Here is a 144,179-nt window from a genome sequence, read left to right on the forward strand (position 1 = left end):
AATCATTAAGCATCAACCACGGTCGTCTGATTGTGCTTGACCGGTATTTAGGCACAAGCTAAGGCCGACAGCAATGGAGCGAGTGTTGGGTACAGAAATTAGGTTTGACCCAGTCAGACGTTTTACCTTAAAATGTAGTCTCTGAAATGGAAGTCAAATCAAATCAAATCAAATAAGCTTTATTCGGTTTTTGTTTGAAACCATAAAAGCAGCAAAGAAATACAAAACATGTATAAATGACTCGACAAATCATTAGCAAGATAAAAAGAAGAACCAACTATTAAAAACAAAGTAAAATTAGTTTGTCCATTCAGCTATATAAAAAGGTGCATGCAAACATCAGGAAAAGGGGTAGTGTGTTGGTAGCACTGGGTACATGACATCCCCTTTTACCATGAATTGTGGTTCCATGTCGTTTGCCTTAGGGACGGATGGGGTCGGGGGCCGGGGTAAAAATCGTACAAGTCCCAGATGCAAATGGGGCCATCTCTGCTTTAGGTTGGGAGAATCGCAAATAGGGGACAGTGTTCGAAGTCTTGAATTTAATTAGAACAAGGTCGCCCGGGATGTCTTTGGGTGACGTACCAAGCCACCCCACCCTCCTAACTCTCAAGATGCCGCCATCTAGAGCAGGTGGCAAAGGTCTGTGTTGTTGAAGCCAGGAGATGGTTTTATTTAACAAGTCCTGGTGAGTTTCAAATTTACCCTGATTAGGTGCAGGGACCCCAGAAAGAACAGATACGTAAGGGGCAGCTTCTGGCGGTAAATTGATCCAATTCTTGCTTTTATGTACACGCCTAGGAGCTCTGTGGGGTACAGGTATGGGGTTAGAAATAATGTTCCGTCCTCTTGAATTAGGTAGAGAGATAAGGGGTTCAGGAGTTCGAGCTGTCGTAAGTGTCGTAGATTTGAAATTGTCAATGTTACTGGGAAGAGTTGGGTCAATGGGTGTGGCTGTTGTTTCCGGTGAGATATGGTTCCTTAATAATTTATTTTCGATGCTGGTCAGCCTATCTCCCAAATTATTGATTTTAGTGATCAGGGGTGATAGTGCAGTTGTTAACAGTTGCTCAATCTGTGCCAGTAGAGTCAATTGAAGTGGTGATACTGGGACAGGTGTTTTGTTCGCCTCCTCAGTTGGTGGTATTATTGACGGGTAGGAGGGTTTTGGTGAGGGACTAGTGCACATTTTGTCAATATTCTCATTGTCTTCGTTGTTTAACCACTTGGCTGCTAAGGGTCCTCGACGAGCTCCATTGACTTTCCATTGAAATCAATGGAAAGTCCATGACGAGTTACCCTTGTCATTAGCGCTGAAGGGGTTAAGTCATCAGCATGTCTACCCACTGTAGAGGGGGTAGATACAATCGGGGAGTATTTCGTACCACACAGGGCGTTCAGCTCCTCCCATATGGACATGATGGTAACACAGTACAATGTCAGAGTTTATAGAAAAATTAATAAAATACCTCCAACCTCGTAGCAGCCAAGTGGGGTGGCCCGACCCGACCTATTCGTGCCTCTGAGGGCCACAGAGGGCCCGCCCTTTGCCCGGGCTTAGCCCGCGCGCGGTCCCGCGACGCGGGGGCTCGCGCTGTCCTTAAGCGCACCTCCGGGGGCGGGGCAGGATGCTGCATGCGCGCCTTCCTGGGCGCTAAGGGTGCTGGGTAATGTAGTTTCTGATCTACCGCCTCGCCGCGGTGATCGGAATGCAGGCTGGCAACAAGGTCCGGTTTCTCGGAGGAGCAGCGCTCGGTCTGCAGCTGTCCTCAACCCCCAAAAGTGACCTCCCAGGTCAGTGCAAGGCTCAGGTTCCCCGCTCCCCCGGGGCTCGCGCTGTCCTTAAGCGCACCTCCGGGGGCGGGGCAGGATGCTGGATGCGCGCCTTCCTGAGCGCTAAGGGTGCTGGGTAATGTAGTTTCTGATCTACCGCCTCGCCGCGGTGATCGGAATGCAGGCTGGCAACAAGGTCCGGTTTCTCGGAGGAGCAGCGCTCGGTCTGCAGCTGTCCTCAACCCCCAAAAGTGACCTCCCAGGTCAGTGCAAGGCTCAGGTTCCCCGCTCCCCCGGGGCTCGCGCTGTCCTTAAGCGCACCTCCGGGGGCGGGGCAGGATGCTGGATGCGCGCCTTCCTGGGCGCTAAGGGTGCTGGGTAATGTAGTTTCTGATCTACCGCCTCGCCGCGGTGATCGGAATGCAGGCTGGCAACAAGGTCCGGGTTCTCGGAGGAGCAGCGCTCGGTCTGCAGCTGTCCTCAACCCCCAAAAGTGACCTCCCAGGTCAGTGCAAGGCTCAGGTTCCCCGCTCCCCCGGGGCTCGCGCTGTCCTTAAGCGCACCTCCGGGGGCGGGGCAGGATGCTGGATGCGCGCCTTCCTGGGCGCTAAGGGTGCTGGGTAATGTAGTTTCTGATCTACCGCCTCGCCGCGGTGATCGGAATGCAGGCTGGCAACAAGGTCCGGTTTCTCGGAGGAGCAGCGATCGGTCTGCAGCTGTCCTCAACCCCCAAAAGTGACCTCCCAGGTCAGTGCAAGGCTCAGGTTCCCCGCTCCCCCGGGGCTCGCGCTGTCCTTAAGCGCACCTCCGGGGGCGGGGCAGGATGCTGGATGCGCGCCTTCCTGGGCGCTAAGGGTGCTGGGTAATGTAGTTTCTGATCTACCGCCTCGCCGCGGTGATCGGAATGCAGGCTGGCAACAAGGTCCGGTTTCTCGGAGGAGCAGCGCTCGGTCTGCAGCTGTCCTCAACCCCCAAAAGTGACCTCCCAGGTCAGTGCAAGGCTCAGGTTCCCCGCTCCCCCGGGGCTCGCGCTGTCCTTAAGCGCACCTCCGGGGGCGGGGCAGGATGCTGGATGCGCGCCTTCCTGGGCGCTAAGGGTGCTGGGTAATGTAGTTTCCGATCTACCGCCTCGCCGCGGTGATCGGAATGCAGGCTGGCAACAAGGTCCGGTTTCTCGGAGGAGCAGCGCTCGGTCTGCAGCTGTCCTCAACCCCCAAAAGTGACCTCCCAGGTCAGTGCAAGGCTCAGGTTCCCCGCTCCCCCGGGGCTCGCGCTGTCCTTAAGCGCACCTCCGGGGGCGGGGCAGGATGCTGCATGCGCGCCTTCCTGGGCGCTAAGGGTGCTGGGTAATGTAGTTTCTGATCTACCGCCTCGCCGCGGTGATCGGAATGCAGGCTGGCAACAAGGTCCGGTTTCTCGGAGGAGCAGCGCTCGGTCTGCAGCTGTCCTCAACCCCCAAAAGTGACCTCCCAGGTCAGTGCAAGGCTCAGGTTCCCCGCTCCCCCGGGGCTCGCGCTGTCCTTAAGCGCACCTCCGGGGGCGGGGCAGGATGCTGGATGCGCACCTTCCTGAGCGCTAAGGGTGCTGGGTAATGTAGTTTCTGATCTACCGCCTCGCCGCGGTGATCGGAATGCAGGCTGGCAACAAGGTCCGGTTTCTCGGAGGAGCAGCACTCGGTCTGCAGCTGTCCTCAACCCCCAAAAGTGACCTCCCAGGTCAGTGCAAGGCTCAGGTTCCCCGCTCCCCCGGGGCTCGCGCTGTCCTTAAGCGCACCTCCGGGGGCGGGGCAGGATGCTGGATGCGCGCCTTCCTGGGCGCTAAGGGTGCTGGGTAATGTAGTTTCTGATCTACCGCCTCGCCGCGGTGATCGGAATGCAGGCTGGCAACAAGGTCCGGTTTCTCGGAGGAGCAGCGCTCGGTCTGCAGCTGTCCTCAACCCCCAAAAGTGACCTCCCAGGTCAGTGCAAGGCTCAGGTTCCCCGCTCCCCCGGGGCTCGCGCTGTCCTTAAGCGCACCTCCGGGGGCGGGGCAGGATGCTGGATGCGCGCCTTCCTGGGCGCTAAGGGTGCTGGGTAATGTAGTTTCTGATCTACCGCCTCGCCGCGGTGATCGGAATGCAGGCTGGCAACAAGGTCCGGTTTCTCGGAGGAGCAGCGCTCGGTCTGCAGCTGTCCTCAACCCCCAAAAGTGACCTCCCAGGTCAGTGCAAGGCTCAGGTTGGAAGTCAAAAATCTGCAGTGGGGCAAGGCAGCAGACTGTGGCTGAAGATGGCTCTATGTCATCAGATAGCTGCTGGACAATTTCTCAGTGAAGCTGTTGACTTTTGGTGGGAAAATTCTGAGCAGGAGAAATTTAGACTTCGTGCCATTGAAGGTCCCGTTACAGGCTGACTAAGTCAGTTTTTAGGATCTTGGGGCCAGATGTAGGACCCTAAATTGCATGCGCAAACGGGTTTGCGACCAGTTTTTGTATGCAGAATGGCCCTGGGCCATGTACAATTCCTAAATAGCGACTCACAATTTATTTGCGACTTGCTATTTAGGAAATGCGAGGATATGCAATTCGCTATTAGGAAGGGGTGTTCCCTTCCTAATAGCGTCCGCAAAGCAATGTATGAATGTTCTTGACTTCAATTGTGGTCGTAAAAAACTTGCAAATTACCAACCTCTTCAAGAGGGTGGTAATGCAGTCGCAATTTGGAAGGGGTCCCCCTCCACTTTGTGACTGTCTCTAAAAATATTTTTTAAGGGCAGGCAGTGATCCCAGGGACCACTACCTGCCCTTAGAAAATTAAACGAAAATGTTTCATTCATTTTTTAATGTATCCCATTTTCTTTTAAGGAAAATGGGCTTCATTTTTTTAAAAACTGCTATATTTAAAAGCAGTTCCAGACATGGTGGTCTCCTGAGCCCAGCAGGCCACCATCCCTGGGGGGTGAAGTTATCCCCAAAATGGCCTCGTAAATTGCGAGAGGCTCATTAATATTCATGAGCCTCACTATTTGCGACCCCATAGGGAATCGCAAACAGTGGTAAACACACTGTTGTACATGCCAAATAGCGCCTTGCAAATTGCGAGTCGCAAATGAGGCACAAATTGTGAGGCGCTATTTTGCAGGTCATACATCTGGCCCTTAGATTCTTCCAGCCAGGCAGAGCTGCAGGCTGTGGACAAAGAGGGTTCAACAAGGCTGGATGCCATTCTCAAGAGATCCAGTTAAAAACGATTTGCAGCTGCTGAAAAGCTCTCCGAAAGAGCAACTTGGATCTTTGACCCAGAAACAACACATCTTTATTGGTCTCAGATCTCTGGAGGTGTTTGAAGTCAAAAAGCTTTCAAGTTCCGGATTTTAGGAACAGTTGACACTAGCCATGGTGACAAAACCTTGGGAAAAGAAGTTGGCACTCAAGCACAAAGGAAGCAGCAGGGTGTAGGGCAGGTCCAAATGGAAGTGTCAGTTACAGTTGCAGAAATGTCTCTAAAAGCACTTACTTTGTGCTTGCAGTATCACCGACTCAGCGATGCTTTATTTATTCATTTAAAAGGTTTTTATATAGAACTGGCTAGACCCGGAGATATCAGAGCTCTTTACATGAGCATGAGCAGTCAAGAAAAACAATTGTTCAGGGTAAAAACAAAACAAGTGAGTACATATACAAATTAAGATTAAAAGGGGGCAAAAAGTAATTTACATGAGTAGAAGCATCAAGGAAATCAATTGTTCAGGGTAATCAAAACAAGCAAGTACATATCACATTAAGTTAAAGGGGCAAAATCAGAGTGGATGACCGGTTATATTCATCTAAAAATAAGATGGGGGTAACAACTCAGGGTAGTCGGGAGAGAGTCGACAGGAAAGAACAAATTGTTGGGGCAGGATGGTAAGGGTAGGAGAAGGGGAGGTGACTCGCAAAAGGGGGTACGGTCAAGGAAAACAGGAAAAAAATGTAACAAGAGAGAGAAAAGAGAGGGCCTGGAAAAACAGAAAGACAACCAGTGTAGGGGAAACAGAAAGCAAGGTAATTGGAGTGACTTATGGACCCCAGCATTTGTTGAGAAGGTTATGTTTTAGGTTTTTTTATAGGCTGCGGTAGGATGGGTTACAACGCAGGTCCCTCGGCAGGGCATGCCAGATGGTCGTCGCATTTCCATAAAAGGAGTGAGATTGGGTGGTTTTCTTTTTTAGTAGTGGGGGGACAAGGAACAGAGCATTGGTGCTTCTCATCAGTCTGGAGCGACCCGCTTTATTGAGTTTGTTAGTTAGGTATAGCAGGGATTGTTGGTAAAGAGCTTTGTGTGTGATGCAGGCAGTCTACCTTCAATGGGTAGCCAATTTAGGTATTTAAAGGCCGTCGTGATGTGGATCAAAATGTTTACAGTCAGTGATGAGCCTGGCCGCCAAGTTGTGGACAGCTCTAAGGGAGGCTAGATGTACCGTGGGGGTCCCGGTGAGGATAGCGTTGCCGTAGTCCAGTTTAGATAGGACTAGAGATTGGACAACCCTTTTGAAATCATCTGGAGGAATGAAGGGTTTGATTTTCTTAAGGTGTCGGAACTTAAAGAGTGCTCCTTTGGCCGAGTTTTTTATGTTGTCTTTAAGGGTGAGATTTTTGTCAAGAGTGAAACCTAGGGATTTCGTGGAGTCAGATAAGGTGAAAGGACAATTGAGGGCATTGAGGTCCATAATCCAGCCTTGGATAGGGAGACAGTTGTTTTTGGGAGACAAAAGAATAATTTCAGTTTTATTAGGGTTCAGTTGAGATGGTTGGAGTAGAACCAGGATTGGATTTTTCTCAGGGTATTGTTTAAATGAAGTACATCGGAATGGGATTTAACTTTATAGTAGTGTTGGGTGTGCTTAGCATAGAGATGGTAGTTAATTACAGCTTGTTTCAAAATGAGGGTATGGGGATCCATAAAGAGGTTGAAGAGAGAGGGGCGGAGAATGGAGCCCTGGGCGCACCTAAGGAGACTGGGGTAGGATTGGAGAGGCAGGGATTGATTTTTATTCATTGTGTTCTGTGCTGGAGGAAAGAGGAGAACCATTTGAGACCAAACAATTAAGGTCAAAGCGAGCTTTAAGTGAGTTAAGTAGGAAAGAATGGTTAACTGTATCAAAAGCTGCATAGAGGTCGAGGAGTATAAGAAGGCAAGCTTCTCCATTGTCTATGGAACTGTGGATATCATCCGAGGCGCTAGGGGGAGCACGGCGGAATGGCTGGCTAGCATCACAGCTCTGCTGGACGGCCACGAACAAACCGGGATATACCTACCTAGATGGCCACGAAATGAGCGTTGCCGCATAGCACTGGACATGGGAATACATCAGGAGCCCCGCACAAAGTTAATCCCGTGACAGGAGGTCCGGAGTCCGGTGTTTGCCGCGTCTTGTGACTGCAGGTAACGGCGGGCATCCAAGATGGCGGCTGTATAATGCGACCAAACTGATCTGCCGGGGGCCGTGCGACGGATGAACTGGTGAACATAAACTGCAAAACCCCAATAGCCCGCGCACCTTGCGACGGCCCCGGCACTGTGGTGACTAACGATGCGGCGCTCCCTTGCTCACCAATGACGGATAAGGCTCCCAGGTCTGCTCCGCAAACCCCTGACAAAATGGCGGCGCCCACTGTACCGATGCTGCCGGGGGGCACATAACGCATCGACACTGACGCCAGGTCCGAGACCCCTGTATTGCACACCATACCCCAGCGACACCTGCCCGTGGCCCCATGCTGAGCCTGTTGTTTTTTTTAAGCCTGCTGTAATACGACTGCGGAGCCACGGAACATCGACCGAGGGGTAGAGCACCACATCTAACATGGGCTTTATCGGCAGTTTCCTGCTGATAAAAGCAGCGATAATGTATCGCCTGTCCTTGATAATATGCCCCCATGTTCTTTCTGAGAGTCTAAGTTGTCTTCTTTCGTTGTTGAGTTCAGGATAGAACCAAGATTTGGATTTAATTTTTCCTTGTTTTTTACGGGCGACTTTGTCAAGGACATCACTAATGGTCTCATTGAAGTGTTCAGTGAGCTCATTAGCATTTTGGGAGAGAGGGGTGACATGAAGTTGAGCTTGGAGTTTAGTCTCAAGTTCAACGGGAGGATTTGTTTAAGGTTTCTGGTCCACTTCATGGGTTTTTTATTAACTGCTGGGGGCAGTGGGGCACTGGTTGAGATCTTAAACAGAATAAGGTGATGGTCTGACCAGTCGATGGGGATAATGTTGGAAAGGGAAACAACCTTAACAATGAAGTTTTAACTACGAGTTATCTGAATCACGAAGTCCGAACCACGAATACTCCTTAACAACGACTTTCCAGAACCACGACTATTCTAAACAATGAACGATCTAAGACTGCCAAGGCCTGACACGAAAGGCTTCTACATTTGTGACTAAGCAATATACAGACAAACACTATGCATGGTATGTCGCTCCCCTTCGCACCCCCTGACCTGACAAGCTCATTGACTTCTGGCATAATTCACTCGGCACTGCAGCCTCCAGGCAGGCGGGCTATGAGGAGCACGGGGTCATGCAGTGAGCTTTCATCCTGCCAGCTTTGTAGCAACGTCGGGGGGCACAGCGTTAATGGGAATGCTCTGGCCTCAGACAAAAAGGGAAGATGAGGGGTGTAGGGGGTCTCCCTCCGCAAATACACTGTTTAAAATAATCTATTATTAGATTTCTTTTACAAAAAAATTCAAACATTATGATTTAAAAGAAAAATATGGTGTAAATGTGCAATGAGCAATGTAAATATTTCATGGTTTAGCAACTCGTAATAAAAAAGGTAGTTGTTTGGGATTGATCATTGTTTAGCTATCGTGGCTAAGGAATTCGTGGTTTAGGGAGTAGTGGTTAAATCATACATCCTGTTGGAAAGGGAGGCCAAGTCAATATTGGAGATGATAGCATCGAGTGAGGCCCCTTTGATTTGGGTTGGATTATGGCATAGTTGTTTAAGGTCATTCATCTCAAGAAGGTTAATGAGGTGCATGTCAGTAGGATCCACTGAATTATTCCAGTAGATATTGAAGTCTCCTTTAAAGAGATTTTTCGAGGCAGAAAGGGAGGTGTGAGTGAGAAGATCGGAAAATTAATTGGCAAAGCGGAGAGGATCACCCGGAGGTTGGTAGATGTTATGTAGTCTAATCGGAGAAGAGTCCTTGACAGTGAGTTCAACACCAAGGTATTCAAATGTCAAGTGATCCGTGTTCTTTAAAAGGGAGAGTTGAAATTCATTTTGATAGATTATAGCTAGTCCCCCCTCTTTTCTGTTGAGTCTTTCCTGCCTGAAGATGGAGTAACTGGCAAGGGTGAGTAGGTCAAGCATAGCCGTTAAGTGGTCGGTGAGCCAGGTTTCGGTGTGGAAGGCAATGCCAATAGCCTCGCTGAGGATGGTTTCTGATAATTCAGCGGCATATAGGACTGCCGGTCTGCAGTTAACAAGCATGCAAGAAAGGGGAAAAGGTTTATCCTTAACAGGTTTGAGAGAGTGGACGGCGGTGAATTGAGCTGGGGGTCTAGGTGAAATGGGTGTAGAGGGGACTCTTTTAACGCCCACAATAACTGGGATGCTGGCGTAAGGGGAGAGGATATCCATTATCAGAGGCTTATGTAGTTAGGAGATACATAGGTTTATAAGGTCAGAAGTGGAAAGGCAGCTAACAGCACAGTGATGCCTGTGTGATCAGCTGCAAAGGGATGTAGTCAACCATCGGGTGTGTTGGGAAAAGTTATGGGAGCAAGAGTGACAGGCATCAGCATGTTTAGGAAAGGTCATGGGGTTCAGGATGTTGATATCCCCTCTGAGTCTTGTTAGTTCAATTGTCATAGCAGAAAGTTTGTGTTCTATACTGTTTAGTGTCTGTACTATAAGATTGAGGAGGAAGCTCACTGAGAAGGAGGGAGGGGACGAGGTGGGGTCTTTGTTGACAGGGGAAAGCAGTCTAACGAGGGGCAGGAGAGAAAGCCCATGGTAGGGGGTCTGAACAGTGTGCAGACTGTTGAATAAAGGATTCTGCATGGATTGAGATGGGTCAGTGCAAGAATCAGGAGATGTGGTAGGAGAGAGCAAGAGAGAGTGACGGGCATCAATCACTTCTGATTGAGTGGGAAGGAAGATATTAGGTGAGGGAGGATAAGACGTAGAGGATAGAACAGTAGGAGATCCTGGGGAAGGGGCCCAGTGAGTAGGAGTGCATTTAGAGGGATTGACAGGGGGGATAATCGGGGCTAGAGGGGATTGGTCGCTAGAACGAGTAGAGGTAGGAGCATAATACCTATAGGACGGTGCAAATAGAGTTTCGGGTGAAGCATGTGAGTTGGGGAAGAGTTAGTGGGAGGCTCTGGAGAGATGGAAGGGTCAGGAGGGAGTCGGTTGATGGTAAGATGAGAAGTTGGAGAATGAGACATAGAGGAGAGTGCAGAGGGCGTCCCTAGTGGGGGCAAGAGAGTAGGTAGAGAGTTAAGGGGAGAGTCAGGTAAGGTGGTAGGGGTACGAGGGGAGAGATCGATAGTAGGAGTAGGAGGAGGGGATGAAGGATTAGACAAAGAGGAGAGTGCAGGGGGAGTCCTGGGGAGGGGCAAGAGAATAGGATAGGATTTAGGGGGAAAGTCAGAGAACATGATAGGGGCAGGAGGGGGGCAGAAAATGGTATGGGTAGAGTAAAAATCAAACGGTCTTGGGGGATTGGGGAGGAGGGTCCTCTGCAGAAGTGTAGGTCCTCATCAGAGACGGTGAGTGAGGTTGGGAAATGTAGGGGAAGGAGGGCCAGAATCGGGGTGGAAGGGGACGTTAAATGGGTGTCAGGCAATTCGGTTACAGAATTGTTATGAACTGGTTGGGAGAGTTGGTAGGATAAGGTTCTGAAATGGTTGTCAAAATATTGAGGTGGTAGTCAGATGCTTGAATAAGAATGTTGCCGGTTCCAAATAGGGAAATGTCCATTTCACCTTAAAAGGCTAGGGATGGGGTTGTTGATAGTTCGTATCCATACAGAATTTTGCTTGATTTAGTGATGGGAAGGTGGAGAAGGAAAGTGTTTCTTATGTAGTAGACATAACGTTTGTTTTCATTGGAGAGGACAGGCTGTGGTAGGTGTCAATGATTAGCATTTCAGGCTGACGTATCAATAATTTATGAGTTACATTTTCTTGGTGCTTTGGAAAAGATTGGACAGGTATAAGATGATCCATTAGTTAGGGCCATGTCTGGAGAGAGCAGGATCAGGAGGAATGAGGCCTGGATTGGAGGAGAACATGATCGGAGGCACAGTGGGACGGGGGAAGGAGAAAGGAAGGAGGATATAGAAATATAAGATAAGAGGAGTGATTTCTGGTGGGTAGATAAAGGGAGTGTGGAGAGTCCAGTGTAGGGAGATAGGAGGGGTGATATGTGGAAATAAAATTAACAATTTAAATAGCGGTCACAATGGGACAGGGGGGAATAAAAAAGGAAGGAGGATATAGAAATATAAGATAAGGGGAGTCCAGTGTAGGGAGATAAGAGGGGTGATATGTGAAAATAAGATTTAGAATTAAAAATAGCCACAAAAAAGAACAACAATATTGAGAACCGGGACAACATAATTAAAAGGATGGAGATTAAGGAAGGGTATTATGAAAGGGAGAGTTCAGGTATAGTGAAAATGTGGTCAGCAACACAAGTACAGGAACAGGTCAAGTAAATAAGGCAATGCATGAAAACATGTACAACAGAAAAGGAGTTCATCATTAAATGGAGGGCAGCTAAAAACTACTGCTGAATATATGTTAAGAAAACATCAACATCAATAAAAGGGATTTTTTTCCCCAGGTAAGGTGAAGGAAGACATTGATCCAAAAGTGGTAGTCCTTAATTCAGCATAGATAAGGCAGTCCTACCTCAGTTTCAGCAGAGGTAAATGATTAGTAGAGTCCTTTGTTTTTTTCATTTTTTTTCATGTCGATTAGAGGAAATTGGGTCACCATCTTGCAAAGTCACCATTGAATTGAGAGGATTGAGTGGCATACAAAATGGGGGGGGTTAAAAATGTCCCAATTGAAAGTGTGTTAGGAGACAGGGGAAGAAGGGTAGGGCTCCGGCAGAGACTAGGAAAAACAACAATGAAGTAAAACAGGAACCTCACCCCTCACCTCAGACAGAGAAAAACAACAATGAGGTAATAAGGAACATGGGACCCCAGAGAAAGCAAATGTGGTGAGAGAAACCAGGTGTCGACATGAGGGGGGGCTCCTTGGGATGAAAAGTGTCAGGGCAGCCGTGGGGGAGCAAATAAACCTCACCGGGCCAGAAGAAAGGCGGTGAGGCACCGGGGAATGAAGCACCGGGCATCAGGCTCCCAACAGATGTAAAAGAAAAACCATCAAGTGGACAGAGGTGGTAGCCCCTGGGGGGGAGCACGGCTGGTTCAGGGACGAGAAGGACAGAAGGCCTGCCCTCGTAGGGGTTGAGGCAGCAGGTTATGACTACTAGTACTGGACATGGCTCTCCCCATGTGTCCAAGTCGTTACCCAGTATCTCGTCTCAGGCTTAGGAGCCAACCCCCATGCAGGAAAACAAGTGCGGCTGACCAAGGCTGTGGGAGGCCTGCGGTTTGTGGAGCACTTGCCAGGTCATCAGCTTATCCGAGGCCAGCGGCCTAAAAACAGCGCGATAGCAGAAGATCAAAGATTGAGAAGTATGGCAGGCCTCCCCTCAGCAGGGATGAAGGCAGCAAGGTGGTGAACAAATGAGCACGGGACGGGGCTCAAAACCAAGTGTCCCAGCCGTTACCCAGCATCTCGCCTCAGGCTCCGCAGCTGGCCCACCATGCAGGAAACAAATGCGGCCGACCAAGACAGCGTGTGGCCTGCAGGAGGAGGAGGAGGAGCACTCACCAGGACCTCAGTTCCTCCTAGGCCATCAGCCGAAGAACAGCGAAACAAGCAAAGGTCACCACGGGATTCGAACACTCAGAGCCCTCAATTTAGCTCATCCAGGCAGTCAGATGAGGTGATGTATCCGCAAGGTTACACAAGTGGCCAGCCCTGCAGTCCGATGGTCGGTGGTCACAGAGAAGGTGAGTAGAACCTATAAGCGATATACTGGAACATCAGGACTGCTGTGCAAGAGTAGCAGCGGAAGCTTGTTTCCTTCTCAGTGTAAGAATTGGCTTGGTAGTTTGGTTTGCCCTGTTCCCATCATGCACTGGGACAGGAACAGACTAATTTGCATATAGCCAGGTTCTGAACTGGTATGGTCCAGTGAGCTAAAAAACGGTGTTGGATCTAGCCCTGATCTCTTGACTGGGTGAGAGTATTCTGCTTAATTCAGAAACTCTGTCCATCACCACCCCTTGTTGTTAAATATTTTGTCCACCCTAAGCGTGGAAGGGTATACTCAGATGTGAGTCCCTTGCTAATTGCACCATCAGGATTCAAGCAAGCCGGGCCGACGACGGCTGAAATGCCAGAAACCGGTCCCCGGAAGCTTGTTTCCTTCTCAGTGTAAGAATTGGCTTGGTAGTTTGGTTTGCCCTGTTCCCATTATGCACTGGGACAGGAACAGACTAATTTGCATATAGCCAGGTTCTGAACTGTAATGGTGCAGTGAGCTAAAAAATGGTGTAGGATCTAGCCCTGATCTCTTGACTGGGTGAGAGTATTCTGCTTAATTCAGAAACTCTGTCCATCACCACCCCTTGTTGTTAAATATTTTGTCCACCCTAAGCGTGGAAGGGTATACTCAGATGTGAGTCCCTTGCTCATTGCACCATCAGGATTCAAGCAAGCCGGGCCGACGACGGCTGAAATGCCAGAAACCGGTCCCCGGAAGCTTGTTTCCTTCTCAGTGTAAGAATTGGCTTGGTAGTTTGGTTTGCCCTGTTCGTATCATGCACTGGGACAGGAACAGACTAATTTGCATATAGCCAGGTTCTGAACTGGGATGGTGCAGTGAGCTAAAAAACGGTGTTGGATCTAGCCCTGATCTCTTGACTGGGTGAGAGTATTCTGCTTAATTCAGAAACTCTGTCCATCACCACCCCTTGTTGTTAAATATTTTGTCCACCCTAAGCGTGGAAGGGTATACTCAGATGTGAGTCCCTTGCTCATTGCACCATCAGGATTCAAGCAAGCCGGGCCGACGATGGCTGAAATGCCAGAAACCGGTCCCCGGAAGCTTGTTTCCTTCTCAGTGTAAGAATTGGCTTGGTAGTTTGGTTTGCCCTGTTCCCATCATGCACTCGGACAGGAACAGACTAATTTGCATATAGCCAGGTTCTGAACTGGGATGGTGCAGTGAGCTAAAAAACGGTGTTGGATCTAGCCCTGATCTCTTGACTGGGTGAGAGTATTCTGCTTAATTCAGAAACTCTGTCCATCACCACCCCTTGTTGTTAAACAAGAGTAGCAGTGGGCACCAGGGTGATGGGTGGCAGTGTTAAACAGGGATATCAACTGATTTGGTAATCCCCAATCAAGAGCTCACTGGAGGAGCTCCTGTACGTGGCCATCTTGCTGCGCGCGCAAAGTAAGTGCTTTTGTTTATTTATTTCTTTACTCCTCACTTTCCTGTCATATGCCACACTCCACTACCCCCCCCCCCACCCAGCCCTGCCCCGCCTCACCGCCCCACAGCTTTACCTGCGCGAGCCACATCTGTTCCTTGGTATTATCCTTGCTTCTCCTTTCTGCAGTGAGGTGTTTTCTGCATGCATTTTATACCTGTCCAGAGGTTTATCTAATCTATGTGTAGCTTTCATCTCTTAACAAGGTGCCATTTACTGGTAGATGTCACCAGGTAAGAGAAGAAAGCTACATGAAGATTATATAACCCTCCAAACAGCTGTAGAATGACTTAAGAAAATACCTCACTGGGGAAAGGAAATAGCAATGCCCCCTTCCCTTGTAATCCCTATAAACAAGGTTATATATTTCAACACATCTAAGGATCGATATTAAGGTCCTTTACTATAGCAGCTTAGCCAGCAGTTGTGGTCTATACTGATTGTTAAAGGCTCTGAATCTGAGTTATAAGCCTCTGTTGTAGACCTTTACCACAAGAGAAGGCCTGTGACAACCGGTTTAGCCTAAGGCAGAAGGGCTATAAGCCTAATAGAACATTCATTCTGTAGGGTAGAATGTTCTAAATTAAAAAAGGGGAAACAGAAAGACAAAGATTGGAATGTTGTAGATGATGTTCTGCACCAGTCATTATTGACCATCAGGCACTCCACTGTCTTCAATGGAGATCTCAACATTCCAATGCTTTAATATAACTAATATCAGTTGCGCATTTCTGATTCACGTTGTGTATTCAATTACATTGTAAAGATTACTTGTCATTATCTTTTATTAATAAACATGTAAACATGCATGCCTGGGTCATAACTTGAGGATCAGAAAGACTATTAATAGGATTTGTTCACTTTTGGAGTTTTAAATCAAGAACATAGTCCTATATTGAGCTTATTTGCACGCTTCGCCAGTTCCTCATAGATTAGCATAAGCCACTTAACAGCTAAAGATGGAGAAACAGAGGAGAAAATGTAAAATGTGAACCACATTTACTGTAACAGAGTGAGCGCCGAGATCCTTTCATCAAGTTTAAATTCAAAGGAGAGAATACTGAATATGAACTTGGATTTTATTTAGCACGTCCTCAGCCATTAACAGTGAGAGAGATGTGGCAGTTATGCAAGTGCAGGGTTGCAAATTTTTCCCATGAAAAGGATGCTCTTTGTCACATGATCATAAATCAACAACAGGAAGGGCCTATTGAATGCAGTGGGAAAGACAAACGAGAGCGGGATCAGTTCAACTGCAGTGGCTCCTGCTGCTTCTGTGCCCTTTTCATCGATACTGAGAACGGCCTTGTGGAGAGCCTGGAAGATAAAAAAAAAAAGAGAAAGAAGAAAAACATTATTCTTTTGACTAGAATATATGTCTAAATAGTACCTACGTTCCAGTTCCAAAAATATCTCGCTGTGCAAATGGGATCAGATCTGAAGTAACTGGTGAAATGCGTGGAATGTTCACTACTATCTTCTTAGTTGACTATTTCTCTCTCCCACACCATCTAGCTTGTGAGCTCTGTCTTTGTGCCTCTTCGTTTGCTTGGACTCACGTTTCGCCAAGGGGCTAGTTACGAGTGCCTAGTAAATCCTGACAGGTGTTACTAGCCAAATTAGGAATACAAGGTATGTGGGACCACACCAATTCCAATTGCCCCAGAACACATTTGCCAGATGTGCCAAATGCACCTGGGAAACAGTGCACAGAGTGTAGGGAAAACATGGCAATCGGTGTGTAAACATTGCCTTGCGGGGTTATTCCCCTTTCCTCAGGGGGCACACTTGGAACAGTGCTGTAACGCTGAAGACTTGAATTGCCATCTCCTGTGATATTGGTATTCACTGATTCTGTTCTCACATTGTTTAAGTGGCCCTTGATATCAGTTTCCAATTGGGGTCCTGAGTTCCACTATATAGGGACAGGATGGTTTACGTATTCTTATTAAAAGGCTAGAAATAGTTGTTGCAAACGTTTGCAAACCGGGCGGCTTCAGTGGTGGCATGTACGGTTGCTGGTTTGCAGAGGGATCCTGCCGTGCTGGTGGTGAAGCAGATCTCACACATTTTTTATCAATCAATGCTAATATTATACACACAATATTTTACATTTAGATTGGCAATGATGAGCAAGTTTCGTACTTCTCTTTTAACTCTGCATGGCAAAATCTGCTCCACTCTCATTGAGATGTTGTTGAATGGATGATTTATCCCCAGTTCAAGCCAAAAGTTTATCCAAGTGGGTATGGAGGGATTTCAAGTTCGTACTATGTGTGTGCGGTGCAAACAGCATCCTTATCGCTCATGCTATCAGTGGATATTATTTATTCTGATCCAAAAGGGAATCATGAGTGGTAACCCCAGATTCTGGTTTTGCACATATATCAAGTTTGCCCTCTACCTAAATGTCAATTAAATGTCTTTCAGTCAATTCGAGTACAGCAGTTGTATCACAATACCAAGTGCCCTGTTTACTTTACTGTATCCAGCGTGTCCAATGGATGTGCATTTGTGAGATTCATCAACAAATAATTTTAAATATCAGTGGTGCAGCAGTCAATAGAATTCTTCAGAATGCCCAAATTATTTTCCGTTACCAGACTGCATACCAAGAATCTTGGTACACCATATGAATCCTACCCTCTGCAGGACACTAGTTACTTTCCAATATTAGGAGGACGATGCAATTTATAAATACAGAGGGTCTCGTTAAATGATGAGGAAATGTTGGAAGTCTTACCTTTGATACCTTAAGGTCTCGCGCTCCTGTGATTCCAGAAAGATCTGCATTGTTTGAGAAGACATCAGTAATCCCCAACTTCATGAGATGCTCTTTCAGCTGAATGGTCGATGAGATGGATAACTTTGGTAAATTCAGGTTTACAATGCTGTTCAAAACATCAAACAAGGACCACTGCGTTATTGAACATGAAAAGTAAGTTCACAATTGAAAGAAGCTTTATGTGCTTTAATTTACGGAACATACATATTATTTTAGATATCATTCGAAAAAGTTGATTTTGTGGAATATGTTTGAGCAGCAAACAGATCAGCTCATCTTTATTACCAGTAGGAAAACTTTACAAAGTTTTCCTAACAATCCTTACGAACCTGATTGTAAATGTCCCTTAAGGTGGTTTACACCTCCATATTAGTTTTGTTCTAACAGGCGAGCACTGACTGAAATGAACATAATCCCGAAAGCAAGGCATGTTAGGATAATCTTCTGCTCAAGAGGCAGCAGGGGGTTAGAACATTTGAAACTCAAAAACCCACTAGCTTATAGTGACTAAAACAAAATGAAATAACTAATTTCTACTTATACCAAATGATTTTAAAACATCTCAGATGGTACACAATGGTCCTTTGTGGTCCCCTCCTGCAGCTCCTCCAATTAAATTATGCTGATCTACTAAAAATACACGTCCCCCTTACGAGATAGATTGTTGGATGGATTTGGACAGATGAGTGACTTTTGGTTAAGTAACACAGTACTCCTGCAATGATTTCCTTATTATCTTTTTAGCAGTACAGCTTTAGACCACCAACCCTTCTTGTCAGCGTCCTGGTCAGATAGTAACTGACTTTACGTCAAACCACATCACCTATGTGATGCAGCGTACATTGTGTTGTCCCGGATGACATAGTCATTTGTGCAGAGAATCCTGCACTGTTATGAATGACTTAGGTAATGTTCCATCAACATTGTAATTCAAGTCACAGCACAATTTATGTGTGCTGAAATGTGCTTTGACAATTTTTTAACCTGTGCATTGCATTGATGATGTCAAGGGTATGGTGAGTGCCATGAGTGATAAAGGATATAGGTTTTTCTCAATAAATTATCTTTTTTTAGCACAAATAGATTTTTTCAAAGGGAGACCTTTACAGCCGCCTTTCATTGCTATTTCATATAGTTTAAGAAAGAGCATTCCAATCCAATACAATCCAAACAAGCTTTATTCGACATGTTAGTCATAAAAGCATCATACAGAACATATCATACAACACAGAATGTATATGGTTTAAAAAACTAGTTCAAAAGCCTGTTTGATCAATATAGATTAGAAATATGAATGGCAAATACCATTAAAACAGTTTTAAAACTTTTAAAAAGAAACATCAATCTTTTTATTTAAATTCATTGTCATAAAAATAATCCATCTAAATACCTGGGACTACTATCTACATAGCATAGTAAAACATTAACTTTCCTTCTTGATACATGTGCAAACGAGAAATTATAAACACTCCCTTGTTATACAGCAAGTGAACGAGATCTTATAGTCCATGACCACCCCCAAAATTTTGCTACTGTAACAACAATAGAAGAAGACGTATCGAAGCGTAAGATTCTTAATGTTTCATTGGTCCTTCTAGTGCCTAGTAGTTTACAAATTGGCCCCAGCCAAGCACGTCGTGGGGCAGCATAGGCAGGGCAGACAAACAATAAGTGTGCTAATGTTTCCTCATTGGCCTGACAAGCAGGGCAAATAATACCACCTTCTTGTGCCCATCTAGAGGTAAACGCTCTGATTGGTAGTGTTCCCACCCTAAATTGGAAGAATAATTTCCGGTTGGCAGCTTTGTAATGAAATCCCAGTATTTTTCTAGACTGGGGATTATTTTAACATCCAAAAGCCACCAGTTAGTGAGGATGTCTCATTACTTGTCTATGTCTTCTGCACTACCATTTCCCAATACTTTTCCTTTAAGATCACTTTTGGGGGGAATGGGGAACCTGCTGGATCATCCCGGGGTGCTGACATGCCCATAGATGCTAGGGTGGCTCTAACCTCCCGTAGCCATTTGATTCAATGGAAATAATCAGCCTTTAGTATGTCTTTAAGGCCTGCAGCATATGATGCCAGTTTAGGTGTACTACAGATTTTACGCCAGTACAATATAGGGTGTAATTTGGCTATATCTGCCAGTGGTTTTCTGCCAAGACTGTAGAGAAGGGGGCACGCAGGGGTACTTTGTGCAAGAGTTGTAATCTTGTGTAGGAACCTATTTTTGGCTACAGTGAGCTTTGACAGATTCTCGCAGCCCCAGTACAAAGCCCGTACAAAGCTGAGTTAACCACCTTCATATTATAGATCTGGAGTACTGGGCTGATTGGCTCGTAAGTGAGGTATTTTACTCAAGTTGGAGCACCCCATATAATTGCTGATGCATCAGGGTTGCCAGGTCGATCTGATGGTTTCATTTGAAATCGTTCTGTATATTAACCCCCAAATAGGTAAAAGTATTGACTTGATCCAAGGGATGATTGTTCATTAAAATGCCACCTTTGAATGTTCTATCTGGGTTAAAAGCCATGCTTTTCATTTTAGATACATTACCTTCCAGGCCCCTTGTACAGAAAGACTCCTCAAATATCACGAGGGTCGTTGAAGCCCACTCTGGGCTTTTGAAATAATTAATGTATCATCTGCAAACATTAAAATAGGCATTTTTTCACCTGCTAGTGTTGGGGCATCAGTTGCAATAGATTCCATACAATTCACAATTCCGTTATTGAACAGAGAAGACAATGTAGGTGCCATGACGCAGCCCTGTCGGACACCTCTCTTGATGGGGAAGGGACTAGTAACTTTCCCTTGTGAGCCCCAGCAGATTTTAGCATAATTATCCTCATGAAGTCTCACAATGAGAATTAGTAATTCAAGTGGCATCCCCATATTTTGCAGGACTGCCCAAAGTTTGGCACGGGGGATCAGGTCAAAGGATGACTTAAGGTCAACAAAGGCAGCATACAGGCTGCTCTTGACAAGGACCACGTCTTCCAGTGAATTAGGTTAAACCGAAACACCTGGGCGATGGTACTGGTAAATGCCCGAAGGCCTGCCTGTAGAGGGGATAGAATACTATTTTCATCTATCCAGTCTTGTAACTTATTGAGGACAAGCCACCCCATTACCTTTTGTAAAGAATCTATTAAGCTAATAGTTCTATAATTACCTGGGAGTGATGTATCCCCCTTTTTAAACACAGGTATAATTGTGGCCCCTTTCCAGGATTCAGGAACAGACGCACCTCTGGCAACTGCATTGGCCAGCAGGAGGAAATATGGCGCCATCTGGCGTTATCATACAGGAATATGTCTGACGGAATGCCACCAGGTCCTGGGGCACTACCCCCCATTACTGATCTAAGTGCTACTTCGACATCAGACCTGCAAAAAGCCTTGTCTTGATAGAATAAGGAGCTCAGCTACCGCGGGTATAGCTCTGCTATGTTACGAGCATACTGGGGTTTCAACTGTTTGACCCAGTCCTCCTGGGTCACATGATTTTGTCGCTTTTGTGGCTGGCCACCTCGGTTCCATTTTATGATGTTCCAGAAGTGCTTGGTGTTACCCGTGGCACAAGCCTCTTTAAGGTCCAGCCATCTCTCCTCGTCCCAGTCTCTCTTTGCCTTTTTCTGAGTGCTCCTGTACATTTGCTTAGCTGATCGGACAACAGCGGGATCACCTACTCTAATGGCTTGTGCTAATGGTACGCGTGCTATTCTACATGCCTTATTAAACCAACGACTAGCTGTCGTATTTTGACTACTTGGAGTCTTACACTGTTTGATGAAGTATGTGCGCAGGAGGGCAAATAATTTATTATGGGTAAAGATGGTAGCCTCGAGGACCTCAGATTTACCTATGCAAGCCTCTAACTCAGCTATAGCATGGTCAATATCCTTGGTAATATTAGATATGAGTTTGGGATTCTCTAGTATCTTCACCCATTTCAAGCGTCTCATGACATTGGTAGGGACAACGTCAAGGGCTAGCACTTCGCCGCCTATTGATGTTTGTGTCTTCTGTCGTGGTAGCCTAAAGGAGTCACACAATTTGTTGTGATCACTCTCCAACCTGTCCCTCACTATCATGTCATCCAAAAGATGCCATAGTTTCAGACTAATTAGTAGGAAGTCTATCCGACTAGTGCTAGATTCATTATTAAATGTATTTGCCCCACCTATCAGAAACTGATCTTCTATTTGCCGCCCTTAAACCTTTCTCCAGACAAACAGAATTCATTTGAATAGCCACATCTGTCCATTTTCCTATGGATGCAAGCTCCAACTTTGGGATGCCCCACTGGGCGTCTTCCTCTTCCGTGAGGTATAGTTCATCTTTAGCTAGGGGCTCAAACGGCGAATTAAAATCGCCCGCTATTAAAACATGGGATTCTTCCGAGTAATGATCGAGAAGATCGTCAAGAGCCACTAAAACTCCTTACTTCTTTCCTCTAGTTCCTCTAACATAAACATTATACATTTCTACACTCCCAAGGGGACCCATGTACAATATCATGGCCATGATATCATTGCTTTGGGTCGCAAGTACCTGAATATTATAGCCTCGTTCTTGTCTGACCCAAATTGTCAACCCCCATGACGGAGGTCCCCTTGCACCTCTTGTGGCCAGAATATAATAATTTAAATAGCCTAAACAGTGGAGGGGAGCCAGCAACCTAGCTGCTTGGAAAAGGCAGATTTTGTGACAGTCAATAAAATCATGCCATTTAGTGAGATGCAAACATTGAGTTAGTCAAGTCAAGTCAAATCATACTTTATTCGATTAATTAAAATCATAAAAGCAATTCCATCACATCTTAATAAACAATTCATGTATTAAAAAACATGTTTTTTTTTAAACTAATCATTATCATATATTTACATAAGATGCAGATAAAACATCCCCGTATATAAAGGACTACATTAAAATCACATCTCAGAGACATTTAACAACAGTTTTTTAGACTAAATACGCATAGCAGCGACCAAGAAGCTTGCGACCCCAAATATTACCCTCAGAAGCTGTAAATAGAGGAGTGCAGGCCGGACTTGTGTGAAGCCTGCTTCTCTCAAGATAGGGACCAGGAACTGTTTCCTACTATCCTCAAAATGGCCACAAAACATAATAAAGTGCATGAGTGAGTGTTCCGAAAAATTATCACAGCTACAGGGAATGGACGGATCTGGTTTCCCCCATACCGGGTAGTGCCCCAAGGAATACTGAATGATATTAAATCTGAATCTTACAAGAAGATTGCGATGGAACGGTCGGGTAACGATTTTCAGGTAGGGTTCTATTAAGGGCGTGGTCAGAAGCATATAGTTGGCTCTGACGCCCAGTTTTAGAACCTCCACTGCCTCCCGTTCCTGCTCTGCTTGACCCAGAAAATTACCCTTGATCCATATAACATCGCCCTTCTGTAACAAATTGGGGAAGGAGTATAGGTCAGGCCTTCCCAGTTTGCTAAAAGTGTTCTTGATATATGCTAACCAAGGGATTTTGTTTACTTTGTCCAGTGCCATGCAGTCTTTAAGAATAGTGTGATTTAAAGTAATGTCGGATTTGAGCCAGGTTTTAGCCCAGCAAATCAGTGGCGCCAGTTGTAGTTGGTCGCTAATAAAACCGAGACCCAGCTCAGAATGCACTGAAAGTACTGGGGTCGATTGAGGGACCGCTAACAGGGATCTGAGGAATTTGCTTTCTACTACCTGGAATTTACCTTGTGGTAAAATTCCCCACAGGGAGGCGCCATACATTGCTATTGAGAGGCATTTAGACTTGTAAACTGTCAACAGAGCCTCTATAGGGCGCGAGCCCAGGCGTTTTGCAAAGCTCAGTAAAGCTGAAGTTGATCTGGTGACAGCAATGCCTTTTGCGTTTGATTGGGGGCGCCAAGTACCGCTTTCATCAAAAATGACGCCCAGGTAGGTGAAGACCGGGACCCTGGAGATCCCCTCTCCATTACACAAAAACTTTTTTATCTTAGCAGCTTTTGGCCGTTTCCCCGCCACCATCACGTGCGATTTTTTGGTGTTTATCTGTAGGTCTAAGGAAGACATAAATTCCCCAAATGTGTCTAGGAGTCTCTGCAGCCCTACCCCCGTGCGGGCCAGTAGCACCGCGTCATCCGCGTAGAGGAGTACTGGTACTGCAGAGTCCCCTACATGTGGGATGTCTGGTGTGGTCCCCTTCAAAGATGTTTCAAGTGAATTTATATATAAGGTGAATAGGAGGGGCGCCAAAATGCAACCCTGCCTAACACCTCGTTTAGATCTGAAAAACCAGGTACGTCCACCCTCCTTGTTAGTTCTAATAGAGGCTCGTAAGTCTTGGTGCAAGACCGCTAAAAAATTCACCAGGAAGGGGTCTATCCCTATACTAGTCAAAATAGCCCACATCTTAGCACGGTTGACCAGGTTGAAGGCCGATGACCGGTCCATGAAGGCCATATATAGCAGACCCTCCTTGGCCAGGGTATATTTACAAATGAACATATGGAGATTAAGGCATTGGTTGAGGGTACCCCTTTTAGCCCTGAACCCGTATTGTAGCTCTGAGAGGACCCCCCTCTCCTTCAGATGTTCTCCAAGTCTCTGCAGAATGACTCTGCCCAGGATCTTAACGGCAGAGTCAATCAGCGAGATCGTAGAGGTGGCCCATGACAAAGGGAAACCAGATGTAACTGTAGAGTTGAAAACATTTTTGAGAGTCTTTGACCAGAAATCCAAAGGAGTCCGATATAGGTCTGCGGGCACACCATCTGGGCCCGGTGCCTTATTTTTCGTCATCTCCATTATGGCCCTTCGAACCTCGACCTCATTAAAAAACAAACAGGGGACTGAGTGAATGTATGCTGGATCCATCTCTGGTGTGTATTCCTCCTCACTGTTATATATTTTACTAAAATGGGCAACCCATTTCTCGTCAGGGATCACAGAGTCCATGACCGAGTTGTCCATGCTTGAGAAATAAGGATGGTTGATCACTGCCCAGAATTTTGAACTATCTCTAAGAACATCTATTGACATAAGATTTTCCCATGCCTCATTTTGATGCACTTTTTGCGGTTGGCCATGGCAAGTTTGTAATTTTTCCTTAGTAAGGTCACAAGCTCCCGGTTTCTGGGTATTTGTTTTAGTGCAAGCATTAGTTCTTTATGGGCTTTTGAGCAAGTCAAACCACCTGGGTTGGTTTGTACCTTCCCACTTCTTATTGCACTTTAGGTCATGGCTAACTTGTATGCAGATGTTAACGAAGGAATTAATAATCTCTTTACCATCTGCCATGCTATCTAGGCATACAGGCATGTCCGCTTGTACCTTGGTCTCAAGATCCTGCATAAAAGTATCTAGGACCACCTTGTCCCAATTTAATCTCCTACCATGGTCCTTATGAATAAGTTTATCATTACTACCTTCCAATCCCTCCTTCTGTTTGGCTGTATCCCCCCCAATAAATAGAGACAATACCAGGGGATTATGGTCGCTAAATGCTGAGACTACAACTTCAAAAGAGGAGACCACATATACTATACCGGGTGAAACAAAAATTAAGTCGATTACTGTGTCAGCCTCTCTACCTGTGATTGTCGGGGCCCTGTCCTCCCCCCAGACTACCTCAATCTCGAACAGATTCATATTAGCTAGTAGGTCTATCAGCATTTCCCCTTGAGGGGAATGTTCAAAGTGGGTGGAAGTTGAACCGGGGGGACCTGTTTGATGTTTTACCAGACAATTCAGATTTTCCACAGTTCAGTGGGTTGAAAATCATGATTTTATTAAAGACACGGAGGCTGATATTATGCATATTTCTTTAATTGCCAACTCACAGCAGCAACAGCAAACAATGCAAAGAATTTAGAATTTAAAAGGCAACATTCTAAAGTCAACAAGGTTCTGTGAAGGGCAGCCATATTCCTTCTTCAAGCTGCGAACAGTCCATAGAATTAATCCATGAAGAATTGAGTAAAACTAAGAAACTTGAAATCCAACCAGAGTAGAATCCATAGCAGATTACTTCTTATTATCAGCACCTGAAAAAGTTAAACAGAAGTTATCAAGGGTGGGAAAAGACAGGGAGGGATAGTATCAGCCTCCGTGTCTTTAATAAAATCATGATTTTCAACCCACTGAACTGTGGAAAATCTGAATTTTATGGCAAGGCACGGAGGCCAATATTATGCATGTTTAAAGCCTTGCCATAATATTCGAAACTGGGCAGTCCAGAGGTTTGAAATAGAATTTCTTAAAAACAGAATCAGAAGACCAATCAGCTGTTGACAAGATGGCTGATAAACCACCACCTAAAAAGAAGGCCTTTAAAGCCATTGCCCCTCTAGCAGAATGAGCCCCAAACTTGGATAGATCAATTTCCGCCCTAGACATTACCTCTCTAACCCAGCGAGCTAGAGTAGGAGGGGAAACAGCTTTATGAGGGTGTCCAAAGGAAATATTTAGTTGTGATTCGGAATTTGCGCTAAGACATTCTGTTCTTTTTTCATATTCACGTATACATCTTACAACACAAAGTTTTCTACAATCATCAAAGTTGGGATAGAAAATAGTCCTAGACATAGTTTTAGTTCTTTTTGATATGGGGAAACAAATACCCTCAGGAACAAACCTGCGCCCAGAGATTTCTAGAGCTCTCACATCAGAAGTTCTCCGAAATGAAATTAAACATAACAACATGACGAATTTCAAGGATAGATCCCTGAGAGACAAAAATTCATTTTCGCTCCAGGACATGAGTTCTTTTAAAACGAAATCTACATCCCAAAGCAAAGAGTATTTAGCTCCAGGTGGAGCTTTAATTCTTACACTTCTTAAGAGCCTTCTTACGAAATCATGTTGTCCAACAGGGAGACTATCGACTAAATCGTGTTCCGAAGAGATAGCTGATCTAGCGATATTAACGGTACTGTAAGCTTTTCCCCCGAGGAAAATTTCTGAGAGATAGTTTACAACCTCAACTAAAGGAGCTGAAAAGGGATCCAGATCCCTTGAAGTACACCAACAGTACCATTTTTTCCAAGCCAACCTGTATGCCTTTGAGGTTTCAGGTGCCCAAGAGTCCTTGATAAGATTCAAAGCTTCCGAAGATAAGCCTGACATTTGAGAGGCTCTCCCGAAATTAAACAGGCCATTAGTCTGAGATGACCTTGAAGGACTAAATCGTGAAAGTCTCCCGAGGCGTTGATTAATAAATCTGGTATGTCCGGAAGAAGTACTGGGTCGGCAATCAGCATTTCTAAAAGATCTGGGTACCATACTTGAGAGGGCCAGAAGGGAATAATTAGGACAATTTGCGGTTTGTCCATTTTGACTTTGAGTAGGACTCTCTGAATAAGGGCAAAGGGGGGAAACGCATAGCAAGGAGAGTCTATCCATGGTTGCATTAGAGCATCCACTGCCTCCGCCATTGGATCTGGTCTCCAACTGAAGAATCTCCGAATCTGAGCATTGGTGCGATTCGCAAAGAGATCTATGAGAAGGGGACCCCAAATCTTGTTCAATAAAGAAAAGATTTGATTGTTGAGTTTCCAATCGCTGAAGTCTTTCAGTTGACGTGAATTCCCGTCGGCGATGGAGTTGTTCACGCCAGGCAAATATTGAGCTAGAACCATAATATTTTGGCTCAGGCAAAAGTGCCAGAATTCTTTTGCCAGATCTGCTAGAGCCTTCGAGCGAGGGCCTCCTAGTTCGTTCACATATCTGACCGCTGAGATGTTGTCCATCTTTAGGAGAATGCAACACTTTACCTGATCTTTGGTGAAGCTCTTCACTGCAAAAGAGCCTGCCAACAATTCCAGGTAATTGATGTGCATTTCCTTCTCTTGAGCTGTCCATGTTCCTCCTGTAGTCAAGGAACCACATCTTGCGCCCCAACCCTGAAGACTCGCGTCCGACTCTATAATCATATCTGGGTTCTGACCGAATATTGCACGGCCATTCCAGGCTTCGAGGCTCTCTAACCACCAGGCTAGTTCTTCCCTGGATTCTGAATCTAGAATTACTTTCTGAGAATAAGTTACGCCTTTGTTCAAATACAAGGTTCTCAACCTTTGCATCGCTCGGTAGTGGAAAGGTGCCGGGAATATCGCTTGGATTGAGGATGTAAGAAGGCCTATAACCCTTGCCACTTGTCTCAGGATGGTTGAGTCCCTGGAAAGTATTTTCCTGACCTCTCTGCGAATCCTTCTCACTTTCTCCATAGGTAATCTCAAGACACAATCCGAGGTCGAGATCTGAAAACCCAGAAAAATAGTCTCTTGACTGGGAATCAGGCAGGACTTCTTTCTGTTCACTATAAAACCCAGTTCCTCTATTATTCTCACCGCTAAGGAGGTATGTTCTTGAGCTTGAGTCTTGGAGTCCGACATAATGAGAATGTCGTCCAGGTAGATGATTAGTCTTATTCCCCTTGATCGCAACCAAGCTGCGATTGGGCGCATTACTTTGGTAAAGCACCAAGGGGCAGATGTCAGACCAAAGGGAAGGCTCTTGAACCTCCACATGGTGTCTTTCCAAATACACCTTAAAAGATCTCTTTGATCTTGACAAACAGGAATAGTTAGGTAGGCGTCTTTTAGGTCTAGGCGAGTTAGCCAATCTCCCTTCCTCAGAGTAGCTCTCAACATGTGGATACCCTCCATCTTGAAATGGTTGTATACCACCCATTCGTTTACTTCTTTTAGGTTTATAACGGGTCTCATAGTCTTGTCTTTTTTCTCGACTAAGAAGAGGCTGCTTATGAACCCTCTGTGAGAAAGGTCTTCCTTTTCTATCGCGCCTTTCTTTAATAACTCTTCTACTTCCTGAGAAACTAGATGTTCCTGATCTATTGCAAATCTTAGAAGGGGAGGTTCCTTTAGTTGAATTGGGGGAGCAATCAGGTCTATTACATAACCAGAAACTGTCTGAAGAACCCATGGGTCTGTCGTGATACGTTTCCAATTGTCTATAAACAAGGCCAGTCTGTTACCCACCTTTGGAATGGTAGAAGAAGGGTCGTTTGCCAAACATACCTTGATATCTACCTCTTCTTTCTCTTCTGTATCTGCCTCCTCTTCCCCCTCTTTGTCTTTGTGGAAAGAAGTTAAGAGAGTAGGTGGACGATTGGAAGGATGATGATTTAAATCCACCTCTGGAAAAGGAGCCTCTTGAGATACCAAAGCCATGGCCGGGGAAACGGCCCGCATCCTCCCGGCCGAGCCAAAAACACGTTTAATGTCTTTTTGTACTTTTTGAATGGAATTGAAGGCTCCTGCATATTTGGCCATTTCCTTAACAAAGTCTTCCCCGAAAAGCATTCCGTCGGCTCTTTCGTCAGATTCTTTTGAAGCTAATTCGGCTAATTTAGGGTCAATTTTCATCAGGAGGCTTTTTCTTCTTTCAATACAAAGGGAGGCATTAGCATTGCCTAGAAGGCAGATAGCCCTTTGTATCCATTGGCGAAGATCTATTGGGTCAATAATGTCATTTTGTAGGTAGGCCTCTTCACAAACGTCGAAGATTTTGGTCAAAGGTCCAAAAACGTCTAAGAGATGATCTTGGCAGCCTTTCAGGCCTTTGTCGAGTCCTCGTCTTGGGTCTCTACCCATTTTGTTGAGGAATGTAAGCATTTTAGAGTCGAGCTCAGGAGTAAGAGCAACTTTATTAGGTAAAGAGGGTCTGGGACACTCTGATCTCAGATTTGTTCTTACTTCTCTAGGTATTTCCCTTCTTATCCAGAACTGGACGTAATCAGCAACGTGTTTGATTGGTTCCCATTGAGGGGAGAGGGGGTGCTGAATTGAATTAGGATCAAACATTTGTTCCCCTAAGGGGTCAAAAAGGCAATCCGTATTTTCTTTTTTGACCTTTTTAGCATCTATTTCATCTTCCTCCTAGGAGGTCTGAAAATCAGAGGAACATGAGACCAGTATGTCTCCACTACTGGAGGATTCATCGCAAATAATAATTTTGCGTTCCCCTTTCATGGCCTTCATAGCCCTATCTGTAATCTCCGTATGAGATGATCTTTCCTTGCCTTTCAGCATAAAGGGCCTTTTACTTTGAGATACATCTTCAGTATGCCTCCTCTTTTTACTGGCCTTTACACCACTACCCGAGGGTATGGAACCAGATTTGTCTACCTCCAAAGAGCAGACTTGAGCAGTTATATCTTTGTCCCTTGACAGTCTCTCCTCCATTCTTCCAATACAGTCATCGAGTTTTTTACCCAATTGTGTGGCCACTGCTTTGTCAACTGAATCTTTGATTCTCATATCAACGGAGTCTCCACTCAAATCTGTTTGATCCATAATGAATGTAAGAGGGCGTTGGGTCAGTGTAAGCTGCTCTAAGCGCCCGTAAAATAAATATAAAAACAAGGTCTTATTTAAACAAGGTCTTATTTAAATATAATCTAATTATTATCAGACCCTCTATAAAATTCAAATTAGGAAGTTAAATTGGTGGAAGGATTAAATCCGATCAACTTGTGAGGGTTGAATCCGATCAATTTGTGAGGAGCACGAAGGTTTCGTCGATCGACGTTGAAGTCCCGAGGGAAAACTGTCAAACCAGCTCTTTTGCATGTCCAAAAGATGGCCGATAGTTTCCCATGGGTTTGATAGGCAGGATCCCTATCAAAGATGGCGGTCGCGTCAGGTGACCGGGACGGGAAGCTAAGAGGGTTAAAATGCATTTGAATACAGTCCGAAGACCGCGCGTGTGGAGGAGAAGAGCGGAGGGGGGAGGCCTCCGGTTAAAGGAAGGAGCGGAGTCGGGTGAGTGAAAGACCGAGTGACGAAGCGGAGAGTCTCTCTCTCCGTGTCAGATATCTCAGATGCGGCGGCGAAGGGATTCCTGATCTTCGACGGTAAACACGGGGAGGGGGAGGGATCTCCGGTGGTAACGCGGAAGCTCAGGAATAATAGGTTTGGAAAATCCTAGCCATATCTGAATATGGTTAGAGCGAACGTAAGGGGGGGGGCAGTGGGAACTCGCGACTCCGTAGCTGGGAGAAGGCCGACTCCGTAACTTGCAGAAGGCATCAAGGGAGCGTGAAGAGAGGGGATGGACTAGGCTAAATGAGAGTAAAGCGCACAATCGTGAAATCAGCAAGATGTAACGTTTTACATTCAAATCAAAACATATGGAGGAGTAAGAAAAGACGTAAAATACAAGAAAAGCATCCTCAAGATCAGCAAGTACAATTATACGCTAAAATCAGGTTCACAGGCCCCCAAACATGACCAAAATCAGGCAAAACAAGGTAACCAACAGGTACACAGAGAAACATGACTTATCTTGGCTGTGAGCAGCAACAAAGAAGGAATATGGCTGCCCTTCACAGAACCTTGTTGACTTTAGAATGTTACCTTTTAACTTCTAAATTCTTTGCATTGTTTGCTGTTGCTGCTGTGAGTTGGCAATTAAAGAAATATGCATAATATTGGCCTCCGTGCCTTGCCATAAAATCCCATCCACATGGGTGTATGTTGAAATCTCCCATTAAAATAACTTCGAATAAAGCATTATGTGTTGACTTGTATTCATCTAAAAAAGAAGCCAAGGAGCATAAATGTAAGTTCCGCGTATCCTTCTCCGGGGCATTATAAAAGTTCACTATTAAAATTGTTAGATGCTTAGGACAAGACCATTCTATACACTGAATGTTAGCTGAGGTTATCTCCAGCTTACTAAATGATCCTGACAATTTAAGTGAGGTAAGAATGCACAAGCCACCTTTAGGTCTCCCTCCAAGACCAGGGCTCGCCTTTACAGAGAAGCTGCAGTACCCATCTAGACAATAATTATCACTTGTGTCCCATGTCTTCTGAAGGGCGATTATATCATAGTGTGACACAAAATGTAACCACCTATCATCAGTAGCTTTCTTTCTCAACCCTGCCACATTCCAGCTAATTATCTTATAGGTGGAGCGACATGTGGCCTGCCTAATCTGCTCAATGTCAGCCAAGTCAGTAGGTGATTGTCAGTCATTTGTGTCCAAACTGGACAAGGGAGAGAATCTATTAGTCAGAGTTACTCCTGAGTGGTATCCTAGACTATGTTGACCTATTACATTCTGGGGGGCTGTAGCCATGTCTAGGTAGCCTGGTGTGTTTGATATGAGTTGCATTTTATATAATGGACTTTCACAGGGAAGCGTTCGATCAGTGGTGCTTTCAGTAAGCGAGGTTTAAACTGTAGGTGGGAAGGTGGAGGGTAAAAGTAACCCAGAGGAAGTGGCCTAATGCCAAGACCATCAAGCACCGAGCCATCCCACAATAAGGTATCCACAATGTTTGGTCTATTAAAATTAACGACCACACAGTCTCCTGGAATGGTCTTCTCCCTTTTCCCCACCCACTCAACCCGTCTAGCCATAATAATATTTGAGACGACATCAACACTCCCGCTGCTAAACTGTGAACACCACCGTCTTGTTCTGCCCAAAAGATCACTCTCAGCTTCCGCAGCACCATTTGTTAGACGTGGGACCCCTGTTAAAATTACCACTAAGGGTGCCGCTTGTGGAGGAAGATTTAATGTGGGTAGATTTAAAATACAAAGCCCAGGGGTAGGGTGATCCTGGTCTGGGGGCCTTATTTGCCTGCCCTCAGATCATTTGGCTTGTTGTTCCCCCAGGCTTGTCGCTACCCTTTTCCCTTGGAGTGTATGTCTCACAGCCATGTCTGCCTCCTGACTATTCATCACAATTTGACTCTCCTGTGCAGCCCTGCTATATTTACAATCACCATGTTGCGCCCTGAAATCCTTCAGAAATTTATCTATATTTTCACATTTCTTAATGATATTTGCGATACATATGTTTAAAGAGTCCACTATGTCCTTAGCGATATTCACGAGTACAGGCTCCAAACGGGATTCAATTTGGTCTTCCATCAGGTCCATCACGTTGGCAGGGAGACTAAGGGTAGGTGTTGTGTCCACTCTCCCTGTGGGCTGGTTGCGAAGTTTCTTCCCAGTACTGTATTTACTATTTAAGTTTACAGATTCATGCACCTTCAGTTGCCCCATACTGCCTCTCTGTAGAGTATCTAAGAGTACCTGACCAGCTGGATGGGCCTGCAGAGGGTTAACTACTACAATGTCTGGTTCTAAAGGAATGGGAGGGGCTGAGTTCAGTGGGGTTACAACATCAGAGGCAGGAACTGCATCCGGTAGCAGATCAAGTCCCAATTCCTTTTCTACATTGACAATTTGGTCATTGAGTGCCCCCACTGCAGATGTTAAGTAGGATATAATGGTCTCCAATTTACGGGGCACTTTGGCCTTCTTACCTTCGCCGTCTTTGGATAGCAATTTGCGCTTCCCCATCTGGTAATTCAAATGAAGTGGCCCAGCCCGGCCTCCTCTGGCCCCTGATGGGCACAGATGGCCCGCCCTCTGCCCGGGCTCAGCCCGACGCCGTCCGCACGCGTCCCGCGAGGCGGGAGGCTTCCCTCGCACTTGTAGCACCTCCGGGCGCAGGGATGCCATCACAGGTGGTGCGCCGGCGGCCGGGGCAGCTGGGGGATGTAGTTCTCGCTGCAACCGGTCCGGCGAGATGGAGCCAGCAGCCGTTGCCCTCACGGCGCGGAAACGGGAAAGGAGATGTCATTTCCCCTGGGTATGTTTGCAGCAAGCCGTTCCCCTCACGGTGCGTGTCCTCTGCTCTATGCCCCACCAGCTCGCTCGGCGCCCCTCGCACTTGTAGCGCCTCCGGGTGCAGGGATGCCGTCACAGGTGGAGCGCCGGCGGCCGGGGCAGCTGGGGGATGTAGTTCCCACTGCAACCGGTCTGGCGAGATGGAGCCAGCAGCCGTTGCCCTCACGCCGCGGAAACGGGAAAGGAGATGTCGTTTCCCTGGGTATGTTTGCAGCAAGCCATTCCCGTCACGGCGCGTGTCCTCTGCTTAATGCCCCACCAGCTCGCTCGGCGCCCCTCGCACTTGTAGCGCATCCGGGCGCAGGGATGCCGTCACAGGTGGTGCGCCGGCGGCCGGGGTAGCTGGGGGATGTAGTTCCCGCTGGAACCGGTCCGGCGAGATGGAGCCAGCAGCCGTTGCCCTCACGGCGCGGAAACGGGAGAGGAGATGTCGTTTCCCCTGGGTATGTTTGCAGCAAGCCGTTCCCCTCACGGCGCGTGTCCTCTCCTCAATGCCCCACCAGCTTGCTCGGCGCCCCTCGCACTTGTAGCGCCTCCGGGCGAAGGGATGCCGTCACAGGTGGTGCGCCGGCGGCCGGGGCAGCTGGGGGAAGTAGTTCCCGCTGCAACCGGACCGGCGAGATGGAGCCAGCAGCCGTCGTTGCCCTCACGGCGCGGAAACGGGAGAGGAGATGTCGTTTCCCCTGGGTATGTTTGCAGCAAGCCGTTCCCCTCACGGCGCATAACCTCTGCTCAATGCCCCCTTTGAGTTAATTCCTGCAACATTCCATTACAACAAGGTTTCCCTTTGTGAGGTGTGTCCCAGTATCAATAACACATTCGATCTCCTAGGTGATGTACTTCTAGTCTCCCTCATGCCCTCCTCCAAACACAGTGATGTTGTTATTTTTCCTACAGTTCAATCAGGGCCTATACTAAAACACTCAGGACTAGGGGATCGTCCCTTGTAGATATACAATCTTTTTGGGGTTCATGATGCATATGGGGCACATACTTGAGTCAATCATTTGTCTCCAATGAGGATTGTTCCACCTGTCTAGTTTAAGTCTGCCTACGATATTCCCTACCCTGGGTATTCAGTGGGGATCGTCTAAACTGAATAGATGACGAATCCAGAGAACTAGTTCTGAACTCCAGAGCAAAGAGATTTTCAGCCAGATCTGCCCTAACTAGTGTGAGCTCAATATCATCTGTCCGATGGGTTGGGGAGATAAGCCTACGAGCCTTGATGATATGTTCCCTAATCACTGAGTAGCATCCTCTAACATACCGAATCCAATGGATGGATTTAATTGTAAGGGAGTCTGCAGTTTCCGTGCCCTTGCAAGGAGTCATCTTTGGGTACATTCACCATATAAATTCTGAATGGATGGGGCGCATTCGAATTATTCAAATCTACCTGGTCAGTTCAGGAACTGTTCTGGAGTTGATTAATTTGGGAAGAGTAGGTATATCTGCCCAGTGAAGTCTGATCCCTAATAATTGCTGGTCTACCATAAATAATAGGATTTCCTACCCTATGATGGAGTAAACTCATAGCTGGAGAGGGTTTTAGCATTGAAGTTTGGATCAGGGCAACGGTGGGAGCAGTTATACGACCAAAGGGGACAGTGCTTTTAGCACCAGGAACTGTTCCACTCCTCATGATGGTGGACTGACAAGGTCGGAATGGAGGTCTAGGTATGAGGTTGCTATGCTCTGTACAGGAAAAATCCATTTGCAGTAAAAGCTTAACTGTTTTGGTTAGGTCCTCAATCATTGTTTTCATGGTCTCTATTTCAAGCCGAAGCAGATTAACCAGTTGGGTCGTGTCCTGAGCGTCATTATTCCTTGTAATGACCCCAACATAGCTGGGTGGTGGCACTTGCAGTGGTTGGGGAGTTTCATCCTTGTCCCCATCAGGCACTACCAGCAAGTGAGAGAACCTATTTGTGAAATTAATAATGCGATCTAGTTGTGGCAGGTTAATACAAATGGCAATGGGCCCCTTTTTACCTGTTTTGAGAAACATGTCTGGGGTGGCGGGATTGCGGTTAGGGCTTTGATTATTGGATTGAGTACTTCTAAGGGGAGATTTGTCAATACCAACTAGTGTGTTAGGCTCTGTATCCAATATATTATCGGTCTCACTAATAAGAGTGTCAATGCGGTCAAGCACACAGTTGCTACCTGCATGTTTAAGAAATTTCCTGTTTTTTTCCCCTTACTACCCTTACAAGTACCACTACTGCCACCCACATCCCTCCATGGATTTCCTTTTCCCCATATTACTACAGTACCTTAACCTGCTTAACTTGTCCGTGGATATTCTCAAGTCAGTCTTATGATTAAATTTAGAAACATTTCCATTACATGTCCCTACATTTCTACTCACAAACCTCAAGAGAGCTTTTGATACATTTGTTTAGAAATGGAAGATACCCAGGATAGTCAAAAGATTTCTCAAATTGGAGCATTTCGGCTGGCCAAGCAGTCATGCACACTTTTCATATTCCCCACCAAGTAGTAATGGCCAGCCTGGTGGGGAATATGCACAGGCTCCCTGTTCCGATTTGAGCCCTGATCCATGGCACTCAGACCAATCACAACGCTGCATTGCAGTCTTGTAATTGACTCAGGGGATCCTGTGTGCCCAGAGTTTCTTGCAGCTCCGGACTAGAGTCACTGCAGCTGTAGTACTAGACCAATACAGATCATACGAAGATTTAGGAATACCATTAACATTTCAGGAACATATGAAATGGCTCCAAGGTGACCTACCACATGTACTAAACAATGTAAGACGGTCCCGTCAGCAATAAGGGAGGGACCTGGCTAGTCTTAGTAGGCTATTCACCATATCCAACATTAACACCACTAAATGTTGTAGCGCTCCATGCTGTATACACATTTCTAGTTAGACTATACGGACATTTAACACAGTTTGTTATGCGAACAATAACAGCAACCCCAGTGAGAGCTGTTCAAGCAGCACAGCCACATTTAGCCATGCCTGCAATTTGTCCAGGTTTTATCAATGCAAATATGGGTAAGGTTCCCACCAGACTGGGAGGAAATTCCATTCTGAATTGCACAAAAAACAAACCAGCTTGAAACAGTATTTCCCTATACTGGACATCATAATAAACATACGGCCTTATCTACAAGAAAGTGACTCAACGTGGCACTGCAAGACATTGGCTGCCCCGCACTGAGTCACTTTCAAAGCACAGGGATGTGACATATTTACAATATTATGTTGCATCCCTGTGCTTTCCCCTGTGCTGACGCACAACGGGCTGCTATGTTCCAATGCAGGCACCATTGCACCATGGTGCAAGGATGTCTCCTTTTCAGGGGAGATTGTTTTTGTGCAGGAAGGAACACCACAAGAAGTGATTTCCTCTTTCTATGTGTGCTGCAGAATGCAGCACGCTTAGAAAGAGGAAAAACGAGGAGCAATTAAAACATTTCTCCTCATTGTGCCTCCCTGGGCCTCCCTGGGAGGCTTAGCATTCTGACACATTCCTAGGTTTACAAAATGATGTAGATCTGGAAATGCAACAGAAGCCATGGGTGTTACATTAGGACACCTGCAGCAACACCCATGGCACGCCCCTTTCACGCAAAGTGCTGTGTGAAATTGGGCCATATTTACAAGGACACGTAAAGCCAAGCAGGGTGGCTTTATGTGTCCTTCTAAATATCGGGCAGCAAAATGCAAAGGTCTTGTAAATAAGCTCCATAAAATTCTCACAATGTGCCTGCCGCTAGGGATGGTTCCCCCGGTAGATGGATGTGCATGTTGGGGCACAGTTTTTGCTACAATATCTACCATTGAACATGGCACACCATGTATAGCTGTTTTGCCTGAGGTGCTAAAACAAATTCAAAATGAATAAAGGTCTGCCACCGCCCTGGATTTGGGGATGTAATAATTGGCAACAATGCCGCAATCACCGCAATTATTTTAAGTAGCATAAAAGAGGAAGCAGTTGCATTGGCAGCATGCCATCACTCACTCATGTTCCATTAGCGGATGGGGAGCGCGAATTACCAAAAGTTATTGCTGAAGCATCTGCATCTATAGGTCAAGATATCTTTGGGGCTAGACCAAATAACTAAGTCACACCTTAAGGCTAAATCCGATAATGCCAAAGAGGCACCTAATTCTTCTAAACTGCACTGGGATAAACAAAAAAATTAAGACAAAAGGAAGTCATGAAATGGATCTCCCAAACCGGAATCCACTGAAAATCGATATATCCTCCATACCTGTGATACACTTAAACAGCTGTTCACTGATACACGCCCTTCTCGTTCCTTTCAGGGCTCACTCAACAAATGCCTGGAGAAAAGAGGTCAATCAGACTGCAGACAAGAAGAGTACGCAAAACTGAGAAACTACTCACAACGCTCATCTGTCATCATCATGAAAAAGGAAGCAAAACTTCTCCAACAAAAGCCTCAATGCAAAAATAAGAAAGTGGCAGGTATTATCATTAAATTTGCCCCACATATGGAGGACACTACTTCAGTATAAGGAGTGGGCCTGACACCACTTGGCAGCCCAGCGGAGGTCTCAATAGTTTACCAGACTCTTCAAGAGTTTCTGATGGCGAGAGCTGCTAATGAATTTATTCAAGTTGAAGCACCAGATAAGCAGTTTAGCTATTCTGACAGACTGGTTGATTTGGACATCCCAATATAGGGTGATATACCGTGTACCATTAAAGTAATTTTTGGGGAAAATTTAACAAATCCTTATGACATTCTCTTGGCTGAAGTGGATTGGTCAAAGGAAATAAAATGAGAGGGGCCCTTCGGTCCAAAGGAACAGGGCTCCGAATCAGACTGTAAAGGTACATTTTTTTTAGCCCCACCAGCCTCAACACGTCTGTGAGGCTTCCTTATTCTTAGATACGGTGCCCCTCCTTCCCCCCTTTCATGCCAGTACTGAGGAAGACCCCGCCAGTAAGGTTTTGAAAGAACCTACACTCTCAGGGGTCGAAACGTCTACACATGACCAATGCCAGTACTGTCAACAGCACTTGTTGTACTGTGATTCTCTGTTGTACATGGCTGTGTAATTCTTTGGATTCCTTTTGATATATATTATGTTAGGAATGTAGCGATATTGAATAGCAACAATGTAATTGTGATATTCACGGATACTGTACCTCACTTACCTCACTACCTCACTTGAGCCACCCCTCAGCCCCCCCCTTTTTTCTCACCCATTTGGGCACACCAATGATGTTTCCTAATGTTTTTCATGAAGTTTTGTCAACAATTTTCAACATGTGTTGAGTGTGATTAAATAACACGGTAACACCAGTATAAATCTTTTCTCAGATTTTCTTTTTTTTATTCACAACTGTATTTTGTCTATTCTCACGATTTTGATGTATTAGTACTGGGACCACCATCCTCTATACTGCTTGACACCCAGGTCCCAGTGATTGGGTATACCCTTTTCTTCAACGTTGCACCAATTTGGGCAATAAGAATCGAAAAAGAAACATGTTGGCAAGCTGAGGGTCATAGGGCAACTGCACTCCTTTTTTGTCTCTCCCCATATATTATATATATTCAGCAGCCAGGATGAACCAGATGGTGGAGCACGTCACTACTAAAGCGAGTGAGTGAGGATTGCATATAAAAAGGAAAGCCTAATCTTCCCCTGCAGTTTAAGAAACCTCACTACGTTACTTCAGCTCTGTCAGTTTACGTATGCATTGGGCACACGGGTACTTTATTGTTTTGTGATTTCACGTTCCCAGGAGAACATAGTTGAATCTTCTCGAACTGCTTAGAAGGATTCCCTTCCCTTCCAGGTGGTTTCTTTCCTTTGAAAGAAAATCAACCATTTTCCGGTAGATGGATTTGCATGTTGGGGCACAGTTTTTGCTACACTATCTACCATTTAACATGGCACACCATGTATAGCTGTTTTGCCTGAGGTGCTAAAACAAATTCAAAATGAATAAAGGTCTGCCACCGCCCTGGATTTGGGGATGTAATAATTGGCAACAATGCCGCAATCACCGCAATTATTTTAAGTAGCATAAAAGAGGAAGCAGTTGCATTGGCAGCATGCCATCACTCACTCATGTTCCATTAGCGGATGAGGAGCGCGAATTACCAAAAGTTATTGCTGAAGCATCTGCATCTATAGGTCGAGATATCTTTGGGGCTAGACCAAATAACTAAGTCACACCTTAAGGCTAAATCCGATAATGCCAAAGAGGCACCTAATTCTTCTAAACTGCACTGGGATAAACAAAAAAATTAAGACAAAAGGAAGTCATGAAATGGATCTCCCAAACCGGAATCCACTGAAAATCGATATATCCTCCATACCTGTGATACACTTAAACAGCTGTTCACTGATACACGCCCTTCTCGTTCCTTTCAGGGCTCACTCAACAAATGCCTGGAGAAAAGAGGTCAATCAGACTGCAGACAAGAAGAGTACGCAAAACTGAGAAACTACTCACAACGCTCATCTGTCATCATCATGAAAAAGGAAGCAAAACTTCTCCAACAAAAGCCTCAATGCAAAAATAAGAAAGTGGCAGGTATTATCATTAAATTTGCCCCACATATGGAGGACACTACTTCAGTATAAGGAGTGGGCCTGACACCACTTGGCAGCCCAGCGGAGGTCTCAATAGTTTACCAGACTCTTCAAGAGTTTCTGATGGCGAGAGCTGCTAATGAATTTATTCAAGTTGAAGCACCAGATAAGCAGTTTAGCTATTCTGACAGACTGGTTGATTTGGACATCCCAATATAGGGTGATATACCGTGTACCATTAAAGTAATTTTTGGGGAAAATTTAACAAATCCTTATGACATTCTCTTGGCTGAAGTGGATTGGTCAAAGGAAATAAAATGAGAGGGGCCCTTCGGTCCAAAGGAACAGGGCTCCGAATCAGACTGTAAAGGTACATTTTTTTTAGCCCCACCAGCCTCAACACGTCTGTGAGGCTTCCTTATTCTTAGATACGGTGCCCCTCCTTCCCCCCTTTCATGCCAGTACTGAGGAAGACCCCGCCAGTAAGGTTTTGAAAGAACCTACACTCTCAGGGGTCGAAACGTCTACACATGACCAATGCCAGTACTGTCAACAGCACTTGTTGTACTGTGATTCTCTGTTGTACATGGCTGTGTAATTCTTTGGATTCCTTTTGATATATATTATGTTAGGAATGTAGCGATATTGAATAGCAACAATGTAATTGTGATATTCACGGATACTGTACCTCACTTACCTCACTACCTCACTTGAGCCACCCCTCAGCCCCCCCCTTTTTTCTCACCCATTTGGGCACACCAATGATGTTTCCTAATGTTTTTCATGAAGTTTTGTCAACAATTTTCAACATGTGTTGAGTGTGATTAAATAACACGGTAACACCAGTATAAATCTTTTCTCAGATTTTCTTTTTTTTATTCACAACTGTATTTTGTCTATTCTCACGATTTTGATGTATTAGTACTGGGACCACCATCCTCTATACTGCTTGACACCCAGGTCCCAGTGATTGGGTATACCCTTTTCTTCAACGTTGCACCAATTTGGGCAATAAGAATCGAAAAAGAAACATGTTGGCAAGCTGAGGGTCATAGGACAACTGCACTCCTTTTTTGTCTCTCCCCATATATTATATATATTCAGCAGCCAGGATGAACCAGATGGTGGAGCACGTCACTACTAAAGCGAGTGAGTGAGGATTGCATATAAAAAGGAAAGCCTAATCTTCCCCTGCAGTTTAAGAAACCTCACTACGTTACTTCAGCTCTGTCAGTTTACGTATGCATTGGGCACACGGGTACTTTATTGTTTTGTGATTTCACGTTCCCAGGAGAACATAGTTGAATCTTCTCGAACTGCTTAGAAGGATTCCCTTCCCTTCCAGGTGGTTTCTTTCCTTTGAAAGAAAATCAACCATTTTCCGGTAGATGGATTTGCATGTTGGGGCACAGTTTTTGCTACACTATCTACCATTTAACATGGCACACCATGTATAGCTGTTTTGCCTGAGGTGCTAAAACAAATTCAAAATGAATAAAGGTCTGCCACCGCCCTGGATTTGGGGATGTAATAATTGGCAACAATGCCGCAATCACCGCAATTATTTTAAGTAGCATAAAAGAGGAAGCAGTTGCATTGGCAGCATGCCATCACTCACTCATGTTCCATTAGCGGATGAGGAGCGCGAATTACCAAAAGTTATTGCTGAAGCATCTGCATCTATAGGTCGAGATATCTTTGGGACTAGACCAAATAACTAAGTCACACCTTAAGGCTAAATCCGATAATGCCAAAGAGGCACCTAATTCTTCTAAACTGCACTGGGATAAACAAAAAAATTAAGACAAAAGGAAGTCATGAAATGGATCTCCCAAACCGGAATCCACTGAAAATCGATATATCCTCCATACCTGTGATACACTTAAACAGCTGTTCACTGATACACGCCCTTCTCGTTCCTTTCAGGGCTCACTCAACAAATGCCTGGAGAAAAGAGGTCAATCAGACTGCAGACAAGAAGAGTACGCAAAACTGAGAAACTACTCACAACGCTCATCTGTCATCATCATGAAAAAGGAAGCAAAACTTCTCCAACAAAAGCCTCAATGCAAAAATAAGAAAGTGGCAGGTATTATCATTAAATTTGCCCCACATATGGAGGACACTACTTCAGTATAAGGAGTGGGCCTGACACCACTTGGCAGCCCAGCGGAGGTCTCAATAGTTTACCAGACTCTTCAAGAGTTTCTGATGGCGAGAGCTGCTAATGAATTTATTCAAGTTGAAGCACCAGATAAGCAGTTTAGCTATTCTGACAGACTGGTTGATTTGGACATCCCAATATAGGGTGATATACCGTGTACCATTAAAGTAATTTTTGGGGAAAATTTAACAAATCCTTATGACATTCTCTTGGCTGAAGTGGATTGGTCAAAGGAAATAAAATGAGAGGGGCCCTTCGGTCCAAAGGAACAGGGCTCCGAATCAGACTGTAAAGGTACATTTTTTTTAGCCCCACCAGCCTCAACACGTCTGTGAGGCTTCCTTATTCTTAGATACGGTGCCCCTCCTTCCCCCCTTTCATGCCAGTACTGAGGAAGACCCCGCCAGTAAGGTTTTGAAAGAACCTACACTCTCAGGGGTCGAAACGTCTACACATGACCAATGCCAGTACTGTCAACAGCACTTGTTGTACTGTGATTCTCTGTTGTACATGGCTGTGTAATTCTTTGGATTCCTTTTGATATATATTATGTTAGGAATGTAGCGATATTGAATAGCAACAATGTAATTGTGATATTCACGGATACTGTACCTCACTTACCTCACTACCTCACTTGAGCCACCCCTCAGCCCCCCCCCCTTTTTTCTCACCCATTTGGGCACACCAATGATGTTTCCTAATGTTTTTCATGAAGTTTTGTCAACAATTTTCAACATGTGTTGAGTGTGATTAAATAACACGGTAACACCAGTATAAATCTTTTCTCAGATTTTCTTTTTTTTATTCACATCTGTATTTTGTCTATTCTCACGATTTTGATGTATTAGTACTGGGACCACCATCCTCTATACTGCTTGACACCCAGGTCCCAGTGATTGGGTATACCCTTTTCTTCAACGTTGCACCAATTTGGGCAATAAGAATCGAAAAAGAAACATGTTGGCAAGCTGAGGGTCATAGGACAACTGTACTCCTTTTTTGTCTCTCCCCATATATTATATATATTCAGCAGCCAGGATGAACCAGATGGTGGAGCACGTCACTACTAAAGCGAGTGAGTGAGGATTGCATATAAAAAGGAAAGCCTAATCTTCCCCTGCAGTTTAAGAAACCTCACTACGTTACTTCAGCTCTGTCAGTTTACGTATGCATTGGGCACACGGGTACTTTATTGTTTTGTGATTTCACGTTCCCAGGAGAACATAGTTGAATCTTCTCGAACTGCTTAGAAGGATTCCCTTCCCTTCCAGGTGGTTTCTTTCCTTTGAAAGAAAATCAACCATTTTGTGTCAGTGAAGATATAAAAATAACTTCTTTCTCCGTCCTTGTTCCAAGGCACTGTTAACCCCTTCCATGCTCATGATGAGCTCAGCTCGTCATGCAGTACAGTGCTCCTGTGCTCATGACGAGCTGAGCTCGTCATGACCACACCCGTTTTTATTGCTGTCCAGCACAGCAGAGGAATATGTGCAGCATCCATATGGTTAAACAACAGTATGCCACAGAGTGGGCCCTTGCACAAGCCCCAGCATTATAATACAACCATGTAGGCTGAGATAAAGACTCACTATATCATATTATACCTAAACATTTCAGCTCACCAGTGCAAACACAGCACCCAATTAAGCATGAAGCTAAATGCCCAGTTAGAGAAATTCTAAAACAACTAGAATATAAAGGCATTGTTAAGCCTTGTATCCCACCAATGAACAATGCTTTGTAGCGAAACCAGATCATCCATACCGTTTAGTCTTAGAGTTCACTCATTTTAACAGTCATACAAGCACATTTGTTGCACAAAATTCAAACAGTGCAGCATAATGAATAACACCGTGGGATAAAAATACTAAACCATTTTAGACATTCAAATGGCTTTTTCTGCCAGAAATTAGTGCCTGAAAGCAGAGATTTAGTGGACTCACAGTTTTAGGGCATCAACAATGATTTTATCGACTCCCCCACAGATACAACAATAGCCCTGGTTTCTCCTCTGCCCGAGTAACATCAATTTTACATGAAACTGATTTGAAAGCATTGTCATATATCATCGATATATACCTTCTAGATGATGATTTAAACAAACATCTAGCCAGAGTAGATCGCATAGTTAGGGATTTTTCTGGACAAGCCTACAAAGTAACTTCTAAAAAACAAAGATTGCCTATCTCAGAGTCCTATTTCTGGAATACGAGTTGTCAAATGAAGGCGAAAGCTTGGCACCACATGTGCTAGAGAAATGTGCACTCCTGCAACCACCAAATGCAATTAAAAACCTACAATCACCTTTGGGCTCTCCAACTTTGGTTGAACTTACATAACAAATTATGTAAAATGGGTGAAATTGTTTTATGAATTAATCCACCCAGACATTTCAAGCACACATTGGACACAAGAACATACACATATTCTGAGAACACTGCTAACGGACCTGCTTGCATCCAGACACTTACACACTTGTAAAGACCACACATTTGGTGATCCACATAATTGAGGGAGCCACTGACTACATATATGTCTTTTTCAATGAAGGTGATATTGTACTGACTGCATACAAATCACATATATATTCAAATGCTGAAATGTGTCTTGCACCTGCAGAAAAAATACTGACTGCAGCTCAGACAACTGGTATGAAGGAAAGATTGTTGGCTCAGGGGAAATGCATAAATGTGGTAACTTCCATTACAGCCTTAGAGGCTGTCACAAAGGCCTGGATGAAAACCTTACATCCTAGATTGATACAGTGGGCCACTTCCTTGACAGCTACTGAAGTAGACGATGGATGGACCTTATTATGACTTTGGTGGTCTTTCTGTGGCACCACCACCACTCCGTCTGCAGGAGTGCTGCTGCAGTTTCACAGCGGTGGCTGTGTCACGTTCATAGAAGTGACAGCGCCTGCAGTACAATCCTGCATGGTGTGGCATGCATGCCACAGTGTGCAGGAAAGGGGTGCAATTACATGGGGGGCACAACATGCTCCCCCAGCATGCACCATCCAGCTGGTAGTTGCCTCTCTGGCACCTTTTCATGGTGGGCTCACTGCCTTGATAAGGGTGGTGAAAAGGCAACTCATAATATGCTTGGCTGATTCAGGCTGGTTGCAGATCCTTGGTCCTGGAAGAACTGGCGGTCTCGTGGCAGTCTGACCACAACAATCAAAATACTGCTGGTGGACCCGCAGTGTGGTGATTGTTGAACCCCCTCCACAAGTACGGTGGTCCTGAGGACAGCCATACTTGTAATAAGGCATGTATTGTAGTTCCTATAAACTACAATACACACTGTAGGACTGGAGTCCAGACTGATTCTAGACACCCCCACAGGGTATGTTAGCCTGTATACCAGCTAGCTCACAGTGGCACTAGAAACCCCTCTTACCAAGGAGAGAATAGTTCTGGGCAACTATCAAACATTACAACCCTGATCCCTCAGGACAGTGGAAAAAGTGCGATACTTTTCGCTCAGTCACTCATGCGTACTCTGTCTCAGAGAGATACACAGAATAAATGGTGGGGACGTTTTTCAATAAGCATTTATTGAACAAGCATCATTCTAGTGTAAAATATGTGTGCTGAAACAACTGTTAGACAGAAACAGATATAAATGATTAGAAGCACTAACAGAGTAAAAGGATGGTAGAGTTCTACCATCGTGCTAAAACAATGAATACTGGCAAGCATATAAAATACATGACAGTAAAATGAGTACTCCTACGATGCGAGCCTAACTAGATGTACCTAAGTGTACCTAGCATGTATATAGGTGTAAAAGCCATGAATCCCTCTAGGATAATGTCAACCTCGTTACCTGAAGTGAGAGACTGTGGGACCCCATTTTTGTCTCGGGATGGACAACCCGCAAGGGATGTTAGACCACTAAAAGCTGGAGTGTCTGCGTGCAGGAACCTCAGCATCTTGTGTCAGTGTGTCTGTGTGACAAGGAGGACCTAACATCAGTACCTGGTTCACCTACTAATGAATGGTGGCTTGTGAAAACACCATTTTCCTCCTCTGTCCATTCCATGCAGGACGAATGGAGCAGTGTCACGGACCGGCAGTGGTACTCGCGAGAAGAGGAAGCATGGGAAGGCGCCTTTAACTGAGCGTTCGTACATCAGGAGGACCCGCCCCCTTGTGAAGTCCATCTGGCTACATTGGTTAAAAATGAGGAAGCAGAGATTGTGTCGTGCTCAGTCACCGGAGAGGACCCGGCAGTGAGAGGAGTGAGACCGGCATTTCACGAGGAACCAGAGAAGAAATCGACTGAAGACCGTGCAGCCGAGAAGACCCCGGCAGAGGAAACCACAGCTGAGCCTGGAGACCAACGAGACAGCGCTCCATTGAGCCACGTTCCAGGAGGAGCGTGGCTTCTTCAGGTATGGCAAAGAGTGTCGGGCTGGGTATGGAGGCGGGGAAACACAACTGCTTAACAAGTGTGTGACCGTACCACATCCTCTCCTCTGTATTCTTCCGTCACCCGAATTCTCTTCCCCTACGTTCATTCCTCACTTGTTCACCTCCCTCACGTCCAGAGTGAATCTGGTTACGTGTGTGGCACAAAGACAGCGGTGATCCCTGCACTCCCCGGACCCTTGGGCAATTATAATAACAGTGGACGTCAAGACTGATAGTTTGTCTCCTTTCCTCCCCACAATCATCCTGGCGGGAGTTCCGGGAAGCTGACCCTACAAGCCAGACGGAGCACGAAATGCACAAAGTCTCCAACGTTGGAAAGGGAGTTTTTCATGACGGATCCAGCCCGGTTCTCAAGGGACAGACTCTCCACACGCAGTAAAAGGACCTTTTCAAAAATAAAACCTTATCTCTCCAGACCTGGTCTCCGGTCCCTTACTTCCCCCACGCCACAGTCAGCATGGAAGTCCTTTTCTCCTCTGACTACCTCAGCAAGATATGGTGTTTATGTACCCAAAGTGGTATTCTCAGGGGTACTACCTTGCTGTGTCATGTTGGGCTTAGGATGACGGAAGGAATGACCCTTCTACATAGTTATTATGCAGGAGATGATAGTCCTGCTGAGTTTTCAAGAATCCTCTCGCATAATGGATGAGGCTAGTTTTCAGGGAAAAACCTACGTGCTGTAAGAAGTATAACTAGGTAAAAGGTCAGTCCCAAGAACAATTATGTAGTGGTAGGGGAGAATATAGATGAAAGGTTAGGTGACTCCCTGAGCCTATATTGGGGTACCTATATGAAACATAACAGTCTTTGGCTCCGCACTACAAACACAAGATTTCCTCTAATATGAACAAGAATACCCTAGGCCCAGTGATGTTTTGCCTCTTGAGCAGTATGACATTATTGTCTATACTGACAGTTCAGCCCAGACCATAGTGGAACTAAACCGCAATACTCAGCCGCTTGCACATCAGTACACAGATTCTTGAGGAATGGAGGATTCCATCCTCAGAAAACCTTTTACCTAAGCTCTATGGGATTGTACTGCCCAACTGATTAAACTTAAAGCTCTAATTCTAGCCCGAGAGAATAAACACACTGAATTTCCCACTCTCATAGTGTGTGATTCAGATTACTGTGTCCAGTCTTTTAATGAGCATTTCCATTACTGGCGCCTGAATAGATTCAGAGACTCAAAAGGGAACGCTATCAAGCATGAAATGTTTTGAGAAAATGTGACATATCCTAAAGAATGTCAAGAATACATTTTTTTTATTATTAAGCCCTCCCTGTGTGCTCACCGTCCCGGGCTCCCCTGCGCGCTCTCCATCCACCCCACCTCTTCTTTATTGTGGCGTCCACCCTGTGAGCAACCGCTGCCTAGGCTTAACCTAAAATGAGGCCTTGAGGCACATTGATTAAAATATGCTCCAGCTTTACACACATGAGGAATCCAGAGATTGGTGACTGCTGATGATGATAAATCACAAGAAGTGAATCATAGCGCAGTAAGAGTATAGCTTGGGCTTGTATGCAATGATGGTACACATGCAGAACTATCTATCATAAAACAGTTAAGAACAAGGCTTTAATATTTCAATATAATGAACTTTTGGCAATTTCAGACTTTCTCTTTCCCTATTACTTTCAACAGGAGGCCAACTGATAACATTTCTTAAAATTACTTATCACCTTCTGCTTTTGTGTCTTAGTGGATGGACCCCAATCAGCAAACTATTTAAGTACAAGTACAATGTTGGCTAAAAACGTTCTTCTTTGTTAATTTATGTGGATGTTTGCAATGAGTGCTCCTTAAAGTAACACTTTTGATCCACGTGAAATGTGTCAGATAGTAGCAAAGAGGAAGAAAGATGACCACTGCCAAGTGTTAACTTTGGGCTGTTAAAAAGTGAGAGAAGTGTTGGAAAAAACCTAAATGAATGGCTGCTGATTCCGTTTTTTTTGTAATGGAACACTACCCAAGAAAACGTGTTGGGTGTAATTTTACCTTTAGGGACTTCTTTTGTTAGTATGCCTGAGGGCTCTTGTTCATCTTTATTGATTGACACTTTCATTTATTATTTCAAATAAACACTTTTTTATAACTCAGCATTTATATTAAAGTGAGTCAGATCTTCATTTTTACTAGAGGCTTTTGCACTATAGGAGTAGACAAAGCAGGGAAATTTAGTGGTGGGAAAAAGCTGATCTCTGGTGGATCTACGTATGTGCTAGGACTTTGTTACATGCTTACTTTTTCCTGAAGGAGCGTCTCCACATCTCTAATGTCGCGACAGATAGAGCATCTTCCACCTTATCCATGTTTCCTTCATTTGGTAAAATAAACAGTGCTGACGCATTTCCGGCATAGGGCAGTTCTACTATGGTGCAGCCCAATTTTCGATCTCTCCATGAGCGATTTGAAGTGTAGCTGTGCATCATAGGGACTCGTACGGTAGTAACATTGTTGATAAAGAAATCAGCTTCTGTTGTTAGCTTGGGGTCAAATGGTTTTTCCCACTTGCCTTAAAAAAAAAAGAGAAAGTGAGAAAGAAATGTTAAAGATAAAAGACGTCTGGGGGAGATACTATGAGAGAGAAGAGAGAATGAGCAAAAGGAAGAAGGCAAAGGAAAGAATGTGGGAAAAAGGCAGAAAAGGCTGAACACATATTTAATGAGAAAGAAAGAAAACTGAGGGGAAGGTACTATAGAAAAAAGAATGTGAATGTAGTAGAGAGGGTTAGAGAGCGGGGAATGAAGCGAGATCTTCATAGATTCATTTACATAACTAAAGTTAGGCACAACTTTAATAAGATTTTGCTTCGGGGTTGGATCACTTTTGTTCTGCAACCCCGATGCATAATCCACGTTGGGATTTTGAAAGCTATGCAAATCAAGATTTGTGTTGGATATGATCCCAAAAGTAACAGAAGGGAGTCCTGAAAACTACCTTACACTACCTTGCATCAGGGAGGCGATGCATAGGTGGAGAATTGGTTTTCACCTGCAGTATTTTGACACAAACCCATATTTAATGAAGTCAGTGAACATGGGCTTGTGCCAAAAATGGTGAGCCTACCCGAGTCTGGGGTAACAAGGAAAAATTTCTTTATTTCTCCTTGTTACATCCTCTTTGCATGTACGCCGCTTTCTGCAGTACACACAAAAAAAGAAATAAGCCTTGAAGAAGAGTTTTCATGCTGGAAGGTATCTATTCCTGCGCAAGAGCTATTCTGACCACAACCCAGGTACCCTTAGGTTGTGGCGTAAGAGAGCCTGCATTGGTGTCCTTGTGGGCCAACAATTCCTCCTGTTACCTCCAGTAAGTCCCACACAGCATGATGCCTAGAGGTCTTCGGAGGCCACGCCCCCTCTCTCCACCACTCTGGTGTACTGCTGGCTCATGGTGCACTACTGGCTGGGGGATGAAGCCCCCTTGGCTCCAGAGGGTCCTTGGAGGCCAACTACCCCACCTGTCACCTCCAGTAAGTCCCACACAGCTGGATTGCTAAGAAGATGTTAGAAGCCACACAACCTTTCTCCACCACCCTGCAAAAGCTCCTTCTGGTGCACTACTGGTTTGGGAGAAGAAGTCCATTTTAGTCCTGAGGCCCTCAGTAGTACAGTGGAATTCATAGATTTGTATCAGCTTTAGAAAGTTTTTGCATTAGTTAATTCATTTATCTTGCACTTTAGGATTAATCTTTAATTTACTGTTGATTTTTTGAGTTCACAGTGTCACTACTATTATGTCAAAGATCATATGGCCACACCTCAAACACCATCAGGGTCAGAAAATTATGTGATGTCACTTTCTGTGATGTCTTCAGCGGCTGAAGTTTTGGATGATGTCACTTCCGCTATCCCTCACATTTTGGTGAATCAATGCCAATGTTCCTTTACTCTGAATAGTGCTTCAATAATTTTACATTACTTCATCATAGGTGTAGACTAGAAAGAGCTAGGCAGTATTCCTGCTGTTCGGCAGGCATGGACAAATATATCTAAACAACATAAAAAAAACACTTTATGTCTATATATGTTGGGAGTTAACCCCTTCACTGCGGGGCCGTTTCCCCCCGCTGTGCTGGGGGGCGGGGGCGCGCATAGCGCCCGGGTGCTCATGACGAGGTCAGCTCGTCATGACCCACGGCGCTCCGGTGCTCATGACGAGCTGAGCTCGTCATGACCACGCCCGTTTCAATGGAAATCTCAACACAGCAGGGGAATCAGCCCAGCATGCTAGCGTTCCATTTAACGGGCGCGGTCATGACGAGCTGACCTCGTCATGAGTAGAGGAGGGGTTAAAAAGAACAGTGTAAACCCATATGCTACATAGAGCTGTTGACAATTAATGGGAGATATGGCAAATCTGCATTGCTTTGCTCGTGTGTTTTGTGTCAATGTTAAATCACTATTTGGAACTTCCTAATATTAGATTGCTTACAAAAAGGTTAGGTTTCTTCTTACCAACCATATTTGTTGAGGTGCATCAGAGCATTTCCCCCCACCCCCATGTTGGTTGCAGACCTCGGTAGAAGTTCTTGCTGTTTTTAATATGAATTGTAGGAAGGCAGTGTTCTGTATCCCTCCGAAAGAAGCATCTTGTTACCTTTGAAAAGTGTTTTTAACTTTACAGCTTACCAAATATTAAAATACTGCATTAGTTACCAGTGAGATTTTTTATCCAATTCAAATTTGGCTGCTTGCTTTATGAAGTCTTGGTGTAGATATATCCATCCTTTCTGTGAGCAGACTTGCACTTGTGGAGAACCTCGCGTTACCAAAGTAAGGGTTCTATAATATTGGAAATCCCAAATACCTGTAGGGAATTCACTTTGCAGCTGGTTCAGAAGTAGCACTGGATGACTGGAATTATTTTCCGGTATCTGTGCAGCAAGTCCCAACAGTGACATGTTTCAGAAAATAAGTGTAAACTTTATTTTTTATAAACTGCCTATGGTTTCCATGTACGTTTTTTTCTTGGGGTATCTGATGATTATATTTGCTGGGCTACACCGTTGTATATTTTGTATGAATTTCATGCTTTGTAATGGGAAAATGAAAATTATAATTGATATACAGTCATCCTTAAGCTGTCTGGCAAATTCTACACTTCATGCAAAAACGTATAAAATAACTAAAATAAAGGGCCTTGTATAGAAAATGCCTAAAGGCTTTGTGCCCCCAAGCAATTGTTCATTGTGGTGAGCGTAGACATAGAGATTGGTTTAAAAGAGAGGAGCTTAAAGCCTGGCTAATATACAGAACATTTCGCCTCAATAAGCAAAGACCTGGTATCACAACAATTATTGAGAACCAAGTGTAGGGATTTTTTCTTAATTCCCTCTTCGGGCTGCTTAGTGAAGTCAACATGCTTGGTTGTGGGATGATGTGATCCCTCATCCTTAGCTCCAATGTCATCTAAATGTCACTAACATATTTGCTGTACTGTTCAGTTATCAATCAAACTGAAAATTAGATAAAAAAATCCCAACCAAAATAATCAGATTTATGATACTGCACTATCATGAGGTTCTAGTGAACATTTTACATCAATTTTAACAGTAAGGGCCAATTAAGAATATTTATGAGAAATGCATCATTATAATTGGATAACAGTGATAACAGTGAACAATAAGAATGTATTCCACCAAGGGGGTTGAGTGACATCAGACAGATAATGAGAGCAAAGGTAGAGTTGGCTATGATTTTACTGTCAACCTATATATACCTTCATGTTATGTATAGCGCCACCGCATAATCATTTCAACTGTTTGGTTGGGATAGAGGAGTAATAGGAAAGCCAATCACTCTCATCCCTGTTCCAAATGTCAAATAAATTAATTTCACCATCCTCTGTGCATTACCTACCCCCAAGTCCTGAAGCTATGTTTGGTGCTCTCCATCAGAAAAGAGAGCAAGCACTGCATTGAGAGGTCCATGTTAGTGTAGCCTGGATTTCCTTTATCAATTAGTAACAGTGAGAACAGACGTTTGTTTCCAACTGTTGCTGTGGTGCACCTGTGAATAACCAGATATGAATCTGGTATTAATGGTAGTAGCTCACAGTGGGAGCTACACATAACAGATGTACAAGTATGCATCAGTTGGTTTACAATATAGTAATGGAAACAAGATCTCAGTTCTACTTTTTTAGCTATACATTTCAATGAATGTCCAAGGCTCATTCATCGCAATGGGCCAGAAATAATTTGTGATTTCAACGAGATCTGAAAATCCCACTCACCCTTTTCAGAGAACCTAGATATCAACTACAGTCATACAGAATAAAAACAAAACAGTCTAACCAGGGAAATGAAACAAAAAATAATGAGAAAAACGTGAGCCCTGGAGGACTTCACAGGTGGACATTTAAAAGATGACATACAGAAATGATAGCAACCAGTTGCATATGCATTTCCAACCACGATAGTCTGTGAGGCTGCCATTTCAAGATTCGTTCCAAAAAGTATGGAATGGGCAGCTTTAAAATTATCCGTGTCAGTTTATGCCATTGCTGCTTAGACAGTAAAGTATTATGTTTGCATGAGGAAGCAGACTTTTGCCCAAACTGCATTAAGTCAAGTGAAAAGAATCAAACAATGATCAACCCAAAGTAAATCCACTGATGAGAATGGACAAATGTATCCTATAATGGCTGTTAATTACTGGCTCATGGATCATCAAAACTGGGCTAGAAATAGTGATATTGCAAAAAAAAAAGAGCACATGTTTAATTTAAGGGATAAGAGACTGTCAAATCCCTTTTCAAATGGGCATGGTACAAGCAGGACCTACAGGGCCCAACCTGGGGGTTGAGACTTTTTATTCTGATATCCCAGGGCCCGACCTACTGTGGGTCCTGCACAACAGGGCCAAGTACCACATCAGCTCTTGACTTTCATTTGTGGCATGGGTCGAGCAGTTCTGTGCTTCTCAGTGATGGAGATAGATGAATGGGGTAAACACAGGCTCTAAGCTCGAAATGCATTCAAAAGCAGCAATAACTGATTGTCCAGTCAAATACTGGCTTTTATGGAATTAAGAGTATTTATATATATAAACACAAAGTGAAATACGGCATACACATATAATATACACAGATCTCCTGAGGCCAGTACTCTACTGTTGGATAGACAGCTCGCTAAGTTCCACTTCCCTCTACATTGGTAGTGGTTATTCCTCATTCACAATAGGTGTCTTTCAGGTTAGGCCCAACTAGTAGTCTTAGGAGTCACACTTCGACCCTTTGAGTCAAAGGTTTTCCAGGGCCTATAGCCCCATGAACCAGAACAAACTCCCCTGGGCCCTTTGGCCCTGTTATCAGTCTTCCCCCCTCGTGCTGGTGTTGCTCTACCAGAGTCCCAAGGAATGCTTCACACTCAGATGTCGCAGAATCCTGAGGCAGCTGCTAGTGGCGATTGGCACTCACAAGTTTGCAAGAACTGAAGATGGTTGTCCGCATGCTCCCACCAGTGTAGCAGCAGGGTCCACTGATCCCTCTCACAGGTAAGGGGCAATCGTATGGGTTCTAATGTGTAGGCACTTGCAGGTCATTATGGCGGCCTTCCATTCAGCAGTAGCGAAACCATGTCATGATACTTGCTCACTGTGTCCCCCTTCTGGCTTATGAGGTCACCAAGTTTAGCTCACACAAGCCCTATGGCCTGATCAGAATGACAGTAATTCAGTCTTCACAGCAGCTCCCTTTGGCATACGTATGGGGTTGCAGACTCCACTTCGCACATGGGGTACGGCCCGATCGGCACATAAGTAATGCACTCTTCACAGCAGCCCCTTCTAGCATATGGGGTCTCTGATCGCTCTGCAAACAGGCTATGGACCGATCGCCACAACAGCAATGCACTCTTCATAGCAGCCCACTCTGGCATCCGGGGTCACTGACTTTTACCTACACATTGGCTATGGCCCATTCGAAGCAGCAACAGACAACTTCACAGTGGCCCCCTCTGGCATGCAGGGTCTCCGACTTGAGTCTGCAGTCGAGCGATGGCTCCATCATTGCAGCAAACACTTCCTCATAAATGGCTATGGAGATCCACTCGAATCCCCCATTGGACCTCACTCCCTCCAAGTGCTCTCCTCTTCTTAACAGTGCACACTGGTCTTGGAAAGCAGGCAGGCAAAGGTGATTCAGGCTACAGGATAGGTGATCTTGGATTTCTCTAGGTGATTTTCCCTCACCCAGCAGGGACACTGGCAGACCTTATCTCCCAGCCCTGGTCACAGGTAGAAATCTTGCAGAGCTTCTCCTGCTCGATATAGAGTTTGATTTTTGGGCGCCTCGAGCTCCCTTTCGCATAGTCTATTTCAAGACACGAAATGTGATTTAGGGTTTACACCTATGATGTTTGTGCTGTGGACCTGTATCCTTTTGAAATGCCCACTCCTCTGTCATGCCATTCCTCCAGAAAGAAGGCTGTCACAGCAGGAGCGTCTCCAAATCTGATAGCCCCACCACACAGACCATGGGAGTGACTAGAGGTTCACATCAGGTTGTCTGCCACTGTGAATATGCATCAAAAGGTTAATGTGCATCGAAAGGTTATCCCAGGGCCCCAGCCCTGCTATTTATGATTCACCCACATAATGCTTAATTGCAGACTTGGTACATTTGTGATTGCTTTTTGAATGTGCCACTTGGTACCTCAGCACCTTTATTACCCAACCCAATGATACCCATTTGATTAACCTTTTAAGTATAAAAAGTTGTGTTGGCAACAACGAAATTTGAACGAGTTACTTTTAAGTTGTCTACAGATTCCCAGTCTGGAGACATTAACCTACAGAACTATCTAATGTTGTGTTTGCTACACCAGGATACCGGCCTGTAAAATAGCTCAGTGGATCAAGGTATCCGATTTATTTATCTTTGTGTATGCTTGTGGAACAAGCGGGTCTTAGCTACCAAAATTGACAAAGCACCTCAGATGGTTTGGTTTTTATGCCTGTGCAGTGTGTGAAACCTGGAGATCTTACATATGAATCCTAGAAGTTGGTCAGAGAGTTCGTACATTTAAACAGAGATCCACGTGTAGCATGTGGGTAAAACGTTCCATTCATGTTCGAGAGGTAAATGTGTTGTGCATTCACCTCAATAACATGCTTTTAAAACCGAGTTCATACATTTTGAATTCCCATTGGACCAGCCACTGTTTACATTTTTTTGAGGTGATAACATGAGTACTATTCCCTTTTACACTAATTAAGAACCAGCATTAAATTACAAGGAATTAGGCTTATTTCGTTTACCAAGTATTAGTGTATTTATCGCTGAGGGTTACCTTATGAGATATATCTTATGCATTCAGGAGACATGTAATTTTCCTTGGCTTCCCTGAAGGCATAGTGCACCTTTTTCGACTTTCGATGGCTAATTTATATAGGCTTTGTTCAATTATCAATAGAGTTTGTCTGTTTTTTAGAATGGCAGTTGTCTAGGAGTGATTCTTTCTTGACCTCTGAATTAAGGAACAGGGTATAATTAAATAGGCGCTCCAGTCCATCTGGTAGTTCACACCCCAAAACACCTAGAACATTTAACAACTCAAAATATAACTGTAGAAGTTTATCAAGTAATTGTCATTAGGCTGTAAAATACAGAAAGGTTTGACATCGTATCTCATTTATTTGACAGTTTGCTCCCTAAAAGGAAATTCCAGGCGAGACTAACTTATGTTAGAAGAAGGGAAACATCTGCCTGTCTTGGTGACAGTGAGATATTCCTCATTTACCCCCTGTGAAGGGCAGGCTCATTAGACAGTGCTTGATCAATACACTAAACCTAGATGATCTTATATCATGTTCAGGAAATGTATCTAATTGAGAAGCACGTGCAAACACCTTTAGAGGCAGACCTCTGTCCAAGGACATACTCAACCATAATCAAACGCATATGCAAATTGAAAAACACCCAGGGTGAAACAGAACCAACTACACACGCATATAACGGCACATTGACAAGCGGGTACACATAAAAAACGACGTGCACTTACAGAAACATAGAATGCAGAAAATGCAGACACGCATACAAACAAATATAATCAAAATATCCAGATATGTAGCTTACCTTTGAAATGAATATAATTAATTAAAATCATTAATGTTGATGGATCAATGCTCTGGAGTAACTCAACAATTTTGCCATGAGTTTGTTTCTCAACGTAATCATTGATCTGCTTTTTGGCAGATTCGCTATTCATGAAATTGCTGGGGAAGGCTTCTGAGTCATAATAAAGTTTGGCATCCTCCAGAAACTTTGCCAATATTTTCATATTCTCCTCTATGAAGAGAGCATTACCGGTGCTGAGTTGCAGGTCACTCTTTGGGTCATTTAAGGTGTGGATGAGATGTTTGAAAGCCCCATGTAGATCTTCTTCTGTAATTTCAGAGCGGTTAAATCCCAGGTTATCAATCATCTGGTGAAGAGTATCCTCCTTGGCACCTAGAGAGAGCAAGGCAAAGGCAGTAGAGATACTTACCGGAGAAAAGAAAATATTTTTGCACTCTTCCTTGGAGATCATGTGCTTAAAGAACTTAAAGGCAAACTCAGCATTGACGTCTGTAATTTTGTGGCAGGTCATGTGTTCCTTTATTTGATGGTCATCATGCTCGCCTGCGTGGTGTTCGGCTTGGTGTCCATCATGATGGTGCTGATGTTGCTCCTGGTGAACAGCGCTATGGTCTTTCTGTTCATGATCCTTGTGATGATCGCAGTTGACCACACCACCTAGGACGGCGAACATCAAACACATGTAGAATGCTGGTCTCATGTTGCTTTTAACACAGCCTGGAAGATGTAAAAGGCATCACCTGTGTTAAAAAATGCACACATGCAAAACATTTATGTGAGGTCGAGTAACATCAATTCAATGGGGCAGATATACGAACCCCATGGGCCACTTTTGCGTCACTTTTCCCATGTTAAAAGTGACGCTAAAGTGGCGCAAGGGGCTTGTAAATCTGCCCCAATGTATTTAAAATGTGATTTACATTTGTAAATATGTTTTTTCTGTTTCCCGAAAATATTTCAATATGAATTATTTTTAGCTGATACTAGCGTACTTGTTTGTTTTTGCTTTGTAGTGCTGATGGTGTATCTAGGGCTTCAGAACTGTACCACACATATTTCCAGGAGGGAAATGTTTGGACAAGCCCTGTTGTCATTTTCCTTGTAGGCAAGAATGATCGAATGGATATTTCTATTTCGATGTTTAAAATAGGAAACCTGCATCACACTTAAAATAAAAATATATTACTGTAGTAACTCATGTAAGTTCCTTGCATCTTTTCAGCTGATTTCAATTCCTTTGTTCCGTAGGCATTATATGCACTTATATTGCATGATTTGATGTATTTTTTTCTATAGGCTACCCAAGGCAACATTAATGCTCATCTACATGCAGAGCGGCAGTAATGCAATATTTCTTCTATATCAGTGGTGCACCATATAAATAGCCGTTTATTTTTAGATTTCTGTGAAAAACAATTATTTCTCACTTCAACAAAGTCTGACCCCTGTGAAATATAGAGAGACCTTCCAAACTCTCTGCTAAGTTTACAAGGTACACCATAATCTATCCCCTAAGTATGGCACTACATTTTTATTCCTTTACTTGTGTGGACCACATCCTCAGGTCAGTCTAAGATATCTTCAATTAACCAATCTACTAGAAACAAGGGACTTTCTGGTTGAACTCTTCATGTCTAGCCTCCTAACTAGAGAATTGTCTGTCCCTATACTTGAGGGGGTCTTTGTCAAGTTCAGAAAAGTTTTAAAACTCCCTAACAGTTTGGGTAGCCAACCTTCTCCCAGTGATACACCACGGGTCTTTGTTCATGGCCCTGACTAGTTAGACACGTAAGAAAAAAATCCCATCTTCTCCGTTGGTGTTCACGACTTTGGGCCTCAATTAGAGATTGACAGAGTGGGAGCATTGCTGGAAATAAGAATGCCAAACTCAGAGTCTTATCACCATTTTAGAGTCAGGTGAGGCAGAGTGTTTATATCAGTGAATGCTTTGTTAGCTGCTCCAGTGTAAGCATCTGACTTGGTGGCCCATCTGGCAAAGGTCTGCTAAGTCACAGGGATGGTTGACCTGCCTTTTTTACGGTGGAGTTTTTATCACTGATTTTACTTGCATATTTTGTTGTGCATTTCATGGCAGACACAAAAATCGACAATGCAGAGTGGGCTTTAAGTGCTCACTGCACTTTGGGGGCATTTGTTTTGAGAAAGCAAACTACTGTTTTTTTGATAGGTCCTACAATTATGGCATTTTCTCTTCAACCTACATTGATGTGAGGGGATCTACCACCGCAGTTGCTCCCCTCGTACCAGATAGATGCACACCAGGCAGGCAGAGATCTCTAAATAGGATGGATGGGTCTCTGCCACTTGGTCTGACCAGGTGGATTCTCTACAGAGTTCTAAATGACTCCATTTTTTTAGGCTTTGTCATCTTTGTGGAATTGTATTGTGGCAGGCACACTGCTATGTCTCATCCCTACACAAATAACTGTATCGATCATCACTGGCTTCAACAATGCACTTTTTTAATCTGCATTTCATTATATGTCCCTAAAACTGAAGTGCTCTGAGACCGCTGATGAGTGGTTAGCAGTGCTTTGCAAACACATCAAATTAGTAAATATTCTGTACCTGTCATACATTGTATAATTGAGAATCTTGCTATCTCAGCTGTACAGCCAATCTACGAAGTACACATACATGGAAGGGAAAAGAAGCAGAGATGAAAATAATGTACTTTTAGTGGGCCAGCACCGGTCTTTTGATGACTGTTGACCTGATATCCTGTTATGGGTCCTGATTTTGCCTACACAAATGTTTGCTTGAACCAGTGGGCTATTGCGATTAACAAATATGTATGCACATGTTTATTACTGAGTCTGGGTGCTAGTTTCTGAAGTTTAGGAATTTATAAAGGTTTCTAAGAAGACTCCTTTAAAGATTCCAAAGGAGCTCTTAGAAAATCTTTGAAATCCGTGCTTGCATTTATCCGCAATACTTTCTGCATGCACAGTTGTTCACAATTGTGCAATTGATGATTAATTATTTTTTAGGCCAACATCATATCCTACGCAGACTACACCCAGCTCATCCTCTCACTTTCAGAAGACCCCCACTGCTAGGGCCAACTACAAAAACTGCATGAGGAGCATCACAGACTGGATGAAGACCATTTGCTTAAAACAGAACACAGATTAGAGGGAGGTGCATATTTTTGGGAGCAACCCATCCCTGTGGAATGACTCCTAGTGGCTCCTCGAACTTGGAATCACAATGACTGACCCCACCCGCAGCCTTGGCATCATCCTGGAGAGCAGACTCACTATGAAATGCCAGATCAACGCAGTCTCCCCTGCTTGCTTCTATACTCTCCTCATGCTCTGTAAGATCTTCAGATGGCTCCTGTCAATCAAGCCCTAGAGGCCACTCGGCTATACTATGGCAATGCACTCTATGCATGAATCACTGCCCAACGCCTGAAGAAACTCCAGACAATATAGAACTCAGCCACTAGACTCATCCTTGACCCCCCAAATGGGTCCACATCACCCCCCTCCTCAGAAAGCTCTACTGGCTCCCTATCCAGACAAGATTCCAGTTCAAGATGCTCACACACACCTACAAAGCCCTCCGTGACCAAGGACCAGCATACATCGACCACTGCCTGAAATTCCACCAACCATCCAAATGCCTGCACCATGCCTCCCTCACTCACATCCCCAGCATCCACCAAAGCGACAGTGAAGTACATTCCTTCTTCTACCTTGCTACTAACTCCTTGAATGACCTTCCCCACACCTTCAAACCTTGTCCTCCCTCTTAGGAATTCAGAAAGGAACTCAAGACCTGGCTGTTCACTTAAGCCCAACTTCACAGTGAGACCAGCACCTTGATACCCTCACGGGTGAATAACCGCACTATACAAATCCCTGTTGATTGATTGATTGATTGATTGGTTGATTTACAGAGGAAATATTTCCTCAATGGTTCAATCAATTTCCCTCACCCCACTACTTGTGGAGGTTTTCTGTGCTCCTACCCACACAGTAAAAAGAGTTACTGCTCACCTTGACAAGTAGAAATCCAATTATTTGGCTGCTTACTGCACTGCTTGTGAATTTAAAAGTATAATCTTTCTTAGTATGATTACCTAAAATCAATATAAAATTTAAAACACCAAATTATTTGAAAATGGGAAAAACTATACTCCGATTCTTGAATGAGAAGCTAAAATTATTGAAAAGCACAGACTGTGTTGCCAATGTGTGACAGAATGCCACAAATACCGAACTCAAACATTTTATCCAATTACCCATAGTTCAAGAACACATTCCACACAAGAGGCAAAAACACATGGTCCCTTTTATCATATATACACACATTGGGCCCTATTCACAAAGGTAAACTGAGACAAAAGTCCAACTTTAAGACTTTTGGTATTAACAAAGGGCATCTTCTACTTGGAAAATTCCCTTTGTGCATACCAATAGTTAAACGTTATGACTTTCGGTATTCACAAAGGGCATTTACTAGTAGTAAATGCCCTTTGTGAATACTGAAAGTCGTAAAGTTAGACTCTCGTCTCATTTTACCATTGTAATTCGGGTCCTATATCTCCTGAAGTTCTCTATCAAGTACAACATGTGCACTGAGTTCACACTTCAGAACAAGAGAAACTGGTTCTCCCCAGATGTCCCGCAAATTCTACAACAACTGCTTCCAATTTTGGAGCAGCTAATCCTTACCTAACCTCTGCCACGTCCACTTGTAAAATCGAAATGCACCTAAAACCATTGCTACCTTTCCATTTATCGATTCCCTCCTTTACTTTTGAGGTGCTAACACTGAATAGAGGAACCCACAAAACTAAAAACTCTCTCTGGTGACAGGTCTCACACATCTGTGAATAATATAAGGCAGAAGCACTTCTGCATCTGATTTTGAGCTTTGTAAGGTTCAACAATGAGCAGCGCAAAAAGATTCACCCCCAGTCACAAATCTGTGTTAAATCAATCATTGTTTTTCTCACCATGCCACCCCAGTTTGGACCAAGCCATTTGCAAATTAGTCTTGACCCTGCTCCCCATGGGAACAGTCTAGCCTGAACTGCCAGGCTAGGTTCTCCCTGGACCAGATAACAAACATCCTATGACTGCTTTCAGGGTATCAACCCTCATCAGCCAGGCTAGCTCAAACCCCCCAGTGGCATAGAAAGGTTCAATGTGGACCCTGACTTTTTATCCAACAATCTATATTTCTTAACAGTGTTCCTGCAAGCATTAGAGTTTGTATTCTTAGGGTCTATTCAATAAAAAGTCACACAGTACAGCGCAATTATCACAACATGTCTGTCCGACGTAGGGGTTTGCCGGAGAGAGGTGGCGATGAGGAGGGGGACGGCCCAGAGACACCACAGTAGAGGTAAGTGTGTTTTTGTTTTTTTTAATTCTTTTAAAAATATTTTGTATTAGGCAGGATTGCAGGAGGAGAGCAGAGTGGAGTTCCACTGAGTTTTTTCCCAACTCCGTGGAACTCCACGTAGTGGCACTATGCCAGCTGTGCCCTGGGTTAGTGTTAGTGGTAAACAATTGGCATGGTTGATCTCAGTTGCTCAGGAACTGACTATACCAATTAAGGGTGAAATCCTGCTGGTCGAGGTCTCAATGCTGCAAAAGAATATCGAAAGTTTAGTTACCTTGTGAGTACGGATATTCTTTAGTGGTGCAGACAGTTTTTTTGTTGCTTGAATTACATTGCCATATTTTTGGCTTGGAGAAAAATGTTCAGAAGAAATTGTGAAGGAGGGTGAGCTGCTGCGAGGAGTGAGCTTGACGTCAGTGTGCCATACTGTGATCGGTCAGTTCACAAGTCATCCTGGGATTGGTTGACTACACCATAAGAGTTGCGCTGTTATCGGTTGAGTTTGTCAAACAGGAGATTTGTTGGAGAATAATACTTTGTGGATTTACAGAAATCATTTGTGAAAACATTTTGTTATAAAAATTAAATTGTTCAAGTCATTACAAAATTTTTTTAAAAAGGATGAGACTGCATTTTCCGAAACAAATGTAAAGGTACCATCTGAGGGTACGCCAGGAAACAGTGTCATGACGAACACAGCATCACATTCATGTCTGTGGCTCAACGTTTGGCCTACACCAACTGAGAAAAATGAAGAATTACAGTTCCCTCATTATGGGACATTTATTTTGAGGATTTTTAGAAAATGTAAGGAAAAGAATACACAAAATGAAAGAGCCTTGTTAGACCCACTGTTATTGAGGTGTTAAATACCTGGGAGCACATTGCTCAAAAGAAAGATATAGAGCAAGGCAAAGGAAGGTATAGGAGTACAATGGATCATTATGCAGAAGCTACATGGATGCTCAACAAAAAATGTGGAGAGCAGACATAATATATGGAACACAATTGTATCTAGTGTTGGAGGTTGAGGGCGACGTAGGGGGCAAGACAAGGGAGGAAAAGAAGCATTTAGAGGCAGACAATTCTGATAAAGAGGTAGCAGAGAGTCACATAGATAACAAACCTTACTAAATACCCACCACCTCATAAAGAGTTGCCGAATAAGGACCTGACGCAAATAAATACACCTGAGGGACCAAATGCTCTCTTGATGCCTGAAGTACCAAAGCAACCGATTCCTATTTCTCATGTGAGTGGGAGAACAGAAATGTTATCTCCTATAAGTCAGACAGATTCAAATACTCCTGATGCCTTGACTTTCTTTTTAACTATTGGATCTGTTGTACTCCACTATGAGTCTGGGTGCATGTAAATGCAATTCACAATTTGACTGTACCTACTTGATTTAATATAGTACATGGAAGTTCTTCAGATTTGGCAGTAAAATCACTGAATCACACACCCATGATTCCAACTAACAATGCTGCTGCAACTAATGTTGTCCCGAATCAGACACAAGCTGATCTGACGCAAGGGATGGTGCAGAGGTTTCCACCTCTTTTTCTTGTCTTAAACCAAGTGGACTTACTTGTATGAATATGTGTGCTTCTGATATGCCTTTGTCAATTGATTTTTCAGTTCCAGATAACTCCATACTAAATGTAAAATCTAGTACGAGTACACATTTTACAGATGGAAGCCTACATTTAAATAGTACAGGAGAGCAATCAGTGCTTACTCCCTAAGAACTTGATGAATGGCTTAAAGGATACAGTACCACTAATAATATAAATCCAGTATTGGTTCCAGTTTCAGTTTCGGGTTCACCTGTAAATACCGTTCCATCTAAACCTTTAAATTTTAGTCCAGTCTTCAGATTTGGTTTCAGGTCCAAGTTCAGCTTAAATTTCAATACAGACAATTAAACCACCCATGGGTGTGATCGTAATAAAAGTGGAATTGGAAGAGATGATTCAGGGAATACTGAGTCCATCAAGATTAGACCAAGACAATTAACCATTCTTCCTCTGTAAAACTGTCTCATGATGAGCAAATGTGACTTACGAGAGATTGTTGAATTGGCACAGAAATATGGTATAGATATTAGAGATTCAAAGATTTTACGGAAAACTTACAGGATGGACTTTTCTGATTAAGAAGTTGAAAATATTAGAGCACCAGGAAAGAAATTATAGATAAAAAGTTGATGGCATTAATCAGGAAATGAGAAGACAGAGAAAAGTGGGAAGGCAGATGGTCGAAAAAGAAGGTACCAAAGTGAGTGAGAGTGCAGTTACCACATGATCTTTCTGGTGGTAGATTATGGGATGTACAATTGCTCCCTATGAGAGAAGTGCCTGGAGGAGGTTAAGTCCATGCACCATGGACTATACAGGATATTTTTCCACTTACAAACAATTTCCCTAAATGGGTAAAAAAAGCCAGTTGAGTAGTACTTGCAAGTCGGATGATTTGTGAAAATGACAAAGGTTTTATGGATTGATCTAAGTACTTTATTTGAAATTGTGGTTCCAACAGATTTCTTGGCCAAATGTATGATTACTGTGAATTGGCCAGAGGGAGAACCAGAAAGAAATTCTTCAACAGGTGCACTGTCTCCAGAAGTAATGAGAAAATACCAACAGGTGATAACCCACCTGAAGACAAAAATTTCCTGAAAGAAATTGATTAGTTGCAGATTGACAGGAGATCCCAAGAGCTGAAAGAATCAGTCAATACCTGTTGTCAAAGGTTGGTACAGATTTCAATCAGTATAGTGGCTCAAACTCTATTGCTGAGAGAGATGTGGGACAATTTGTTTACAAATTTGTTAATGGTTTGAGACCAGAGATTTCTTTTTTTATTATCTTTATTTTCATTTTATGAAAGTTAACAGTGCAGCATGAGAGAGAGTTCACTTACAGCACAGAACAAATACATGAACTAGGCATACTAAGATTACAGATGGATAGTGGGCGAGGTAGAAACACAAAGTGGATTGACTGGATGGCAATAAACATACAAAAATGACAGGCACATGTAATGTTGATAGCAGCTGTAAATATCCTGGACAAGGAATCCAGTGATTATCTACAGGGAACAGACAGGTGTATCAGAGCACTCAGAATTAATGACAAATGGACCATCAATCATCACCGCTCTACCCATGGCTCATCACAATCCAAGCCCCCTAAACCTAACAGGGAATTTTGTATTTCCTCCCTTCCAAAACTCTCATGCAACATCCCCCAGACCTTCCTTTACCTCTGCATCATGGCTCATGTGAATCAAATATTCCTGGTGTGAAACCCCAAAAATCTCTGGGATGATTGCGAGGAACTCCCTCCCCACCCACCTTCGCCTCACCCAGGACCACCTCTCCTTCAGGAAGCAGCTCAAGACCTGGCTGTTCGAACAGTAGCGGACCGCCACCCCCCCAAGCACCTTGAGACCCTCTGGATGAGTAGTGCGCTATATAAATGCCTTGATTGATTGATTGATTGATTGATTGAGGTGGCATAAGATAATGATAAGCATCAGATGGTGTATTGCAGTATGCCATATCAATATGCCATTCCTTTATTGTTGGAAGAGGCCCCTTCATCAATCACAGTGCAATTCTATGTCATGCCAACAAAAGATCTTTAACTACAAGCTGCTGGTAAGTTTGTGGTACATCACAATCATAACCCAGAAGTGCCAGCAGGGCATGCAGGGCAATACATCTCCCATGATCTGTCCCAAAACCTTGATTGCTGAAAGCCAAAAGTGATGCACACCCGGGTAGAACCACGCTATGTGTACAAAGCCAGAGTCCTCTGTGCCACAGAAAGGGCATCGAGAATCATCCCTTAGGCCATATCAAAATAATTGGACCGGGGTATAATATACATGATTAAGATATTTAAAATGGACCAGTCGATAACGGCCATTCAATGAAATAGTACAGATCATAGAACAGCATTTAGACCATGCTTCTCAGTTATTTCTAATGCCCAGGTCTTCATGCCATTTGGGGCAAACTCTGGAAATACTAGGCCACCTAACCTTTTGTGCGAAAACATATGACACTGATACTGCCCCTTGGGGGACTGCAATTTCCAAAAATAAGTAAGAGTGGATACCTTGTGGCTCAGTCAAATCACCATCTAATAATGTCTGCAGAGCATGACATGCCCGGCCGTAATGAAATTGTGCTAGCAAGGTTGGCGCATCGGTCTGCATCTTGACCTGCTCCCAGCTGTGAAGCACCTTATTATCAAGAAAGTTACCCATATTTTGTAATCCAAGATCACGCAGAACCTCCACCATCGCTAGATCCCGTCCCAATGAAAACAAACTGAGACAAGAGATTTCTAACATGATTCAACAGGAAATACTTTTTTGCAGAATAAATCAGTAGATGAAATTCTGCACTTACCAAAATGTTTTGCAGATTATACTGACTTGAGACACAAGAAACTCAAAGAGAAATTAATAATTGCACATATAAAGATGATGCAAAAATTACAGAATGAGATGTGTTCTGAGAACACAGGACAGGCACAGAGAGGCAATTACCAGGTGTCGATGATGCAGGGTGTGAATAGTTTTTAAAAGCAGAATTTCCAGTCGCAAGGTAGAGGTTGTGGTAGTCCCTTGGATCCTAGAATATGTGTTGAGGTTTCGCTTTGGAAAAAGACAAATCCATGTCAAGCGTGGACATTCGAAATGTGAGTAAAAGTCGTTTTTTAATAATATAGGGATTCATCTGTAGTATGTGGATCACACACAGTCCCAAGGGAATAACATGGGACTGACTCAGCAAATGCACGGACAGAGAATGCAAAATTCCAAAGCATCACAACAAATTCAAATGCCCCAAGGTTCTATGCCACAGTAGAATGTTCAACTACAAAGGTACAGTGCAAATCATAAATCTTACCAACATTAGAATGTAGCACAGCAATATTTTATTGAATTAGATGAAAGTATCAGGACCTGTTAGCATGGCAGTGCATGAGGTGGGAGGAGGACTGTGTTGTTGGAGCAGCACTAGCGGTAGATCAGAGTGGTCCTTATGTGGATGGAGAAGTGGATGGGAATCCTGCCTCATTCCTTGTCAACACCGGTGTTACCTACTCTGTTGTAAGAACAGCAGAGTTTCCAAACTTACTGTTGGATGTGGCCCTTTTTGCAGGGTTATCCCTAGAACTTTTTGCTTTCCTCCTGTATTTTTCTGACCTGTTGTTGGCTCTTTTATGACTCTGGGCACTTTACCACTGCTGATGAGTGCCAAAGTGCATAAGCTCTCTATTGTAAATTGGTGTATTGATTGGTGACTCCATTATTGGGGTATTTGATTTATTTGTCAGACCCTAGTATGGTGCACCATGTGGGCCCAGGGCTTGTAAATCACATGTTGCTGGTGGACTTGCATAATTTCAAAAAGGGGGTGGTGATGGACAGAGTATCTGAGTTAATCAGAACACTCCTACCCAGTCAACAGATCAGGGCTTGATCCATCACCGTTTTTTAGCTCACTGCACCATCCCAGTTCAGAACCTGGCTATATGCAAATTCGTCTGTCCCTGGCCCAGTGCATCATGGGAACAGGGCAGACCAAACTACCAAGCCAATTCTTCACTGGAAAGGAAACAAGCTTCCAGCGACCGGTTTCTGGCATTACAGCCGTCTTCGGCCCGGCTTGCTTGAATCCTGATGGTGCAGTGAGCAAGGGACTCATGTCTGGTGGACTTGCAGCACAAGTTGTGCCACCCACAGAAGCAGCTTGTAAAGTTAGTCTCCGGCCTGCCACCTGTTTGCCATGTCGAATTGGTAAGTGCACCCACTTGCCAGTTCCTACACCTTCCCTTTTCTTCATATCAGACACCCCTAAGGTAGGCCCAGGGGCAGGGTGCATTGTAAGTATAAGGTAGGACATGCCCTGGTGTGGGTGGCATGTCCTAATAGTGAATTACGGCAATTTTTGTTTTTCACTATTGTAAGGCTACCTGTTCCCCATAGGCCAGAATGGGCAGTTTGATTATACAGCTTATAATCCTTTCTTTTGTTTTTTTTATTTATTTGAACCAGTACAAACAAGTCAAAACATATAATACACAGTTACAGAAGTTCACAACATAATAGCACAATGCTGTATAAGAATACTAAAAAAAAAAAAAAGATTGTTACAGGGTAACACAGAGAATTAACATTGCCTAAATGATACATTAATGATTACACACAACACTGTCGGTTTCAGCCATTTGGTGACTCAGCTAAGGTTGCTAATGCTAGGAATCAAACTGATACCAGCTTTCCAATTAGTAACTGGAAGCCAGATCGCCTCCCCCATTTTCCCGGCTTTAAGACCCCTTGTGGCATATATGGCAGTTTCATAGCTAAAAACAGCCAAAAAACGAGCCAACCACATCTGGAAGCTAGGTGGGTCAGTATCCTTCCATCGTGCGGACAAAATGATTCTTAATACAGCTGTACCAATAAATACCATTCTTTCTTCACTTCTTGAGAGATTCAGAGAGTTATCGTATCCCAATACATAAAGTGTCTCAGACTCAGGGATTTTATGCCCAAACAGCTCTTCCCAAAAGTCAGATATCATACTTTTGATTACAACCAGCTCACTACAGTTACTAAACATATGAATTAAAGTAGCTGGTCCCTGTAGGCATCTGGGACACAGATCATTCTCCCTTTTACCCCATGCGTGTAATTTGGCGGGAGTATAATAAAGACTGAATATAGTTTTAAAGAGCTGTGCCTTAAGATTGCTTGACATGAGAAGGCGATGGGTCAGTTCTAAGCCTCTATCAATATCCACATTGGGGTTTCCTAATTTAGCCGCCCAGCTTATTTCAGTTTTTTCCAAATCATCTTGAATTCTAGTCAGTAGGATATCATATAATATTCCAATTCTAATAGTTGATCTATTCATTGCATCGATAATTTCTATTCTTAGCAAACAGATAGTTGATTCTTTTGCTTTAAGCTTAGCAAGCACCTGTACAAATTTAAGATAATCTCCATTAGACAATTGATACTTCAATTTTAAATCTGAGAAAGTAGTTACAAATTCTTTAAACAAAAAATCATTAACTGTCCTAATTCCCAGCATTTCCCATTTCCTAGATATAACATCAACATCGAGGCCCATTGTAGCCTTTGAGTGCCAAAGAGGTGTATACCTATTTATTTTCCCAATATACATATGTTTAGTGACCTTAGACCAAACCCTCCAGGCACTAGTTACAATTCAAAATTTGTGATTTTTTTTATAGTATATCGCATCTGTTTGCCTCAGGAAAAGACCCTTAGCTTTCTGCCCAAGTACAAGCTCATATATTGAATGTATTAGGCTAGTATCTGTATTAGTTAAATTATCTGAAGAGCTAACCAATGGAGCCATTTGTTGAAGGAATGTAGCCCAATAATATAGAATGGTATTAGGAATGGCAAGCCCGCCTCTATTCTGCGGTAGTGAAAGAAGTTTGTGGGATCTCCTAATCTTGCCTTGCTGCCATACTAATTTGGACATAATAGAGTTAAATGTTTTTAATGTCTTATCATCAATGACGAGAGGGATCGCTCGAAATAAGTATAACAACCTGGGTAACACATTCATTTTCAAAAAGTTGCCTCTACCAATGATCGATAGGTGAAGACTATTTACACGATCCAGATCTTTTTTAATAATGGCAAGAAGTGGGTCAAAGTTAAGATTAGGTATAAGTTTAATATTAGAGCTGATAGTAACACCCAGATACGTGGCCTTATTGGCTCTCCTTTGATCCGAAAAAATAATATTATCCGTACATAATATTACTGTCTTCCCCTTATTCAGGGAGTATCCCGAGTGATTACCATACTCGAGTGTCACATTCTCTACTTCATTCATAGCCTCAATCGGATCAGATGTAATAATCGCAATATCATCGGCATATGCCAATACTTTCGCCTCGAATTGGCCGCAGACAACCGGTTTAATTGCCTGATTGTCCAAAAACTTTAGAATTAGAGGATTTAAATATAATGCAAATAATAAGGGTGAGCAGGGGCATCCTTGCCTGGTGCCCCTGGAGATGTTGATGTAGCCGGATTCTGAACCCATCATCTGCAGCTTTGCCTTGGGGGATAAATATATAGATTTAATGGATTTAATAAATTTAGGGCCAAAATTGTTTTGTGCTAGGACCGCCCATAGGAAGTTCCATGAGACACGGTCGAAAGCCTTTTTTTTATGCATCCAGTAGAATCATCGACATCCGGCCCCCCGTAACAGACATGGCATCAAATAAGGTAATAGCCCTACGCGTGTGATCGGTGGTACCCTTGCCAGGGACAAACCCATGCTGCCACGGGGAGACCCGGTGCTCGACGACCCCACTGAGCCGAACGGCCATCACTTTAGCATATAATTTGGAGTCCGAATTAATTAGTGAAATAGGGCGATAATAAGTTAATTGCTCTGGGGATTTACCTTTTTTAGGGAAGACAATTATATTGGTCTCGTTCCATGACTCGGCGGGGGGACCCCGTTCCATTGTATCCCTAAAAATAGATCATGGAGTATGGGACCAAGTTGGTGACTCAATATTTTATATAGGTCGAGCGGTATCTTGTCAGGACCAGCGGATTTACCAGATGAAAGTGATGACAAGGCTACCAACACCTCAGCCAATGTAATTTCTTTTTCAAGATCCTCCCGAGAAGCATCATCTAGTATTCTCCCAGCCTCCGGGTTATTAAGAAGATTATTAAGATATGAACATGATTCACTTTCACTCGTAATTAAGTCCTCCGTATATAATTTCTGATAGTATTGTTGGAATATTGTTAAAAACATTCTTCTGTCTAGTGTGTAGTGCAAGCTGCCTACCAACCCTTTCACCACTCTCATATATATCCTTCCTGTGGGCTCTATGTGTTTCGGCTGCTTTCTGACTAAGGCTCGAGTTGAGTTCTGATTTCAACACTGCTACTTGATACATAGCACGCTTGCCGTCTCGCCCCTTTGAGATTTGTATAGTGTGCTCTTCTTCTGCTTTAGCCAGGGCTCGTATCTTTAAGTTATCTTCATTGTTTAAGTGTTTTCTAGCCCTACTTTGAAAACTAATTGTTTCCCCCCTAAGAGCAGATTTGAAACAATCCCAGACCACATTCCTTGAAGCACTAAATCGATTGTTGTTAAAGAATTCTTCAAACCAGCTTTTAATGAAAGTAATATAGTCCTGATTTGCTAAGAGTTTGCGGTCAAATGTCCATGGCTTATGTTGTTTAAATGAGGATATAACGTTAATTATAAGAATAAATATTTATAATTTATAAAAATAAAGAATGAGTGCATTGTGGTCTGAAATGATTTTTGGGCATTTACTAATTGAAGATTGTGAGGCTAGATCACTAGAAACAAGCATATAATCTATCCGAACGTGCTTCTGATGTGGACATGCGAAGTAAGTATACCCTGGATCTCTATGTGTCGTATGATCCCATATGTCAATTAAGCCAAAGCTATCCACCAGTCTTTGAACAGCTTTGTAAACCTTCGGCTTACGACCGGTATATTTCTGTTGCGGAGGGTATTTGCTTGATTGTAACTTGAATGAAATATTGAAATCACCGCATATAAAAAGTGGGCCCTGCCATGTAGCAAGCTCAGATTCTAAATATTCAAAGACTGCGGGATCATCTTGATTAGAACCATAGATAGTACAGATGGTAATACTGAGGGCAAGTTTCACAATCGCCCATCTACCATACGGATCTGAAAGCTGACGTGATATCTCACCAAGAGACGTTTTAGCTAAGATCGCTACCCCCCTAATGTTCGATGTTTGTGTCGATGTTACTAATAAATTATATCCCTTTACTCTCAGTATTGACCTCTTAGCCCAGGGCACATGCGTCTCCTGGAGGCATTAAATATCAACGGGGTTTAAGCTAATTAATTCGCCCAGTCGATGTCGTTTATCTGCAGTCAATAAACCCCCAACGTTCCAGGTTTGAATATTCAACCTACCCATTGCTTTACAAAACATTTTGACCCAGTAGCCTTCCTAACATACTGTTTATTGAAATGCCATGACTTCCTTCTCTTTAACTTTGTTTTACTTTCAAAAGTACCAAAGAAAAGGCAAAAAATAGAAAACAATATGACTCTTGCTAATAGACCTGGTTCTTTTTTTAGATTTGAAATGTTCGCTCCCCTACCCCCCCAACCCCCCAACCCACCCCATAACACCCCCCCAAACAAAGGCATACAGACTCCATGAGAGTCTGGGTGATGAAAAGCAGTGCGACCCCCGACCTACCACCTTGCAATGTGTAAAAAGAAAAACAGAAGAAAAATGAGCCACCAGAGAGCTGCTAATTATTAACCAATAAACATTCTAAAGCTCTCATTATGATGTAACCATAAGCATCTGATTACTTTCAATACAGCCCCACCAATTCACTCGGCCCTCACCTTTCTTCCTAAGAAACGAGTAACAAATAGCTCCGCTAAATACCATATAACTAAAAGATGGAAAGACAACACTTTGTTCATTTTCATTTTCATTTGAATTAGTAGAATAATCCATGTGCTAATCATTCCCTCTTATTATATCTCATCCAAAAAAGCTTTTGCTTTGATCTCTGAAAGAAAGAATTTTGTCTGGCCACCTCGAACAACTGGCGTATATTTAACAAGGACCCCCTGAAAACATAGATACTGTAGTTCCTAGGTCAGGGAAAAGAGAGCAATCGACAAAAAACAACCTAGGCAACCAATAATTTGAACAGAACACAATATAAAGGAACAATTGGCTACAACTTACTACAAGGCTGGATATTTTTATTAATGGTTAAAAAATAGAACAATCAATGACATATTGCAATTTTCAATCCACATAAATTAAAATACCGACGAAATGACAAAATTAAAATCATATGTAGTACATTACCAATGAAAGATACATTACAAAACTCTACATAAACATGAAGTAAAAAAAGGCAAAATAAGTGGCACAATGATTCTCTACGCGCGTTTCGGCGACCAGCGCCTTCTTCTGGAGCAGCCACGTAAATTAAGTAGCAGTGAAAATAAAACCACTGTAGTGTAGTGTATGTTTCTTGCTTCTGATAGGCAAATGTAACAGGAGCTGGTTGAAAAAACCTTTTTGGTTTCAATTCCCGCCAACCGGAACCATTGAGATAGGGTGTGGTCGATTATGTAGACTTGATTGATGCAGTCTTCCGATGTCAACTAGTCCCTTATTCTGAGGGTCTTGTATAACAGGTTATCTAGTGGCCTTTAGAAAAGGGGCACAGGGCATATATTCTCAGACTTGTCGATTGGAGATGCAGACGCAGTGTGTTCTCCTCGTGTAAGGATACAGTTACAAAGTAGCTCCCTGTCAAAGGTTATATTGCAGGGTTCCACTCACTGATTTAGTTTCTTCGCTCTCTGACTTCACTGCGCGATATATTTAAAAAAGGGGGGTTGCAGTCTGGATGGTGTTACAGCTTTAAAATAGCTTCCTGTCCGAAGCTAAGAAGTCTTGCTTCAAAATTCTTAGATTTGTCAGGATTCATAGATTTTTTAACAGAATTCGCGTCTGAGTCGCCATCCCTGACATCCCGCCGCCGGAAATACGGAGCCTTGCCGATCATCTTCGGGCAGGGAGATCTTTTAATACAATCACTTCATGTCAAAAATCTATGAATCCTGACAAATCTAAGAATTTTGAAGCAAGACTTCTTAGCTTCGGACAGGAAGCTATTTTAAAGCTGTAACACCATCCAGACTGCAACCCCCCTTTTTTAAATATATCGCTACTACATATGATTTTAATTTTGTCATTTCGTCGGTATTTTAATTTATGTGGATTGAAAATTGCAATATGTCATTGATTGTTCTATTTTTTAACCATTAATAAAAATATCCAGCCTTGTAGTAAGTTGTAGCCAATTGTTCCTTTATATTGTGTTCTGTTCAAATTATTGGTTGCCTAGGTTGTTTTTTGTCGATTTCACCTCGAACAACTTTCATCCGTGCTGGATTATTCAGAAAGGCCTGGACTCCTTTATCCTGAAAAGGCTTAATTAATGAGCGCAATCGCCAGCGCCTTTTGACCGTTGCGTGGCAAAAGTCTGGTCGCGTAAAGTACGAGAAGTCATAAAACGTAAGTTTGTGATCGGGTCTAGCTTTCTCCCCAACTGTCTGCCCTAACAGAAAGTTTCCAAAATACACCAGTATTGCTGGTGGATAGACCCCAGGTTTAGGTGGTGGGTTGAATGGCATCCGATGAGCTCGTTGAATTTCAACATTCCAGTTCCAGTTTGTCAATTCGGGCAATGACTCCTTAAAAAGCCTCACCACAAAAGCACGCACATTTTCCCCCTCCACCTTCTCGGGAATTCCTAATATGCGCAGATTGTTCCTGCGTTGACGATTCTAGAAATCTTCGAGCTTCCATTTAATATCAGTTAATTCTGCTTCTTGTAGCTTGATCTTTTCTGACCTCGCCGTAGCCTCATTTTCATTGAAAAGCACCCTTGCCTCGATCTCGGTGACTCTTTCTCCAAATGAGTTACATGTCTTTGATAGTTTTCTGACCACCCCTTGCATTTTGCGAAGAGCAGCTTGGGATCTTTTGCTGTCGAGGGCTGTCTCTTCCCTGTGAGCTGCAATATCCTGCAAAATAGTCTCAACGGCTGCCGTGTTGAGACTATTTTGCAGGCTATTGCAGCTCACAGGGAAGAGACAGCCCACTACAGCTGATAATCCTAACTAACTCAGGGAACATGGTAGAAATTCAAATTTAGTATGCCTTAACTTAGAATGATAAAATACATCTTTTAGTAAAGTTGGTTTTAACATTCTGTGTTTGAAAATACCACTTTTAGAACGTAGGTATTTTCTTGCCTAACTATCCAAACCTGCCTCTGCTATGTTGTGTATTTCTTGTCTGGAGTTTGAGTGACAGGGGCTGGGGGATTCCAGGACACAGGGTGAGTCAGCACAAGGCTGAATAGAGCTACCTGCATGTAGATGGGTGGGAGGAGTTGCACCTGGGACCTGAACAGGGCTGTGCCTGCCTTCCACAATGCTGGCTCCACCTCCTGTGGTGCATCTGATATCCCTGGCCCACACAATCCCAAAGGAAAGAAGGAGTCCTGTAAACAAAGTGCTCCAGGACAGCACAGAACTGTGTTGGACTGGGTACAGGACCCTCTGCCTTCAGAGGACAAAGAATTTGCTTGTACAAATATGGGGACTTGAGATCACTTCTGGAACAACAAGACAAACATCTGTTAAGGAGACGAACCAAGGAAGCTGTAGGAGTTGGACTGCCCCCCTGCCAGTGTGTTGTGTTGCTGGGTTGGCCTACAGTGGTGTCTTCAGTGCCAAGGAAAGGAGAAGGAAATTCTAAAGGACTTTCATCATCTTGCAGAATATTTCTGCAAGGGCTTGATTTGAGCTTGCCTCCTGACCGAAGTCTCAGGGATACCAGAATTGCACTGCTCCGACTTGCGACGCCGGCCCAAAGCCTGCTGCTGTGCCGCATCGACTCCAAAGCTGGAGCCAATCGCCGACGTGGGTGGCCAAGAATCCATCGACATCGTGACATCGTACGGAACCGTGGTTTCGGCGCCATCGTAACGTCACCTCTTCATCAGTCAGGAACCAATTACTCCCCTGTCTGCGCAAGCATCCAGGACACCGACGCATCATCTCCCCCGAAGTAAGGAACCAATGCCGCAATGCGCCATTGACGCTGCACCTCTCCGATGCAGTGAGCTGTCTTTGTTTTCGCTTTTCCAAGGTACTGTTCTCTGTGGGTTTGTTATATCTCCAGGCCCAATGTTGCACACCTTGTGGTCGGCACCGTACTTTGGGATTTCTTTGACCTTGAACTAGTGATAACTCCAGTTGGAGTTTTCTGTCGCTAAAACTGTTTTTAAGTGAATAACCTTTTTTTTTACTATTTCTACCATCTTGAAGAATTGTTATTGAGTGCAGTATTGTGGATTTTTGTCGTTTATGGTCTTATGATGAGTCTATATAAAGAATACTTATTTATATAAAACCTGTGTTGTGTCCATATGTAGTGTTTTCACTGTATTACCGTATGTGTTCACAAGTGCTTAACAAAATGCCTCTGAGATAAGCTTGTCTTCTCGTGCCAAGCTACCAGGGGGGTGAGCAGGGGTTATACAGTAGTGTAATCCCCTTTCCCTGACTTAGAAGCAGGGGTCCCTATTTGGTCAAAGGTATATACCATTGCCAACTAGGGACCCCAGTTCTAACCCCTACCCCTCTTGGAAGAAAGTATGCAAGTTATAGGAGTTACTAACAAACAAATGTCTGCCCCAATCTCAGAACCAGTGACAGTTAAAATAGAATAATTTGAGGATTGACATTGATTTGTGGTGTTCGCTACAAGTGCAGTTAACCTGCTTGGATGTGATTCACTTTGTAAACTGGACTAGTCAATTTATTGAACACAACGAGGAATTGAATTCCATATGAATGAGGAAGATATTGTTTTCAAACTTGCCCAACAGAAGTCAGACTTGGGAATGTATCCTCTCCTGATGAGTGATGATTTGCTCGTTTACAGGTAAAGGTATCAGACTAATCAAAGGTGTCAAGCCAGTCAAATCACAATTATACCAAATGTAGTTTCCAAGGATCCCGCCATAGAATTTGTCTCCAGATACTATTACTGAAATTACTCCTGTGATTGACTCAATCATTGAGCAGGGAATCATGAAGGAGATAAGATGAAGTCCATGTAATTCTCCTATTTTGGGCTTGCAGAAGCCAAATGGCAAGTATTGCACTGAGCAGGATGTTTGCAAGGTGAATGCCATTGTTGTTCCTTGTTGTCCTGAAGTACCCAACCCTGCAGTGATTTTATTTCAGATTCCATGTGAGGGGGAACGTTTTTCAGACATTGACTTGTGCCAGGCCTTCTTTTCGATTCCATTGCATGAAGATAGCCAATTTATATTATCTTTCCATTTCGGCAGTGGTGTTTTGGGATGGTGCTGAGTGCCACAGGGATATATGGAAAGCCCCTCAATCTTTAATCAGATACTCAAAAAGAATCTTGAATCTCTCAAATTGCTAACTCAGTATTAGTGCAGTATATTGACAACCTATTGGCGGCATCAACTACGAGAGAAGCTTGTAAAACTAACACAATTGCCTTGTTGAATCATCTCATAGAAAAAGGACATCATGTATCACCGACCAAGTTACAGTTTTGCAAAACTGAAGTCCTGTACTTAGAACATCACATTGAGATAGGAGCTAGGAAAGTGTTGTGGGAAAGAATCTCAGCAATTTTTAACATGAATCTTCCAACTACCTAAAAGGAAGTCTGCATGTTCTTACGAATGGTGGGCGATTGCAGACAGTGGATTCCAAGTTTTTCGTTGACAGCAAAACCTCTTCAGAGGTTGACAAACAAAGAAATGTCAGATCGTGTACCCTGTGATGAGAGCTGCATGACTGCCTTCAGAGATCTGCAAGAATGCCTTTGCAGAGCATCAGCTTTGGGAATGCCTAAATATAACCAAGCTTTGTGTTATTCTGTAGTGAGAGAGAAGGTTGCACTCTTTCAGTGTTCCCATAAATCCATGGAAGCAACCTAAGGCCTATTGTCAGTGACAATTGATCCTGTTGCAGCTGTTATGCCTGGATGTCTGAAAGTGGTTGCTTCTAAGTGTGTGGGTTTTGAGCAGTGTAAAAGTATTGCCATGTGTCACCCACTGACAGTTTTCGTGCCCCATCTAGTAGAGATACTGTTGATTCATACGCAAACACAGTATCTGACCAATAGCTGTTAACAAAGTATGAGCATGTCTTGTTGGGTGCAGAGAAAGTGACTTTGAAGAGATGTTCAGTGTTGAATTCAGGGACTTTGATGTTGTTGCCTAGAAATGAGACCATGGTGGATAAAGCTGAGCATGATTACTTGGACGTGACTGAGTTGTGGACAAAAACGGCATCCTGGTATTTCTGAGGAGCCACTGCCTGAATCTGATCATGTATTGTTTGTTGATGGTTGCTGTTTGAGAGACAATGAAGGAAATCTGAAAGCTGTGTCTGCTGTATGTACAATAGGAGGTGTTGTGTAAGCTTCGTGGTTGTAAGGAGTGATTTCCAAGCATGTTGCAGAGCTTATCAGCCTGACACGAGCATGCACCATTTCAGAACAGCTCCAAATTTCAATTTTCACTGATAGTCAGCATGGCTTTAGAGTTGTGCATGACTCCAGGCAGTTGTGGTCACATGTGGGTTCATGACACCCTCTGGTTCACCCGTTAGACATAGGAAGTGTTTGAGGAACCTTTTGCAGTCTCTACAATTGTCCACTCAAATTGCGGCTGTGAAGTGTGTTGCACACAGACAAGGTACCAACTAAGTTACAGGTGGCAACCAGTATCCAGATGGAATGGCAAGCTATTGTATTTTGAATGAGCACACCTTAAAAGAAGGGAGCTTGAAAAACACATCCAATGTCACAGATTGAACCTCAATGTTGTCAGCTTCTTTAGACACATGGCAGGAGGTTAGATAGCTACAGTATGAGGTGACAGAAGCAGAATGATAGGGGTTGGGTGTGAACAGGCTGTACCAAAATGATGTGTGGATTTACATTGAATGTTGACCAGTGTTGCCTAACAGCTTATTGTCACCAATTGCAAGGCAATACTATGGTTCTGCACATTTTGGGAGAGATGCAATGATTAAGACTGGGCAGAGTTTGCGGAGTTCTGCTACATGGAACTCCAGGAAGTGCAAAAAAACTGAGCCGCGCTACACAGAGCTCCGCAAGTGGAGGAGTGCATTGGATAAATGCTGTTCGCTGTGATTTTCAGTGCCAGGTGCTTCTTTGCACTATGCATTCATCGCAAACGGCACAATGCACTGTGCAAGCAGGTGCTGCTGACTGTCTGCAGCTCAAGTAGATTTTAACTCAAGCAGCAGCTTTCTCAGCGCGAGCGGACAGTTTCTAAGCGTGAGTAACTATGGGCAGAAAATCCATTCCGCTCGCGGAATTTGCGGATTTTCGGCAATTTCGTGATCCGCGAATGTCACGAAATTGCCGAAAAATCCGCAAATCCAAACAGTGCCTCTTGAGTAAGACTCATACACGCATTAAATTAGGTACCAATAAATGTGCATCATGCACACAGAAGAAATTGAAGAAAGAGAAAGAAAACAATCTGGGGTTGAAACACCGTTGACGCCTCCAACATGGCCTAAATCATTGAGGACATCAATACTCTGATTATATGTTGTGTTGATTGTTGTGTAAGTTTTCTCCTCTGCCATTGTGTGTGTTTTATGATTTTCTTCACATGTCTTGTTTTTTATCTTGTGTAGGAGTGAAAAACTTTTAATGATTCCTGGGTATGATTAGAATTCTTTATATATTTGTACATGGTTTCTTTTGATATTTTATTATGGTTTTCTCTGGCCTCCCTTTATTTGTTTTCCTTCTCTTCCTTCAATTTCTTCTGTATGTATGATGCACATTTATTGGTACCTAATTTAATGCGTGTATGAGTCTTACTCAAGAGCCACTGTTTAGACAATTATTAGTATACCCCCGGCTCTTGTGCTAGGGTTGCCCCTGTGTTTTGAAAAAGTAATACTTTTTTAACATAACATAACATTCCTAAACACCCATATAGATATAATGCTCATACCGATTAAAGAAGTTTCACTAATGATGTTCTTATGCGCATGTTGCATATTAACGTCTACTGGTGAAATTATGATGAAAAGTGAAGAGGCATAGTGTTTTGTATGCTTTTTGCTGAGTGTGCACCAGTTGGAAAAGTCGGTGCAAAAATGAGTTGCAATAAATTACAAGCTAGATATTTCACAATATGATACTAGAGACTGTAGAGTTTATGAAATATCAAAAACTAATTTTGTAGTATGAAATTAAAAAAATGTGCATTTACATGAACATTGTGAAATTTTGTGATAGTAATATTAGGGTATTTTTCATTTTAGACATTTCTGTGTGATAATACTTGATTTAATCTAATTTCATTGTATTGAAGTAAAGTCAGAGCTCACTTCACTTAAATGTGCGATGGTAACCTAAAAGATTTTTTCAAAATGCTTTTTCTCTAGTGCTGACCCATGGTGAAGAGACAGAATATCGAGTACAAATTATCGAGTTGCACAAATATCGAGTCATTAACGCCTTAACCGCGGTGGCAATTCTGCTGAGGTGCTGGCGTTCTAAAGAGTGGGCGGAGCTGCAACGGCCTTTGGCCGTTCACAGCACCAGGGAGGGAGTGCTCCCGTCGGCCATTGGCCGATGGTAGCACGGAATGGGTTAATAACGTGGGTCAGAAATATCGACAGCAAGAATATTGTGGTCAAGAATATCGAAGTGTTTAATATTTTGTTTGCAAAAATATAGTTGTTAAAAATATTGTGTTTTATTATTATTATGTATTTTACTTTATATTTTATATGTATGTGATGTACATTTTTTAGTATAAGAATTGTTTGTATTTTTAGTAGGGGATGCCCTAAAAAGTGGGAGAATATGAAATTCGTGGGACAAGTATAGATTCCTGATGCAAGTAGGCACAGACTAGGGGACGTGATAGTAAAATAACTGAGGGAGTGGTGAGTCCTCCTCCGCTGTCCATGATATGCAATACTGTATCCCTGACCTGAGCTGCAGATGATGTAAAACGTGTTTATAATGTGCAACAAAGGGATATTTACATGTTTGCCTGTTAAATAAAAAGACTTTTGAAAAAAAAGAATTGTTTGTATTTTTAATATATGTGTTAGATTTTTAGTAGTTATTAATTTTTTATAATGTTAATTTTTGGCTTTTAGTTCCGTAGCAGGTTGTGGGTTTATAGGGCAAAAGGTTGGGAAGTAATTTAATTATAATACATTTATTTAAAAACATTCCTTTGAATGTTGCCTTTTAAGTTCCATAGCTGGTTCTAGGTTCATAGGGGAATAGGGTGGGAAATAATGTAATTATTTTAAAATGTATTGATTAATTTATATTTGTTAATATGTGTTTAGTTGAGATGTTATCGTGTTAAATGGGTAAAGTAATGTATTGTTAATTAATTAATAATTGATGGTTAATTATTTGTAATTAAATAATTGGCAAATATTTATGTTAATTGTGTAATTCATTTGAGATGTGTTTTGTGGTGCTTATAGATGTAAAGGGTGGGAAGCAATTTATGATTTAATAATTGGTTGTTAAATATTTTAATGACTTATTTGATTATTAATGTTGGTAATTTTGTAAAGAAATATAGGAAATAAAATAAATACATTTATGTTTTAATTAATGTTTTTGTTTGCAAATTTTTTCTAGTTAAAAATAATGATTTTTTTGTGATTATATTTATTATTTTATTATATATAGTATTTGTAAGTTTATGTTATATGTAATTAATATTATACTATGTGTTCTTTGTATATGTTTAATATATATTTTGTGTAACAAATATTGTTATTACATTTTATTATTTTTGTAAAGTTTTTAATGTATATATATATGTTTTAAGCATTTGAGTGTGAATAGTAATTTTTCCCCTGCTATCCAACACTTTCCCTACTGTTGCACTCGCTGGAGTGGGAATGGACATTTTTACCCCTGTGCTATCCACCACTTCCCCTACTGTTGCCCTCATAGAGTAGGAATGCATTTTTTTACCAATCCACTATCCAACACTTATCCTACTGTTGCATTCAGTGGAGTAGGACTACTAATTTTTACCCCTCCGCTATCCAACATTTTCCCTGCTGTTGCTCTCACTGGAGTGGGAATATCACATTTTATCCCTCCGCTATCCAACACTTTCCCTACTGTTGCACTCACTAGAGTTGGGAAAGTAATTTTTACCCCTTCGCTATCCAGCTCTTTCCCTACTGTTGCACTCACCGGAGTGGAAATAGTAATTTTTCCACCACCGCTATACAACACTTTGCCTACTGTTGCACTCAATGGAGTGGGAATACATTTTTGTACCCCTGCGCAATCCAACACTTATCCTACTGTTGCATTCAGTGGAGTGGGAATAGTAATTTTTACCCCTCCGCTATCCGACACTTTCCCTACTGTTGCTCTCACTAGAGTGGTAATATTAAATGTTACCCCTCCGCTATCCAACACTTTTCCTACTGTTGCAGTAACTGGAGTTGGAATAGTAATTTTCACCCCTCCGCTATCCAGCACTTTCCCTACTGTTGCACTCACTGGAGTGGGAATAGTAATTTTTACCTCTCCGCTATCCAACACTTTGCCTAATGTTGTACTCAGTGGAGTGGGAATCTTATTTTTTACCCCTCCGCTATCCAACACTTTTCCTGCTGTTGCTCCTACTGGAGTGAGAACAGTAATTTTTACCCCTTCGCTATCCAACCCTTTCCCCACTGTTGCACTAACTGGAGTGGGAATAGTAATTATTTCCCCTCCACTAGCCAACACTTTTGCTACTGTTGCTCTCACTGGAGTGGGAATAGTCATTTTTACCCCTCAGCTATCCAACACTTTCCCTACTGTTGCACTGATTGAATTTGGCGATTTAAGTTAAATATTTTTCATAGTTTAATGTTTTATAACATTCTAGAATGTTTTTTTATATTTTAAATAATGTATATATATATATATTTAGTTTTTTATATTTTAAATAATTTATATATATATATTATTTTTATATCATTTTAAAGTTGAAAAATACATTAGATACTAGTTTATTTATTATTTTAAAGTAAATATATATGAACAAATTATTGTTTATTTGTTTATTACATTTATTTGTAATATTTTGTACAAATGTATAATAAAAATGTACTTATTTTGTTGAAATAATATATTTATTATATATTCTCTTATTTTATATATATATTTAAATTGATATTTTTTACATCAATATATTGTATTCAATTTTTTAGTACTTACTTGCGTAGGTATGGGAGTCGATATTTTAAACATTGATATTCTATCAGTGAACCCTGACCTTTCCCCTGATTTCATACAATGGGTCGTCACACTACAAATTAAATGTTGCTTATTTGTCCTGTACATAACTACACACTGACTTTCCTGAATGTTTCTTCAACATACACTGTGAAATGTTCCTGTGGGAATAGAAATTCACCTATTGCTATGTACAGACTACTTTGTATCTTTTAATTTGATACTTGGCTTATGTGGACTCACAAGCTTTTGTTTCCCATGACACGCATGGGAAACCATTTCGATATTGTGAGTGTCTTAGGTGGCACTATGAGCTTTATTATGATGTCTGTCAGACAGCCACCAACTCAGTGGTGGTCCAACCAACCAAAAGCACTTCGGTCCGACCTTTCGATTACAATCCAGTCAGTCGGACCCTAATGGTTGACCGCCGCCTCCGACAGAATCAGTGATCCAGTCAGGGCACCAGTCAGAATCACAAACCTGACAGGAGGTGGTGCCAAGGCAGGCACCGCCATTGGGATTACGATCTCCCTTTACAACAGCCTTTACATGTCGGAAAGACTGCCACGTATGGCTGTTGGAAACAGATTTTTGGGGCCCCAAACAGGGCACCCTTTCATTGTGGGCTACTGTACAGTGGCCCAGGGGGTACATGTAGTGCCCCTACACACCTCCATGTACCATGAGCCATGCACACAGTGCATGCAGGTGCAGGAAGGGCTCCTTTACATGGTGGCTTCTGCTACAGCCCTTTTTCCTGGGCCGCACCACAAGCAGCTGTGTAATAGAGAATTTTGCCAGCCTGGCAGTTACACCGTTATTCGGCTGTCGGACTGCCGACTGATTGTCAGGTGGTGTCCTGACCACCGTGATAGCGGCCGGCGGTCCGACAGACTGACTACGTAATAGGGCCCGAAGTGACTATGGACACATGATAGTCTTTTGATGATGGTGTGATGCCACCTCATTGGGGCAGTTGGCATTTGGATTACCCTACCCATGACTGTTTGCTATGTTGATCAATTTTTTACCTCTCCCTAACTTTGGCCTTCCTGGTCTATGCAACAGTCGGTAGAAAATGAACTGAGCTTCTTTGCCAAATCATTTCCATTTTCCAATTTCTTTATTTCTCGTTTGTGCTAACGGACTTCGCCTTAATGTACTCTAAACTGATCCCTTCCCCATCTTCTTAGGATCTGAGCTGATGCACAACAAACTATTCTTTCTCCTTCATGATTGTACGACTCTGTAACTCTGTGGTTGTTACAGATTCAGCGCCCGCTTAAATGCTTGGTACTATTATAAAACCAGAGCAAACTTGCAGAAAACAATCATGGGTCAAACTAATTTCCCATTTTTGGGATAATTGACATTATATCAATCCTACAAATATCAAAATACACAAATGAATATAGATAACATCAATATCGACTCCTTATACTTAACTATTAAAATCACTAATATCGAATACACAAATATCGTTCACAAAATAACCAATTTTTACATACATCGATAACAAAAATAACACATTGTCTATAAATAAACATGTACAATGTCAAAAGTTCACAATATTATCTGCATCAAAACTGATACATTCTTTAAAAAACATAAAATACAATTTTATCTTAAAACAATTACTTCAAATTAATGCAAAACATATAAATAAACAAGTATAATAAAATCCAAATATATTACATTATTTAAAAAATTACCAAACACCCCAAAACATAGTTCAACTAAGACGCATATAGTTATATATATATATATATATATATATATATATATATATATATATATATATTCATTGGAAAAAAACAAAGTAACAGAGGCGTAATAGTTAGGATATATAATGAAAAAAAAATTGAAATTCACTGAAAAGAAAACAAAGGATACAGGGATGATATAGGCTTGTACAAAACAGGAGAAATTCAGCAGTTATATTTAGCTGAGCTTATGACCTCATATTACATCACTCATTATATGGTCAGTGACATCACTGATGATATAATTGATGATATCTCAAATGACATCACTGATGACATCATCCACGGAACTACTCACCGCCACTTACACCCCCACACAATATCTCATACACCCACTTTGACACAGCCACTGACACACCCATTCACAGACCCATACAAACACATAAACCTACTCATTGGTCTATACAGCCATGGCAGGAATGGCTACCGGGTGTTTTGGAATGCTGCTGAGCTGGGGGCTGATTTCATTGATGGGGACCTGTGTGCTCAGCAAAATTAGTTTTGCTTTGTTTAGTTTAAAGCACACGCAGGTCTCCATCAACGAAATCAGCCCCCACCGCAGTGAAATCAGCCCCCAGCTCGGCAGCATTACAAAACGCCCGGTAATCAGTCCGGCCCTGTATACAGCCACTCACACATCAACTCATCCATCCAGCCACTAACGCAATCCCTAACTCATATGTATGGCCACTCATGTACCTACTCAGTGAGCAATACAGCCACTTACACATCCACTTATGTAGACATACAGACACTTACATACCCACTCATATATCCATACAGTGACTCACACACTGAACCAGTCACCCATACAGATACTGACACACCTACTCACTCACCCATAGAGTCACTCAAACAGCCACTCACTCAGCAATACAGTTACTCACACACCCACGTATGTACTCATACATATACCAACACATGTACTCACTCATCTATACAGTTGCTGAGGCAAGCAGATACTTTCCCATACAACCTGTCACACTCAGTTACTCACTCACACTGCAACTCACACACCCATTCACTCACCCATATAGCCACTCATACACCCAGTTGCTCACTCACCCGTATACCCATTTACACACCCAGTCACTCACCCTTAAGGACACTTATGAACCTGCTTAGTCATTCATTCATGCACTCATACATCTTCTTATACACCATTTATAGCCACTGACACTCCCACACACTCACCCATTCAGTCCTTCATTCACCATCCTATTCACCATTACAGCCAATTCCCCACTCACTCACTCACCCATAAAAAGACTCACACAGTCAGTACCTTACTCAAACACCCATTAAAGCACCCACTCCTTTACCTATGTAAACACACACCCACTCACTCATGTATACAGTCTCTCACATACACACTCACTCTGCTATACACCACATACACACCGACTGTCTCACCTACATAGGCGCTCCCACAGCCACTTACTGTAGAATATATGTTAAACACCCAGTAACTGTTAGAAAATACTCATAGTCACTGGATGGTATCATCAGTGATGTCATTTTAGATGTCATTTGAGATGACATCAGTGATATCATCAGTGATGTCACTGACCATGTCATGGGTGATGTAATGTTTGAAGTCATAAGCAGTGCATTGTGGGGGCGTAAGTTATAGTTAGGTCAGCTAAATATAACTGCTGAGTTTCTCTGATGTGAGTGAAATGGCAGAAATAAATATATATATATATATATATATATATATATATACACACACACACACACACACACATATATATATATATACATGCATATATTCACTAAAAAAACAACGGTTGCAGGGATGTTATAATTAGAATTTAGCATTTAAAAATATTTAGAAATTCACTGAAAAAAACAAAGGTCACAGGGACGTTATAGTTAGGGTCAGATTTTACTCATGGAAAACCAGAAAAATTCAGCCGCTATAGTTAGCTGAGTTAACTATAACCCCGCAATGATTACACCAATGCTACTCAAAGAAATGAATTCACACAAATACAAATAAAGGTTTTGTTAGGAAATAAAAGCTCACAAAATGTTATCAATTGAAAAATTCCACGACTAGCCCCAACGTTGTCACCACATCCAAAGTCAGAGACACTAATTTACAAGCAACGGATTTTACCACTCTCAGGCTTCTACATTCTTTAGCCAATCGGAATCAACACGGGTCAAACGGCCAGTAGTCATTTCTCCCAGCATCCATTTTCGTTCCAATGATGCCAAAGGACGCTATAGATGTTTTTAGCGACAGAGTTGTAGAGGAATTAAAAAAACTCAACTGTACCATCAATCACAAAGAAAATCAGAGAAACCACCTTCAAGTACGATATTTCAATCTCATGAAAAAATTGGGGGATAATCATGAAAAAATTATAAATAAAGCAGATAAGGAAGGCAACATTGCACATTGGCCGAAAGTGCAGTATTTAGAGGAGGCCAATAGACATATGGAGGACCCAGATTGTTACAGAAAAGCCTCAGTACAAGATCTTTGAAAAGTCAAGGAACCAGTGTTTCAACATCTCACACAGTGGAAGCAAAAGGGGCTGTTGACAAAGAACGAAGTAAACTTTCTAAAAAATGAACACCCCATTACACCAGTTCTTTACTTTATGCCTAAAGTGAAAAACAACCCTGTTGTTCCTATTCCAGGGTGGCCCATCATCTTGGCTAGGAAAAGTTTAATGGAATCCATGTCAAAATACCTACAGTTTTTTCTATAGGAATACGTTAACGCACTACCCTTTTTCATCAAATACACTGCGGATTTTTTAAGAAAGGTAAAAGAAACGCAATGGAAATAGGATTATTTTTTCATCGTAATGGACATAACATCACTATATTCCAGCATCCATCATACAGATGGGATGGCTGCTGTTAGATATTGCCTTGACCAAAGATCTGTTTGTTTACAAGAACACAATTGCATGATTCTCACTATGATTGATCTATGCCTAAACAACAACTATTTCCTTTCAACAGGGAACTGTACCAGCAATTGAGGGGAGTTGCGATGGGGGCATGGTTTTCCCCCAGCTACGCATGTCTTCATGTGGGCTGGTATGAGGAGCATGTCCTCAGAGCACTACACAAAAAAGCTTGGGATTCACACGTGATACATTATTGGTGATATATAGGTGTTGTCTGCATTATATGGAATGGCACCAACGAGGGAGCACATGCCTTTGTATACTCTAACAACAACAATGAGTTAAATTTACGATTCACAGCTGAAATCAGTAAGTAAAGTGTAGAATTTCTAGATGTACAGCTATATATATGTAGGGGTGAGATCCATACCAAACTCCACCGCAAGAGCACGGCGGGGTATTCAATCCTTCACGCAAGTAGCTCACATCAACGACACTTGATTCAAAGTATTCCATACGGTGACTGCCTAAGAATCCTCCGTATTTGCAGTTTGGACACAGACCTCAAGCAGTGTCAACAGGAGGCATTACATCGCTTCATTGCCAGAGGTTATAAACGCAAAGATTTAGAGAAGGCCCTCACCAATGCCAATATACACACTAGAGAGACATGCCTAGTGTCAAAAGTTGATTGAGTCATTACTTCTACTCCCCTCACAAGTACAACTGAGGTTACACCGCAGGACACTAGATTAATCACAACATTCAGTAGGCAAGAGAAGAAAATAATACGCATCATCTATTCCCACTGGCCAATCGCTTTGACTGATTTGACTTTAAACCAAATTCTACCAGTGTTACTGTAAAATGGTTAAAACTTAAATTAAATATGAATAAATAGTAAATTGTAGATCCAAGATATATTTATTAGCCTCATCCATGAACAGCCAGAAACCAACTGACTCCACTTAACATTCTACATTCTCTCTGTCAAGACAAGAGAGTGTTCTACATTCTATAATGAAGTAAGCATTACAGATAAATACTTATTAAATAAAACAAGACATTACACATCTCCCTCCTATACAATAACAATAACTACAATGAAATAAATGAAAGAATAAGCAGATTATACAACATGACAAATGCAATATTCTTAATAAAGAAGAAACAAGAAAGATCAAACGTAATCCTTCATATAAGCAGGTGTTCTACGTAATCTCTGACTTCTCACTTGAGGTAAATAAGAATTATTAGAACTGGACACAGGTAATTTGGTTGTGTGAGAGAAATCATGAACAGTATCAGATGCATGTTGAGATACATTCTTGGATCTGATCACAACCACCCTACTTTTATTCCAGATCCTTCCATCCTGTGTTTTAATGGCATTGCTAAACACCTTAATAACAGGTCTGACATTTGTGTATTTTGACCAGGAACTCCTCCCAACAGGTGCTTTTATTTTAACCAAATCACCAACTTTGATTTCTTGAAAACGAACACATTTCTTTTTATCAAAATAAGCTTTTCTACAACTCTGTTTTTCCAACTCCCTTTCCCTCCAATCACCAATATGATTATCAACAAATCCCTTATTAAGATTCATCCAACCAGGACACAACATTGTATTGGGTATTCTTCCTTTAAATAACTCAAAAGGCGATTTACTAGTGGTGGAGTGTGGAGAACACCTGTAAGCTTCAATTCTTTCTTTAAGTGTTATTCTCCAATTTAAACCATTTACCTTTGCAAGCTGGATACATTCTTTTAACGTTTTGTTAACCCTCTCAACTGCACCATTAGTTTCTGGATGATACAAAGAGGACCGTTTGTGTAATATGCCACATTTAGTAAGATAGGTATCAAACAGCGCTGAACAAAACTGCGGATCATTGTCTGATAAAATACTGTTTGGAAAACTTTCTCTCATGAATATCTCAGACAAGAATTTAATGATGGACTCAGAGGTAATCTCACTAACAGCACTCACCTCAATCCAACGAGAATAAAGGTCTATTAAAACTATTAAATAAGGGGTGTCAGAAACACCAGTAAGAGGCCCTAAAATATCAATCGCCAACTCATCCCAAGGATGATTGGGTAAAGCTCTGCAAACCATGGGCATCTGTCTGGTTTTCAGGATTTTGTCACTAGCACAACACTCTACACAATCTCTGACCATTCGTTCTATCTCCAGATCCATCCCAGGCCACCAAAACTGGGTGCGTAACATTTCTTTAGTTTTTACTATACCCTGATGTCCAGAATGTGCATGTAACAGCAACTTTTTCCTCAAAGTATAAGGAGGAATAAGCCTCACACCTCGAGTGAGTAGATCATCAGTTATTGATAATTCTTGCGAAACCAGAGACCATGGTTTACTTAAGCGTTTATGATCCTTTAGTGAAGACATCACGTTTTTTAGCTCCTCATCTTTTAGTAGTTCTTCTTTCCATTCATCCTTCCCTACCACACCTTCAGTAACTTCACACACATCAAGAAACTCATCCTCATCTATCATTATTTCATCACTGTGCAGATCACTTCTTTTAACCAGCCTAGAAAAGCAATCAGCTGCCTTATTTGAAACACCCGGTAAATATTGAACCTCAAAATCAAATTCTTGTAATGCTATTATCCATCTCCTTATTCTTGAGGAAATTGAATCCAACCCTTTTTTACAAAAGACTTCTTTCAAAGGTTTGTGATCCGATTTTACAATAAATTTTGTACCCCAGACCAAATTCTTAAATTTTTTAAGAGCCCAGAAAATGGCTAACGACTCTTTTTCAATCACTGAATAATTAAGCTCCGGACCACGAAGACATCTTGAAGCACATGCAATGAGAAAATCATTACCAGCTTTATTTTGTACCAAGACAGCACCTAGACGCTTGTCACTAGCATCAGTATAAATAAACGTGGGTAAACCAGGAACAAATGCTTGAAGAGAGGGAGTTTCTCTCAACTCCTTTTTTATCTCATTAAATTCTTTCTTACAGTCATCCGACCACTCAAATGTCACATTCTTTGCAGTGAGTCTTCTCATATTCCTTGTTTTGTCTGCAAAATGTAAAATAAACTTACCATAGAACTCAACCATGCCAAGGAATGACAATAATTCATCTCTGTTTACTGGTTCTACCATATTATCAATCGATGTGACAAGCTCTAATTTGGGAAAAACACCTTCACTCCTAATACAGTGACCAAGGTAATTCACTTCTTCCAACCCAAACTTACACTTTTCTTTCTTAAGAGATAAACCAGCCTCAGACAACCTTCTTAATACTTCACACACACGTTTGTTGTGTTCTCGTGTGTTGGCACCATAGATTAATAAATCATCCTGATAGCACTTTACTCCTTGAAGGCCTTTCAAAATATGAGACATTATTCGTTGAAATACCGAGGCTGCTGAGATTAACCCGAAAGGCATCCTTTTAAACTTAAAGGTTCCCATAGGGGTGATAAAAGCAGTCAAATCTTGGCATGTGGTATCTAGTTCCACTTGATGGTATGCAGAAGCTAGATCTAAAGTGGTAAAATACCTTGCCCCTTCTAGCGTCCCCACAATCTCATCAATGTTGGGTAAAGGAAATTTGTCAACAATTACTTCCTTATTTAACGCTCTTAAATCAATACATAGACGGATTTCCCCTGTAGGTTTTTTAGCTATAACTATTGGGGCCAACCATTCGGTAGCTTCTACCGGTTCAATAATATTATTATTAATCAATTTTTCTATTTCCTTCTGTACTTTACCTTGTTCTGCTAAAGGAATCCTTCTTACTTTCGTTACAACTGGTATGGCATTCTTTTTTAATTTTATGCAGTGTTTGTAACCCTTTAAACATCCTAACTGTTCTCTGAATACCTCTGGAAATTTTCCTGCAAACATTTCAGCTAAATTTTCTACTTCTTGTATCTGCACCTGAGGTGAAGCATTGGGATCAAGTTTTACACCTAAATCTCGCTGATCCTTCCAACTAATCAAAGCATCTCCAAAATTAGTTACATAAATTTTACCAGGTATGATGCGACTTCCCAACTCAAGAGTAGTCATGAAATAACCTATTATTTTGATAGGTTTTTTCCCATAACCCAAAGGTAATATGTCGCTTTTGAAGAGCTTGATCTTCTCCCCAAAAGTCTTCTGCAATAACTCTTCATCAATCATGGTGATTTGGGAACACGAATCAAATTTAAATTCAATCATGACATTATCCACTTTTACTAAGTGTGAGGGATGTTCCAATGAACCACTATTGACTTGGAAAGTCACAGTCTTTACCTGAGGTTGAGTCCATCTTTTATATACATTATCTCTCTTACTACCTCTAGTCCTGCAACACTTTGAGAAATGACCTTTTCTGCCACAGTTGTTACAGATAGATTTCAGAGCAGGACAACTTAGTGAGTTGGCTAAATGTCTATTATTACCACATCTGAAACAAGAAAATGTTCCTTGTGCATTAAAATTTGGATTAAAATTATTTGTTCCATTTTCATTTTTATCACTGGTAGATTTTTCTTCTTTCTTTACTTGGCAAACTACTTCCTCAACTTTAGGTTCATCCTTTTTTTTAGGTTCATTCATCTTCTCTTTTTCCACTTTTAACTCATCTACGCACTTTGTCATGTGTTCAACTTGCTTAGCTATAACAAGGACTTCATCCAATGGCGGTTCATCTTTTAGCCATAGTTCCTTGCGAATACTATCATGAGCACATCTTAATACAAATTGATCCCTTATTCTCTCATCCAAGGTTTGTCCAAATTTGCACGATGAGGCCAACTTCCTTAGAGCAGAGACATATTCTTCAACTGACTGATCTTTCTTTTGTCCTCTTAAGCCGAAGTGATACCTTTCCATTATTGTGCTTAATCTGGGAAGATAGTGTCGATCCAGTTGCTCAATTGCTACTTCGTATTCATTCAAATTCCTTTGTTCAGAAGCCGTAAGTTCAGGTAAATGTTCTAGTACATCTTGTCCTTCTCCCCCCAGACAGTGTAGTAGTAACGAATGCTTTCTTTCTGCACTTAAGTTCGTGCCACATACTCTTGCATAATTTGCAAAAATTTTCTTCCACTTTTGCCATTTTACATTTGGTTCACCTGGGCTTGTTAAAAAGAATGCTGGTTGTGTTACATTCTGCATTCTTTTATTTATTTATATAAGTGCTTCTTGTAATTATGTAAATTTGAGTACTTTTTAATAAAACTTCATATGCACTTTGTAATTATGTACATATGAGTGCTTATTTAAAAAATAACAAAGAATTTCTGATGTCACTATAGAATAAAAATATCCTCAAGTTGCACTGTTTTGTGAGAATCTTAACTTTGTAAAGATTCTATATATATTTCACAATGCTTTCTTTCAGCCTCCACTGCGATGTTCATTCTATTAGAACTCTGCATACATCATAATGCCCTTTGTTCCTTAGACGCGCATTTCCTTTGCTAGCGTCAAATCTCCTTTCAAAACGAGGCTGAGCTTTATTTCTGAAAACGAGGCTAAGCGTCATTGAAACGCACCGCCATTTTGCTGCGCGAGTCAATATCTAATTAGCGCGAGCAGAAATTCAAGTCACCAACAGGCAATGGCGCGTGTGCCTTATTATTTCCTTTCTTTTCCTTCGTTTATTTTAAAATAAGTCCCTTGTTTTCCTACAACCTCCCGCTGATCTCCTCACCGTTTACGTGTTCACCTACAGTGAAGAATCGCTGGATCAGCCGCTGGGAAGACGACGCTTCCTTCGATGTGTTCACAGCCGCTGGAGAGGTGTCAGGGACGGCTGCATGTTGAGGCGGAACGAGGTATGATCGTCGCCAATGTAAAATGGTTAAAACTTAAATTAAATATGAATAAATAGTAAATTGTAGATCCAAGATATATTTATTAGCCTCATCCATGAACAGCCAGAAACCAACTGACTCCACTTAACATTCTACATTCTCTCTGTCAAGACAAGAGAGTGTTCTACATTCTATAATGAAGTAAGCATTACAGATAAATACTTATTAAATAAAACAAGACATTACAGTTACCACCCATAACTTTCAGGCGAGCTATATAGATGCGGGATGTATTAGTAAAAAGAAGTCCAGAATTTATCCCTACACAAACTTGGCTATCTAGCAGAACAGGTTTTTTTCAGTGCAGCACATGTTGCGCTTGTAAATTTGGCGCACATACCACAGAGTATGGAACAACATTCAGCCCCAAACTGGTTCAGATTAAGGGCCATTACAAGTGCCGCACTGATTATGCTGTGTACATCTCAGAATGTACATGTGAGCTCAAGTATGTAGGCAATACAAAACTTCCAGGGTTCAATAGAATTCTACAGCATTTGAGGGCAGCAGTCAATTCTGATCCCAATTATCCTGTTGCCCGACCCTTCAAGTTAGTGCATCACAACAATTTAAACAAACTCAAATACTTTGTGATCTGGGCAGTCCCTACATCAAAAAGAGGTGGCAACAGAGAAAAGTGTTTATGAAAAATGGAGTCACATTTCATACTAGCACTAGATACAAAAATGCCTAATGGTTTAAATACCAGTGAGGATTTTCAGAACTTTCTCTAATGTTCATGTATTTTATAATTGATGTTTGGTTTTAATTTTAACTTCCACTTGTCAACAGTGCTTCTCTGTTGGAACCCACACATGTTCACACTGCATTGAATGAGTATGATTTCCAAGCTTTCATTCATTTTTGGGAGGGATCCAGGTGTGACACTAGTGCCCAATTACCTTCGCAAGGGGTTTGCTTGTCATTCGGCGTAGCACGTTGCTATTTTCAAATTATAATGGGCTTTTTGACTTGTATATATCTGCTCTAGCACTGGCACTTTATCAAAAATATTAGGTTCTTCAATATTTAGCTTCTGGGCAGCTTAATTGTTCATCAATATGGAGTAATATGGTAAACAATCACATCGCACTTTCTTTCAGCACTTGAGGGATTAAGGCAATAATTTAGCACTGGCACATTACAGATGTTGACTCTTGATGAAGCTGTACATATGAGACCTAGAGTGGCATGCATGTTCCAATCAGTCTTAATATATTGACGTCATGCTTCAATATGAATTATTTTAGGCCAGTTGAACTTGTTTTCTATGTAGAAACATAAATGAACAATATGTTTTCAGATATGGGTTTATAATCTAGCACTGGCAAATCATTGTGTTTCTATCACATTGTGATTATATCTCTGCAATATTTTCGGGACAGCTACATGTTGCTAGGTCAAGTTTCACACAATGGTCTATCACAAAGATGTATTAAATTGCATGATGTGATTGTATGCTTCAACGATTTGAGCAGCTGGCAGTATTGCATTGATGTATTCTAAGATATGTGGATGGTCATGAAATTCAATATGTATTCAGCATTATTTAAGTACAGTCTGTTTTACATTTCTATGAGTGCCCATCAGTTACAAGCCTGGGAAGGGATTGTTCACTATTTAAACGTTTGAATTGTGGTGGTCTGTCATGTGATCAAGGCTGCACTTTGGCAGCCGAAACGCACCAGGACAGGCATTAGTCCGGTTCACAATGTGTGTTATATGCACATTTAAAGCACCTTTTCGTTGAAACTATTTCTCTGCATTGAACTGTCCATACCTGGAAGGTCTCATCAGTAAAGTGGTTTGCCAGGATTGTGACTGTGTATATATATAGACAACTGTGACTTTGGAATATGCCAGTGAACAAGGATACGAAGGAATCTGAAACGCGTATGGCCATGGAATAATGGATGGTAGGAACGAACTTATGCCACTGCAACCTGCAATTAAATATTGAAGACAAACTCTCCTGTGTGAGCGTCTTCATGTGGGGCAACCTGTTTACGTTGGAATATATATATATATATATATATATATATATATATATATATATATATATATATATATATATTACCACACAGAGTTGCCTCAAGAGATGGAGCCCACACGGGTGATATCTTGTGCATCTTTTTATTTTGGAGACTGCCCTGTTGCAGTCTCCAAAATAAAAAGATGCACAAGATATCACCCGTGTGGGCTCCATCTCTTGAGGCAACTCTGTGTGGTAATGTTTAGCGGCGAGCCCAGCCGCGATGGACGCCCAGCAGCTGTTGTGGACCCGGTTCATGCCACATGGTGTGTACTGATGGGACGAGGTGGTGCTTTGGGGACTGGCTGAACCAACATCGTTTGTTGCACCAAAAAGACAGCCACCCACTGGGGATTTAATTTATTTCATTGCATGAACTCACATTTGTTGAATTGAAGGGCTCACTCACATGAGGAATACTTGGTAAAACTACCAGTACCAGGAAGCTGCAGGCGCGGCAACGCCCATCAGGGCGGGTACTTTAACTTAAAAGAGTCCTTACAGACGGCGTGTGCTCATTTGGAAGTCAGCCTGATACGAAGGGCGGGAGCCCGAAACGCGTCGGCGTTTTGACTTTTAAGAACTGTGTGCTGCTGGCGGTGCATATACCCTGTTGCAGTCTCCAAAATAAAAAGATGCACAAGATATCACCCGTGTGGGCTCCATCTCTTGAGGCAACTCTGTGTGGTAATATATATATGCTCGCAGGTCTTCTGGCAATGCATTCCAATATTTGGGGGCCAGATAGGAAAAGGCACAACCTCCCATCTTAGCCTTTTAAATTCTCCGGGTTTGAAGGAGCTTTTGGCCACTAGATCTTAACTGCCTGACCGGGGTATACCATTCTAACTTCTTTGTTAGGTATCTTGGTCCCAGTCCGACCAGGGCTTTAAAAACCAGGCACAAAAGTTTGAAAACTGCTCTTTTCCTAATGGGGAGCCAATGTAACTCTCTCAATAATGGTAAGGAAGGGGTGCCTGCTGGATTGTTCAGGGCTAAGCATGCTACCGTGTTTTGTACGACTTGTAGCCTTCAAGAGCAGGTCTTCCCTCATCCCCACCAGTAGAGCATTTCTATAGTCAAGTCTGCTGACTAGAAGTGCCTGTATCAAAACCCTTCTGGTGGAGAGAGGAATCCAGGGGAAGATCTACTTTAGCGTATGCAACAGCCCAAAACATTTGCCCGAAAGGGTCTTCACATGCTCCTCCATAGATAGTTTACTATCCTTTAGAACGCCCACGTTTTTTGCCCATTCTTTTGGGGAGGAAGCTTCTACAAGTTCTCCCGGCCACCATTCCTCAGTCCATAGGTCCTCAGCTTTCCCAAACAATAAGATCTCAGTTTTGTTGGAATTAAGTTGCAGGATGTTCTTTTTCATCCATGCAGCTATTTTTGTCATGCAAAGCTTGAATCTATCTCTGGTCACTACCGGGTCCTTCTCTATGGGGACAATAACATGCATGTCCTCCTCATAGGAGATGGTTTGGAAACCGCAGGATTTAATAACAGAGGCCAGAGATGACACATAGATATTGAACAGAGTAGGGCTTAATATGGAGCCCTGAGGCACACCCTCATCCACAGTTGTGGTCCTGGATACATAGGTGTCCAGTTGTACACATTGGGATCTATCCGAAAGGAAACTCTGCATAAATATATATATATTTCAGCAGACTCCACACCTCCACACGGCGAGAGTTTCCACAGCACCATAAAGCAGAGTCCACAAGCAATTTGCTAAAGAAACAAAAAGTGTTTATTTAACACACTTTCGTGCAGAGTGTGGTGAGTCTACGTGTTTCGGCGTCCGCCTTCAACTGGATGTGTATATATATATATATATATATATATATATATATATATATATATATATGTATATATATATTACCTACTGGCGGTCGCGAGTAAAATTTCCACCTAACTATAACTGGTGTGAAACCTATGGTTTTTTCAGTGAATATATATACATATATATATTTATATTCAAAATGGGATTTCTTTTGTTCTTTTCAAAGAAGTCATCCGGCACTCACTCATGGATATCTTTAATATATATTATATATATGTTCTAGTTAGCTGAACCGCCTTCTTTTCGCGAGGAATGCGATCTAATCCGCCAGAATTGGCTGAGGGATGGAAAAAAGCGGCCCCCGGACCAATCTACAAGTGCAAGCGGAGACGCATCACGAGGCGCGGAGGGAGAAGACAGAGGAAGAGGCACCAGAAAGTTGAGGAACCGGCAGGTCAAGACCAAGAAGAACTAAGGGTGGATTTGAACATAATTAATCTCTCACAACGAATCCTCACAGCGAATGAAGAAAGCGTCCTGAAATTAGGGCTTACATTCTGTCCAACGGGCCGCTATGAATATGCGCAGACTCGCATAGACCTGTTCCTATTTGTCCGGAAACTTAAGCTCTGGAAGTATTTTAAACAAAAGGCACTCAGAGAAGATACTTCAATTTCACCAAGGGTGGACGGCACAGCCCAACCGGATCCTACTGAGATGAGCATTAGTGATCTTGAGAGCATGGCTGTACTGGAGGACTTACTAGAAGAAAGTGGTTCCCAGAACGTTTTACCGATAGATGTAGTTGGGACGGGCACATCTATAGGCATAACCCAAATAGGCGAACGTAGTGCCTTCAAGCCGACCTCCCGTTTTCTCCCTCAAACACCGACTGATGCAGTGGATGTCTTCTCGGAAGCAGTCAGCCACGACCTACAAGATTTATCCAAATTTGAAGAGTCCCAAAAGGGGAACATCAAGTGGAATCTCTCATTCCAACAGAGAGAAGCCATCTTTAATCTTGAACAAGATGACTCAATAGTGATAAAGCCTTTGGATAAAGGCGGAAACGTGGTCATCCAGAGTCGTGAGGATTATTGTAAAGAAGCCCTGCGTCAACTACAGGACCATAACAATTATGTGCCAGCAACAGAAAAAGAATATCTGGAAAGCATCCGGAAATATCATTCCCTCGTTGAAAACTGGTATGGGAAGGGAATACTTGGAAGGGAGGAATACCTGTTCTTGCAGAATAAACAGCCGAGACTACCTAGTTTTTACCACCTCCCAAAAATACATAAGGATGCCACTCAACCACCAGGGAGACCAATTGTGTCATCCATTGGAGGATTGACCGAGAACATGTCGAAATTCATTGACTCTTTCTTGGCCCCATGGGTAGCTCAGTTGAGCTCGTATACAAAAGACACTAAGGACTTCCTTAGACAGATACAAGATGTGGAGTGGGAGGATGATTTGGTGATTATAACTATGGATATTTCGAGCCTTTATACGAGCATCAGTCATCATGATGGTATTGCAGCTGCCAGGACCTTTTTGAACCTACGACCTGCCCGCTATCTGGAGCATAGCAGAATGATCATAGACTTTATGTGTTTCTGCTTGAATAACAACATTTTTGTTTTTCAGAACCAACGATACAGACAGGTCATGGGGACTGCCATAGGCACCTGCTTCGCCCCCAGCTACGCAAATTTATTCGTGGGCTGGTGGGAGAAGCAGGTGGCCTGGGCAGACGACAAAACTGATTGGGTCGATAGGATAATATGCTGGAGAAGGTATATCGACGACCTCTTTCTGATTTGGAGAGGGTCTGAATCTACAGCAATGGAATACATAAGGGTCCTCAATCAGAACAATCTGAACCTGCAATTTACGTACCACATGAGCAAGAAAGAGGTCAGCTTTTTAGACTTAAGGGTCTTTGTTGATTCTGGCACTATTCAGACCGCTCTCTTTAGAAAAGAGACGGCAGGAAATTCTGTCCTACATGGGCGAAGCAGCCATCCAGCCTCCCTGGTTAAGAGTATCCCCTACGGGGAACTGTTGAGGATAAAGCGCAACAGTTCTCTAGAGAAAGATTTCACGGAGGCCGCAAGTAAAAGCGTGAAACGCTTCAAATCACGCGGCTATTCGGGAACTTCACTCCAACAAGCTGAAGAAAAGGCGAAAGCCATTGATAGGAAAACCCTGTTGTCTGATAAGAAGATCGAAACAACTAAAGGTGGCAGTGGCATTATCAGATTGATAACGAACTATTCAGTGGCAGCGAATAGAGTCTGAGCCATTATGTCTAAGAATTGGGGAATTCTTAAATCAGATCCCGTAATAGGAAAAGATTTACAAAAACACCCATGATAACTTTCAGAAGAATAAGATCGTTGAAAGACAGACTGGTCTCAAGCCACCTATCAAGAGAAAGGCCTAAAGGAGATCTTCATGCCATGCATGGGTCATACCCATGTGGGAAATGCAAGGCATGCAGTAATAGCCAGAGGGTATTAGCCTATCATGTGCCACATAAAGATTCCAAGATAAAGATCAGCAAGTTTATCACTGGCTCGACCACATTTGTGGTTTACTGTCTAACGTGCCCCTGCGGACTTCGGTACGTGGGGAGCACCACTAAGGCAGTAAAGCTATGGGTTCTAGAGCACCAACGGGCCATTGTGAACAAGGATGAGAGCTATCCTATGGCCCGACATTTCGCCTCTCATCACAACAGTGATAGGACCCTTCTTTGCTTCTTCAGTTTGGATTGTGTCCCGCAAGACATAAGGGGCGGGGATCTAAAACGGAAGCTTAGGCGGTTGGAGTCAAGATACATTGTAGACCTCCCAACGAAGTCACCTGGGGGCCTAAATGCAGGGGAAGAGCTCTTATCCCATCTCTAAGTATCAGTTATTGACAACATATGGGCTGAACAGTGTCATTGCCTGAGAATGTTTTGTTTTTTTGAATAGTTAAAAAATGTTGTTGGTGGCTGGCTTGTGACCTTTATGATGAATTGAACGTTAAAACGTTAATTTGGTAGTGTGGTGTATGGGTTATGGAGATATATCATTTACAGTACACTCTGTGGGCCATCCAGGCCGTAATAACCAATGTATTCATCATAGGTCTTATTGAACACTATTAGCACTCTGTAAACCTTTTACCAACAGAAATATAGGAAATCAGTGCAATGCGAGATTGGTTGACTTTATGAGAATTGGTTTTTAAGTTTCAATAACCATAATGAATTAGCCCATTCAGGGCAAAATTGTAAATATCATGTAAATATCAGACTAATTAATTTCTGCTAGTCTGTTTGATGTTTATTTTTTGTTGACCAGTATGAACATTGCTTTAGGATATCTTTTCATTATGAATTTGAGTAATTCACCATTCAAAGATGGCGCTCATGAATTGAAGAAAATTGTCCGTTGTTTGTTTCAATGGTAATGCCTTATTTCAACTTCCGCCTTGCCGTCGCCAGCTGACACTGACAAAGGCAAGTGCTGAAACGCGTCTGTTTGATTGGATTTTTGCGTAATAAACTTAAAACCAAGTTTAACCTGCTGCGAGTGCTGATTCCTGTTGGTTTCTCTTTTGGAACCGCGGAGCTCCGAATATATATATATATATTTATATTCAAAATGGGATTTCTTTTGTTCTTTTCGAAGAAGTCATCCGGCACTCACTCATGGATATCTTTAATATATATAATATATATGTTCTAGTTAGCTGAATTTGTCACTGTGAACTTTAATAATTTGAACTAAAACAGAAATTCATCAGTTATAGTTCGCAGCATAACTTGTAACTTATAACTTGTGCCCCCACCATGCACTGCTTATGATCGCACATATGGCATCACTCATGACGTGTTCTATGATATATCCCACAGATGATTTTAAAATAATATAAATTTGTATTTGAAAGATTTTGTATGTATTTTAGCCCGATTGGAAATCTTCTGTAGCCTTGCACCAATGCTACTCAAAGAAATGAATTCACGCAAATCCAAATAAAGGTTTTATGATTTTGATGATGATGACATCCCTATTTTTATATGTACATTATATTTTTGAATACTTTTATGGCATCATCTGCCGAAATAAAGCTATTATCACATCATATCACAATTATATTTGACCTTTACTATCTCGAAAACTATTCAATGGATTTACACCAAATCACAACATGCATAATTTGCAGACCAGGATCTAACTTCCTACTGAATTTGGTGTAATTCCATTAAGAGTTTTTTTATAAAACCTGTCTAAAAAAACTCTATGGAAAATAAATGATGATTTTATGATTTGGCACCTCCTGTTTTTTCTCGGATAACCCCAGACCTTTCTAGGAAGCAGCTGAGGTGGACAAACTTTTTATTTGAAAAGTGCGAATGCAGAAAACACTCCACCTACCGAAAAGCAGAGCTAACTATAACTACCCACAACTGGTAACTGGTGACACGCACACACCTATGGGTGTTAATTTGAGTCCCCTCGTTCATTATTTTCAATCAAGCATGTTGCTGTACCTGTTCTTGGCAATGTGTGGTGCTGGATCCACCACAGGTCTAAGCTAAAGTACATTTCCCCACATTCCCCCCTCCCTCTCTTATTTACCACTAAAACATAGGCATACATGCACATACTTCGGCATAGTAAGGGCTAGGATATCTGCAGTCAGAGCAGAGATCTCTGAAGTGAAACACAGGTGAGGCAAAGGTGAAGACATCCGCATGTAGGTTAGCATTTTTGTTGTATGTGAGTAGTACAAGTGTAGTACAACTAAATATTCTACAACATGCAGTTTCTGAATTGGCACCCTAGTGTCTTAATCATATGAAGAGTTGAAAAAGGTATTTTACCATATTAAAAGGCAGTAAATGTAATTTGCCTTGGTGACTTGAAGGGAATGTGCTGGGTTTAGCTACAAATATAGCATCAATCATTTACCTTTTAAAATAATTGCATAACACAAGAGGACACAATAATGCACCATAAAGCAAAGCAACAATACAACAAAAACATAATATTGCACATTATAAAAACTGTGAAAACGGAATGCAAAACAACAACCACAGTTTAGAGGTTATCCAGCAGAATGCAGTAACGCAGAGCACAAACATTGTAGCACCAACATTGCAATACAAAACACAACAAATCACCAACATATCAAACAATTAAACACAATGTATATGCACAAACATTATTGTCACTAATTACCACCTTCACAAACCTACTTTCATAGCGATGGTGAAAGGTTTGCATCATGCGCTGCCATAAGGACCACCAAAGACATGAAATATCACCAACCAAAAATGTTATGTGATCTATCTCTTATGTTCTCCCTTAAATGGTCAATTAATTCAAAAAATAGCGCAGCTGAATGATTCAAGCTTTCAAAAATTAACAGCAACTCTTTCTCAATGAGCTATCAAAAGAATCTGAGCAAAGGTAACATAGCAACGTTAAAATATAGATATGATTTCGGACCAAATGAGGACTTCAACACACAAACAACGATTGACTAAAATGTTAGTAAATGTCCACTGGTATGAGATTAAATTAGGACTTTCAAACGGACCTTGAGATTGATCAGTTCTTTGGAAAATGAGATTTCCTTACTAATACACTTTTCTTAAAAGAGTGGAACATATATTTGTTAGTAAAGTTCTCTCTCCCTAAGGACAGTAGGATGATAGATTTCAGGAACACGAACAAAGAACCCTGCTGCTAAATGCTGCAGTTAGTATGGGCAGGGTGCTTATGATTTTCACTTATACATATAGCAAACCACCCCTTATTCTCAATATAGTTCAGGGGATCATGAGATTAAAAGTTACAACTATGACCGTGGCAACACATCAAATTGCTTCATATCTGGACAATGAAAGGGCAGGCAGACATCTTTGACAATACTTCTGAATCTATAGTTTATGTCTATCAAATACAATTCAACTGAGGACAATATAGTAAATAAACATTTATAGTCCATGAAAATTGAAGCATCTGGTTGTAATCTTCTAGCAGTTCTAAAGTATACTTTGAAAAGCATAGCTTGTAGGATTGGTATATGCTGATTACTGAGAATGAATAAAATATACTGCTGAATATTTACAAGTATATCAGGTTTATCTTTAATTAGCATGAAATTAGATTGTAAAAAAGTCACTTTCACAAGACCTCTTGGGAACTCTGTTTATAGTGCTCAGTGCCTTACCTATGTATATAGCTGATAGATACTCTCTCTGGATGTGCAGATTGCAATACAACAGTAGGCGTATTTGTAACACATGATTCACAAACTCAGCGGTATCAGAATGATGACATTTTACCGGTCTGTTTTTTTTCTTGTTTGCTTCTGCGTTTACTGGACTCTGACGTTTAAACTGTGATAGGTTGCCTTTGGGCTCCAATCAGTCTGTGCACGTGCATCACGGTTTCAACATTGTGCAATGCTGACGGTCCAGAATAAATAAATTATGTTATCTTATCTGAGAAGACTCTTTGCTCTGACGAACTTTTCTGAAAACGGTGACCTTGATCAGCCAAACGTCATTTCACTTCCATTGAATTAACAAGCTGCATGAAGTACTAATCTCAGCTAGCATCACAAATGCGAGTTGTGCACAGTATTACAGTACAACCTAAAATTACTTTTACGCTGCAGAAGATGACTAATGCATTGTAGAGAAAAAATTGTATCGAACGGGCTTTGCAGAACCACTGCCCCAATACTATAGATTCAATTTGTGAATCCTCCCAAAATCATGTAAATGCAGGGGTTGGAGGCCTGGAAGAGTTGGGACAGCAGGGCTCCATTCCTGCATTCACATTCCTAGGATGGCTGCTGATTTATTACAACCCTTTTCTTGTTTATTTGGAGGCATAGGGCCTAAAATAAAATACAAAACAGAAAATACATACTCCTGAATCATTTTGGGGGAGCATATGCAACAGTGCCTTCGCCATTCTCTCCTCCCCTTAAATGATGACAATCCTTATTAACAATTTGGAAGCTGTCCCTCAAGGGCAGCTTCCACTTTGTGAATAAATATAACTCCTTTTCATGTGTCATTATCAAATCAATGGTTTGCGACCACAATTGCAGTCATGAACCATTAATTAATTAAATTATGATTACGAAGAGAGGCGGGGATACCCCTTGTATGCACTCTCCTCGACACAAAATGTGAATGGTGACTCAAAAAGCCATTCCCAACTCACAGCATACCTTTGATACATATCCGATTTGTATTATTGCACCGATGTGGATCATAAGCTATGCGACCATTCGGAGGCTCGTACATTGGGTCCTGATCTTTGTTAAGTCTGGTACCCAGCTTGCATTGATTTTACACACTCATGTATGGATTACAGTGATGCTTTTGTTATTTTAAACTCGCATTTTCAGCAACGTTTGGCCCAAAGTGCAGATTCAAAACAATGTTTTTGCACTAGTCGTTTATTGTAAATGTAATGATTGCTCTTTTAGGCAATGCAAAGGTTGGTTAAAAAAATCACTGACTAGTAGAGCCTGGTTAAATCCATCTCCTGGTGCATCAAAACATCACTCTAGATCTCTGCAAGGAATTTATGCATCCTTTATTAGTGTGCGCAGACAATTGATTGGATGGTATACCACAGTTGAGTTTTGGTGACTCCATAGGGAGTGCAGGAAGATTAGATTTTTCACAGACCCTGCATTCCCTATAAATTGCGTGCCTTAAGTATGTAGAACACTATAGTAGATTGCTGCTGTAGAGGTGAGAGCTTGCTCCAGTCACAAATCAAAGGACAGAAGGGTCAGAGGTTTACTACCTCGTTAGTTGAGTCTCAAAAGGTCATTCTGCCTTAGAGTTATGTCTGTTACTTTCCCAAAATGAATGAGCTATAATGAGGTATATTTAGAGGGAGTTAACAACACCAGAATGGCACTTTTTCTGACATTCTGGAGGCCTTGACTTTTGATACCGAGGCCGAATGGGCCCTTTTGGGTCAGTCATTTTTTATAAGTATCACGTGCACATAAATTGATTTACCCTCCTTTTACCCAATCCCCACACACCCGCATGCATCATCCGGCAATCCAAAAAAAGATCTCCGACAAAGTGACCCTTCGGGGGACCCGTAGGGAATTGCAGCGCCGGCCCTACGAGGAGCAAACGCCCGATGATGAAGCATGACACCCCCCGGGGTGTGTGAGGGCAACAGAGGATGTAGAATTATTTCCCCCTCACATTAGGACTTTTTTACACCTAGGATTACTTTAATCTACCTCTTTTCTTTGTTTTAAAAAAATGGGTGACTGTCAGCACCCTGATACATGGGTGACTTTTGCACCCCTGTTGGTGACTTTTTGCACCTTGACACATGGATGACTTTTGCACCCTTGCCGGTGACTATTTGCACCTTGATCCATGGGTGACTTTTGCACCCTGATCTAGGAACTTTGTCCTCCTGTTGATTAATAGACTTATATTAGGAGCATGGACACTGGACCTTTATAGCTCCTTGGTCCCCCCTTTTTTGTTCAAAATATTCTGGAGGCCTTAACTCCTTCGCCTTATTTGCAAGGCGGCATTAAGGCACTTAAAATACTTGTAAATAATGCCACTTTTCACGCATCACTTAGCGTGAAAGGGGCTTACAATGGTTGTTGCAGTGGGCGTTCTGCCACAACACCAATTGCTTTTTGATGCGGCCCCAAATTTACAAGGTATGGGGCAGCTCCAAAAATATCGCCAGGGAATACCTGGTCTTAAGGAGTGATATGAGGAGAAATGTTTTACTTCTCATATTTTGCTTTTCCCACTTGTACTGCATTCAGATTGATGGAGCACATCGCCTGCAAAGGTTGCTTATGTGCAGGACGGTGTCCCTTCCTTCACATAAACAAATGCCTCTGCAGTGTAGGCACCCTAGCAAAATGGAGTTAAGGTGCCTGCGCAGGGCAGTTTTTTTAGCTGCAGCGCTAGGGGTAATGCAGGGGTGCTACACATTCTTTTGAATACAGCGCACCCTTGCGATATAAAGCTGCTGGAGCGTGTTGCCCAAACGCCTCTGCACAAACCTCCAGTGTGCACACCCTTTAGCCGTGGGCGTCTGTTGGGAGTAAGAAAGCAAGGTTTTTAATGCAAATGATTTCATGATAATGAACACAATTTTAATGAACAAAGATACCGAGCAGGTTTTAAGTCTAATATTGATGATGGCTTTTTTGAAGTTACAAATATGTGTTCAAATGATATTGTCCACAAAATGCTGTATGGGCTCTAATTATTTTTTCAGAGCGGGACCTCAATACACCCAAGCTGGTGCCGAGTGAGGTGAGGTCCACCCCTTGAGAAACAATGGTAACCTACCAACTCTACCATTGTATTCACATAGATTCAGTGTATCATGAAGCGAAACTGCTACAGATATATTATTTTTATTTATTTTTTCAGATGTCGTAACACATCATATCTCCAAGGAGGATTTGAATATGGTTACTTCACAGTCTGAACTGTATGTATTTTCCATTACAGAATAGCAGTGGCAATAGTGTTGTTTGTTAAGGTCCTGAAGAAAGCCAAGGAAATGCACCTTTAATGGCTGAAACATGTTGACCAATTGAGACAGTGATTTATTTCTAACTGTCCTTCTACTACACTTGCTTCACGTTTGTTTTTAGCAGGACAACACAGTAGAGAAAGCGCCAAAGAATGGTTTGCGCTATCCCACTGTTGTCTATCACTTTTTAGAAAATACACTTTGCATCTGTTTATCACTTTTTTGCACTGCACTAACTAATACCACTGAGAAAAAATATCCCTTTGTACTTTTTTCTTGTGAGAGTTACACAAGAGGATACAACCGCTTCTTTCTGTTCCCCCGTTGGAAATCAAAGGTGAACACAAGACGGTTGTTTTGGAATCCCAGATTATGACACTGGGCACACGATTGTGCAAATGATGGGATACCAATCATCCTAAGGTGGTTTAAGTTTTTCTTTCTCACTAATTTCTGTAAGGTTGTTTTGTCTCATTCTTATACTGAATCCAGACAGGGTCGAATGTGGCTTTGTTTCTCTGATTGATTCTTTGATGAACGGTGTTTCGAAGACCAGGGATTTGTATTTTGTTGTAGCACACCTTTTTGCTCACATAATTTTTCTCAGCCTCTCTCTCCATCTATGCCGCACACCTACTCTGCCTTTCTAACCGTTTTCACTATTTACAAAGTCATGAATCTTATCCATTATTTCACAAAATGGTAGATCACCCCACTGCTGAAAATGGGGGTCACACGGTTTTGTTTTTGGTTGTAAATCAGTTTCTGTTTTTGCATGTTCTATTACCATACCTCTTCATCTTCTCCCAGCACCCTCCTGAGGTCACACACCTCTCATAGTGCCATCCATTACGGTTGGAATTGGTTTCCACAGAACAGTAGAAGGCGCAAATTGGAAATAATTTGCAATTTCTAAGATGTCAAAAAAATTCTATAGACCCTTTCTCCTGCCATCACATTTGCCAAAAAGTCATGTGCTATTACCAGGAGTTGTCAGTTACTGAATCACAGCTTCATATTGACAAAAATATTCAAATGCGTTTCAAGTCCACCCAGCATCCTTTTTGTAAACTTTTATATCATAGAAACAACTGAACGAACTTACACCAAACTAACAAAAGCCCACTTATAGTTCTACACTCACGTCAATATTGGCATAATTCTGTTCAGTGTTTTTATTTTTTTTGTGTAGGTCCAAGCAAATTTACTAAATGGAGTTCGAAGGGGAAAACACAACGCCCTCCCCCTTAACTTAAGTGCAAGAAGATTGGCATTTAGCTAACACAACAGTTTGTTTGCCAAATGTCATACTGTTCCGTCCACTAGAGGTCAAAGTTACAGGCAAATTAAAGAATGCCTCTTCAATGGAAAGTGCGACTGAACCATAACCACACATTGCTGACTACCACTGTCTAATATATTGCCAATGAGAATGCATACAAACACCCTCTGAATGGAAACATTTCTATCACCACTTGTGACTATAGCATTAGAGCTGGAACAGGTCTTGGGTTTCATGTGTTCCCATTTAGAGAAACCATGGTCTGGTAGTTATGGCATGACTGTTCCTAATTGGCAGGACCAAGGATAGTTTTGCATATAGTTGGTTCTTGTCTGTGAAGTATAGTGATTAAAAACAATGAGCTGCAAAGTAGCCAAACTGATTACTAGCGGCTGAAATTAAGTATTGCACCCATCGTTTTTCCTCTTTCCTAGTGAGACACCATACATGTATCTGGTAGGCCCAGACGTCTGTTCCATTGCTTCAAGTGCTTACATTCTGATGGGCTGCAGCATGGCAGTTCTGACTGAACCATTTAAATAAAAAGAGGACCACGGTTATTTTTCAAGGTTGACAGGGTAGGTACCTGTCTTTAGTTGTTTGAACAAAAAAAGTATAGAATGGAATGCCACCAGTGGCTGGGACTAATTCAAGCCTCCAGCAATTATATGTTTTACATCTTTTTGGTTTTCTTTAAGGTGGGGTGTAAAGCATAATTTATGTTAGCCATACATACGTTGGGTTCCTGGATCTGCAGAAACCAGGAGGCCCACCTTATTTACTTAATTAAAAAATGATTTGGGAAATATATGCTAGGAATGTGAACATATATTATCAAATATTTGCAAATTAGCTTATGTGTCTACCAGCTTGCCCATTATGGCAGTCATGTCATATAATGTAATAGAGGAACTGCTAAAATGTAATTGTGTTCCTGGCCCCTCTGGTAAGGCCAGAGCATGCAAAGTAGGCTTGAGTACGCAAAGGCTGGTCAGCTGAGAGGAGTCCATAGTAATATATTCCCTTTCCTTTTGGAGTCGTGATTCACTCTTTACATTATTGCAGTTTTTCTGCGTGATCCATTTCATATGTTTTGTGCACAATGGCTGAGCCCAGTGGGGAATGGCGGTGCTCCTGAATGTGCACTGAACCTCTTGAGTCACCTCTGTCATTTCATTTATTTGAGCTTTGTCAATTGATGGACTCACTAACAATGTCCACCTTCTCTGGAGTCAATGACTGGTGTCAGAAAGCAGCCACAATGTGGAAGAAATGGGAAGAGGTAGCTGACTGAACCCTGTCACAACAACCCCCAAGAGATTTCCCAGTTACGTCCCAGAGTGAATACCCAGAACCCGCAGCAGCAATGTAACCCTGGATGGAGCATGCCCTCTCCTTATCATTGCTCAAGCATAGTGTTTCTTGTGCCCAAACCACCACTGTCACACTAAGACCAGAAACAGTGAGCGGTGTTGTCCTCATTGACTGCCTGCAATAAGTAGATATTGAGGTGGAGGACACTTCCGACTTGTGAGAGTCTGACAGCTACGAATTATGTGAAAAATCTCCGGAGAGTATAATGTATTTGATTGTACCTCTTGCCAGGAGCATTGCAGCCTGGGTGGACTCCTAATGAGAAGATATTTGGGACTGCAAGCTCCATCCACCATTGAGATTAGCATGCCTAGAGATTTATGAGGGAGAGGACATACCCCACAATGTATCAGGTTTCTAAATGTGGCATCGAATCTACACTCTGCTGATTATAAGCCAGATTTGTGAAGTCTAATTCTGAGAGACATCCAAGTGAGCTTCTCAGTCAAGATCTAGTCTGGAGTCTGAAACATCATACCATTGACCTGGAGTTCTCATAGTCCATCTCCTTAGTGCCAGCAAAGCTGGACTGTTTGCCAAGGACAGCCCGAGCTGGGGCAAAACAAGGAAACACAGCCACTCTGCTCTGGAAAAGGGTTTTTGCCACTGTTCACCAAGCATTACTAGCAACATTGGGTACCAAATGAGGTCACTGCCAGGTCATTGACACACATGGGTAAGGGCCCACAGGACAGATGTGACATTGTTTATTGTAGGGAGGACTTTGAATTGATTTGTCCTCACAGCTGGGCTTACAAAGGCAGCTTAGGCACTCAGTCAGGAGGAGAGAATGTAGGTGGTCTACAGGAAAGTGGCCATGTCATTTAGCATGGGGGATATACAACGCTTTTCCCACCCTTACACTTCCAGCCCCCTCCTTCCTCTCTTGCTCCGCTGCTAATCCCCTGCTTCCATGTCTCATTACCACCTACTCAGAGTAGGTGGCATATGGAAACATTAAAGGCCTTGAAATAGTAAACGCTGTGCAAAGGTCTTCATGATAATTTCACATATACACAATTGTTCCTCATTTTTAGGATCAAACATGTAATACGTGGAATTGCATGTGGAGTTCCCAGCCATTAACAGTAATTGTGGCCACTGGGAGTCTCCACATGGAACTCTGCCTAACTTGTAATCATGGCTTAATTGTCACAGACCTGCTCAAATCATGCAATCCAGACCATTAACAAAAGGTGCCATCTGTGTTCTTGGAGGAAATCTTTGCTTATCATTTTTTGAAGACAATTGTCACCAATTCCTTTTTCTTAACAGTTCCCTAGATAGGAGGCTAGTAAGATAGATATCAAACATATTAAACAAGCCACAAACCATTAGAGGGTACTGTTTAAGATTTTCTGGGAAATTATTGACCCGGAGGTTTTAAAGAATGTTCCACTCACCTAAACCAATGTTGGGAAGATCTGTTGATGTTCTTTGAGAATAATATCCAAATGATTTGATGTGCCCTGTAATTTGGACCTTGCTTTATCCAGAAAGCATTCTCATCCTTTGAAATACTAAGTCATGAGTGCGTGTGCAATGTAACCAATAAATTGAAAGCTTCAAACATCCTATTTGACCAACTCACTTCAATATGATTCGTTCAGATATCAGAAAGATTATAAATGTCTTTTCCAACTATGGCCCACGTGGAATTCCCTCAATTTCTCTTTTTCCCAAAAAAATGGCAGCCTGGCTACACTTTCCGACTAGTGAACTATCTCTAGCCTACCCTTTAACAGGGAATTCAGAGTGAGGACAGTGCAGCTACAAGAATTTGTACACTCAATGTTATACATGATGGACAATTTAATTTTCAGACTGAAGAGGGTTAATAGCTGATATTAGTTATGAAATGCTGTATTGTATTAATAATGGGCAGACTGGAATACTAATGCTGATTGGACTGTCTACTGCATAGGACTCAGTTTACAGCAAAACAGTGCTTGTATACCTGGAAAGATTGAGAAGCAATACATCATCTGGCCTAAAGGTACTTACTTATTTATGCCTAACACCCCTACTGGGGTATAGGCCATCAACCAGGACTCCTCAGCCATCTCTGTCCTGGACTTTTTTTTCATTCTGGCTCCAGGTGTAATACATCTCCTTGAAGTCAGCCTTGAGGCCTCAGCACCAGGTGTTTTCTGGCCTTCCTTTTTTCCCTTTCCCTTCAGGGTTCCAGGTTAGGACTAGCCTGGTGGTGTTTGATGTGGTCTTGCGGAGGGTGTGCCCTATCCAGCCTTAGTGTCTTTTCAGGACTTTTTCATGATCAGGGAGTTGGAAAGTATGCTGCCATAGGTCTTTGTTGCTGATGGTGTTTGGCCAGTGGATTTGGAGGATTGGCTTGAGACAGGTGCTGATGAAGGTCTGGACTTTTTTGGTGATGGTCACTGTTGTGCTCCGAGTTTCTGCTCCATACAAGACTGATTTTACATTGATGTTGAAAGCCTGAACTTGGTTTCTAGCATTAGGGCCTTGGAGCTCCAGATCTTCTTTAGCTGAATGAAGGCAACCCTTGATTTGATTGGATTCTTGGCTTGATGTCGACATCTGTGCTACCCTGCTTGTCTATGACACTGCCCAGGAATGTAAAGGATTCAACTTCTGTGAGTGCGCCTGCAAGGGTGACTATGGTTGTGATGGCTGTGTTAGGTTTCAGAATCTTGGTTTCCCCTCTGTGGCAGCTGAGGTCAAGTTATGCTGATGTGGCTGCCAGATTGTCAATTCTCTCTTGCATCTGCAGATGGGTATAGAAGAATAGGGCCAGGTTGTCTGCAAAGTCCAGGTCATTGAGCTGCGTCCTAGGTGTTCATTGAATTCCATTTCTTCTTTTTGATGAGGATGTCTTCATGATCCAGTCACTAGACAACAGTAAGAGAAAAGACAAGAGCAACAACCCTCAAGGACTCCGGTACTCAATTGGAAGGGTTCCGTAAGTTGTCCTCCATTGACTATCTAGCTATCCTTCCTTTGTAAGATTTCCTGATGACGTTAATGAGTTTATCTGGCCCACCGTAGTGGTGAATGAATTTCCAAAGGTTCTCTCTGTCCACATTGTTGAATGCCTTCTCTTAGTTGATGAAGTTAACATAGAGGGGCAAGTTCCATTACAATAACTGCTCAATGATAATTCACAGTATTGCAATCTGCTCTGTGCAAGATCTATCTTTCCAGAAGCTGGCTTGCTGGTCTCTCAACTGAGCGATGCTTTGGGCCTTGATTCTGTTCAGGATGACTCTGTTGAACACTTTGCCTGGGGTTGATAGAAGAGTTAGCCCTCTGAAGTTTGCAGTTGCCCAGGTCACCATTCTTGGGGATCATTATAAGAAATCCCTCCTTCCAGTCCGATGGCAACCTTTCCTCTTCCCAGATCCTTCCAAAAATAGGGTCGAGCATGTGTACTCATGCTGCAATGTCTGCATTCAGTACCTCTACAGGAATTTTGTCATGTCCTGCTGTCTTCACATTTCTCAGATGTATCATAGCTTGCAGTATTTCTTCCCTGGCTGGTCTGCTGCAGTCAATTTGCAAGTCCTTGTCAGCTGTCTCTATGATTGGTGGAGACTGCGGCACAGACTTGTTCAGCAGTTCCTCAAAGTGCCCCACCCATCTTCATTGTTGGCCTTCATTACCCATGATTTTATTTCCAGCGTTGTCTTTAGAAGGTCTTTCTGGCTTGCTGTATCTGCCTGAGAGTTTCCTTGGTATGTCATAGAAGGCCATATTATCAAGAAAGGGCGATACATTATCGCCGCTTTTATCGGCAGGAAACTGCAGCTAAAGCGGCGATAATGGGCTTGATAATATGCCCTTGTGAATTCCCATAGAAGCCCAGGTTAACACCAGAACCTGAGGAGATTCTAGTAGCACTGCGAGCTAGCTAATGCAAAACATAGGCTGACATATTCGGTGGGGGTGTACAGACTCCGTTTGCCACCAAGCCGTAAACAGCGTAGGTCATGCATGAAAGGGTACTATCGGAACTACACTACATGTTGCCCAACATGGTCTAATGGCACCCAACATGTCAAACATGGTTTGCCCAATGTGGTAAATACACGGCGCACTTACTTAACAGTAGAATCTGAGTAGCTCAGTCGTGCTTATTCTCAGAGACCTTACTTACAAAACCCAGAGACGTCTGGAGTAAGTGGGAAAAAACTCCACCACAGCTGAGTAGACGAGGTATTCTATGTATTAGCTGTTGGTTAATCAAGCTTGAAGGAATATCCCCAAAATTGTACATAACACCTTTGCGTAAAACCTTTCATAAAACTTCCTTGGAAAGTTAGCCTGCCTTCTAAACACAATGGTTGAACAAGAGGAAGATTTAAACCATCTAGCCCAGGGACTTCATCAGTCTGGCGAGAAAGATGCACATGCAATACATATTGCACCCAGAGTAAGACAAACTCTTACAGTTAAACTACTCAAACATGGGTTACCACCCGGAGGAGGTGTAGTAATATTTGTGATAGAGGCACACAAGGATTTCAAAACAGAGGTATTCATGGGTTACATTCCCAGAAGCAAATGCTGTAACAAAACTTTTTCATTATTACACACATGAAGAAGTTCCAGCGGTCTGCACTCTGTTTGAGGAGATTGAGATTCCGCTTACTTTCCAGGAACATAATTTCTTGTTTAATGGCACCCTACCCCATACAAGAACAATAGCAAGGCTTGATCCTTTAGGAAGACCAGGAGCAACATGTCCGATATTAGCGACCTATGCCACACATCCAGACATTGACACAATGCCAGGTGATGAATTACTTGTTCAAATCAAAGAGGCAATAAAACTCTACAGAAACATGACACACTTTGCCTTAAGGACACTAGCGGTCCAACCTACAGTAATTACACCAAATCCGGCTCCTACACAGCGCTCAGGTACTAAAATTACTCCACAATTAGTACATGCGGTAATGGGCAAAGTACCCACAAAATGTGAACAAATTCCTTTCTGGGTAGCTCAGAAAATAACCCAGTTAGAAGCAGTACTCTCAAATACAACACCATTTGAAAAACACAGAATGTTAACAATCTGTTTGCCCATGGGGATTACGCCACAGTTAGAGGATTGCACCTCTTGGGGTACAGTCTTTGCTGACATATGTACCAGAACTCATGGTATTCCTTCATTAGCAGTAATACCAGATGTATTAAGACAAATACAAAATGACCGTGGAGCAGAACTGGCCCTAAACATAGGGATGAAGTTATTAAATAACTACGACCAGGTATCAGACATAATACTAGCTAATATTAAAGGGGAAGCAGCATCAGTGGCAATCCGCCAAAGCCTAAGGGAAGTCGGCCCGTTAACTCAGAAGGCTGAACTACCCAAAATAATTGAAACTGCATATGCAGAATTAGGCAGAGATAGTTTGGGGAAGAGCTTTAAAGCCTCAACTACAGGGCAGTCCTGAAAAGGACACTTCTTAGCAGACACCTACTTCTTCTAAAAAGAAGTGAGATAATAAAAAAGAAAATTCTAAAGACAAGAGATCTCAATCCCCAGGTAGGTCTCCTCAACAGGAACCCTGTGAAAGGAGGCATAACCTTAGGAATAGGGATAACATTAGGAAACCTGACAGGTATCAGGATACTGATACACGTTCCTCTCATTCCTTTCAGGGCTCAAAGAAAGGCTCTGAAAGAGAAGGATGGTCAGAAAACAGTGAGGAGCACACAGAGTCCAGAGACAAGCCGCGCGCTCAAGATTTTACTTCTAAAAAAGAAGATAAGTAAAATCTAAAACGTCAATTTAAGAAAAAGAAAGTTGCTGGTCTGAAAATCAGACATGCCCAGAATTCTGAGGACATAACTTCTGAACGGGGAATGGGCTCTGACGATGCTAGACAGTGGGGCAGAAGGAACAATAGCTAGCCTGAACCTGAAGGAATTTCTGGTGACAGCGGAGTTGAATGATTACATCACGGTGGAAACACTAGACACCAGGGTGAGCGTCCCACATAAGTTATATGAAATAACACTCTGGTTGGAGGGGGGCAAGCCCAGGAAAGTAAAAGGTATTTTTTGGAAGAACTTATCATCTGGTTATGACATCCTGTTGGCAGAACAAGATTGGACGCCTGCATTCGTTATGGAGTGCCCCAGGGGAGACAGTATAATTTTTCCTACATTTTCCAATTACGTTGCCGTTCACCTTAAACATACACATGCACAGGAGTGGGCGGTAGCCCATGCTCCAGCACTGTACAAAAATCATGCAGGATGGAATGAGAACTTAACCTACCATGTGATCCCATTAAAAGATTTACCTAATGCTCAGAGGAAATATCCAATAAAGCAAGAAGCTAAAAAACAGGTGAGGGATATCTTAGATCAACTTGAGTACCAGGGGCTCATTGAAAAATGTACCTCTCCAATGAACATTTAATTTCCTATCGCTAAACCCGACAATGCATATCCTCCAATTTGTTTCCTATCGCTAAACCCGACAATACATATAGTCTAGTCCTGGATTACAGATATTTAAACTCATGCACAAAGACATTTGCTGTCCGAAATACACATAGTGCTGCTTTAATGAATAACATTGTGCGCAAAAATACAAACCACACTTGATATCTCAAATTGATTTTTCTCTCAAAATATAGCTCCTGAAAGCAGGTATCTGAACGCATTCAATGCGTTGGGGTCTCAACAACAATTCTGTTGTCTAGCACAAAAACAGCTCAGGTGTATTTTCAGCAAGAGTAACAGAGTTGCTCCAAAATGTGATGAAGAGGTGTTGTCCTATGTGGATGATATTTATCTAACAGATGACAACTTAGAGAGGCACTTGACCAGGGTAAGCACCATCATTATGGGATTTGCCAGAGACGGCTACAAATTCAATTAAAAAAAATTACAAATAGCCCACCTCAATGTCCTATTTTTGGGATATGAGCTATCAAGTGAAGGCAAAAGTCTGGCAGCTAACTTTTTAGAAAAATGTGCGCTGCTCCACCCTCCAAAATCTTAATTTGTTATACAATCTATCCAATTTTATTCAAAATACTTTATTCAATTGCTTTTTGAGACAATCATAAAAGTACATACATTAAAAGACAATTAATGCCTTGAGTATGATAAAAGTTTCATATACAGTACCTATTTACAATGAAATGTGATAATACAAGCAATCTTACTAAATTCCATGATGTTTCCTGTGGCTAATTACTTTTTAAAAAAACATTCCTACTCTCCAGACCCTATGTATATCGTTCAGAAGCTGTAACACCAGAAATGCTGGACGACATTGTCTCAGCCCAAGCACTTTTAATATTGGGACAATCCAGACTTTCCTTAAGTTGCTATAAAATCTACAAAAAAGAATCACATGTATTGTCGATTGTTCTGAACAATTATCACATGGGCACAGGCTTAGTTCTCAGGACCAATCATTTAAAACCGGGAAACTCACAAGCCTGTGAAAGATAATACATCTAAAACGTATTCGTAAAAACCTGTCATAGCCTTCAGGTACGAATAACAAGCAAGGCTGAATACTAAATGAGGTTAAAACCAATTGATTATGCATAACAGTGGGCTTTAGGCTTTCTGCTGATAGTCTTATGAAGTCCAGACGTAGAAGACCCTCTTTCTTTAGCTCCTTTCTACTAATAGATTGCATGGATTGTGGGTTAGTATACTATTCCAGGTGTCCGATATCGGACATAACATTTATAATGAACCTCAACCATGGAATCACTAACGCTCTTTCACATTGTAGGCTGTCTGCTAGACTACCCCGATTTAACTTAGTCTCGGGTTTTAACCATAACCGATGCCAAAGGAGAAAAGGCTCCATCTTTATTAAGTCAGCAATCTAAGGAAGCCCCAGCTCGGAGTGGCAGACATGCACAGATAGACTACTAGGGGCTGCTAAAATATATCTCAGGAAGCTATCTTCCACAGTTTGTAGGGGTTGGGTGTCCACAAATCCCCTAAACGTGCCCCATACATAGCTGCTGAGACACATTTAGCTTAGTAAATCTGTATTCATTCCAGTGGGGGTCTTCTCCCAAGCTTTCTCGCAAAATTAATGAGGGCCGTTGTGGATCTTACAAAAGCAAGTTTTTTTGCCGCAATGGTTCATGTCCATGTGTCATTGCGGTCAAACAGTATGCCCAAATAGGCAAAACTATTTGTACGCTCAATTTTCTGGCCTTCCAGGAACATATCCCTTCATTTATGGCTCCCGGGCCCACACCTCATTATATATGTTTTTGTGGTATTTAATTGAAGATCCAGGTGACCCATATACTTGGTAAAACTATTTAAAACCTGCTGTAAACCCACGTGAGTGCGAGACATTAAAACCGCATCATCAGCGTAAAGAAGCGCTGGAATAGGGCATGCCGCTATTTGTGGAGAATCTTTATTATCCTTAACAAGTGCCTTGTACAGGCCATATATGTAGAGGTTAATAAGAAAAGCAGCCTGCACTCACCCTTGCCTGACTCCTCTTGTGATAGGGAAAGGGGCAGCGCGATCACCTGCTACACCAAAGTGCACTCGTCCCTTAGCTTCACAGTTTAAGCATCTAAGGAAATTAACGATTTGCGTATCCACCCCTATTTGTTCAGGAATAACCCACAGCTCTCTATGTATCACTGAATCAAAAGCGGCAGAAAGATATACAACCACTAGAAACAGTCTACCTCTCCTTACCCGGGTATACTTCCCAACTAAAATGGCTAAATTTACACTTTGGTCCATGGTCCCCAGCCCTTCGTGGAAGCTGTATTGGATATCGGACAGGATATTATTTTCTACAGCCCAATCTTGTAGACGTTCCAATATGATTTGACCCGATATTTTAGTCATAGCATCTAACAAAGAGATGGGTCTATAACATTTCGGATCCTGGCGATCCCCCTTTTTGAAGATTGGGACGATGGTGGATTCAACTCATGTTGTAGGGAATAGGGTGAGGCAGCTGGCCTTTAGGACCTGGGTAATAATTGGCCCCCAAAATTTGTTGTTAGATTTCAAAAGATCGATGGGAACCCTATTCGGTCCTGGAGCCTTCCCCCCCGCACTCGAAGCAAGCGGGCGTATCACCTCGTCCAGGGTGAACCCGAGATCGAAATACTGAGTTGTAGGGTCGCTGGTGGTTGCCTTATAAGGGTTTCCACTAAGAGTAGCTTGGTTAGGGGCTAAATTGTGTACTCCCGAGAAGTGGTCAATCCACTGCCTCTCGGATATGGCAGCCTCTATTGATGGCCCTTCCCTGGAATTCAGGGAGGATGCTTTAACAACCCTCCAGAATGCCAGACGATCACCCCTTTCAGAGGCTTCATGGAGAAATTCCCAAGCCCCATTTCTTAGTGTTATTTTCCTTTCCCTGATGGTCACCCTATATTCTGCTCTCACCGTTCTTATTTTTGCAGCATTTAGGGCGCTTATGCAGTTCCTGTTTTAATTTGGAGTATGCCCTTGTGCACTTTGAGTTAAACCAGCCGTCAGATTTTCTTTTACTCTTCGCCCTGACAAACAGCGTCTCTCTAACAGCCTTTGTATTTACCTGGAAAGAGGAAATGACACTAACAGGGCTAACCACCTCGCTCAAACAGGTCTCAAACACTGGACTACACTTGTCTATTAGTTTTTGAGTGATCTCTGTTGGGTTCACCATTAACCAGGGAAGGCTATATCCATTTATCTTATCAATTGCAATGTCAGATAGGGCCCAGTCAATTGCATCTTGCCTGTGTGGCTTACTGTTAAGAATTTGAAATGAGAGACGGAGTGGAACGTGATCACTCAGTACAATCTCATCCACATTGGGCATGACTGTTCAATAAAAGAATATAATCGATAGTCGAATGACAGCCCATTCCATTAAAAGTACAAGGCATGGGTGCAGATGTATTGGTTAATTCATTAGCAAAGCCCAAAGTCATACTGAACATTAAGTTATTGTACAGGTCCCCCAGAGTGGAGTGGCCAAAATTATTATTACTAATGCCTTCTTCAGCCACAAGTTTTTCTGCCTGAATACAGCCACGTGGCGATGACTTATGGTGCACTGAGTTAGTAGTACCTTTGGCACTGAGCGGGTACGTAACCTGCGATGATGCATGGTCCGGGGGGCCGCACTGGTAGCAATGTTTTTTGCTTTGTGAATTCTGCATTATAAAGGCCACATGAAGATGACTTGTGGTGCAGTGAGTTAGTGGTACCTGAAGAACTCAGCGTGTGCCTACCCTGCGATGATTTGTGGTTCGGGCGGGTCGCACTGGTACAATGTCTCTTGATTACTGGAATGCGTAATATGCAGTCCCCATTCCACCTGAATCGTGAGCCCTCACAATGTAGATCGAAGACAGTAGTCAGGACAGACATCGAGGAATGCGTTTTGTCACATCCTTTAACAAAATCTGAAGACATATAGTACAATTGCCTCTGCCTTAAACAAAGCAAGGCTAAATTCAATGCTATCCACAGTGTAGATCCAAAGCTGAATTCAAGTTGTGAACCCTGCTGTCCGCAGTGTAGATCGAAGGTAGTAGTCGACACAGACATCGAGGAATGCTTTTTGTCACATCCTTTAACAAAATCTGAAGACATATAGTACAATTGTCTCTGTATTAAATAAAGAAAGGCTTAATTCAATGTTGTCTGTAGTGCAGATCCAAATCTGAATTCAAGTTGTGAACCCTGCTGTCCGCAGTCTAGATCGAAGGCAGTAGTCAATACAGACATAAGTCTGCGGTGCTGTGTTGCTGAGTTCGCAATGGGCCTGTATCAAGGAGGCACATGGTCATGGCGGCAGCCACGTGGCAGGGTGAGGACCTTCGCTGTGGCAGAGTCTTTTTTCTTCGCACAAGTGAACCACGCCCAAGGCGTAGCCTATGTATTTATACTCTTACGCTGGAGTTGCGTACGTTGGACCAGCCCACTCTGCTTCTGCTTCAAGGGGTGGGGTGACAACACAGCTACATGACCGAGATATTCCCCAGTGTCTGAGATAATATGGTTGCGTCCACTGTGCAGTACACTACACGTATCACTATATATACACACGGAAAAGTTTTTGGTTTGTATAGTGAGTTGTGTATAGCATATCACCGGTAGTCTTGGCATTGTGTAAATTATTGTTGATGTGCGAGTTCCCTCCCTTATACATAGTTGGTTTCCAGATCTCTGAACATTCAGTTAGTGTGCTGTTGAGGGTATATATTATTTTAGGAAGGTGTGTTGTCCTGTTTTGTGCTGCCTCAGAGATAGTAGAGGGGGAGGGGTCAGGAGGGGTAGTTGTAGTGGTGGTAGCACTGGGTATTGTGATTTTGTTGGGTGTCAGAGGGGCATAATTAGTACCTCTATCACATATTCATCTTTAAATATGGGTGTGAGTTGGTTGTAAATCACGCAGTACATAGTCGACCGCCTAGTTAAACGTTGATGTTAATCTGTTAGTGGTAAGTGGAACTATCGCCTGTTTTTTTAGGTAGAATTGTAGATTTGGCTTGTTGTTGAAAATATGTGGAAGTGGTGTTTTTTTTTTCTCTACGGGAACGCCTAGTTTGTATATTATTAACATTAGTTGTGGTTCTGGTTTGTGGTGATTTTGCAGGCGGAAGGTATCAATGGAAAGTGGTGATATTTGAAGTTTTGACTAGGTTGAGAATGGGATGGTAATTAAAAAAGACAGAAAAAAACAGATATGCTTAATGAACATTATAATTAGAAATTAGTATTTAAAAAACCTTTGAAATTCACTTAAAAAACCATAGGTTTCAGTTACGTTAATGTTAGAAATTAGCATTTAAAAAACCTTTGAAATTCATGGAAAAAAATATAGGTTTCAGGCACGTTATAGTTAGGAATTAGCATTTAAAAAACCTTAGAAATTCACAGAAAAAAACATAGGTTTCAGGGGTATTATAGTTAGTTGGACATTTCAGTCATACAAAACCATTAAAATTCCCCAGTTATAGTTAGTTTAGCTAACTATAACTCGCGCACCCGCAATGCACTGCTGATGATGTCACATATTACATCACTCATGACATGGTCAGTGGCATCACTCATGACATCACTGATGACATCTCAAATGATATCACTGATGACATCACTTTACTGTTGTTTGCACTCTAATCTGTATGAATCATTTCCATGTTCTTATTCATAGTATGGAGAGATTATGAGGTCACGCCATAAATGTCTAACCATTACCATATTATGTTCTCTTTATTTAGGCAAGGCATAGGTTTATTTTCAACTCATGATAATTCTTTGACCATTTAATATTTGCTCTCACACTTGCACTTTATGGCTATTAATTCAGTTTAGTAATATGTTTCTGGGCAGCTTCACCGTTCACCAAATGGTTATAATAATTCAGCACTTTTGCATAGCACTTTAGGGATTTTTTCAATATTAAAGCACTAGCACTTTGTAGATGATGACTGCAGACCATACAGAATACAGTATTTATATCTATTCATTTGTTCTAATATGGTTTTGGTAATATTAACAACATTTTGATACTAGTATTACAGATTAGCTAACATGTTTTTTATTGATGCCATAAATTATCAGCAAGTTTCAGTTTATCATGCCATCAATTGGAATATGTTAGTCATCATAGATATATTTGTGAAACAGAAACATGCTGTTAGGTCATATATAGCATCAATAACTGTTCATTAAGATGATGTATTGAATTCCTTTACATATTTTTAATTTTTGGAAATTATTCAGCAGTTTGCAATATTGTATAAATGAACGTTGTGAAAAATGTTTGGTCATCAGCTATGCTTGTTAGCTTTGAGCACTGGTAGGGGTTGTTCACTATTTAAATGTTTGGATGTTAGTGGCGTGTCATGTGATTAAGGCCGAGCTTTGACAGTCGAAATGCGTCATGGCAGGCACTAGCCTGATTTAAACTGTGTGTCATTCGAACTATTAAAGCACTTTATTGACGAAATTCATTGTTTCCGCGTTTGGTGGTCCGTACCTGGAAGGTCTCATCAGGAAAGAGGTGGGCCAGGATTGTGACTATATATTTGTATGTCTGTGTATATATATAGGTTTCACAGTGATGTCACTGACCATGTCATGAATGATTTAATATGTCACATGATCAGCAGTGGATTGCGGGCGCGTGAGTTATAGTGAGTACAACTAATTATAACGGGGAATTTCAATGGTTTTGTATGAGTAAAATGTCCAGCTAACTATAACTGGTGTGAAACCTATGTTTTTTTCAGTGAATTTCAAAGGTTTTTTAAATGCTAATTCCTCACTATAACTAGTGTGAAACCTATGGGGCCTTATTTACAAGCCCCTTGCGCCTCCAGAACGTCACTTTTTGTGACGTTCCGGTGGCGCAGAAGACTGAGTGATATTTATCAGGCAGGACTAAGCCACTTTTTGAGGCGTAATCCTGCCTGATAAATATCAGTCCCTTTAACGCAGTGTCCTGCGTTAAAGGGGCGTGCAATGGATGTTGCTGGGGGCGTTCCCAGCAGCATCCATGGACTTGAGTAATTTATAGCATCCTCAAAGTCAGTCTTTCAAAAATTCCTAAGTATAGGACATGATAATCCAAATCCAAATGTTTCTCAAGAAAAGTCATAAACCGTGTCCGTGGGTCATATCTGCCCAAACGCCAATATTCCCAACGATTGAAAATGACTTTTCTTGAGAAACATTTGGATTTGGATTATCATGTCCTATACTTTGGATTTTTGAAAGACTGACTTTGAGGATGCTATAAATTACTCAATCCTGCCAGAATTCTGTGGGTAAAATTGATACCTAGTCACTTTGAACAAGAATGTACTTACAATTGGAAGAAATATCTAGTTATATGACAACAGGCTACCGACATAACTTGAAGGAAATAAGAACGCCCTGAAGAAGTTCTGTTGTACAGAACGAAACGCGTCGGCTGGCTGTGGAACATAAACTTAAGGAAAATTAAAGCATTTGAATATACACCAAGATTCAGCGCTTCAATAGGGACTCTAAGTGATATGATTTGATTGGACTTGTTGTGCAAGTGGTGCTGTGCCAAACTTTGGAATATTCTCCACTACTCTCTACTACTCACTCTCTACTACTCCACTACTCTCTAATACTCACTCTCTACTACCCATTCTCTACTACTCTACTACTCTCTACTACTCTCTCCCTACTACTCACTCCCTACTACTCACTATCTACTACTCTCTACTACTCACTCTCTACTACTCTCTACTCTCTATTACTCACTCTCTACTACTCACTCTTTACTACTCACTCTCTATTACTCTCTACTACTCGCTCTCTACTTCTCACTCTCTACTACTCTCTACTACTCACTCTCTACTACTCTCTCTCTACTACTCTCTACTACTCACTCTCTACTACTCACTCTACTACTCACTCTACTACTCACTCTCTACTACTCACTCTCTACAACTCTCTACTACTCATTCTCTACTATCTCTCTACTACTCTCTACTACTCACTCTCTACTACTCTCTACTATTCTCTCTCTCTGCTACTCACTCTCTACTACTCACTACTACTCACTACTACTCACTCTCTACTTCTCACTCTCTACTACTCACTCTCTACTGCTCTCTACTACTCACTCTACTACTTACTCTCTACTACTCTCTACTACTCACTCTCTACTACTCTCTACTACTCACTCTACTATTCACACTACTACTCTCTACTACTCACTCTCTGCTACTCTCTCTACTGCTCTCTACTACTCTCTACTACTCACTCTCTACTCTCTATTACTCACTCTCTACTCTCTACCTCTCTACCTCTCTCTACTTCTCTCTCTACTAGTCTCTACCTCTCTACCTCTACCTCTCTACCTCTACACCTCTACCTCTACACCTCCACCTCTCTACCTCTCTCTACACATACACATATACACACATTTATATATATGCATATATATGCATATGCATTTATATATATGCATGTGTATATATATATATATATATATATACATGCATATATTAACATATATAATCTGCATATCTATAGAAATACAAATATAAATGCATGCATACATAAGCATGTTATTTACATGAAAGTTTGAAAAACACTAATGAAAGCAAAGCTAAAAAGCCACCTCATTACAAACAGAATGGCTTTAACTTAAGCGAGGGCGAGGTCTATTGCATTTTTAATGCTTGTTTACTTCGGTTCCATCAAGAAGGCATTCAGATGTGTCACACATTTGCCATAAATTCTGAATGTTAGCACTCTAGTTGCTCACTAGATCACTGTAGTAAAGCTACTGCTCACCAGGGAAGTCTGCCGCTGGTATTCAAAGTGCATGTTTCAGTCTGCATGTCAGAATTTTTTTTATGAAATAGAAGAGGATTTGAGAAGTCAAAATGTCCCTAATTTTTCTTTCTTCAGCACTAATCATAATTTCTATGGCAAAATGAACCCCCTCATTTTGTTCCTTTGCAAATTAAATGTTTTAAGTGTTACCACTTATGATGACTTCAGGTGTGCCATACTTTTGTCAGAAGTAAGACTGTTAGCGCTCTAGTTGTTCTTTAGAACACTCTGGGACATTCTGTCATTGGGCTATACTTGGGCTACATCTGGGGGATATTTGTGCTACATTTGGGCTCTTTTGTCTCTGGTGGCCTTCTTGGGAGACTTATTTGTTATGAAGTTTCCTAATTTCCTCATTTACTACAGTCTCCTCAGTAGGAAATACTTTCAGTTTCCTACTTTGATTCCATCAAGAAGGCATTCGAATGTGACACACATTTGCCATAAATTTAGAATATTAGCACGCTAGGTTGCTTATGAGATCACTGTAGTAAAGCTACTGCTCACCAGGGAAGTCTGCTGCTGGTATTGAAAGTGCATGTTTCAGTCTGCATGTCAGAATATTTTTCCTTTTTAAATTAAATGTTTTAAGAGTTACCACTTTATTCCAATCAAGATTGCTTCAGGTGTGCCATACCTTTATAATAAGTAGGACTGTTAGCGCTCTAGTTGTTCTTTAGAACACTCTGGGAAGCAGCAGTAGAACACAAAGGAATGAACTGACAGTCTCTGTCCTTGTTGGAGGTACATGTTTTACTGAGAATGTCAGACTTCATTCTCACTTGACTGAGAAAGATAATGTGAATTTACAGAAAATATGCTTTCAGTTTAGCTTATAGATCCCCTTCCAAACCACTGTAGGAAAAGCATGAGATAATAGTTTTCTTTCAAACATGATTCATGATATCCCAGCAGAAGGCTTTTTCACATGGTAAAATCACCTTAGAACACACCACAATTCCTAAAATGAGTATGGTACCATCAACAAATGATTTATAATGTAACTAAAGTCCTAAAACCTTCTATTAACTGCAATGCTTTTTAATGAGGTACTATCATGTATATTGGTCCCAAGATGGCTGCCAACACTTCTTGGATGAAGTGCTGACAGCAAATCAGATCTCACGATGAGATGTGTGGTTAGGCTCCGCCCAGATATATATATTTTTTTTCTTTTGCTTTTCTCAGGAACTACTGGAGGGATTTACACCATTTAACCAAAAGGGTGATCTGCGTACCAGACCCTACCATTCCCCCAAATTTGGTGTAATTCCGTTAAGCGGTTCGGGCTGTAGCCGAGTCTAATCGTCATATAGAAATTAACATGGGAAAACACGTTTTTGGACCCCCCTTTTTTCTCGGTCCCCACTTGACGAATCTTCCCGAGACTTTCAGGGAAGGAGCGGAGCGGGCCATCTTCTTTGAGAATTTCGCAAAGATTCGTCCACTGGCGCCAAAGTTATTCCCAATAGAATGTTGTGGATTTCCTATGGAAACTAGGTCCTAACTATATCTACCTCCAGTAGGTGATATATATATATATATTACCTACTGGCGGCCGCCAGTAGGTAGTTATAGTTGGGACCTATTATCCATAGAAAATCCGCAACATTCTATTTGGAATAACTTTGGCGCCGGTTGATGAATCTGCGTGAAATTTTCCTGCTCAGTTCTGCTCCATCCCTGAAAGTTTGGGGGTGATTGGGCAAGCGGGGGCAGAGACAAAAGGGGTGTCCCAAAGCGTGTTTTCCCCATGCAATTTCCCATAGGACCTTTAGCCGCAGCTACAGCCCGAACTGCTGAATGGAATTACACCAAATTTGGCAAAGAGGTAGTCCTTGGTTCAGACTTGTGCCTTTTGCTTATTTGGTGTGAATCTGTTCAGTAGTGTCTGAGAAAATAAAATTTAAAAGTACATATATATCCATGGGCGCGGTGGATCCGCGGATCCTGCGTGCATTGTCATTGTACCATAAGCGCACCCTCCCGATCACACGCTGTATGCTAATTGGCTGTCAAGTGGTTGTCATAATTCAAAACTAGAAACTGTTGACAGCCATTTTATGCCTCGGTAGAAGCAAGGTTGAAGAAGTCTGTGAAATATGTGTGCAAAACGCGAAAAGGGGGCAAAGGTAGACACACCCTCGCCCCTTAGCCCTACTCAGGCCCCAAAAATGATTGTTCATTTTTTTAAATCGCAGGATGCGCGTAGGATCCGTACATCTGATAAATAAAAAAAAGGAAACGCGGTCTCCTACGCTAAATATTTTAATTTGCCCCCGGGGGGACCAAATCCTGGGGGCATTTTTAAAACAATAGTGTGATGGGGTCCCAATCCCCCCACACTGCCCCGGGGATCGCCACCCCTGGGGCTGTAACTTAATATATGTGGGGGGCTCACGGTGCCCCCCCAGCCCCGGGGACCGCCACCCCCCGGGGCTTCAAAACATTCATTGAGGAGGGCTCTGAGGCCCCCTAGTCCCGGGGACCGCCACCCCCAGGGCTTCTCAAAAATGTGGGAAGGGGCCACGTGGCCCCCCTCCTGGAGCCTAAGATGGTCCTGGGGAACGCCACCCCAAGGGCCGGCTCCTGCAGTGTCCCGAGGTGCCGACCCCTGGAACATTGCCATTTGCAATGACAGGGCGGGAGCCTCGCGGCTCCCACCCTGTCATTGCAAACTGCTTTTCTATTTGGAAGAGAGAGCACTAAACCTTCTCTCTTTCTTCTAAATAAGAAAGCAGATTGCTTTTCCTCAGGGGGAGCAGCATGTTATCTGCTCCCCTGAGGAAAAGCAATGCCGGCTCCCGAAGGACACAGGGAGCCGGCTGGGACTGTGGGGGCATTGGGGCTCCCCCCCACGGTCCCCAACGTATTATATAAGCCCCGGGGGATGGGATCCCCGGGGATAATCAAATGAATGATAGGGGCAAATTGGGTTTTTTTACGGTAAAATTAGGAGTTGCGCACCCAGCGCGGCGCTCAGTGCGGCCAATGGTGTGCACGCGTTGGATGCCTGGCATGTAACACGTAGGGTACGCGACTCCAGTGCGTATGGTGCAAGACTTGTATGTGTTGGCTGCGCAACTGTAGCACGTTGGTTGCGTGACTCCAAGCAAAAATATTTTTCAGATATACATGAAGATTAGGTGTTTAGTTGTTAGGTGGCTCTAAAAGGAGCCCTTGTGTTTATTGAGAGATTTTAGTACCGACAAGTACTGATGCAGAGTCTGAAGTTCTAGAGGAAGACTCTGTTCCCTTCATCTGTAAAATGTACACCATCTCTCCTATAGTTGCCATGCATATTAAAACGCAGATTGTTGTGGTATATGTACCCCATTCTATAGCCTCGGAGAAAAGCAAAAACAGATTTATTCACATGTTTCCTAGCTTTCTCAATCTGTGAACAAAATTGTTTGGCCCAATTCCATTTCTGCCTTTGGCATATGTTAGAATAGAAAAGGCAGTATGGAGAAAAAGTGACATCAATTCTCCAAAAGTGTCTTTCATAAGCATTTCCAGACCTACCCCAGTCAAAGTGCCTAGGTCATTGCCACCACAGTGCACAATTATGAGGTCAGGGTGTTGGAGATGCAAAAAGTATTTAACAATGGCATCAATTGGTGCCACTTTAACCCTCTCTGTCCATTCCATTTAATGTCTACATTTGGTAAACCTAGGTCTTTGCGAATTCCTTTCTGTTCTGCGTACCTTTGGCTCCAGAAAATAAAGCTGTGTCCCACAATCCACACTCTAAGCATCTTGAAGGGAAGTCTCGATGCACTCAGATGGTATCTGTAAATGAAGTGACAGTTTGAAAACTAAGATATTTCTAAAATGGTGGTGAAAAACAGAAGAGAAATAATTGGTTGTTTGACAACATTCTACACTGAAAACTAGGCTGCATGTTTCTGTTTTTTAAAAACATGATTCTTATTGGTTATCAGAAAGTGATTGAAAAGAACATTACGTGGGATAAGCTGGTATATTGAGAAGTCAAGCACACTTGCTGCTTTCATTAGCAACATTGTGTGATGAACTTTTGACCTGTGTGCTCAGTTAAGTGTTCCATGAACTGTTTATATGGTAACAGGCCAATCAAAACATTGAAGAGGCTAACGCAGATTTTAATCATTGGATTGAGCTGTCATTGGACAAAGTGCTCCCCAAAAAAGAAATCGCACACAAAAAAAGTTCCAATAAACAGCCCTGGTTCAATTCAGACCTCAGGCTACTCAAGCAGGAATGCAAAAAAGAAGAAAGGCTATGGCGAAAACATTTCGACAAAGAGAAGAAAATTATATATAGATCATCCATAAAAAAATATAAATCCGCCCTTAATACAGCTAAATCCATCTACTATGCTGAAAAAATTGAAATTTCTGCTAATGCCCCTAGAGAAATGTTCAGAATAGTAAAGACACTGATAAAAGCCCCCGACCCACCTTCCCCCGAACTCTCTCCAGAGGAATCTGGTGTGCGCTGCAATGAACTTGCAAGTTTTTTTTCTACAAAAATTAAAAACATTCTTCTCTCTCTCCCCCCCCCTTCCTGTAACTGAACCAAACCAGCTGCTGATGGATGCTTCAAACGTCACCTCACCCCGCCTGGCATCTTTCCTCCCGCTTAATAGCGAACTCTTTCCCGCTCTTTTCAATTCCATAAAAAGTGGGTCTCCTCTTGATCCTGCACCTATGGCTATCCTAAAACTCGCCTCACCCTATGTAAACAATTATATCATTAATCTTGTAAATGCCTCACTGGAATCTGGTGTGGTACCACAAGATTGGAAACTGGCCATGGTAAAGGCCTTGCTAAAAAAAAAAAACCTTAATCGGACGATTTTTCAAACTATCGCCCAATTTCCCTCCTTCCCGGTATCAGTAAGCTTACCGAAAAATGGGTAAATAAACAACTAGCATCATACCTGGAGACCTATGACTTGCTACACCCTACCCAAACGGGATTCCGAAAGGGACAAGGGACCGAGACAGCCTTGTTAAGAGTGGTCGAGGATTCCAGGAGGATTTTGGACGCAGGTGGCAGCGCGGCCATCATCCTCCTGGACCTCAGTGCCGCTTTTGACACGGTTAATCACCGTGTCCTTCTGGCTCGCCTCGAGAGGATTGGAGTCATGGGCAAGGCCCTTGAATGGCTTCGGTCCTTTCTTAGTGACAGAATCTTCAAGGTCTTCTCAGATACCAACTGCTCCCTCCCCGTGCCATTGCAGTGTGGGGTACCACAGGGATCTTCCCTTAGCCCCACACTGTTTAACATATATATGGCACCTTTAGCGGAGGTTGTAGCCCCTTTTGGAATCCAGCTGATAAGCTATGCTGACGATACTCAGTTAGTGGTCTCTCTAAATCGGGTGGACCACCCCCCAAACAATCTACGTAGCTGCCTGGAGGCGGTGGCGAAATGGATGGATGCATCCCACCTGAAATTAAATGGGGGAAAAACTGAGCTAATGCTGCTGGGCAGGAAAGCCACTTTTAACAACACCATCTTGTGGCCTCCCTGTATGGGTCTCGGGCCCACTCCAAAATCTGAAATAAAAACCCTTGGCTTCTGGCTTGACACGGAACTGTCTCTCAAAATACAGGCAAGAAAGACTGTAGCCACTTGCTTTGGCTTAACTAAAACAATTCGGAAAATCCTCCCTCAGCTACCAGAAGCTGCAAAAAAAACCATAGTCCAGTCGCTTATTTTATCAAGGCTGGACTATGGGAATGCACTCTATCTGGGCGCCCCCATTTCAGTTATACGACAACTTCAGATCGCCCAGAATTCCGCAGCAAGACTACTTACCGGAACCAGTCACCGCATATCAGCTGCACCATCACTTAGGACTTTGCACTGGCTCCCCATAAAGGAGCGGGTGCATTTTAAATCTCTCTGTCTGGTCCACAAAACTTTTTATGGGAATGGCCCTCCCATCTTAAAAGACATGGTCATACCATACAGACCATCTAGGGATCTCCGTTCAAAACAGCAAAACCTCCTCACAATCCCCAGGACCTACAGAGCTCGAACAGGGGACCGCCTGTTCTCGCGTAATGCAGCTAGATTGTGGAATGCCCTCCCTCTTCCACTTCGCTTAGAGCCCAGTTTGACTGTCTTTCGGAAAAAGATAAAAACTATTCTGTTTCCCAACACATAATTACATTCGCCCAGTCTACGTCAGATCTTTATTTCTCTCTCTCTCTTTCTGGTTAACTATCAAGCGCTGGGATGCTCTCGAGTAGCCATGCGCTATAGAAGAACCTTTTCAATTCAATTCAATTCAATTCAAGGCAGATTGGGGGTAGGGTTGCAATGTATTTCATTTGGAAAGGGTTGAAATCTGTAACCAATAGAAATGTGTGTTTGCTTTTGAATTAATGAGGGAAGCAAAGTGATTTGATGTGAAGGTGTATATGTGTTCAAAATGAGAGGGAAACTGTGCCATTATTTGGTTCTCTTAAGAGGTGTTTAAAACAGAGATTCTGTATCAGAAAATCTGCTGTGTGACTGATATACTTCTTATTCTACAAAACAATTTGAAAGGTGAGTTATTAATTTGTGAGAGAATGTATGTGGTGCATTTTATTTTTAATCAATAGCATGACCACCTACACTACCTATTTACCACTTTACTACCCTGAACCTTAATTCTACCCCAGCACAAACTGCTACTCTACCCAAACACCACTTTATTTCCTAGAACAGTACCCTACCACGACCCCCTACACTACACAAACACCACTGCATTAAACTAAATAGTAAAGCACAATCCCCTACACTTCCCAAACACCATTGCAATTTCCTAAACATTAAATCTACCACAGCATGAGTCTACACTACTCAAACACTACTGAACTACCTTAGAACACTATGTAAATGTAAATGTACATGTATTTATATAGCGCAAATCACCGACACGGTATCTAAGCGCTTGCTTAGGGAACCCGTCCTGGTATTCCCCTGTGAGATACCCCGGCAGGGTATCCACAAGGTGAAAGCCAGGCATCCCGCCGCGAGGGGCTGTAGTGGAGATTAAGCAAGCTATTGCCCAGAGTCGCAGAGTGTGACCCCATGAGTCGAGTAGGCACCGGAGCGAGAATTGTCGAGTCCGTGGAATTTTTGAGCCCGAAACCGCTGAGGCAGGGAATCGAACCCTGGTCCACGGCCGATCTCAGCTTCCGGGTCTGCCGCCTCTAACCACTGAGCCACGCTTCTCCACTATCCCAGTATGTCCTCCTATACTACCCAAACACCAGTGCACTACCCTAAACCTTAAACCTACCCCAGCACAATCCCTTACACTACCATAACACCACTGTACTTTCCTATAACACTACTCCAGCACGACCCCCTGCACTACACAAACACCACTGCTCTACCTTAAACCCTAAACACTATCCATATCATTACCCTGTACATTACATAAACACCACTACACTGCCCTAGAACACTAACCCAGTACACCGTCCTACACTACCCAAACACCACTGTTCTACCCTACTACTCCATTTATTACAAATATTGTTATCTGTCCAGAATCACACTGTGAGTCAGTGTCCATTTGGGGAAATTTTGAGAATGATTTTGTTACTTTATATGTTTGCAGATATATAAATACATGTACTCTTGCAATGACACTATCCCTAGCATAATTCCCTGCACTACAGAAAGACCAGTGCACTACCATATACCCTTAATCTACCTCCAGCATGAATACCTACAGTACCCATTCACCACTGCACTACCCTAAACTCTAAAACACTATACCATCACGACTCACTATACTACCCAAACACGATTGCACTACCTTAAACCTTAAATCTACCTCAGCAGGACCTCCTACAATACCCAAACACCACTGTACTTCCCTAGAACACTACCCCACCACGATCCCCTCCATTACACAAACACCACTGCACTATGTTAGAACCTAAAACACTATCCCTACCATGATCCTGTACACTACATAAGCACCACCGCACTACCCTAGAACACTACCCCAGCACAACCTCCTGCACTACCTATTCACCACTGCACTACCCTCAACTCTAAAACACTATGCCAGCACAAGCCACTACAGTACCCAAACACCATTGTACTACCCTAAACCTTAAATCTACACCAGCATGACCCCCTACACTATCCAAACACTACTGTACTATCCTAAAACACTACCCTCTACACTTCACAAAGACAAGTGCACTATTCTAAACTCTAAATGTACCCCTAGAAAAACCCACTACACTACATAAACACCACTGTAATACCCTAAACACTATAACACTACCCAGCATGACCCTTTACACTACTCAAACACCATTGCACTACCCTAAACTTTAAATCTACCTCAGCATGACCTCCTACACTACCCAAATACGACTGTAGTATCCTAGAACACTACCCCAGCATGACTCCCTACACAACCCAAAGACTACTGAACTACCCTAAACACTACCCCAGCAAGACCCCATACACTAAACAAACACCACTGCAGTACCTTAAACCCTAAATCACTATCCCTATTATGTCCCCATACACTACATAAACACCACTGCACTACCTTAGAACACTACCCCAGCACGACCTACTACCCAACTCAAACACCATTGCACTACCCCAGCATGACCTCCTACACTACACAAACACCACTGCACTATCCTAGAAGAGTATCCCAGCATGACCCCCTACACTATTCAAACACCATTGCAGGACCCTAAACCTTAAATCTATCCCAGCACGACCTCTTACACTACTCAAACACCAGTGTAGTATCCTAAACGCTAAAACACTACCTTAGCATGATCGCCAACACTATTGAAACACTATTACACTACCCTAAACCTTAAATCCCTGCCAGCACGACCTCCTACACTATGGAAATACCACTGCACTACCCTAGAACAGTACCTCAGCACGACTCCCTACACTAGACAAACAACACTGCACTACTCTAAATTCTAAATCTGTACTGTTGCAAAACGATAGTGACTGTTTATGTACCATGTAGTAAAGTATTTAGTAAAGCAAAAGTGAACAGAGTATGAATTCACTCAGTGTCTTTCCTTATAGTATTGTGATCATTTAGTAAATATGCATGTACTGATACAGTGCTTCAGGTTTTATTGTTATGGAGTGCTTCAAACTGCTATGCACTATGTATGTAGTGCTCTTACAACCTTCACAGTTGTGCTTCAGGGCTACAATTTTTTTGTCAGAATTTATACGAAAAGTGTTTGTATAGTAATAAAAATATAGAATTTTTTACATTTGTTAATAAATACTTTTTTATGTTTATTTTTTACAGTTGCTGTTTATCATCCTTAAAATAAAGTTATCATGTCGGAGAAACAAACAAGAAGAAAAGGTCAGAAAAAGGATACTTACTTGAAAAAACTCAACCCCAAGTATTGGAAGACCAACATAATGTGGCTAAAAAGAGAAAAATTTCTGGTAAGACCACAAAAGACTTCATAAAACAATATTACCAGATTTAGAAAAAAAATGCAAATGTGCAAAGCAGTGAAAATGTTCCAAGCATAAAAAAGTGCAAACAATAGGGAAAGGAAAAAAAGGTAATGAAAAAACAAAGGATACAGCTTATAGTAAAAGAAGAGAAAATCAATATAAACAATTGCGCAAAAAAATATTTTACAATAAAGTACTCCATAATTTACTAAAACATACAAAGAAATATAGAAAGAGAACACAATTTTATAAAAAGAAGAAGCATATAGAATCCATTATTGAAAAGGCTTTTGAAATAAAGAGGAAACTCTTAGTTTTAGTATTAAACAGAATTTGATCACTAGATAAACCAATCCATTTAATGAAGGCCAAAAGTAAGAGGAAAAGAGTAATTAACCAAAGTCATTTTTGTGATATTTTTTTAGGGGAATGGAAACACTCTTCAAGTTCTGAGCCTTTTTTAATGAAGAGAGTTATTTACAGAGCAATAATTCATTGCATGCAGTTGACACTAGTGGTTGAGCTTATGAGGTTAAAAATGGTTGTCCACATGAGAAAGAGCAAATGGTTCCTAGAAATGCAGAAGAAGTGATAGCTGAGGAAGTTTTAGGCAGATGTCCTAAAGCCCAGTGTACATTTGGGATTGTAGTAGTATTTGTAGTGTACAACAAGAATCTATTGATAAATTACACAATTTCTTACGTGCATATTGTAAAAAAAGTGTTAAACAAAAGACGAAGCTGTTGCAAGGACTAGATCCTTGCAGAGTGAGAAAATGGACTGGTTTGCATGGTCATTCTTTGGCTTGTCTTTCTAGGAAAGTATGTCAAAGTTTTTTTCACCTTTTCAGGATGTTTGCAGTATATCATACTCAAATGTCAAAGTTATTGAGAAGATTGTATTATGCAAAAAGTCCAGCACTAAAGTTAAATGAGTCGAACAGTGCTCTTTTGCGTGGGTCAATATCAGATGTGAAGAAGGTTTGTGATGATATTGAGTTTTGTTACTTTGACCTGAACAAGAGAGTGCAGAAACTGAGACATTAATAGAAGAAAATGTCTTAATTATTGGTGTAGAGATTGTAGAAAGTGAACCACTAGTTATTCTTGTTAATGGTGCGCCGACTAAGAATAAGAAAATCTGGCAGGAGTTAGTGGATGTTAGGAGAGTGCAAAAGGCAACATTGCATTTGATAAAGAACAATACATACTATAAGGATGTTTATATGGGAGAAGAAGAAATTATTTTAGCAGAAGATACTGAAACGTCAAGTGGAAAAATCGAAAAAATGGATATGTTAAGATGTGAAGAAATCTATAAACATTACAGTATGCATCTACTTCATTCAAAAGAAGTGATGGGGAACACTATTGATTTGTTCCAAATGAAAAAAGCAAAAGGAACTCCCATGAGTGTATGGGAAGAGAGCTTGGAAGCTCGTTGTTTTCCACAGTTGTTGCCAACTGGAAAAGGTGGACGATATGATGAACGTCCTGTGCAGATTCCTGCATCTGAATATCGGACAACAAGATTATATGCAGAAGATCCAAGATTTTGACAATGTATCCCTTATATATTTAATCTTTTGTTTGAAAGTGACTTGTCTGGACTTTCATATGCAGTCAACCATATTCTAAAAACTGGAATACATCTGCAAAATGTATCTGCAAAAGATTTTATGGATAAAGTGCACCAGAGAGATGATCATCTAGAATCTCAGCTCATTAATTTGGTGGCATGTCACCGTGGCACCAATGAATATTGGTACCATCGTCATGGAGAACTGAAATGTATGCTACGAAACTTAGGAACTCCAACATGGTTCCTTACCCAAAACTGTGCTGAGTACGCTTGGGATGATTTACTAGAATTTCTTCGAGAGGCAAATTCTAATATAAAAAATATTGAATACAAGACACCTGGAGAATTGTTCTCTTTGGATCCTGTCAATGTATGCAGATATTTCAATCATAGATTTGAGGCTGTGATGTCTTTTATCTGTAATAAAAAAAATCCTCCTCTTGGAGAAGTTGTGGATTGCTTTTGGAGAAAGGACTATCAAGATGTGCTCCCCATATACATATGCTGTTATGAATTAAGGATGCTCCCAAATTTAAAAAAGATGCGGGTGATACTGTTTTGAGTTTTATTGAACAATATGCAACATGTGCTGTACCCAAAAGCACAGAAGAAAATAACTTAAGAGCACAAGTGTTACGATTCCAAGTTCTACACCAAAATGTCGTTTTGGATTTCCACGTCCTGTAATATCCAAGGGAAGAGTGAACCGTTTTATGTCATCTTTGCGACATACTATCACAAGAAATTCTCCAAAAAATACGTACAACTTAAGAAGAAATGACGAGTCAAAGTATATAAATGACTGCAACCCAGTTATTTTGTCTATGTGGAATGCTAACATGGATATACAATATGTTGCGGACAATTCTATTGCTTTTGCTTGATATGTAACATCTTATATTACAAAATCAGAAAAGACGGAAATGAAAGAAATGTGGTAAGAGATTTCTCACGAGAAGACTCTAATTAAGAAATTATACAGTTTCAGTTTGAAGATGCTATCGCATCGAGAAATTGGAGCATATGAATGCTCAGATCGGTTATCATCTGCAAGTCTATACTCCAAATCTAGAAGAATCATTTATGTGACTCTAGGTCTTGCAGCAATGCGAAATCGCGTACTGAAATGTGTACAATAAATTGAATATTTAGCAGCAAAAGATCCAGAAAGTACAGATATTTTGAAAACGATTATGTTGGACACATATTACCCAAACAGAAGTCATCATCTTGAGATAATGTGTCTCTATGAAGTGCTGCAAAACTACACTTTTAACTCCTTTGGCGCTCATGAGTTCGTCATGAGTCGTGCCGCTCGCACGCTGATGACGAGCTCAGCTCGTCATGTAACCCGGCTTTTGGAAAAAAGCCGCGCAGCGCAAAAATAACCGCTGCACGCATGCGGTTAAACGGAATACTACAGAGGACATCAGCGAAGGAAAATATGGAGTCATTGGTTCAGAAGTATGTTTGGTGAAACAAACGAAAGAAAATTGGATTAACCACAGGAAGCTGAGTTGTGACACTGCTGATAAAAGGGAATTTTACTATTTAGCCCTTTTACAACTATTCAAACCATGGCGTTCAGAACTGGAATTACTTGGAGATTTCCAGAGCTATGAAGATTCCTTTAATGTTTGTAAAGATAGCATACATTGCAGTGCTTTTGCCAATTATGTGAAAATGTTTAACAATGAAATTGATCAAGAAGCTACAATTGCAGCTGAGATTTCTGGAGACAGTTCTCAAGACAGTCAAAGTTCTCCCGCACTGAGTCAAGATCCACTAGGACAACCAATTGTTGACAATGAAGCCCCAATCGCCATGAATGAGGTGGAAACAGCAATGCATCAAGCTCAAGAAGTTGTAACAAACTTATTAAAGTTGGAAGAACAGCTAAATGTTGAGCAACAACAAATATATGAGGAAGACAACAGATTGATCATGGATTACTTCATGAAAAGAAAGAGCGTTCGTGCACGTCATTTCAACCAATCCGAATGTATGTAAGTGGACAAGCTGGAACAGGAAAAAGTTTTTTAATTAAAGTAATTACAAGTTATCTACAGAAAACAACTGAGTCACATTTGTCTTGTGTTATTACTGCTCCAACTGGGTTGGAAGCACACACCATTAAAGGAATTACATTACATTGTTTACTAATGCTACCAGTAGAGCATGAAAACACATTGGAATACCACAAGCTATCTGGAGAAGCTTGTTGTGAAGTTTCAAGAGACTTGAAGATAATGAAGCTTCTCATTATTGATAAGGTAAGCATGGTATCAAACTTAATGCTTGCCTTTGTGCATTTAAGAATGCAGCAAATTCTTAAAACAGAGTATGACGTGATATTTGGAGGAAAACACATCATAGTTTTTTAGTAGATCTACTACAACTGACTCCTGTAAAAGGACAACCAGTATTTAAAACACTTGCGCATGACGACACCAGAGAGTCTCTGGGTAGTGTTGGAAACATGCATATTTGGTCATATTTTGAATACAAAGAACTCATTACAAATATGCGACAGGCAAATGATGTTGACTATGGAACTATTCAAGATATAAGAATTGGAGTACTGACTGAACATGGCAAGCAAGCTTTGCAGAGTCGGTTTCTTTCCAATTTGTTTCCAAATGAAGATATAGTTCCTGAAAAAAAAAATACATGGAAATTGCAGAAAACAAATCTGTTATCTGCCTAATGCCAACACTGCGTGAGTGTTCTATATTCAATTAACAGCTTTTGAAACTGGAAAATGAAGAAATAATATAAATGGAAGCCCTTGATAAAATAGAACATGAAGGAATCACTATTATTTTGACAGAAAAATTTAAGACAAAATTGGATTCTTTAGAAAAATCAATATCTAAAACTGCTGGTTTAGAAAAGAATCTATATGCATGTAAAAACTGTCAGATGCTTTTATGGCGTAATTTAAATGTAGAAAAAGGTTTAGTTAATGGAGCAATGGGCAAAGTTGCGGATTTTGTTAATTATCAAAATAAAGATGGTATTGAATTCTTAAAAATAAAATTTCTAAAAAAAAGATAAAAAACGTAGTTAGAAAATATAAAAAAACAATAAATATATTTAAAAAATTTTTTTTTCTTTTTTTTCTAGTCCTCATTTGTGCAACATTTAAGTAAGGAGATATCATGGTCCCACTTTCCCCCCTATGGATTCTGAGAGTTTTTCTTTCCAGGAAATTGTGGGGCCCCTTACTTCCAGTTACTATTTTTGAAGGTTACTCTTCGGGGTTGGTTGAGCTAGCCATATTGGCTACTCTATTTGGCCTTCACCCAGTTGGATTGTTGCTTGCACTATTCATCGGACTTAAGGAGAAAAAAAAAAACACAGGAAAAAGGAGAAAAAGGCCACACACTACCGGATCAGAGAGAACAACCCCACTTCCCTTAGATCTTTAGCCGCCAGTATGATGATTTTCCCATAACTCCCAAAATCTATATTTTTAGGAAAGGGTTTCTTCTCTTTATCTAAACTATATATTTTTAGAACTGTCGTTAGCCACTCACCCCTATTCGGTGGAGATGGAGTGATCCATTTTAAGCAAATCTCTCTCCTAGCCACGAGAACCAGAATAAACACCAGATTTTCTTCATGTTTTGTTAGCTTAACTACTGGGGGAGAGCCAAATATCCCAAATAGAAATAGATCAATACTCACAGTTAGCTGCTTTCCCAGTACCTCTTTGATAGTCTTACCCACTTCCTTCCAGAAGCCTTCGAGATGGGGGCACTGCCAGAACATATGCAGGTCGTTGGCCTTTATTAAACCACATTTTGGACAGGACTTCACCGTAGATCTGCTGAATTTGGATAATTTTTCCGGCGTCCAATATGCTCTGTGAGTGGTATACAAATGGTTTCTTTTTAATGCCGCAGATGTTACTATTGACCAGCATTTGTTCATTGATACTTGCCATAAGTTGGTCGTATCCAGCGTTGGCAGATCTTTCCCCCAAATTCTCTCCGGTATCTGAAATTCCTCCTCCCCTGCAGTTATGAGAGCCCAGTACCAAAATGATATTTCCTTCTTGAAGGGTTTTTCCAACATTTTCTTTTCCAAGAGTATATTACCAGTCTTGGTTTCTTTTACGGACTTTGTCCAGCTCAAAAGTTGGTAATAATTGAATTTGGATAGTGAGAAGTTCATGGTCTGATTCAGAATCACCCACTCCATGATTTTGTTCTGATATAGCAGTTGTCCCCATGTTGTTATTCCTGCTGTTTCTAGAGGAGTTGAGAGGGAGTCCTTGAGGCATTCAGGTGTAGAAGGTGAGTTCCAAATTGGGGCTTTATCACTGTGGAGTGGGATATTCACTGTAGATCTAATACAGTACCACGATTTAGCGGCCGCCCTCAGAGTCTTCAATTTAATTTTTTTGAAGAATTTCGGGTGACCGAACTTAAAAAGGAAGTGGCTGGTGTTCTTTGTTAGCTTCTGTAGATAAATTGGGTAGTCTTCATAAGGGCCTAGCATAATTCTTATGTTTTTAAATTTAAATGCTCTGCAATATTCTAGAATATCTGGGGTAGCTAGCCCTCCCTGGTTTTTCCTTCTCCTTATTTTTGTCCAAGCAATTCTGGGTTTTTTAGATGACCATATAAAGCTCGATAACTCTCCCTGGATTTTCTTTATGTGCTCCCTATTGAATTCCAACGGAATCGTACCAAAAATAAAGGTAAACTTAGGCAAGATTGACATTTTTAAGATGTTCGATTTCCCCAAGATCGTCAAGGGTAGGGCTTTCCATACATTAAATAATCTCTTAACTTCCACATGTATCCTCTGGAGATTAGCCTGTGCTACCTTATCTAGATCTTTAATGACGTCTATACCCAAGTATCTTATTTTTTCCTTATTATAAGGACTTTGATAATTCTCGTTCCAAGTCATGGTTTCAGTCTTGGACTTGTTTATTAGGTAGCGCGAGATTTTCCCAAACTTCGTTAGTGTTTCCTCAGTAGCTTTGAGGGCCTCCTTAAGATCAGAAGTGAATATCATGAGGTCATCGGCATAAAGAGACACTTTTTTATGCCAATCTTGATATGAAAATGGGACAATATCTGGATGGTTCCTAAGACATTCCGCTGCAGGCTCGATATATAGGTTAAATAGTAATGGGGATAAGGGACACCCCTGGCGTGTTCCTCTCTTAATCGATATTTGATCAGTCAAATCCCCATTTATTAATATTCTGGCCTTAGGTACATTATAAATATTTTCTACCATCTTTGAGAAATTAGTTCCTACATCGAATTTTTTCAATACCTCACTTAGATAGATCCAATTAACTCTGTCGAACGCTTTTGCTGCGTCGACAGTAATTATCGACAAAGGTATTTTCTCACTTGTGGCTATGTCCACTGCTCCAATGAGCTCATGAGTTCGTTCTTGTAAACTCCTTCCTGCCACAAACCCTTTTTGATTAGAGTTTGTAATCGCAATTTAAAATCGAGATAGGGCGATATGACTCGCATTTCTTGGGATTTTTACCTGGTTTTAGGAGGACTGTAATATTTGCGTCATTCCATGACTCTGGGAGGCAGCAGTTTTCAAGGAAGATTTTATTAAATAGTGAAGTAAGAGGTGTCACTAAGGTGTCCTTTAGTTTGATATATAGCTCATTTGGAAGGGGGTCTGGACCTGCAGCCTTGCCTCTTTTTAGATTTTGTATGATTCCCTTTACTTCTTCCGTTGTGATTTTAGTGTTTAATTAATCTTTCATCACTTGTGATAAGTTAGGAAGATTTTGTGTGTCTAAAAATGCTTTTATCTCTTCCACTGTTGGATTACAGTCCTCAGAGTAGAGTTCCCCGAAGAAAGCTGTAAATTCGTGCCTTATTATTTCGTCTTCTGCTCCATTAAGCTCTGGGTTACTAGGATCTATATAGGCGATTTAATTTCTGGACCTTTCTGTTCTTGTCTTCCACGCCAGTAGTTTTCCGCAGCCTTCCCCGTATTCATAATGGGCCAACTTACTGCAATCCCATCTTTCTCTGATTTTGTCTTCCAGGGTCTCAGAAAGTTTATCTTTTAGCTTACTTCTTTCTAATTCTAATTCTTTCCCTCCAGAGTTTTTTAAGATCTGTTGGTCTATTGCGATAATCTTATCTTCTATCTTTTGGATCTCTTTGTTAAGCTCTTTTGATTTATGTGAAGCCAGACCCAAAATCGCTCCTCTGATCATTGCTTTATATGAGTCCCAAACTATGTGGGGTGGGGCACTCTCGTTATTTATCTCAAAGAAGCTTATTGTTTCTTGCCCAAGTTTTGTGACAATATCAAGGTTTAGGAGAGTCGTGCGATCCAATGTCCACCTTGGGGGTTTCCTTACTTCTTTTAATGATAGTGTCAATTGGACCGCAGAGTGATCTGAGAGATGTACTGGTAGATGGACCACTTGTTTGGTCTTTTCCAGCAGGCCTTGGTCTACTAGAAAAAAGTCTATTCTAGATTGTATTCCTAACTTTTTGTTCTTAAAAGTAAAGTTTTCTATCTTATCTCCCTTTTCTTTCCAAATGTCAATCAGATTTAGATCCCTTTTATAAATTTTCAGCCATTCTCTCATTTTTGGCAGGTTTGCTTGTTTCCGCCTTGGGTACCTGTCAGCTCTCGGGTCTGGGATAATATTAAAATCCCCTCCCATAATAAGCGAACCTGGTAAAGAGATTAGGTGGTTAAACAGGGTCTGCAATGGATCGGGGTCATCTATGTTCGGACCATAGTAACCCACCTCCAACAGAGAATGATTGAGCAATCTGATGTTAGCTATCGCCCACCTTCCTTTAGGGTCTGTTTTTACGGATTCTAACCTAACTTTCAAGGAATTCTTGAATAAAATAGCAACTCCCTTTGTGACACAAACTTGATTTGTACATACATATGAGTCCATCCACCTCAGATTTTTCGCTATCTCCTCCCACTCTTCCTTCATAAGGTGTGTTTCCTGAAGTATTATTATCTCGCTATCTATTGATTTTAAGTATTCGAAGATCTTTCTCCATCTACTCTTTGTACGTAGCCCATTTACGTTCCAGGAGGTTATCTTAATTTTTTTCATCTTCTGAATCATCTCTTTTTTCTTTTCTGTATTGCCACCCCCCGGATTTCTCCTTTTTTTTTCTAAAGATTTTTTTAGGACTTTTTTTGTTTTTATTTTTACCCTATCTTGCTCCCCACCCCTGTGTGTTTCCACCCCCTTTTGTTCCCCCCTCCCCCTCTTCTTTTTTAGCATGTGAGTGTTAAAATTTAAGTAATAGTGAAAGGAAAGAAACAACAAAAGTGGGGAGACACACCCACCCTCCCTGGGGAAGCCTCCCTTTCCTCTTTTGGGCTCTATTCCTGGCCCCTTTTGAGCTCCTTACCTTAATTAATATTTTTTGACGTATACCACTATTCTTTAGATTACGGATGTAACTGACTGCTCTATATTCAGATTTGTGTTAAAGACTGAATCTTTATCTGGTCACGCATAAGCTCCATGAGTGCTCCCACTTCCTTGGGGTCTTTGATATTGTGCATTTTATTCCTCCACATTATTCTGAGGGAGGCAGGAAATTTCATCTGGACGGTTGCACCTAATGATTTTAGTTCTGGCATTAACTGTCCTAGTTCCCACTGCCTATCCTGAGTGACTTTTGCGATGTCGGATCGAATTTTAAACGACCAGTTTTCGTTGCTGATATCTCCTCGTTTCAATGCCTCACTCAGGAACCTTTCTTTAAGAGTATATGTCTTAAAATTCACTAGAATTTTCCTCGGGTTCTTTCTCTATTTTGTTTTGCCGAAGGGGTCTCGATGTACCAGCTGGATGTCGTCTCTTAACCCAAGTGATTTACTCCATGGAAAATGATCTTCCAACAGTGCAACCACAAATTCTTTTACATCTGAGCCCTCTTGGCCTTCCGGAACATTGATAAGTCTGAGGTTGCATCTTCGGGATTGATTTCTAAAGCCTCAAGCTTCTCTTCAATATTCCTGTCCTTGGCTTTCAGGGATCTAATTTCCTTCTCAGTAGTTTCCATCTTTTTGTTCAGACCCTCCACCACTGCTTCTGCTGTAGTTACTCTCTCTCCCAAAGCAGTGAGCTTATCATCCAGCCTCTCAAACTTCTCATGCATTTTGTTTTGGTTACTTTCCGAAATCTCGAATCTTGCTCTCATCTCTTCCATCATTTTTTCTAAGAGAATCTCTGTGCTGTTACTTGAAAAAACCTGTGCCGGTGCCTGTGCAGGTTCTAAATCCGTAACCTGGTACCAGGAGACAGATTTAGGCAGGTTTTTGAGATGGTTGATACCTGAACTTTGTGACAGACTTTGGGATGGACTAGAAGTTGGGCTAGAGCCCAAATTAGTTTTTGGGCTAGTGCCTTTATTATACCCAGGACTAGGAGTATCTGGACTAGGTGAGGATACTTGACTCGGGGGGTGAACCGAGACTGGCTCTTGGATACAACAATTGTCCTGTTCAGTTGTCGCCCCTTCCGGGCTCACTTGGCTCTGTACTGAGTCAGTATCTAGGTTATTTTCCACTTCCATATCCGCTCCTACTTCACCTTCAGACGCAACAGATGTGTGGTTGCTTTTTTCGCAGTTTCCCTCCCAGCTATTCTTTTGAAGCTTAAAGTAAGACCTCAGTGAAGGGGTAACTTTCACCTTGGGAGCTTTACACTCTATGCCTGCCTCTTTCTTATCCCTCACTTGTCCTTTTTTATTGTTAGATTTATTTACTTGAAGCTTCTGGGTTTTACGAGTGATTCTCCTGGTGATTTTAGGAATCACCGGTTGTTTGGTAGCCAACGGGAGAC

At 42.1% G+C, this 144,179-nt stretch overlaps 1 protein-coding gene across 2 annotated transcripts; it reads right to left on the reverse strand.

Moving 5' to 3' along the window:
• Positions 1-15,392: 15,392 nt before the first annotated feature.
• On the reverse strand, positions 15,393-103,148 carry LOC144781324 (alpha-1-antitrypsin-like). 2 transcript variants are annotated; one of them, XM_078660100.1, is made up of 5 exons: positions 102,977-103,148; positions 56,049-56,768; positions 48,210-48,480; positions 17,075-17,222; positions 15,393-15,648 (listed from the first exon to the last, which is right to left on the reverse strand). In XM_078660100.1, the coding sequence occupies exons 2-5, from the start codon at positions 56,749-56,751 to the stop codon at positions 15,457-15,459; spliced, it is 1,314 nt and encodes a 437-aa protein (XP_078516226.1). In that variant the 5' UTR covers positions 56,752-56,768; positions 102,977-103,148; the 3' UTR covers positions 15,393-15,456. The 2 variants fall into 2 exon arrangements, with proteins under 2 accessions (XP_078516226.1, XP_078516227.1); XM_078660101.1 differs by having other exon boundaries at positions 56,049-56,791; positions 102,977-103,047.
• Positions 103,149-144,179: the final 41,031 nt, after the last annotated feature.

Source organism: Lissotriton helveticus, chromosome 9 (genome assembly GCF_964261635.1).
Source record: "Lissotriton helveticus chromosome 9, aLisHel1.1, whole genome shotgun sequence".
Taxonomy (NCBI): Eukaryota; Metazoa; Chordata; class Amphibia; order Caudata; family Salamandridae; genus Lissotriton; species Lissotriton helveticus.

Excerpts from the sequence above, each read along its gene's own strand:
- LOC144781324 (XM_078660100.1), bottom strand. The coding sequence starts at position 56,751 with ATGAGACCAGCATTCTACATGTGTTTGATGTTCGCCGTCCTAGGTGGT. Across the intron at positions 17,223-48,209 it reads AGACGCTCCTTCAGGAAAAA|CATTGTAAACCTGAATTTAC; the intron begins GTAAGCATGTAA and ends TGTTTTGAACAG. Across the intron at positions 15,649-17,074 it reads GAGACCTTAAGGTATCAAAG|GCTCTCCACAAGGCCGTTCT; the intron begins GTAAGACTTCCA and ends TTTATCTTCCAG.